Source organism: Mixophyes fleayi, chromosome 10 (assembly GCF_038048845.1).
Source record: "Mixophyes fleayi isolate aMixFle1 chromosome 10, aMixFle1.hap1, whole genome shotgun sequence".
Lineage (NCBI taxonomy): Eukaryota > Metazoa > Chordata > Amphibia > Anura > Limnodynastidae > Mixophyes > Mixophyes fleayi.
The window spans coordinates 35,355,346-35,496,259 of record NC_134411.1 but is presented as its reverse complement, the minus strand read 5'-3'; the positions used below and the strand labels follow the sequence as shown (position 1 = coordinate 35,496,259).

Sequence of the window (140,914 nt, the reverse complement as noted above, 5' to 3'; positions counted from 1 at the left end):
CATGTTCTTTCTTTCCGCCCATTAATACTGTAGCTAACTCACTGTTTAACCCTTTGTCCTCATTGCTGTTTTTTTTGTTCACATTTTAAAGCAAAACATATTTATAGGTTGAGTTTTATTATATTAGAATGTACAGTAAAACATGCTAGCGTAACTTATTATATCCATTGTATTACTGGTCTTTCAAAGAAGCTGTATGACAATAGGCGGTCCTGTAGCTGAGAGAGACAATTTTCATATAGCGCTCAATTCTGTTTTCATCATCGACGATTCTTCGTAAGACGCCACAAAACTCTGCAGTGCCGGACAGTCTGTATAACAAATCATACATAAAGGCCCACATGAAAATAGGACATACGAGGTCGATGGAGACGAGAGGCCGCGGGTAAAGAGGGATCGGCTCGTGAGAGCTTACAATCTAGAGAGAGAGGACAAAGTCGAGACGATGATGGCAATAACAGTGGAACATGGAGTGAAGATTGGCGCAGTAGCTCGTACCATGAAGATGGGGTAGGAAAGGTTACATGCATTGAGCAACAATAGAAAATATTTTACTTCCCTATTAACTTTCTTTTACCCACTGGGAAAGAGTCGTGCTGATTTGGTATCGTGGACCGTCGGGCACTTAACCGACGCCTGTCGGGGGCCATCTTGAGGTCAGTGAACGCACTGGCGCTAAGTAAGAACGGTTACGTTTCCTCAGTCCATAACTGCCATCATAGGCTTTGTTTTGGGTGTCAATGCAGTACAATGGGTACTGGTCCCCAACCCCACAAATCCTATAAATAGGGATGCATATTAAGTCACATTACTAGAAAATATTGAAACCAGTTTTCAATTAAAAACATTGGACTGTCCTGGCAAAAACAGGACACAGTGTAGCAGTAACCACCCTCCACCAGAAGCATCATAGTGGAATCCTGACAATAAACACAACATACTGATGGGAGTGCATTGTATACCAGCGATCAGGTGGTTTGGTTCTGTATAGTGTGTATGTGTGTGTGTATGTATGTATGTATGTATGTATATATATATATATATATATATATATATATATATATATATATATATATATATATAATATATATATATATATATATATATATATATATATAATATATATATATATATATATATATATATATATATATACACACACACACTAGAGATGGTCACTGACCCCCGTGTTTTGGTTTTGGTTTTGGAACTGGATTACCTTCATGTTTTGGTTTTGCAAAACCGCCCTTGCGTGTTTTGGTTTTGGTTTTGGTTTTGTTTTGCTATTTTTTTAAAAAATACTATTTTTTTGGTCTAAAATAACCTAATTTAGTGCTCCACAAGTTTCTTAGATAAGTGAGGTAATTCTAAAGCTAATAAATTATGAAGAAAACAGTTTAATCCCTGGTAGGCCGTCCTTAATTCAAACACTTGTCTGCAAATTATACAGACAAACCTGGTTGTTTACCTCCTCCATCTTTGATTATTGGCAATGTAGCCATCGTCTTTGGGTGTATATTACACCCTCCACTTGTAGTTGAATATAAAAAAAGCAGCCTGCACAGACTGTGGAACTAGAAAGTAAAATTAAATGGTCCACAGTAGTTTGGTGGCTATCTATGTACCTCCCCCACCCCCTCGCCCTCCACTTGTAATTGAATATAAAAAAAGCAGCCTGCACAGACTGTGGAACTAGAAAGTAAAATTAAATGGACCACGGTAGTTTGGTGGCTATCTATGCCCCCCGCCCTCCACTTGTAGTTGAATATAAAAAAAAGCAGCCTGCATAGACTGTAGAACTAGAAATTCCAAAGTACAAAGAAATGGACAAAGACAGTTTGGTATTTGTCTGCATCAGTTCCCCTCTCCACTAGGAGTAAAATAGAAAACTATTCAGCCGTTATATAATCTAGAATATAAATAGAAAATGTATCTGTCTGCATCATAATCATCAACATCCTCATTAGTGCCCTCGTCACCTCCACAAATCTCCCCCTCATCCTCTTCTATTTCCAAAGTGGCATCCTCAATTTGTGTATCACCGGCTACACTCGGGCTGTTCAGGTACACATCAGCAGAACTGCTGAAAGGGCCCTTCTTTATGGGTACACTAACAGAATGCTCACGATTAGACATACCACTGTTGGATGGACTCTCCACAGGGATTGGTGTCATTTGTGAATCAGAGCAAACATTCTCCTCTAATGCCTTACTGTTATCTTGCAGCTCGGCTTTGACGTGTAACAGTAGTTTTTTTTTATCGGCACTTAACTTTTGCTCAGTAAGACTTCTTTTTCACTTCAACACAGTAAAAAATTTTTTGCTTTTTGTTTTTTTGCACTGATTTGGAAACACTCTGTTGTTTGACATCGCCTTGGCCAGATGACGTACTGGGAACACTAACATCAGGACTGGTGACAGAACCTGGTTGCTCATTCTGATCACATGTGGACTGCTTTGAATCCATTCTGAGCGCAAAGCACTTGTAGTGGTAAAAATTATTTGGTAAGATGCTGCTGACAGATATGACTTTTGACAGCCAGAAATATTTATGCACAATTATGGGGGACACCCCAAAAGCACTGAGGAGTGCTAAATATTAAAAATTTTTTATAAACCTCTATCCTCCTCTCTTCTCTAGCGATTTTTGTTAGAGCAATTGCAAGAAGAATATTGTATTCTCTGTCCCTGCTCTAATCAGCCTGTGACTACACCCTGCTCTCTCCCTCTGTCAAATGGTGATGGATTGCTGTGGAGGCGGGTATTTATAATCTTCAAGTATCGCGAGAACTGAGCCCCGAGATCTGACAACGTCACGATGACGTTCGGCCTCGATTTGGATTCGGAGCGGGCGGGAGAGTACCGAGCTACTCAGCTCGGTACTCGGATACCCAAAGTTCGGGTGGGTTCGGTTCTCGGGGAACCGGACCCGCACATCTCTAATATACACACATATATGTAGTATACATAGTATATCAGATGATGGGGCTCTGTAGTGTATACCAGTGATCAGGTGATTTTAAAGCTCTTTGAAATGCCATGTTTAATGGATTGAACTTACTGTAAAATAACAAGCCAGTTGCTGTGGTCAGTAGCACACAGCTCTCTCCCTTACTGGGAACATGTCATAAGATGATGAATAGGGCGCTCTCTCCCTTGCAGGGAATATACCACACTGGGATCATGCTGGAGATACGTTTGCCCTTCTCAAACATGGTGGCTGCGACGCTGGCTCCGGTCTCCATGGCAACATACTCCTGTATCCAGGGAAGTGACGTCAGCGCAAGAAGCGGAAGTTGCAGTGGGGACAGCTGGATTTCCGGTCTGGTTGGGTTTGGTTCTGTGAGTTCGGGCTTCGGGGAGAGTGTTGGGGGATTATCGGTGAGCGGCCGGCGGGACCTCTCCTCACCATGGCGGTGTCAGATGCCCAGCTCAAGAAGATGCTGATCAAGGTGAGACCCCGTGACCCCGGTCACCCGTATGTGGGCAGTCTGGGGGGGGGGGTCACTGTTCTGTCCCGCCCACCAGTGACCCCTCCCCCCTCCCCCCTGTCATTACTGCCCCTTCCCCCGTGTCTGTCATTACTGCCCCCCTCCCCCCCTTTCTGTCATTACTGCCCCCCTCCCCCCCTTTCTGTCATTACTGCCCCTTCCCCCCGTGTCTGTCATTACTGCCCCTTCCCCCCGTGTCTGTCATTACTGCCCCTTCCCCCCGTGTCTGTCATTACTGCCCCTTCCCCCCTGTGTCTGTCATTACTGCCCCTTCCCCCCTGTGTCTGTCATTACTGCCCCTTCCCCCTGTGTCTGTCATTACTGCCCCTTCCCCCTGTGTCTGTCATTACTGCCCCTTCCCCCTGTGTCTGTCATTACTGCCCCTTCCCCCTGTGTCTGTCATTACTGCTCCTTCCCCCTGTGTCTGTCATTACTGCCCCCCTTCCCCCTTTCTGTCATTACTGCCCCCCTCCCCCCCTTTCTGTCATTACTGCCCCCCTCCCCCCCTTTCTGTCATTACTGCCCCTTCCCCCCGTGTCTGTCATTACTGCCCCTTCCCCCCGTGTCTGTCATTACTGCCCCTTCCCCCCTGTGTCTGTCATTACTGCCCCTTCCCCCCTGTGTCTGTCATTACTGCCCCTTCCCCCCTGTGTCTGTCATTACTGCCCCTTCCCCCCTGTGTCTGTCATTACTGCCCCTTCCCCCCTGTGTCTGTCATTACTGCCCCTTCCCCCTGTGTCTGTCATTACTGCCCCTTCCCCCTGTGTCTGTCATTACTGCCCCTTCCCCCTGTGTCTGTCATTACTGCTCCTTCCCCCTGTGTCTGTCATTACTGCCCCCCTTCCCCCTTTCTGTCATTACTGCCCCCCTCCCCCCCTTTCTGTCATTACTGCCCCCCTCCCCCCCTTTCTGTCATTACTGCCCCCTCCCCCCCTTTCTGTCATTACTGCCCCTTCCCCCCGTGTCTGTCATTACTGCCCCTTCCCCCCGTGTCTGTCATTACTGCCCCTTCCCCCCGTGTCTGTCATTACTGCTCCTTCCCCCCGTGTCTGTCATTACTGCCCCCCTCCCCCCCTTTCTGTCATTACTGCCCATTCCCCCCCGTCTGTCAGTACTGCCCCCTTTCTGTCATTACTGCCCATTCCCCCCTATCTGTCATTACTGCCCCCTGTGTCTGTCATTACTGCCTCTTCCCCCCTATCTGTCATTACTGCCCCTTCCCCCCCCCCTATCTGTCATTACTGCCCCCCCCTATCTGTCGTTACTGCCCCCCCCTATCTGTCATTACTGCCCCCCCTATCTGTCATTACTGCCCCCCCCTATCTGTCATTACTGCCCCCCCTATCTGTCATTACTGCCCCCCCCTATCTGTCATTACTGCCCCCCCCTATCTGTCATTACTGCCCCCCCCTATCTGTCATTACTGCCCCTTCCCCCCTCTATCTGTCATTACTGACAACCCTCCCCCCTTTCTTTCATTACTGCCCCCCCTTTCTTTCATTACTGCCCCCTCTTTCTGTCATTACTGCCCCCCCTATCTGTCATTACTGACACCCCCCTCCCCCCCTGTCTGTCATTACTGACAACCCCCTTCCCTCTCCTGTCTGTCATTACTGACAACCCCCTTCCCCCTCCTGTCTGTCATTACTGACAACCCCCTTCCCCCTGTCTGTCACTGCTGACCACCTTCCCCTCCCTGTCACTCTACTTATTTTACTGGAAGCAAGTGGAAAAATGATGTCTTGGACTCTAGCGGTTAATACTCATAAGCAAAAATATGTAGCCAGTTATCCACTAATTGAGGGATATATACTGCACCACTGCTTATTGTTGTCTTCTGGTACATTTGTCTTCATTGTGTGACTGTCGCTGCATCATTCAGTCATATGACTCCCGCCTGGGAATGTCCTGTGGCTGTGAGTCAGTGTCACGTCATTACCTTTTATTACAGTCTACACTCTCACATGTGACTGGCTGATGCTGCTTAAGGAAGTAATACCTGCACCATTCATTGTGGATTATTTAGTAGTACATTTAATGTCACTTGTGACAAACCTGATGCAACCAGAATTTGAGGCATCAGTTAGTAAAGGCCTAAAATTCAAGTTGATCGAATCTGAAAAGCCATCTTGTAGCATTCACAGTATGGGATGTGGGGGAGTAATATGTTTTGTTGTTTTTTTTAATCCAAAAATACCGCAATCCTTGCAGCCTGCCAAGAATAGAGAATACAGTGTTTAGTACTTATGCAGGAGATGGGGTGCTAGCCTTAATATATTACAAGTGAATCGGCCAATGAAGCTATATTGAGTCATAGGCAAACCAAGGGGGGTTTCCTAGTGCCTGGAAAACCCCCACCCAAGCCTGGGAACTGTATAATTGAAGTGGCTGGACCCTGCTTCCGCTTCACACAGCTCTGCTTCAAAAAGTGAGAGCTGCGTGCACCTACCCCTCTCCATAGGCAAACCGAGGGGGGGGGGTTTCCTAGTGCCTGGAAACCCCCCTCCAAGCCTGGTGCACTGTATTATTGAGGTGACTGGACCCTGACCCCACTTCACACGGCTCTGCTTGAAAAGGGAGAGCTGCGTGCACCTAACAGTAGTGCACGCAGCATTGCCCATGTATATCATGGGGATAGGAAGAGTTGGAGAGCAGCCAAGCACTGTCTAATATTATAGCCATGCCCCCATCTGGTCACGCCCACTGGCAGCATGGTGTGGAAACCTCCCCTCTACAAATCCTGCGTTTGCCCCTGTGAGTCTCAACAGATAATATTGCAGTGACCAAAGCAAAATGAATAAGTCTCTTGTAGATTCACAATTGTTAGGAAAACAAGGATCCAGTCTCTGATTAAAAGTGTCACCTTTGCCATGTAGATAAAGGGTGTTTTTCCATTGCTATTATAAACCCTATTGTATTTTTAACTACAATCCAATCATGAGGTGCGGTAAGCATCGCTATTTCACTTCCAACTTTTTCCACTGTTTGAATAACATGAAAAATGAGTTGGGTTGAATTGTTTCTGAGACCAGTTATTGATAACTGGATTGTCCACAGTCTCAAGTGAACTCTAGTTTGTAATACGTCTTCTCATTGCTTCTGAATATCCAACCGATAGGTGGAGATCTTTGGATCATGTCCACTGTATGGATAAAAGAAGAGGATGGAAAAATCTTATGTCATTTACCTGGAGTTGGTCCCTAAAAAGCTTATTTAAATTGTCTTTTGCTTATGTTTTGCATGCAGCATTCGTCAGGCAAGCTCATGCTATGGTTCTCTAGCTCCCTCTACAGACAGCATAGTACGTATGCAGGAGATGGGGTGCTAGCCTTAATATGTCACAAGTGAGATCTAATTTGGACCTGTAATGAATCGTCATCGCTAAATGCACTTGTGGAAATTTTTCCAGCTTTTAATGTATTTTTCAAACCTATCCATTCACTAGTCTGAGTCTCTCTGATGAAATGATGGGAGTAATTCACAAGTATATTTTTATTCTCACAAATATAGGTTACGACTGCCTACTTCGTAAGTACGTGACAGATTACTTTAAAGCAAAATAGTCTTTGCTAGGGCTTGCAGCGTTTTAGGGTTTCACTAGTTGAGACAATTAATTAATTCACTTCTAAAAAGATCACTATGCAAAAAGCTCATGTGCGCCCAGAAAATCTGCCCTGATTGGAGTTGGGTTACACTGTTTTAAAGAGCTTTCCTCTTACGTATTTTTAACCATGTCCAGTGTAATGTGTGTTATTTAGTTAATAAACCACTTTTTAAGTATTAAGCTGGTTTAATTTAATTTCTCTTTGTTTTATAGTACAAATACAGAGACCTGTCCGTACGGGAAATCCTGAATGTCACCAGTCTTTACAGAGACCTGAAACCAATACTGGACTTTTATGGTACGTAGCTGCTGTAAGACGAGTAACTGCTTTGGAATTAAAACGTTTTAAGTAACCCGTGTAAGTTCAAACCTTTAAGTTTCATTTTATATTTGTCCATTACTGGTTTAGTCGTTTGGACAGATGCAGAATCAATTTTGTAGAGGAAAATAACTTTAGATAGACAAATCCCAGTTAGCCAATGTGCCTAATGTATTGTTTCTATAGATGCACATGATCTACCCAGGCTTCCTAACCGTTCCTGCTGGCTTCTAAACTTAAGCATCTTTCTCCTGCATGGGCATTAGTGCAGGCACGGGATCTATTATACTGAAACCCTTTATCTCAATGGTTCTGAACACCGAATATATGTAAATAATTGCTGTTTACGATGATAATGTCATAAACACTCAGATTTATTGTGGGTGGGTGGAAGCCCACACTGACTTCCCCTCATCCCCCAGAGGGATAAGATCTTGTATGGTACAGATGTCGTGAGTACTGGCCCCATACCATAAATTTACAGGGCAGATGTAGTGTTGTAACTACATCCCACAGTAGTTGTATTTGGTGATAATGTGTCTGCAGAGGTGCGTGGGGTTTTCTGTTAGAGCATAGAAAGCTTTAGTGTCCCACTTTGGCCATTTAAACAGTCCAGGGGGTATATTTACTAAACTGCGGGTTTGAAAAAGTGGAGATGTTGCCTATAGCAACCAATCAGATTCTAGCTGTCATTTTGTAGAGTGCACTAAATAAATGACAGCTAGAATCTGATTGGTTGCTATAGGCAACATCTCCACTTTTTCAAACCCGCAGTTTAGTAAATCTAGCCCCAGGAGTATGTAATATTCTAGATAGAAATAGTGTTATTACAGTTATGTTCAATAAATCAGGGCATTCTGGCTATAGAGCATTGTAATTTTACAAATGATAATGAAAATATATTATATTAAAATAAAAGATATATACAATATTTAGTATGAAAAAGTGTACTTTGTGTCAACAAAGAATTAAAGAAATGACATTGTACATGTACAATAGGAATTAAGAGAAGCGAACAGCAAAGGTCATTATTGCATTATTCCAGCCTTATTGTGTTCGGTTGGTACCATTGGTTCCTATATAATCATTGGCTGTGTTCTGCTGTATGTGGTCGTCTTTAGTGATAGAAACGACCTTATATACAGAGGTGCATTTTCAACAATAAAACCATTTTTCTTCCCTGGCGGGAAACATTATCCACATAAAGCTGCTGTCTTCTGTACGTCCGGATGTTGATACAGTTTCGGAGAACAGAGATTTGATCCTATGGAGAGGGTAGTGCATTGTGTGGAAACCTGTTCTGTAGTTTCATGTAGAGAACAAAGTGTTCGCTGTGTTATATTCACTGACAGCAGAGAGGTCGTTACTGCACAGGACGGCTCTAACAGTGACTCAGAACTTCTCTCCAAATATCTATACAGCCATCAAATATCTATACAGCCATGGGCTCAACTAAGTATACACAGTGATCCGATATACAGAGACATCTAGTGATATTCACTAATATCGTCTGTAAGTTGGTGGTCAGATAGATATATATATATATATATATATATATCTATATCTCACACACATGCTATATTTGTTTGTTATGCCTCTGCTTGTTCCTAGTTTGTAAAGCTCTGCAAAGCACACTTATACTTTATGAATGTTACTAAACTAAAATAAACCATTATGGGTTGACCAAACGAGAATGGTGCAGGGTTGGGCCACTTCCCAGCGCTGTCGATCAATGGTTTACTCCGTCTTCTGTCAGGATCAATTAGAATTTTTCTGGCTGTGACTGATGCAGAAACGTTCCTCAATATTCACAGTACTGGTGGTCCATCTGTTCTTCACCGCTAGAAAATAGGACTGAGCGATGGCCGTTTCTATCTGCTAATTCATCTTTGAGTTTAGGGGGAAATTCCTGGGGACCTTTGGGGTATCTTCCAGGCATTTCCACTTGATAGTACATATGAAACAAAGTAATAAATATAATTTGTATTACATCCTTCAATAAATAAAATATATATTTTTAAAAAACATTAGGGGGTACTAAAAGGAAAATATGAGATTATCTAATATGAGAAAATTTATTGTAACATTCCCACCCCCTCATACACGACATGTTTGCCCCCATCCACCCTCCGCAGGTTGGGCAAACACGTCAGTGGCTGCCTAGTAGGATGATTGGTGCTCTGGTTGCCCTGCCTTTAGTTGGGCTCAGGGCAAGCTGTTCTTCTCTCTCATTGGCTGACTGAAGTGTCCGTTATTGGGATTTTTAACAAGAAGTCTGCTCTGTGTAGGAGAAAATCTCTCTCCACGATCACAGTTTTATCTCCCATTTCTTCAGTGCTGATCAGTTTCTGAGACTTTTACGTATATATCTTATATAAACCAACTCCCGTTTTGGTGCCTTTTAGTATTTTATTCATGATTTTTGGCCCCTGCTCTACCCCATATGAAGCTCTGGGTCGGCTTCCTGTGGTGTCATTCATTTAGATTTCAATTGTGCAAGATATTTTGCATCACAGGAAGTCTGGTGCGCTTAGGAAAATCATTCCCCACCCCACTAATGTAATCGCAAAGCATTTGACATTTGTATTTGTAACGTAGGTGAGCTCCTGAGATTTCTAGAGGTATAGGGGGGAGGGGGACATAATAATTGCTGTTATCTTTAAAAAGAATTGTTTATCTGTATGTTTAATGTTACTCAAATTTGTGGATATGATGTTTTTTGAGACTAATTGTCCTTTTTTTTCCTCCTCAGTGTTCAATGATGGAACCTCCCGGGAGCTGCTCAGCCTGACGGGCACCATCCCGGTGCCCTATAAGGGTGAGTCTCTTCTGTGTATTATATCACTGTTCTAGCTCAGACGCTCTTATCCTCTACCCGTCTAAGTGTCGGTGGCTTTCACTATTGACTTAATAATGTATTTATGTTTAACTAATTATCTTATTGCTTATACTTTAGTTTGGTTCGTAGATACAGTATAAAATATCAGTATTGTCCTTTTTGGTTGTATAGTGTCGTTCTGCAGAACAGATTCATGGGTAATCGCCATGGACGGCACAGTGATGCATTGTGGTAGAGTGATCAGGAAGTTAAGAGCGCTTGCTCTGCTCTGGTTTGTCTCTAATGACCGTTGTGGGCAAAGTTATCAGTAGAATAATTTTACCAGTAGTGGGATTGACTGATAAGGGATCCATTCTCTTAATTGTAACTCCTATAATGGGCTGTGTTAATGTAGTAGAATAGAGCCGGCCACTTTATTTCACAGATATCCGGTCAGAAGACAAAATAGCGCCATGTAATTAACGTGAGCTGGAGAAGTGCAGCCTGATTGGCTCACATCCAGTCACGTGACGCCCTCTTTTGCCAGCGCTGCTGGACCTTTAATGAGGCACAGGTTTCTAAATCTTTGTGAAATGTGTAATTGTGTTTTTTTTCCCATGTAGGTAACACATACAACATCCCCATATGTCTGTGGCTGCTGGACACCTACCCGTACAACCCCCCGATCTGCTTCGTTAAACCCACTAGTACAATGACCATTAAAACCGGAAAGCATGTTGACGCAAATGGCAAGATCTACCTTCCGTACCTCCACGAATGGAAACATGTGAGTAGCCTTTAGTCCGCTGTACAGATTCTTATTCCGTATCTTATTTACAAGTTGTAGCGCTGTGTCGCTTATCAGTCTGGCCCCTAAGAGGCGCTCTTCTATTGCATTCTATAGGTATCATTCAGAATCCAGAGAAGTGTGTGCGTGTGCGGGGTGTACGTCCACTTTCCTCCATGCTTTGTGTCGTCTCTTTTTCAAGCTTGCAGAGACGAGGATGAATATGGTGGAATGCTAATATGCTACTTCAAAGCCCTGCCTGCTATCATCTCCTTAAATAACTCCTTATTTATGTCTTAGATAAGCCTGATCCCCCCCTCGTGTATTATAAATATTCGTTAACATTCCACAAAACATTCTCTGATCTGCCCAGCCCCCATTCCATTGGGGAGTAACTCTGACATTACTGCCATTTGGACATGCGAAGCCGCGCTCTGTCCCGTACAATCACCGCTACAAAAGAAAACAAGTTGCGCAGTAAATTTCTGCCTTTTTGTTCTGCTGTAGCGCAGTTTGGGGAGACGCCATTGGAGCTCTGCAGCTGCCTCTCGGGGTGTCTGGGCCTCCTGTGGGGTGTTTGACCTCTCCGGAGGGCTGGGGGACTGCAGAGTGATCCTGTTTTTAATTCCCATTCAGACAGACACAAATGGGCAGAACTATGATCCGGACATCACAGAAGGGGAGGAGACGGCACATACACTGCACATCACCTGCTTTGTCAATGACCCTTATTGTGGCAGAGCAAGCAGACTGTCATAATAATAGAAAAAAATAGATAATTGAGTTTTATTTGCAGTAAACATATGTCAACATGTTTTAGGTCATGTTGTAGGAAAACAAACATAAAAATGTTACAGATGGTGCTCGGAATTTATTTTATTTTAGACCCCATACTCGCTGTGATCTGGATCTGGACAGTTGAGTCTTAAATAGCCTTGAGAATTGCAATCTTAAGTCCATGTGGGATAGACTTTTATAGAAATCTGACACAGTGCAGCACATACTAAAAGCCACTCTCCCTCCCGTAGAACATATTTTTCTATATGGATTAAGTTGCTGTTCAATGGAGTTGTATTGTCCGTAAGTGGGGTTATAATTTAAATTTAAAGGGACTGGAACAAGAAAGGTGTTCTTCTATACTACAGTATACACAATTTGTTGGTATCTATCTGTGCAGACTATGAACAAATTCAGGGGGTTGTGTCTGACACACAGCGATGACCTTTATAATAGCATTGTGCCGTCTCATGAATGCTGGATCAGCCCACAGTACAGCCGCTTAGCTGGTCCTCATGAAATTGCCAACTGAGACGTTTGATGCTTATTGTCCGTATTCCTCGGTGTGACCTGGGCTCCACCACAACAGAGTAATGTGTAGAACGTACCGCGGGATTGTTGGCTGAACTCCAGTGCACGTGTGGATTGTGTGAATGAGAATGTGCTGGATGAGTGGGATAGAGAGATGCAGATTAGTATAGACGGCAGAATAACGGTCACCCGTCATCACTGACTGTCCCCCCTCTCTGCAGCCTCCGTCAGAATTGCTGGGGTTAATCCAGATCCTGGTGGTTGTTTTTGGCGAGGAGCCTCCGGTTTTCTCCAGGTCTTCCGCACCAGCTTCGTACATGTATCCGGCCACAGGACCCCCAAACAGTGAGTCACCGTGTCCTTTCTATTACCTGAAAATAAACATTCTCTGCGTGCATTCATTGCTGTGTGGGACGTTTATATCCTTAAATGCAAATTAATAACTAGCGGGGCCTCTATTGATTGCAACACATGTAACTTGTGAGATGGCGAGACTTACCGTAAGTACAACATATTCTGCAATTTATTACATTTTTTGGTGTGTAGTTGGCTCGGGTCAGAGAAAACATGTTATTTTCATCCGCATTGGCCGGTTGCCCGGTCTTGAAGCATTTGTGAGTAGAACAACGTGTAGCTTATTGAATCATCAAAAGGTTCACAGCAGTACAGAGTATTTAGGACAGATGTGAGCTGATCTTTTGGGATGCACTTTTTCTGTCCACTTGTGAAGGAAGACAGGGACAATGTTATGATGTGAGGAGGGGAATGAAGGCAGCATAGAGTCGCAGACTGAGAGTTATATAGTGGAAGGAGCAGGGTCTCCCCAGCAGCACAGAGTATACCAGGAGATGAGTGATGTGTCAGTGAGGACAGGGCTGCATGTGACAGGGGCAGTGACATCATGTGAGGAGGGGAATGGAGGCAGCAAGATGCCACAGACTGAGAGTTATATAGTGGAAGGAGCAGGGTCTCCCCAGCAGCACAGAGTATATCAGGAGATAGTGATGTGTTAGTGAGTACAGGGCTGCATGTGACAGGGGCAGTGACATGATGTGAGGAGGAGAATGGAGGCAGCAGGAAGCCACAGACTGAGAGTTATATAGTGGAAGGAGCAGGGTCCCCCAGCAGCACAGAGTATATCAGGAGATGAGTGATGTATTAGTGAGGACAGGGCTGCATGTGACAGGGGCAGTGACATGATGTGAGGAGGGGAATGGAGGCAGCAGGAAGCCACAGACTGAGAATAAAGGTGCACATACTGTAATTTAAACTGAAAGAAGTTAATTTTATTGAGTCCCAGTGGTAGAATTTCCTGTGGACCCCCAGCTGTATTTAGCATGGTCCCTGCACAGGACGGGCATCAGGGTTTAGTAAAAAAAAAAAATATATATTTTTTTAAGGTGAAGAACCTCTATAATTATGACCGATCAATCTGCTCTCACAAGAGAATGTTTTTCAAGTATTCAGTGAGTTTCCAAATGTTCCAACCAGTACAATCCTATTTCTGAGCAAATTTTTTTTAAATGAAGATCTTTCAAGTAAGGCCCATTGTATGCTACTCGCATAGCGATAATTGTAAGATCTCGTGTAATAAGAGTAACAATCACTCTTTAAATAGTGAAAGGAGCAGGGTCTCCAACAGCACAGAGTATTATTGTCAGGCTCCATGCACCTCTATATAAAACAAGGTTTATAGCTTGTTTAGAAGTAATGCAGGTTGGGGGACATCTGTAGAGACTATAACGTGACCCTGAGCTCATGTGATCTTTCAGAGCCAATGTGCAGCAAGTTGGCATCTTGATGTCACAGGAAGCTTCTCACGAGCGCACTGAGCATGCTCCTGCCAGTACATGGAATGGTTACAGCCTTAGTACACAGTAAATATGAACATATAATTACATTATTGAAGCATATCACAATTAAAGTATCGTTATAGAGTACATAACAGCAATAGACATTTAATTACCTGTTTCTCATTCCAGATTAACCACAACAGACAAAAGGATGATGTCTATAACACAGATACTTATATAACAGATTTCTTGAATTGCTCAAAAGCCATAGTGGTTAGCAAAACCATTTGTATTTGGTATGTGTTAAATAAACAGACATGAACCATTAACAATCCTGTAGCATTATGAGAACAGGTAACAACCACTAAAGCAAAAAAACTGAGTAACTTTGCACTTTGGCAAAATCATGTTGCATTTAAGGGGGAGGTAAATTTAAAATGTGGGGACAGATTTATAGTTGGGGTAGGGCGTGTCCTAGATCAACTTTAAATTTCAGTGTACAAATAAAGCTATCAAGTATTTGTGCGCTACATGAAGAAACAGCCAGTATTTAACTTATGTGCAAAATAATAAACGAATATGCACCCCTTGCATTGTAACATGGTTTTGTCCAGGAGCAAACGTACTCATTTTTTTGACTTACTTTCCTTAATGAATCGGGTCCTGTATCTTATAGACTCTGAATGGGGGCTGTTTTAGAAACGTGGACATCAGCGGGAATTATCCCCCTTTCATAAAAAAAAAGAAGAAAAAAAGGAAACATTTTAAAGAGTATTTTGCATATAGGTTCGAGTTTCATACCAAATTGTAGAGTTAAAGCATCTTCAGATTTACACTTATTGGGGGACAGGAAGGTGTTTATAACACTCTCCCAGCTTTCAAAAAACTTTTTAGTTTGGCTTTCTTTTTGAAGGAATCGTCTTTGCCAATTCCTACAGGTTATATAAAATAGTTTTGCCCGGAATAGCTCTACAAGATGAAGGTAATTATGGATCCATCTGGAGTACACTCTCTCTTGCTGCCACAGATACAGGCCCTCTGGATAGACTAGTATCTTGTGGTAGAATGCCTATTATTGCCCATTCTGGGGCAGCACGGTGGCTCAGTGGTTAGCACTTTTGCCTCACAGCACTGGGGTCATGAGTTCAATTCCCCACCATGGCCTTATCTGTGTGGAGTTTGTATGTTCTGCACGTGTTTGCGTGGGTTTCCTCCGGGTGCTCCGGTTTCCTCCCACACTCCAAAAACATACTGGTAGGTTAATTGGCTGCTATCAAAATTGACCCTAGTCTGTCTGTCTCTGTCTGTCTGTCTTTGTGTCTGTCTGTGTGTATGTTAGGGAATTTAGACTGTAAGCTGAATGAGTTCTCTGTACAGCGCTGCGGAATCAGTGGCGCTATATAAATAAATGGTGGTGATGATGATTGTGTAAAGGGTAAATAATTAACCAGTTCTTCAATGATGAATCTCTAGAACCAGAAACTCATGATCGTGGGACAAGACCATAGTGAATGCAATGGGTCCGGTGCGGTAATAGATAGGCCCTAGGAAAACTTTTGAGAAAACTTCCTACATATGCGGAGGCAGACAGCAATTTGATTCTGATAGCGCTTTAAGTGGGCTCTCCACATTTAAGGGGGAATTCAAGGCAACGTGAAGTTCTGTCGGAGCCTCGCAGAGATGTTTTAGTGACCTTACATCCCGCAAGGCACAGACTGGACTTTGCTAGTTCTTTAATTGCCACCTTCGAATGGAAATATTTTCATTTAATTGCCCCAGTCTGTTGGTGACGGTGTTTGTGTTACACTGCTGGTATAGTAATGTCCTTGGAGAATACGAGACCACGCGATCCTACCACTTCGTATGTTTCTTGAACTTGCATATATCAAAGCCGCCGTTCAGGTGACCAGTCCAGCATTTGGCTTACTGACTAGTCGCCTCTTTCTCCCAAGTAACGAAGGATTGGGCAGCCTTAACCCTTAGACTGTCTGGATATCCTACAAGGTGCAAGAGTATGGATTGATGTATTTAACATGTTGCATTTTACGGGTAGACATTGAAAAGGGAGATGTCAAGAATGTTCCTTCGTAAGATTTATATAGTAGAAAGATTGGTAACGTTTAGAGGGGATATAACAATTTTGGAAATTATATGATTTTCAAAAGGTTTGTCCTCCCCAGGTAAGACAGCCATATATTATTATTCAGAGGTTTATGATGGTGTTTCTGCAGAGTGCGTGAAATGACCGACAATACAACATTCTCTTTCTGTGTATTCTCATTTTCCTACTGGAGTTAAATCCCCATATTCTATTGTTCTTTTTCTAATATCCAGAAATGCACAATTATTAATCTATGGGAATATCTCTTTCAGCCTCGTACATACCCGGTGCCTTCCCCCCCCAATCCGCTGCAGGACACCCGTCTAACGCCAGGTACAGTAAATGTAACCTAATGGTGGTCACGGTGCCAACAGATCAGCGATTGACATCCCGTAACAAATTGGCCGTCATTTGCCTGTTAGAAAGTAAAGATCAGTAATAATGTTACTCTATATTGTATATGCTGCAGCATTATCCCCGGTTCTGTGGGTAACTCCACACAGAACTGGTGATAAGTGAAATAAAGGTGTGATTATAGGGAGTCTCTACTGTTCTTGTGCGCACCAGACTCCCTGTCTGTAACACTAATGAAGAATGTATACAAGGCAGACGCTGTGATACCTCGTGGACAGCACGGTGGCTCAGTGGTTAGCACTTCTGCCTCACAGCACTGGGGTCATGAGTTCGATTCCCGACCATGGCCTTATCTGTGTGGAGTTTGTATGTTCTCCCCATGTTTGTGTGGGTTTCCTCCGGGTGCTCTGGTTTCCTCCCACATTCCAAAAACATACTGGTAGGTTTATTGGCTGCTATCAAAATTGACCCTAGTCTCTCTCTCTATGTCTGTGTTTCTGTCTGTGTGTGTGTGTGTGTGTGTGTGTGTGTGTGTGTGTTAGGGAATTTAGATTGTAAGCCCCAATGGGGCAGGGACTGATGTGAATGAGTTCTCTGTACAGCGCTGCGGAATTAGTGGTGCTATATAAATAAATAGATGATGATGATCACTGAATGTTCAATTCTGTTCTGTATTAACAGCGGCTATCCTGGCTACTATCCACAAGGGGGACCACCGTACCCACCAACCTCTGGCCCCCAGATGTACCCCCAGCCACCTTTACCTCACCCACAGGTCACCAGCTCCGGTGAGTATTTTAGGGCATGGCGACTGTGATTGACGTGGGTGCACTGTGCAAGTTCTGGGCTCCCAATAATGGAATTAATGTAGCACTGAATTCAGGGCATTTTTTTTCTTATTTTCTTATTGGTACATGACTGCTACCACCATTAGATGGCGCTGCTTGCCACGTCAGTGCCCCATGAGGCGGATGGATGTGTGTAGTGACCCTTACACTGTAATATGGGTCTTGCGTTAGGAATATCGATGGATTATTCTGAGAATCCCATCACATAATGTTTTTTTTTTTTTTTTTAATATTTGTATTTGGGTTGGGACATGGATGCACAATGCTGATCTGTAACGTACCGTGTGTTTGGCCCTCTCCTGAATTTCCTCTTTCCCCTTCATGTTCTTATCATGGAGATATATTCCAACAGACGAGATGAATACATTAAATCACTAGCATGCAGCTAATCGCCAGACATCCTCCCTCCCCAAAAAAATGGGTCCTGTGACATCTTTTGCGCATTTCCCAGATCTTCAGAGCGGTCTAGTGTCTATAAACTACCCTTATATTAATATAACTATGCAATTTATTCCCTATATTCCACCGGTTAACTATGTAAAGTACAGCAGCTTTGTGAAGCTATTTGTACATGAAAGATGATCCATTACACAATATAATGTAGAAGTTCAGTTAGGGGTAGAAGACCGATATATACAAAGGTTACGCCTTTTGTACAGAGTTTTAAACCAGAAATAAACATGTATTTTGCTGATTGGAAGCCGACACAATTGATAACTTTGAAGTTTAGTGATCCGAGTTAGTGATATGAGACAAATAAGGCAACGTGACCTGACAAACCACCAGTGATTTTCTGATTAATCAGCACTGTATAATGAAAGGCTGGATTCATTTTCGTGCAAGTACTTATTTTATTGGGGTCAGATACGAGCATTAGTGTGTTTATACTTCCACTCCCTGCCAATGTGGCCAGTTCGTCCTGCTGGCATTAGTCCCCCACGTGTTGTAGTGGTGATTTGTTGGTGTGAACGTTTATCTACTTGTGTTATGTAACCATCAGCGCTAGTGATCTCAGATTATGGGTTTTATGGCCGGTGTAATGATTGACTTTTATAGTTTGTACAAAAAAACAACAAGCTGTCTATTATCTAAGATTGGATTACATAATCTAATGTCTGGCGAGGGAGAAAAGTGAGAAGATTAGACAAATACAATGGCATTTGTTTCAGGCCAGAACAGGACATTTAGGGCTTGTCCGGAGGAGCGGTTTGTCTAGATGTGTTCTAGGTGGAAGGCAATGCAAGAACGATGTGGGACATAGTGTACGATAGGGATCAGCTGATTCCTATGCTGTGTGCTGTCTACAGCAGTGTATTACACAGTGTACAGTGAACCGGCCCGAAAAGGACATCTGACCACAGTATTTGTCCAAGAATCCTACCCCCATAGGTTTTGCCCATTCCAGCTTAGACTAACAGGGAGGCTATTATAGAAACAGGGAGTAAAATGTGATTACATTTTAAATTGCTGTTAAATTATCCTACTAAAATTGTGTTCAATTATTAAAAGATCATTTTTTTTAAATGAAAAAGTGGTTTTAAAAAAGTCATTTAAAGGTATAAATTACATTCCTGCATTGTTTAAACCTTCATTATTCTTTTGCGTTACACAGATTTCCATTTTGCACTAACAGTTTTTTGTTTTGCTTTTTGTGTGCAAATTTTTAAGACCCCTTTATGAAAATGGAGTTATTTTATTTGAAACCCACTTTTTGAGTATTTACGTACAATGATGTGTTTGTCACAAATTGTAGATGAAAGTTATTGGGGTTTTTTTGTATTTTGTTTGGCTTCTACCTGACACACCTCTACACAGTGGAGGCGGACATGTTTTGATTTGAACCAATTTATAGCATATCCGTTTACTAAGGAATGAGTCAGTGTTCATGATAAAGCAGATTAAATCCCCTCAAAAATTACCTTTTGACAATGTAATTAACAACATTTCCACATTGTTTCAAGCAGCAATCTCAAGTTTATATGTAAAAAAAAATCTGAATCTTAGGTTTAGTGACCCTTTAGCTCATTGACTTTAATTGTATTTCTTAAACTGGGTACACAATACAGGGTTTCACCCTATTATCGGGCCAATCACACAATTAACGACCGTTCAGTCCAATATTGCATTAGTTTGTACTCTTCTACGTTCATGTTTTATCGTTCCAAAGCACATGGTAACGTTTCATTTGATTTTATAACCGGGCTAAAAATCTCTATAACCGATGGAACAATGTTGAGTAAATCCTGCAGTGTGTACTCACTCATGGCCTGACCTCCTTAGAGCCCCGATCTTTTCAGCCCATGGTTATGACAGATGAAGAGCACAGATCTGACGGTGTATAGTGTGTACACATGAATCAGCTGCTGATCCGGACTTGCAGTTGTTGGTAAAATCATTACAGATATCTCATGGGGAGAATCCTCTGTAGTGTGTACCCAGCCTTACATTCAGACAGGGCTCCTTTATATCTATCCTTTATTTGTGGCCACTCTCACGTTGGTCGGTGTTACACAATATCGTGCGATGAATAAATGATTATAATTTAATCTTCCTCGGTGTGACCCTCGCAGGTCCGGCCAGAGACGGCACCATTGGCGAGGACACGATTCGAGCCTCTCTCATTTCGGGTGTGAGCGACAAGCTGAGATGGAGGATGAAGGAAGAGATGGACCGCGCCCAGGCGGAGCTGAACGCACTGAAGCGCACGGAGGAAGATCTGAAGAAAGGTCACCAGAAGCTGGAGGAAATGGTGACTCGGCTGGATCAAGAAGTGGTAATTCATTTTGTTTATCTATCCCCTACACGCACTGGAGGCAGCCATTTTGTGGGTGGAGCCAATGGTTGAGTGAGTCCCAAATGTTGCTCAGCTGGTGGCCCAACATTTCCCTCTATAGTCACTGTGAGGAGCTCTGCTCAACTAGTTAATGAGGTGGGACTACCAGGAGCAGAGGAGGATAAGTGGAAGTGTTGCCCATAGCAACCAATCCGTTTCTATCTATCGTGTTCTAGAATGCACTAGATAAATAGCTGGAATCTGGTTGCTATTGGCAACGCCTCCGCTTTTCCTTTTTTATAAGGTTTAATAAATCCACTCCTAAGTCCCAGTCGTTCCAGATGGTAGATCCCAGATCTGTACTCCCTTCACGACACGTTGTTCTTGTGATTCCCATCAGATGGAAGTGGACAAAAACATTGAAACCCTGAGAAACAAGGACGAAGAATTGGGAGCGGTGGTGGAGAAAATGGAGAGCCAATCAGAATACAGAGACATTGACGAGGTCATCGTGCCGACGGCCCCGCTGTACAAGCAGATCCTGAACCTGTATGCGGAGGAGAATGCCATCGAGGACACCATCTTTTACCTGGGGGAAGCCCTGCGGCGTGGAGTTATAGATCTGGACGTCTTTCTAAAGGTGCGTTGTTTATTAACCGGATCAGGCAGTCAGATCGATATTCACGTATTTTCCTCCAATTGTTGAAAGAGAATCAACTGGTTCATTGATTCTTCCAGTTTCCAATATACTTGTCTCCGTCTCACATTCCCCTTATCTCTATCCTGTGAGACTTGTTCGTATCTGATAATCCGCTTACACTATAATAATTTGGGGCAAGGAGGTAACAGTCACCGCTAGATAAAGGTGACGACACATGAAACATCTTATGAGGCAACATTAGCGCAGACAGACAATGACCATATACACGGTGGGTGGCGGCCATCATCGGCCCGGACTTGCCATCCAGCCAGGTCGACATCTGATTGATACTGATCAACATTCAATTTGTGTCTATTGGAAGCCAATCATCATCAGCTATTTATATAGCACCACTAATTCCGCAGCGCTGTACAGAGAACGCACATCAGTCCCTGCGTCATTGGAGCTTACAGTCTAAATTCCCTAGCATACACACACATATACACACACACACAGACACAGACAGAGAGGGAGTAGGGTCAATTTTGAGTCTGGTTGGACAGTAAATGCCGTTTGAAGGTATTTATTGCTGAAATTATAAGAAGATATTAATTGTATGGAATTCGGAGAAGTAAATAAAAAATACATTTCCTTTAATTCAAATCCCGCGATACATGTAACTGTCCAAACAGAAGATCCCCTCTCCTGCTCGGGCTTTTTTTCTTACTACTTGTAGAGTTGTCCTGACCATTAAAGGAATTGTGTGACTTGTTGGTTTGGAGACAAATGAGATTTTTTTTTTTTTTTTTTTAAATCTTGGGCGGAGTTGATCCTTTATGAAGATGTGATTAAATAGCGTTTGTTTGTCGTTAGGAGTTTACAATTTTGCTTTTCAGTCAATACGGTGTATTTTTGTTGTGTCGCAGTTACTAAACCCGCGTCTTTTTATTCCCCAGCACGTTCGCCTCTTGTCCCGCAAACAGTTCCAGCTCCGAGCCTTGATGCAGAAAGCCCGTAAGACGGCCGGACTGAGCGACCTGTATTAACATCCGACATCAGAATCCACCACCGCCATTTCTTTAGTTGTTTTTGTTTTTTCTACCCATGACACATTTTGTATTATTATTTTCTCTATTTTGCCGATCATTAGAGAGCTGGATTAAGTTATTCTTGTAAAAAAAATATATAAAAATAATCTAAGTTTGTTTTCTGGTGAGAGGCCTTAGCCGGGTGCACTTTGGTCCGGGTTATACTCACTGAGAGGAGTAAATGGAACGTAGGAGACAACGTCGCAGCCTGTGGCTGGAAGACGGGTACGGTCGCTTGTATAAGGGGGAGGGGCTTGCAGTCTCTTGTGTAAGGGGGAGGGGCTTGCAGTCTCTTGTGTAAGGGGGAGGGGCTTGCAGTCTCTTGTGTAAGGGGGAGGGGCTTGCAGTCTCTTGTGTAAGGGGGAGGGGCTTGCACTGTGTGGTGTACAAGTGGGTGCAATAATTCCTTCCACTTCTGTAGAGTTTACTAGATTTTCTGGTAACCCGTTAGATTATGTAGAGAGCAAAAAAATACATTAAGGGCCGCCAATTGTACAAATATTTTCTTTTTTTTTTAAACGCTGGCTTTCAGGGGAGGCTGTCCTTTCATTTACCTGTTATTTGAGCGTTTCTCCCATGTCTATATTTGTATGTGAAACCACCTGTACAGTGTACGTGGGGCTTCTTGCTGTGCCACCACAGCATCTGCTCCGCCTGTATGTGAATAATTTTAATAATGTGTATTATTAAATAAATACTAATTCTCTCGTTCGTTGCTTTGATCATTGAAGACGTTAAACGTGTGCCAGCGATTTCTGGGAGCGTCAATGCAGACCGAGGCGTTCTTTGCACAGATGTAATTCTGCATCATGTTCCCTGGACAATTTTCATTTAATTTTTACTATTGGGGTGGAGGATTCAATTCCCAGCAGAAGGGTTACAAAGGCACCATGCGGCGGCCTGATTTTTCTTCTCATGTCAGAGGTGGGCCAGGTAAATCGGTGATGTTCAGCTACTGGGAATGAGCGCGGCCGGACACCACAAGGAATTGAATTGTTGTATTTTTTCCCTATCACGTACATAGTGTAAGGTGTAGATTCATGTACAGGAACCATGCCCCTTCTATATTTATAGTCCACTCTCAAAAACACAAAGTAGGTTATATGGACCTGAGTGTTTGGGGTACAGAATTTAGATTGTAAGCTTGAATGGTGCAGGGAATAGCTACATATTCTCTCTACAGCATGCAAAAGTATTATTAGATACATTGGTCTATTGAAGGTGTTTTAGCCATGTTTATTGCCCTGGGGTATAACCCACAACAAAAAATAAGTTCTGCCTGTTCTTAAAAATACAATAAAAACATATGGAGGCTACAATAATTGATGTATTTAGTTCAAAGTGCAGAAGGGCGTGTACAAGTTATTTTGGTTTTGTAGAGTTAATTGCAGCATAATAAGTTCTCCCAGCTGGTTAGTTGCAGATATGGGCAACCAGCAGCTTGCCACTTGCTGTAGAATTACAAATCTCAGCATGCTGGGACTTGTAGTTCTTCAGCATCCAGAGAGCAGGAGTTTGCAGTTAGTCTGGGTTATGGACGAGGCCTCCTCACCAGAGCAGACAGCAGCGTTCCCTATATACAGACCTGTAATTGTGTTATGTAAACTGGTCTGTTTCGTGGTCCATCACATTTCTGTGTGACTTTATTTACACATCGGAGGTCCTTACCCCTCTAAAAACGAAAATGTCTGATGAAAACAATGAGACCGTTTTCTTTGTTACCAAAATTTTAAAACCACTGGCAAAAAAAAAATACTGGCATGGAGCATCATGTCTTATGGTGTCAGTAGAGGAATACAATCCCCGTGCTATAAGTTTTGCAACTTGAAACAGATTATAAATCACATAATATTAAATGGATCTTTGTATACAACATAGCAGGAATTGTACTCCTGCCATTTGTCAATATTGAAAACCAGGAACGAATATCTCAAAGCTGGGACTGCCTATGATAAATAGGGACAATTGGCAGGATTATGAGGTGCAGGAAGAGATCTCAGGCCAGCAATGCCACAGAGCCTCATCGCTATAAACTGAATCTCCTCCCCCAGCTTCTACAGGATTTTAAATCTAGTTCTATACAATGCCATTAAATAGATCAGATGTGAAGCCTTGATGAGAATACAGATGCCTTTAATATCATGTTCTATATGAATCATGTGGGCAGAACGTGTTTACCTTGTGATGTTTGTATAATGTATAACTAGAGGAGGGGTCTCTGCCCTTTTACCTGGCACTCTATAATCCTGCCTGCTGTTATCTACAATGATAGGAAAATCATTACGACAGCTGCTGCAGAGCATCATGGGAGTTGTATTATAGCACAAAAGGCTGATTACACCCGAAAGATTTGATTATGTTCCAAAAACTGTCTGGTGTTTATGTACAGTAGGTACAAAGATTAACTGGAGAAATGTCTAAGGGCAGATCTACCAATTAGCTGCAAAGAAGCTTGGAATACAATCCCTTTCCTTAGCAGAGTCCGCAAGTTGTTTTTTTTATCACCCCTGAAAGATAATTTGCCAATTGAGAATCAATATTTCATATTGTAAGAAATCTTATTTTCATGGTGTTCAATACTGTGAGAGTGAAGATAGTTTAAAAGTACATCTGTGATGTCACTGGTACCTAGAGACTAGATGGCAGCCTTTTTGAAAATGGCCACCCAGTGATGTCACTCATCCCAAGAGAACTGAAATACTGGCTCCGCCCACAAGATGATGCCTGATAGGTGTATTTGAAAATGGAGTCAACATTAAAATGCATGTCCCAATGCAAATTGGTTATTGAATAGAGCTCTAACTGATGGATACTAAGTAAAGACGCAACAAACAATAAATATATATTTTATTTTTATTAGTGCCAACATCTCGTTGTCCTTCAGTACTTTACATGATCCTTTTGTTCCATGGAATTAGACAACATCTGTCAAGACACTGAAATATATGTATTTATTCTTTATATAGATTGATACTCTTTGGCTGGGTATTTTTACCAGAAAATCATTTTTTATTTGACCTGTAAACAGCTGTAGGTTAACGCCCTGATTCAAGTTTAAGATGATGAAATTATAGACTGGGGCTTAGAACACCCAGGACTACACTGTTTCAGTCTACCATTGACAGAAGCTTTCCCGATTTATTTTTCGTAGAACAAACTTGGATTTTCCATGTTCCTGCTCAGTCAAGGAACATTAAGGCAGCCATTTTGTCGTAGACCAGCCATCATGAAAACGCATCCATTCAGATTGAACTAGTGACATCTTTGTACCTCAAATGTCACTAGTTCCTCATAAATTGATAAGCTGCATTCTCATGAACGACTAGTCCACGACATGATTGCCGGTTACGGTGTAGATTATTACGATTGAATTGGCATAATTTGTTCAGTCACGCTGTGAAGAGGTGTTTGGTGGATACAAATACCAACGAGTTATTTATCTTCGGCTCCTGGTACAGTTGTAAGGAGCCTTGTTGGCAATTTCACAAATACAGATGACTAACATACAAGGTTTTTGACCTACTTGAAAAGTGCAACGTAAAAACACATTACAAAGACGATGAACATTACAGGACCGCTTAAAACTGCAATTCCTTTTGGATGGCCCAGAGTGTGTCGGCGCTCTTCCTCAAATGCTCCTCTTCATCAGCCTTAAGAGTCATGTTCACCACATCGGTGATACCTTGGTTCCCCATAACAGATGGGATGCTGAGAAAGACTTCATCCTTCACACCGTACATTCCCTGCAAGACATATGTAGGTTTGTGAGTGGATGGAATATGGGTAATGTGTGTGAGCTTCTATTGTTTAAAATAAAAAAGCTGCTAAACATAAACATTGCTCAGACAAATCACTATTTCAGCTCTATTTTGGCAGGTTCTTCATCCAAGTCCTGTCAGAGCAAAGCGGCACCCAACAGGGAGTAAGGCAGGAGGAACGTTTAATCAAAAGCAGAGTTATGCTCTCACGACTTTATTAAGGAAGGGGGCAGTCCATATTAAGGCAGACAGACGATAACTGGTGTCACAAGCGTTTACCTTGACCATCGTGGAGACCGGATGAACGCGTCTGAGGTTCTTCAGGGTCGTCTCAGCGAGATCCGCCACGGATAGTCCGATGGCCCAGGAAGTGTAGCCCTTCAGCTTGATGACTTCATAAGCACTGCAAGTCAACGGCAAATAAATACAGTAAGTAAAATACTACACTATTGATAGATTAATGAGCAATGTTAACCGTTCTAAGCAGCAGAGACTGAAATCTTCCCTGCTTGCAGCCTGGGGAAGTTTGAGTGCAAAATGTGTCAGAGGTTTGAGTTTGAATGGCTCAGTCCAATCAGATCCCGTTTCTCACCCTAAAACTGTGCCGCTTACATTCAAACTTCTCCAGGTTACTAGGACAAAACTGTAGGCAGTTATAGGCCACAGAATGTGGGTATTCCCCAAAGAGGTATGCCAGACATTTGACCCCTGTGGGTTTAATAGCTTGGGGAAACATGACTTAGCAAAGAGGGGGGGGGGGGGGGGGGGGGGGAGGTCTCCATTGCTGCAAACTGTTTTGTTTCTGTTCCCTTTACATTATAAAACCTGTGTGGGATTTATCGATACAAGGACATACCTGTCCACGACCTGCTTGTGGACATCTTTCCACTTCTCCTTATCGGCGTCTGTTCCCATGTCAGGATTCAGGGTCTTCAGAGACACTCCGGCCACATTAACCCCGCTCCACACAGGCACTGCAAGAGGGGGAAGGGTTAGTGACCGGTCTAGGGGGAGACTGATGGGTTCAGAGGTCTCACTGCAGGTTAGGAACACCTGATGTACAGTAACTAAACATTATCACAAAGGCACAATGCATGATCAGGCCTGACCAAGCTGCGACTCCAGGTGTTTGAGAAACTACAAGACCCAGCATGCTTTGCCAGTAGATAGCTGGCAAGGTATGCTGGGACTTGTAGTGTCACAGGTTGGCCAGGCGTACACTATGTCATGTCAGATACCAGAGGATATTTCTATACTGGGAGTAGCAAACTTACTTTCTCTACTTTGCATTTTGGGAATTATTAGGATATGCAGCTACCATGTTAATACGAAATAGGGATATTTATTTAAACACAATGGGGTCTATATTATAAATGAAGACCTTTTGTCTTAATATGTCTTTAGCATTGTCTTTCTACTGCTCTGTTATACAACATCATGTAGCCATAATTTTCACCTCTTGGTCAATGAATAAAAAGGCAGACATGGTTATAACTCATGCATAATTTATGGACTGTTATTTAGTAGTTATTCTTGATTGAATCAGTGGCCAACATCAAGAAAGCAGTGTCTCTCCCCCCCCTCCCCCCTCCTCCCTATCAATCCCATTCCTCCACTTACAAAAATATCCCCAGGTGACAATATACCAAGTTATAAACTTAAAATCCCTGTTGAAAATGAAATCGAACCAATTCATTTACATCTATGGAAGCAGAATTTTACCAGCATAATATTCAGCACAGCAAGTGTTAGTGACCTTTCCTGGCCCTTTGGGTGAAGGCCACAGCGTCTGACCTACTTGTGTTACACCGGTGACCTTTCCAAGCAGATAAATATAGACGACATCTAAGGTTACAAAGGCTCGGCCTTAGGATACGTTCCCTGCTGCAGCTGACGAGTACTAGACTCCAAACTCACCGCTGGAGTCTCCGTGTTCACCGATGACCCACCCGTGACAGCTCAAGGGGTGAATACCCAACTTCTCCCCCATCATTTGGCGGAAGCGGGCAGAGTCCAGGTTGCAGCCGCTGCCAATGACACGGTGTTTGGGGAAGCCACTGATTTTCCAGGCTACATAGGTCAAAATATCAACTGGGGAAAAAAACCACACAATTATTAGTACATAAATGTAAGAAGGAATCCCTGATTTTTCCCCCCAGAATCTCATTTTGCAGTGAAAAGGTGTCAGAATTGGAACTGCAAAACCTACTGTACCAACAAACTTTGAAACACACCTGTAGTGTATGCCAGACACCTGAATCACATTTTTCTTTTTTTTTTTTATTATTGAAACCAGAGGTGCAGTGTTTCCAATTACCCAGAGCTGTGCAAAAAGCCAGTGCTTGGCACCTTTCCCTAAAGGGAAGGGGCCAAATTTCACTGCGTACCAATAAGGACCCTTAGGGGGAATAAAGTTTTTCGGACCACTCTTTCCCTGATGCTACAGGGCCCCTTGACATCCAGCTACCGGAGCCACAAGGCTCCTTTCTCTCCTATGTAGACCAAAGCTTCCCTAGGCACAGGGCTGGATTAACCAGAGGTCTAACTGGGCTACAGCCCAGGGGCCTCGGGCATCCAGGGGGCCCTTGAAAGTGCTCAGCAGCATTATTGATCGGTGCGGGGGCGCCCCTGGCGCGATCAATGCTGCTGTCACTGTAGTCCTCCTTCCGCGGTGCTCAGTAATCTGCTTACTGAGGAGATCTCGTGAGAGTGAGACTATGGGGCATATTCAATTGTTGGCGTTATAGCCAAAATTAACGCGCCGCGCGCACTATTACAGTCATTACGGTAATAGTGCGCGTAAATACCGGTTTCTTTTTTTTTTTTTTAGAAAGTTTAGTAAATATACCCCTAGATGTGTGAATCAGACTGTATAGTGTGGACAAAAATTTTCCCCAGTTGGCAAATTACTACATCTAATGGAGATCAGCCAACCAGATTTCCCATTCAGCCAGAAAACCTTTTTTTACAGGTTACATGAAGCCAATTAACATGAAAACAAAAAGTGACTGAGTCAATCTACCCATACGTGCTGAACAAACAAGCTCTTTATTCTGTGTAACTCTTCTACCCTTCAGTGCCTGGCACTCAGTCAATAGCCATCCTTACAGTATATCCGTGTACTTAGGAGCTGCACTCACCAGGGTTAGAGACTACCAGCAGTATGCAGTTAGGACTGTACTTTACAATATTGGGAATGATAAATTTGAAGATGTTGACGTTGCGTTGCACCAGATTCAGGCGGCTCTCCCCTTCCTGCTGACGGGCACCAGCTGTCACGACCACCAGTTTGGAATTAGCAGTGACACTGTAATCTGTAATAAAGACAGGGATATAGGATTCTCCCCTCCATCACAAATCACACCAGACATATCCCCTCATCATTTACGGTGGCCACAATGATTGAGTCACTGGACTAGACCGAGCGACTCGATAATCAACTTGGCCACATACGGAGGTGACCAAGTCAGACGAGATCCGATCCTTGGCTGGGTCACACACACACACACACACCTTTCCCGGAGACGATCTTTGGGGTACGCAGGAAGAGGCTGCCATGTTGGAGGTCCATCATTTCACCCTTCAGTTTGTCTTCAATCACATCAACCAGAGCAAGCTCATCAGCCAGATCCTGCGGGAAGAAGAGACAATATGATAAGAAGCATCCACCGCTGAAGGACATCAGACGTTACTTCCACCGCCATATACAAGCTACGGAATTCCGAGGAAGGTTCTCTGATCTGTAATAATGACATCAGTTCTCAACAACTATAAACAGTTACATCAGTTACATCGCATGACTAACCAGCCTGCAGTGCAGAAATGTACAGGTCAACCGGCCCAACGTCAATATACAGACGATACAAGTCAACGGAACCAATTTACTAACCACAATAACAGACAGAAACTATCCGACACTGCCTTTCATTGTCTGGTTGCACTAGAGCAGGGGTAGGCAACCTGCGGCTCTCCAGGTGTTGTGAAACTACAAATCCCAGCATGTCTTGCCACTTATCTGCTGGTTATCTACTGGCAAAGCATGCTGGGATTTGTAGTTTCACAACACCTGGAGAGCCGCAGGTTGCCTACCCCTGCACTAGAGCAAAGGTAAAAGATGATTGTTTGCTAATAGTTTTTGGCCGGTTAACAATAACCTCCTGTGTTTGTTTTGTTTCATGCGATCAAACTACTCCGCGAGACGATTTTGGAGAAGTTTATAATTAGTGCAGGGTACAGACGAAGACAAATCAGAATCCAGGGTGCCGATGACATCATGCCTGGATTATATACTAGGCAATCAAAGGGCCCAGCGGGTTCCAGATTTATTTTTCAGCAAGATAAGCGGTAATAGCTCAAGTAGCACGTGCCAGTACAAGTGGCATACTGCTTGCTCACCTTTTGAAGAACGCTGATGGCACAGGCCATGCCAACGGCTCCGACGCCAACGATGGTGACCTTACTTTGAGAGTGGGCCGGCTCGCTCACCACATTTTTGATCAGCTTCTCTTTTGTGCTTGCCATTTTGCTCTGCTTAAAGAGGCACAATGTTATTTTAGGGCTGGGATAAAGGGCACAGAAACGTTGTACATTAACCCACAGCTCTGTATTTACAAACATGGACTGTATAAATTTCTCAACCATGGTGCAATCTAACCGTAGACCTCCTCACGTGACTCTGCAGATAAAGCGGTCTAAACCGTACCATAAATAGTACTACCAGGAATCTTGTTATTAAATAGATTTCCTATTAGAAAAATGTTTTTTAACGTTCCTTCACCGAACGAGCATAACATATTGGTTACACAACACTTCCACGTCAACAGCTTCACAAAACTTGTGCAGGGATAGTCTAAACCAGTGTTGGCTAACCTGTGACACTGCAGGTGTTGTGAAACTATAAGTCCCAGCATGCTTTGCTAATATATAACAGCTTATTGCTGGAAGGGTATGCTGAGACTTGTAGTTTCACAACATCTGGAGTGTCACAAGTTAGTCAACACTGGTCTAAACCAATCTCCATACATCTAGCCATTGACAAGAGGATGATGGCAAAACATCTTCTCTCCATCAGAACAGCATCCAAATCTCAGCTGCAAAATCTTTATCCCCCTATACATCAGGGCAAAGATATGGCAACAGGCGTTTGGATGCAGAGGTTGTCTTCTTATAAGACAATGACCGCAGACAAGTTCTGGATAGTGGACCATATTAATTACTTTTATATAGTAAGTGGCATTCTACTTTGTACAGTGGTTTAAACATTGCATCTTGCCAAAGGAGTGAAAGATTTAACATACATTTTTTTTTTAAATACTAGATGATACAATGATACACTCAAGGTGATTTTCTTTGCCATATACGATTGTTGGATAGGAAAGTGATGGGAGCGCGGCGCCGGGGGACATCACTGTGCGCCACACTCCCAGTGTATCAGTGACCGGGAGCTGCAGCATTGCGGAGGAGAAGGTAAGTTTATTAGGTACTCATTTTATAGGAGAGTGGCAGATAGAAGAGGGGACATTAACTGTGATTGGGGGAGGGAGAGCAGGGGCAAACGCAGGATTTGTAGAGGGGGGTTTCCACACCACGCTGCCAGTGGGCGTGACCAGCATGCATGGGGGCGTGCCTGTAATTTTAGACAGTGCTTGGCTGCTCTCCAACTCTTCCTATCCCTATAATATACATGGGCAATGCTGTGTGCACTACTGCACGCAGCTCTCCCTTTTCAAGCAGAGCTGTGTGAACCGGGAGCAGGGTCCAGCCCCCTCAATTATACAGTGCCCCAGGCTTGGAGGGGGTTTCCAGGCACTAGGAAACCCCCCCCCCCCCCCTCAGTTTGCCAATGGAGAGGGGGACATTTTATTTAGGGGGAGAGGAATCTTTACTGTGATGAGGGAGTGGGGGGAATGTACTGTGATGAGTGATAGGGGCGTATGTATGGCAACTAGGGAGGCCCTGCCAGATTAGTTGGTACTGGGCCCCACAGTTTCTGATGGTAGCTCTGCATGGTGCCCTATAGACGAGCTACTGAGCAGATTAATCCATGTCAAATTCAATCACAGATGTGTGACCAGTTTGTAAAGATCCAGCTGGCCTGCTCACGATGGATTGTAACATGCACAATTAATGCCATAGGAGGATGACAAAAAACAGTAGCTGATCCTAAATATTTTCTGCCCGTTCCCATTTTGGTCTAAAGTTACCCAACAGGCCATCAGGATCACAGGTTGAAATAACTTCCTAAATTTAAAAAAGTATAATTTCTTTCTGGAGTATAGATTTACCTATATACCCTGCCATAAAGCATTGGTGGCTTTGTTGTAGAGCAGAGCAATCTGATCTGCATGGATGTATTTGCACATAACCCGGAGTCAGGCCTCGGGTTTCCTGCAACGACCGGTACAGTTGGGATCCTCCCAGCAAATTCTGGATGTTACCCAAGTGGCAAGAGGAAGTAAAGGTCAGCCAGCAAATGAGACAGCACAGGCCTAGATACGTCTCAGGGCCTAAACGACGAGGCAATGCAAGATAATCTACTCCTTAACTGCACTTAGACCAGTGTTGGCTAACCTGTGACACTCCAGGTGTTGTGAAACTACAAGTCCCAGCATGCTTTGCCAATATATAGCAGTTTATTGCTGGAAGAGTATGCTGGGGCTTGTAGTTTCACAGGTTAGCCAACACTATCTTAGACAATGAAATATCCAATACAAGATAAATATCACATCATTTCAGAACATTGGGCCTCTGGGGGGCGTTAATCATTTAAAATAGGAGTGACCCCAGCATAGAAATTAGGCCTCGATGTTATCAGTATATGGTTTAGGTCAAACCCTGACTGTAGTTGCTATGGTAACCAGGAATAGCGACAAGAAAACATAGAAAGATTCCAAGCAATATAAAAACAAGATTAAGGGACTTTATTAGAGATACTGTCCTTTTCTATACAGATTTCTAGATTATAGCTGTATATATGAATATTGTGCAGTCATTATTCTCCATTGCTGCTATATATGCTTTGCCTTCTATAACCAAGCTTCATATTAATGTTGCATTAAATTCCACAGGAGAGGCAGTTATGACATCCTTATAACTAATCTGAAATCTCAGAAATATTGCATGTCGTGACTCCATCTCGGTCATGTGTACTCTAGCTTTTATAAGCTCTAGGAATTGGAGGATGGTTCTTGTAATCATGACCAACAAAATCTACAATCTATAATGGTCTGAACCACAAACAAATTCTGCTTTTACATATAACAGTTGCAGATGTTCAAATACCAAGAGCAGTGACCCAACGCGTTTTATGTAAATATTGATAACATAATGTAATTTTAATACAACCAAATAAGATGATATCTCCATATTACTGATGAGCTATGACAATCACTGTGCAGGAGAGAAGGGGAGGGTTAGTACTCAAGGACAAAGTGATGCAGGGATGTTTTACATCACTCTCTCCAATCACAGGGGAATGGCACTAGAAATGGATCTTTCCACCTCCCAGATTGTGATGTTTGGTATGACGATGAGCAAGATGGAGCAGGCCATCACCAATAATAAATGCATTTCTGCCATTGAACACAAGTATAAATGAATATATATTTAAGCATGGTTTGGCAATACTGGAGTAATAACCTTTATGTTTGCAAATAGCTTCTGCGGCCACAATGATGTCCTTTAGGGCAAATAATGGTTTGTACCCTTAGAGGTCAAATGGCATGACCTTCACGTATTCTGAAGGCATGATAAGTTATTAAGATAAATATATTTCTGCTGTATTATAACAGTTGCATTTCTAAACATCAGTGTTATTACTTGAAATTGGTCCCTGCAAGGATCTCCGTTCAAACCCCATCAGTCATAGAGAATCCTGTGATGGAGGATAATCAGCTCAGTAGGGCTTTAGGCCTTGGTCTCCCAAATGGTGTTATGTAACCATCCCCCGAGATGCACAGATGCAGGGATTGTGCAGCTATACTGTAGGTTTAGATAACATCTTAAAAATTCATCACCATCACCCTAATACTCAAAGATGGCTTAGGCAACAAGTGACTTCAGCACTACAAGTCCCAGGACATGCTGGCACTTTTAGTTCCACAGGTCACCTAACATTACTCCCTGGTATACGCATTAACATTAAATAGCAGCCCCACCCTGCAAATCTGCCACCCCCCAGAGACGGAGTCATTCTCCACTGCAAGTTATGCTCAGGCTATAGGAGGGTGGGGGCATAATGCCAGGCTGCCAGTGCCAACCATGCAACACTCATGTTACTGTATATCACAGGCACTAAAACGCATTAATCCCTGGCTATGAATAAAATAACCAGTAATAGAATTACAATCTGTCTTGTGTGATATGAAACTATAACGTGTTAGAAGATTTAACCCCTGCATGTAACATGGGAAATAGATGTATGACATTACAGAGAATATATAGATTACATGATCATAGACTATATAGGATAATGGTTTTTGCAATATAATTTACTGTTTAGCTGCAAGATCTTTAAGTGCTACCTCCCAACTAGCACAACTAGAATATGGGAACTTTTGTACAAATGTAGCATAAATTGTAACATTAATAATTACTGACTTCTACATCCAGTAATCTATGTATAATGAGGTACTAATGTATATAGCTGATGAAGATACAAGAGTGAAGTGTGATGCATGCTGCAGGGCTCATCACAGGGTGCCCTCGGTGTCAAGGCACTACTACTGCCGCTCTCACCTGTCAGTCTGGTGCCCGCTGCCTTATTCTCCGATGCTGCAATCCGCAAAGAAACCCCGGAGGAGTGATACTTATATAGCGCTGCTGCCGTGACGTCTCCGGTGATGCAGTTCATTTGCATAGAGTGGCGGACGTGCACGGGAGCAGGTTCTGTGGTCAGCGGATGGATACAGTGGGGGAGATCTGCCGGGGCCCCGGGGTATTACAGGGGGGCCCCTAAATACTGGATGGGGGGGTCCTGTGCCGTTGTATCATGAGCTGCTAATATCAGGGTCTCTGAGATGATGATATGAGGGGGGTCTCTGAGATGATGATATGAGGGGGGTCTCAGATGATATGAGGGGGTCTCTGAGATGATATGGGGGGGGGTCTGAGATGATATGAGGGGGTCTCTGAGATGATGTGAGGGGGGTCTGAGATGATGTGAGGGGGGGGTCTGAGATGATGTGAGGGGGGGTCTCTGAGATATGAGGGGGGTCTATGAGATGATATGAGGGGGCTCTCTGAGATGATGTGAGGGGGGGTCTGAGATGATATGAGGGGGGGTCTCTAAGATGATGTGAGGGGGGGGTCTCAGATGATATGAGGGGGGGTCTCTAAGATGATGTGAGGGAGGTCTCTGAGATGATGATATGTGGGGGGGGGGGGGGTCTCAGAGAATAATATGAGGTGGGGCTAAGAGAAAATAATATGCAGAGGGGTCTGAGAATATTATGCGGGGGGGGGGGGGGGTGGGCTGAGATCATATGAGGGGGTCTGAGATGATATGAGAAGGGGTCTCTAAGATGATGATGTGAGGGGGGTCTCTGAGATAATGATACTATGAGGGGGGTCTGAGATGATATTGGGGTTTTTTGAGATAATGATATGAGGGGGTGTCTGGGAGGATAATATTAGGGAGGATCTGAGATTATGATATGAGGGAGAGTCTCTGCGAGGATAATATGAGGGAGGTCTGAGATGATGATTTGAGGAGGGGGGTCTCATGATATGAGGAGGTTCTGAGATAATATTGGGGGGTCTGAGGGGTAATGATATTATCAGGGGGATGTCTGGGAGGAAAATATGAGGGGGGTCTGAGATGATGATATGAGGAGGGGCGTCTCTGAGATGATAATATGGGGGGGTCTTAGATAATGATATGAGAGATGGTTTGAGAATATGATATGAGGGGGGTCTGAGATGATAATATGAGGGGGTCTCAGAGGATAATAGAGGGGTCTCTGAGAAGATAATATGAGGGGGGTCTCTGAGAAGATAATATGAGGGGGGTCTCAGATGATAATATCAGGGGTCTCTTGGATCATCATAAACTTGTCTGTTGAGCTGTTAATATAAAATGGTTGTAATAAATATAACAAGTTTCTGGGCTGATATAAGACTGATCTGTTAGCTGTATGTATGATGTAGAAGTGATTCTCTGTTCCTAGCATTTGTAAATATTTTTTTACTTAACATTTACTGACATTTATGTAACATGTAAAGGTAGTTAAAAATAAAATGGCAAACACTACGGTTGATATGTGTAGTAGTGCATGTAATCTACTGCCACAAATGTCATTTTTTTATACTGATTTTTATTTTTACTAACTGTCCTCAAATTACTAACAGTGGCATTTGTGGGATCTCTGACCTGATCATTGTAATATGGTAGAGGATGATATAAGTCAATGCTTCTCATCCTTTATCTTAGCTAGGACCCCGATTGTCACTGTGCCATTGTTTGGGGATAGCTAGTGCCTGTGTGCCAATATCTATATATTGGAGAAATAAGCATACATCCATCCCCATGTGGAGCAGATTCTAATTTGAAGTATTAAAGGCAAGATCCACCCAAAACTAAAAATGTACGTTTATATGTGTTTTCTGGGTCCACTGACTGTAAGCTGTGAAACATCTAGAACCCAGTCTATTGAGGACACAGGCACTATGGGTCCTGAGCAGTTGTACAGTGATTTTATTTGTTTTTACTTTTGAGCTCTGTTATTATTATTATTATTATTATTATTATTATTACACATTAATAGTGGACGTCTCAGCTTCCATCGTCCATGTCAGATACTATGTATAAGGTTTTTCAGGGTTTCAATTTTTTTTTGGGTTGGGGGCACCTTCTAAGACATTCTACTATTATTTTCTTAAATCTGAAGAAAGTGAGAACCTGTAATAAAATCTTTATAACAAAACCAGTTTTACCTCTTGCACGAATTGCAATAACCTCTATGAATATTTCATCATGTGGATAACTGGCAGCCTGTTCTCTAGTTCTGAAAGCTTTCATATAATATATTGCAGTAGGAGATAAAGTTGTGTTAGAGACTAGAGTATTAAAGACACATTATATAGAGATAATTTCATGTTCAAATTAATATCCGTATTCTATATATCTTGTAGCTCAATAACGTTAGAGCAAACCTCCTATTCCATCGATCACTTTCCAGTGATTTGTTGTCTGCTCGCTGTAGAAGTGTGTTACTGTGCTGATGGCAACAAGTTCTTCCAGGTTTCCTGCACTGTCTGTAGGACCAGAGATGGAAGTCTCAGATCATCACATAAAACTATTTACGCTGTATCTAACAAACATGGTGACATCAGTAAAGTGACAGAACCAATGTTCAGCAGGCGAAGCGATGATCTGTCTACAGTCTCCGGTTTTCCAGCCAAGAGGACTGTAAAATCTTGGGCACTGGTGTATCTAGGGGTACCTCGCAGAGCTGTAACTTAGAATTCTAGCACCCGAGGCGAGAAACACAAATGCCACCCCCCTAGTCCTCAATTTTAACCAAATTAACCTAAAATATTCCTAAATTGCGCCCCCCTTCAGCGTTGCGCCCTGGGCGGTCGCCCCTGTTGCACAGCCCTAGTCACCACCTAAGGAGGACTTGTTGGTCAAAGTTGGACGCTTTGATTTTACTCAAGCTTATCTTTCCCACATGATGCAAACTATCAGAGTGACTTCATCATTTGTGATTTTTTTTGTTGTTGGAAGTTTTTCATCTGCACCCTGGAGTGCACCCCACTTTAGTACAAAGTAATGCTATAGATTTGAGCAACACCATTTCCAACATAGATATCTTACATGGGGAGGTGTAGTTGACTCCCTTCGGTGATTGCTCTCCGCCCTCCCTTTCTGGTGGCCATGTGGCTTTTAAATGAAATCACTCTTATAGTTTACAGTATCTGGGAAAGGTCCCCATTAAAGGAAGAGAACAGCAGGATGAGGATACCATACAACACAGAATAGGACTAGCCCTACAGAGACTTGCCTGAGAATGGGAGGGTTAGTTCACACATGTTCTGTACCAAAGATGTAAACAAAGGGGCCTAATTATGAACCTCCGATGGAGTGCTGTTTTCGGTGGATTACCATCGAGGGAGATATCTGCTGTGGTTACGGCCTCATCGAACGCTAATCCAGTCCCCATAGGTGTCTATGGTGCTGCGATTGTGCCCTATTTATCTTATCAAGCTCCAAAATCCCAAGCTTGACTCCCACTCTTCTATCCTATGGGGAAAGCATCGACGGAGAGGTCCCTCCCTGGCAGGCTTCAGGCTCCTTCCCTTCGCAAATTGCCATAGGTGATTGCGATTACTTTACTAGTTTAGGGACTTAGAACCTTTAATATCTATTTAGCTCACACTTTCAGGGAGGAGAGCTGGTGCACACCGCTACTATATATCTCTGTAATAGGACTGCACAGAGCAACCAGGAATCTGTAAAACCATGACAGGATTATCCAAACTCACTCGCTGCCTATAAGAATGGAGGTCTGTTTCTTTAAGGATGTCACCCCACCTTTGTTTCATACTAACAAGGCATTGTAAGGTTCAGTCTTTTATTACTGTAAGTGAGGAAGTGACAGTGTAGAAATGTCAAGATTAACCCTGCGCCTTCTCATTTCCTGTCTGCAGTTACTGCCACAGTGACACTTCTTTCATCATCCAGGATTCTGCAATACAGCCCAATTAATAAACCTATGTACCAGATCAGTAACAGTGAGTGGAATAAAGAACGTGTCATCTTTAATGTATATGATTTAGTGGAGACTAATTATAAATAAATTAATTCCAGCATGAACAATGTAAATAATGTTGTTAAGATGTGGTCAGTATATATAAATGTACTCTCAAAATAGAGTAGCGACTAGAGAAATCATGAGACAGGTGCTTAATTAATAATCGATAATCTATTGTGCAAAATAATATTAGATTTCAATTCTCCCCCCCCCCCCCCCTCAAAAATAAACCTTTAAACTATAGATGAATGTTGCAGGGCAGATAATCCCAGTGATATCTGTGAATGTATAAACCTGTTCACTGAATATTCATTGTAAATTGCTCATTAGCTCTTTAAACACCAAACACTGTCTGTCACTCATTTTTTTAATTGAAAGCCTGGGATCTGTGCTTTCGTGCCCCACGTGTAAAAAAAAAAGGTTAAAAAAGTGTGGAAAATTCAGGCTCTACTGTAAAGATGAATTGCCCCTCTATAGTCAGCCCCTGAAACCAAAATGTCCCTTAGGGGACAATGGTCTTCAGACCCCACCTTTTACTGCAAGGTTACGGGGATGCCTTTACCCTGGGCTTCAGCCAGGGTCTGCAAACTTGCCCATACCTAGAAGGAAGGGAGGGCATTGAAGGTTCAAGGGGTTGGGAACCTCAGGCAACACCACCACTCCTAGATCGTCATGGAATTGCAGAAGGCCAGGGCAGAAAAAGAAAAGTGGAATGATCTGCCATAATGCCATGTAAATCACATGACGGTGCTTCATCAGAATGATTCTCAGGCACCCCCAGGTCCTCACTTTGGGGGCACTTTATCCCGAGATTTCTCCGCAGCCTTCTGACCAGAGGACCAAGTACAGAGCCGCCACTACTGCACTTTATCTGTTGACCTCATGCTTCCTATAGGGGGACACAGCAGTTACAAGTCATCAATTAATTAAACACATTAACTGTTTCATACCGCTCTCAAATCCCTGAAGACTTGGAGAGAAATCCCTTCACAGTTTAACTTGCCAAATCATATTCGCAAACATCACTATCTAAACATTCATTATTATACATTATGTTATTGATATTTTTATTTGAAAGGAAATGGATGGTAGATAAGTTCTATCGTCATAAATCTATAAAGTAAATGTGGTTGTAAATTCCATACTGGTGAATAATAACACAAGTGTCCACACCCCCAGGATGACATTAAGAAGTTTCCAATTAGTATATATTACTATTCCACTATTCGTTCTGTATATCAATAACTAACTTGATTAATTGAGAGAGGGGCTTATTCACACTGATCCCTGCCTTTACTGCTGTCATAACAGGACATTCTGTCCTTAATTATTTTATTTTTAGTATCCTACAGTGAGTTAATAGAAAATATTACAGCTGAATACAAAAGCTACATGCACTATATTCAGGTTGTGATCATTGGGAAAAGAAGCAGTGCAATAGGGGGTTATCCTTCCAATAAGCACCACCGCTAAAAGCAGAACAAGAAGACAGCGCTGTATAGTTATTTACATAGCGCCTACATATTCCGCAGCGCTGCACACAGAATTATATATGAGCCTAATTGTATAACTAAATCAATGGCAGAATCTACCGACTCGCGGAATTGGCTTAGTACAAATATGTTTACTACATGTGACAAGTATAAAATACGATATACAGTTACTAAAACACAAGTTTAACAGCAGGAATACCACATAGACAAATCTACTTTAAGAATGTAAACTGCACCAAACGCAGCTGACAACATATATTAGCCAGAAGGATAATAATTAGGAGCTAAAAAGTCCCAAAATAGCGCGCACATCAATCCAATAGTGGTTATAAGGATAGAGAAGTGATCCACTTAGCAGTCACCTGCCGGTATAATGGTACGTGAAAGTCTCTACAATCCAGATTAGAAATCAGCGTTAATTGTCAATGTGTTAATCTTGTAAGTGGTACAATTAGTGATCACCTGCCAGTGTCACATCCTAGTTGTGCAGGTAATAGTATGATTAGCATGTCAGTATAATGACAGATGAAAGGAACTTGTGTAAGTGGCCAGTTTACATAGGTAAAGTACGTCTCAGACAAGTTCAGTTCACAGTATGAATAAAAGTGGACTTCTCCGATCACGCACTTGTCACCTGGACACAGGGAACCCGCTGAGAAAGTCCCAACTTCTGAGATTAGTGTTTTATGGTTCTGCGCTGACGCGTTTTGTCCTCAGCCCAGGACTGTTTCTGGTTCATAGTGATTTTACTATACAGCGCTGTCTTTTTCTTCTGCTTTATGCTTTTTTTCTACACTGAGATGCTGAGACACTTACAGGCCGATGTATCAGAGTGATAAAGAGTCACTTTTGGTGTTTAAGACAATTGCTATTAGATTTTCACGCATCTGTACGGTTTCCAATGTTACATAGCAATATATACATCCAAACCCTAGGACTCCTTAAGGCAGTGGTGACCAACCTGATACACTTACGGGGGCCACACGGCGCAGCCCTCTAGCCTTCAAAAGGGCCACACATTACACTTAAGTTGCTCATCACTGCCTTGTGTACTGAGTTTATCCGTAACTCATAGTAGTCCTTTATTTTAGATCTATGGGCGGCCTGCATTGTACTTGTTACACCAGTCACCATTCAGCGCCACGGCTCTCGAGAGACGGGCACTATCGGACATTGTTTACACACATTCCATTTATTTTGTTTTAATTTTATCAAATAATTGTAGCATCTTTATTTACTCTTTCTGTTGTGAAATAGAACTCGCTTCAGTCAATGAGCCAGGTATGCCTTATAGTCTTTTGTAGGGGAAATATTGGAATAGAAGACAAGTATCACAGCACTTAGCCTCCTCTGGCGAAATGTTTGATGATCACTGAGCTAATTACTTTAATCAGGGGAGAAAAATGTTGTTTTGTTTGTGATAAAGTATAAAGCAGAATAATGGATTAAAAAAGGCAGCCTTGTGGATTCTGTTCTGTAAAACCGAATGCACCTAAATATACATATAAAGATTACACTGAACCGAGGCTGAAGGTGAACGGCTGCCTCTAAAATCAATTCTATGACCTCGCGGTCTGCAGAGTCTATTGTCTGTTTCATTAATTATAGAGGAGTATGCAGTGTAAAGGTGTGTTTCTGTTACCATGGAGAACATTTGCATGTAAAAAATAATTAGCTTAAATAAGTAATGACAGCACAACTATGTTTGTATTACCTGTGCATCTTCATCAGCTATTTATATAGCGCCACTAATTCCGCAGTGCTGTAAACTCACATCAGTCCCTGCCCCATTGGAGCTTACAGTCTAAATCCCCTAACATACACACACAGACAGACAGAGAGAGATTAGGGTCAATTTAATAGCAGCCAATTAAACTACTAGTAGGTTTTTGGAGTGTGGGGGGAAACCGGAGCACCCAGAGGAAACCCATGGAAACACGGGGAGAACATACAAACTCCACACAGATAAGGCCATGATCGGGAATCGAACTCATGACCCCACTGCCGTAAGGCAGAGGTGCTGATCGCATTATGGAGCAAGGTGTGAAGAATTTCCGTAAGTGCTGCAATTGCTCTACTTCCTACTGCTCCAAGTTTCCCTCTAAATACACCGTCCATAAATGTAATGTTTGTATAAATGTCAGATCTGAAAATTCATTTAAGGAGTTAAGATTCTATCTTGTCTTGTCCAGATCGCTTAAATTTTTATTGTAAACTAAAGTTGAAGAATTTATTTAAAAATTGTAAACGATTGGACAAACAGGTTCAAGGATTACTGTGAAACCATCCAACCACCTCTATTCTTCAGACTTCTCATTTGTCTTTTTTTTTACATGTAACATTTCACCTGAGGTACATGTGTGTAATTACAGCAGTTACAGCCCTGGGGACAGATAAGGATCCCAGCTTTGTAGATTTTATTTTAGTAACCATGTTATACTGTGTGGATGTGAATATGGGGTTATTTGGGGCCCCTGTTCCTTGTATCCAGGAGCTGGGATGGGGAGGCCAGCAGTCATAGGTTGAGTCGCTCCTAACATGTCCTCTCTTTCTCCTCTATGACACATAACTCTTCAGTCTTTATAACGAATCAGATTACAGACTTGGGGGAGGGTCTTGGGATGTTTTCAAGCCAGTGAGGTGAGCAGAATGCATTTAATCGTGGTTGAGTGACAGTCATGAATTTCCTGCGCTTTGTTGTCCATGAAGAACATTCTCCTCTATCTTTGGAGCGTAGCTTAATTGTGTTGTTAGACTTGATGCATGTCCACTATTTTTACCTGACAAATGGCTGAACAACCGGACTGTCTGGTCCAAAACTGGTCTGCTGCCTCCATAGGAGTATCAGAGTATTCTATGGGTCCTGGGTTCCAGGCCCTCTCTGCATAGGCCGTCGTGCCTTAAGTTAGAGCCCTGCATTATACTAGCATTATAAACGTATGTAATGTAACACCAGCGGGTGTGATGAACAGTGTATATTGCTTAATCATTGGGTGCCAATATCAGTATAGTCTTCACTTCTGGCTGCAGAATCCACTCTGCATTTAATAGAAAACGAGGGATCTGTGGTCCTCTATATTCATATTATTGGTTGTATTACCCAGATCTACCGACTGCTGGGATCTCTCTCCTGACGTCCATTCCATTGTGGTTAGATGGTGAATATCCTATAACAAAGACACTAAGGGGTATATTTACTAAACTGCGGGTTTCAAACAGTGGAGATGTAGCAACCAATCAAATTCTAGCTTTCATTTATTTAGTACATTCTACAAAATGACAGCTAGAATCTTATTGGTTGCTATAGGCAACATCTCCACTTTTTAAAACCCACAGTTTAGTAAATATACCCCCTAAGTATCTTCCTAGGGCATCAAAGAATCATCCAAAACTTCCTAGCACCTATCCACACTCAGACACAACAACACTAATAAATGGGATAAGTGTACTGACGCTCTAAAAATGTATATTACGTTCTGGCAAATACTTCTTACGGGATTACCTCGGATAATCCTGTTTAATCATTTTCCAGGGTTCCACCTCTAAAGCGAAGGAGTTGAGAAAGAAAAATTCGAACTGTCAGCATCTTAGAAGAAATCAACAACAACACAGTTATATAAGATGACAGTGCATACGTCTATGGACGTACAATATTCATAGTCTTATGAGGACGTTACACTGAAGATACTACCAAGGTTGGATGAACTCTCCCTATGAGAGATTATTTAAGAAAATTAAGGACGGAATATACATCTATAGATTTTATTTATTTTTGTATGAACTTTGAAATCAGAGACCAATTTTCTGCAGGAATTATTTGGAATATTTCATAATGTGTTAGATTCTTCGGGCCTGATTCATCAAGGCGCGCACACTGAGCGCAACGTGCGTTTAGTTGGGGATGGCCCAGTTCTGGGCCTGCGCAGTGATTTTGCGTGTGATACGCACAACGTTGGCAGATACGTGCCTTAATGAATCAGGTCCTTAGAGGTTATCAGTGATAAGGATTGTTCACGGAGATTATATAGATGATTGAGAACGTGTTATACTAAATCACCAGTACATATATTCCATTAATTCATTTTAGTGAAAATTCTGTCCCTGTGAATGCTATTATTTTGATACATATTATTATCTTTTATTTATAAGGCTACAAACGGTCCGCAGTGCTCTACATGATACTTACAGTAGTATACAGTACACAGACAGCAACTTTCCATAATACAGGACCTAGTACGTTATTAAACTAAACATAATTATACAAAGACCAGACATCTACTAATAAACAGATTACACACAGATAACTTGGTGATGCAGATCAAAGTATTTACATGACTGTGAGTAAGAGTGATGGTAATGCACACAATTATACAACATTGTACCATAAAGCCTGGGGTTTCTGCTGCCAAATAGGACCTGTTATATTGTATTATTATCAGACTTGTCATAGTCTCTTTTTTTTCCTTACTTCAAAATCCGGGCTAAAATAATAAGAGGCTGAGGGTGGTGATGGTGCTGTACAACAGGGCTGATCAACTCTGCATTTCGGTAGGTTACAAATTACCGTTTAATTATCTATTAGGTAAGGTAGAGACTATTACACTATATAATGTATCTTTCTTCAGATCATGGTCCTGACAGGTCCTCTTTAGGTCACAATAGGCCCTTCATATTTATATAACAGGCATACTTAACACCACATTTATTTTATATTTGCCCATTTACCTGAAGGAGTTTAAAACAAAGTATAAATACAATAATATTTAAGGCTTGCTGTGACTTGTAACATTGTAGCAGTCCCTCCGCTGTGTGACTTTGTTGTCTGAGATAACGAGCGTCTCTTCCTGCGTCTAATAAAAACTCTCCCACTTAGTTCTTCCTCCTAGCGCATTAGTACAGCTAGAAGATTATTGTATTCCCTTATGAGAGATCTATAAATATACACTAATATCTGCACACGTCATGTCAGAATCTGGGCTGCAGTATCCACATCTCTCATTTTCTACAGGTCACCGAGCCTCCGGGTTCCTGGACATAACATTAAACCAGCATGGTCAGTAGGTCCAGCGGCTATACAGCTGGCGGCAGTAAACGGTGTAAAAAATAAAAAAAAAAGCGTGCACCCCCTCCCCAGTCATATTTACCGTAATGCTGGTTGGAGGAAAATTGGGGGGACAAACAATGGGGGAATTCTTCTTCAACCAGCCGTAGACTTAGCCAGCCGGGGCTGGTGGCACTATAGCAGGGGGTCCCCCTGCCAGTCTTCAAAAAAATGCCTCATCATCATCATAATTTATTTATATAGCGCCACTAATTCCGCAGCGCTGTACAGAGAACTCATTCACATCAGTCCCTGCCCCATTGGAGCTTACAGTCTAAATTCCCTAACATACACACAGACAGAAAGAGACGGGTCAATTTGTTAGCAGCCAATTAACCTACCAGTATGTTTTTGGAGTGTGGGAGGAAACCGGAGCACCCGGAGGAAACCCACGCAAACACAGTGAGAACATACAAACCCCTCACAGATAAGGCCATGGTCGGGAATTGAACTCATGACCCCAGTGCAGTGAGGCAGAAGTGCTAACCACTGAGCCACCGTGCTGCCCTAATAATAAAAGATAATAATAATAATAATTACAAATACATCAAGCTTTGACATATTTGATTATTCTACAGAGAAGAGCAAGTAAATGTGTAGGTTTATGTGGATGTACTAATTGCATTAAAGGAACTACTGTACGTTTGGTAATGGAAAAGAGTTGTCTTTCGTCCTGTGAACGCCAACTACAGTAAAATGACTAACTACGCTCATAAGAGACCCCTGCTTTGGAGGGATTAATAGTATCATTGATTTTGCTATGACTATGAACTATATTCTGCTCACTCCAGTTCATTTATCATTATTATAAGATCTAGCTGCAATGATAGTGCTGTAAAACTGACAGCTGGAGGCTACAGGAAGGTCAGACACATAAGGTTATACTGGAGGCTCCGGTGCCAAATGTCAACACCTTTAAATGTCATCCCACTGGCTGCTGTACCTCCATGCATTTTTAGCTCTGGCTGAAGGACACAGTTTATCCTCTCCTTGACCTGGAATCTAAAATTATTCACCCCATTTTACAAAGACATCTCAATCCTTTTGATATGTTTTCTCTATTCAAAAATTGGTTACTAGTTCCAGCTGGCGGGACAACAGCTGGAGAAGCACAGGTTATTTAATGGCAGTTATTTATACAGCAGCTTCATATTATACAGAGTAATCATTCACATCAGTCCCTTCCCCAGTTACTATCTATACTCCTTAACTCACACACCCACATTGTATCAGAAGCCAATTTTGAGAATATTAAGATTCAGGCAAAATTCAATCTATAGATGCACCCGAGAGAGGAGATGTAACAATCATTATCATCAACTTCACAACATTCTACTACTTTATGTAGGTGCAAAGTCCATGTAACCTAAAATAATACAAATATCAAAGGGGTGTGTGCATGGAGACATCAAGCCCTGCCCACCTCAGTGATGATGAAATTAGCATAATAATATGTCTTGCCCTGCCATCTTGATGATGCAAATGGTGTCATCAACCCACGCCCAACTCTTCTCTCCTTCCCTCTGAGCAGACTTAGGACATGTTCAGAATAGCTGCAAAGACGGTAGGGACATCCCATTCCATTGCTCTAAAACAAGTTTGACCCCTGTAGGTTTTTTAGTGATTTTATTGTCAGTCTCCAAACCCCCCTGGTCGACTAATGGCCAAACTGCTGAAAACCGCTGTTTTTCCAAACGTCACATTAGACGTCGCTGTCCTGATTTTTTTTACATGTAAAAGTCTGAAAAAATTCCAGAAATCTGTCCAGAAAAAAAAGACTGCATGGTGTTTGAGGTATCTTACCTATCACACTGTGGGAAAATACCAGATGAAAGACTGCTCCCGAATGGCTGACCATCTATTAAGTAGGCGGGCTTACTAGAAATTAACTCATTTGATGTTTTTTATGGGTTATGTCCAATCAAGACAAGATAAAGATTGTAGGTAAGTTTTTATTAAGGCCACCACTCTATAGAAAAAATATGGGCACTATAATTTTACAAATAATAATGGGGGGAAGACTATGGAGGCACTAATCTACAGTCATGGCCAAAAGTTTCGAGAATGACACAAGTATTGAGTTTCACACAGTTTGCTGCTTCAGTGTTTTTAGACCTTTTTGTCAGATGTGTCTATGGTATACTGAAGTAAACTTACAAGCATTTCATAAGAGTCAAAGGCTTTTATTGACAATTACATTAAGTTTATGCAAAGAGTCAATATATTAGTTGACCCTTCTTTTTAAAGACCTCTGCAATTCGCCCCGGCATGCTGTCAATCAACTTCTGGGCCACGTACTAACTGATGGCCGCCCATTCTTGCCTAATCAATGCTTGGAGTTGTTTTTTTTTGTCCACCTGCCTCTTGAGGAATGACCACAAGTTCTCAATGGGATTAAGGTCTGGGGAGTTCCCTGGCCATGAACCCAAAATTTTGATGTTTTGATCCCCAATCACTTATACCTTATAACAAGGTGCTCCATCATGCTGTTCGTCACCAAACTATTCTTGGATGGTTGGGAGAAGTTGCTCTTGGATGTTTTGGTGCCATTATTTATTCATGGCTGTGTTCTTAGGCAAAATTGTGAGTGAGCCAACTCCCTTGGCTGAGAAGCAACCCCGCACATGAATGGTCTTAACTGTTGGCATGACACAGGACTGATGGTAGCGCTCACCTTCCTTCTCCGAACAAGCGTTTTTACAGATGCCCCAAACAATCTGAAAGGGAATTCATCAGAGAAATTACTTTACCCCAGTTCTCAGCAGTCCAATCCTTGTACCATTTGCAGAATAACAGTCTGTCCCTGATGTTTTTTTCTGGAGAGAAGTGGCTTCATTGCTGGCCTTCTTGATACCGGGCCATCCTTCAAAAGTCTTCACCTCACTGTGCGTGCAGATGAACTCACACCTGCCTGCTGCCATTCCTGAGCAAACTCTGCACTGGTGGTGCCCCGATCCCGCAGCTGAATCAACTTTAGGAGACGGTCCAGGCGCTTGCTGGACGTTCTTGTGCACCCTGAAGCCTTCTTCACAACTATTGAACCTCTCTCCTTGAAGTTCTTGATGATCCGATAAATGGTTGGATTAGGTGCAATCTTACTAGCAGCAATATCCTTGCCTGTGAAGCCCTTTTTGTGCAAAGCAATGATGACTGCACGTGTTTCCTTGCAGTTAACCATGGTTAACAGACTTAGAACAATGATTTCAAGCACCACCCTCCTTTTAAAGCTTCCAGTCTGTTATTCTAACTCAATCAGCATGTCAGAGTGATCTCCAGCCTTGTCCTCGTCAACACTCTCACCTGTGAGAACCAGAGAATCACTGACCTGATGTCAGCTGGTCCTTTTGTGGCAGGGCTGAAATGCAGTGGAAATGTTGTTTTTGGGATAAAGTTCATTGTCATGGCAAAGAGGGACTTTAAAATGAATTGCAGCTCATCTGATCGCTCTTCATGACACTCTGGAGTATATACAAATTGCCATCATAATAACTGAGGCAGCAGACTTTGTGAAAAATAATATTTGTGTCATTCTCAAAACTTTTGGCCATGACTGTAGCTCTCTGTTCAATGTTCTGTGTAAAGCAGCAGTCGGTCACTCCGGGATCTGGGAACATCTGTGAAAACAGACTATACAGTAGGTCAATGATAAAAATACCACCGACATACCCAGAATTCATTAATGGCCGCACAGAGGAAGGAGACATCCATGCCAAGATAGGTCTTATGTAACCTTTAAAGCGACAGTCCCTTACTCTGGGAGACAGAACCTTTAACACAGACTATTCATCTTGGCTCCTAATTGTTTGTATTACTGCACCTTCATCCAACTCCATACACCAACGTCCATTGTAGTTCTATTAATTACCATTTCTCAGTACTTGGAACCTGGCTGAATTTCAGGTTTGTGCTGTAAACAAGATAATCTTCATACATTATTCACGGAGCTGGGCAGATCTTCAATAACATATTGAGAAAGATGCAGCAAATGTTTGAGATTAATAAAAACAATAGGTTGTACTGAAATAACTGTGTGTGATATGTACACATGCTCATTGGGGGAGATTCAGTACAACGCAACGTGCCTCCAGGAACAGGCGATATCCAGACTGAAATCTCGGCTCACGTTCCCACGCTCCCCATAGAGGTGCGCAGAAAAATGAGCGGAAATTCCTTATGGTAATAGGCAGCAATTTACGCAGCATGACTGCGGTGATATCTAGCGGCACATCTGCACCATTGTGTGTACTGCAATGTAAGTGACTCTTTTTCATCTAATCCCTACTGCATGATTTAGCATTTATAGGGATCAATAACATCCAACCACTGTTTGTTCTTCTTTTGGAACAGGACCAGTCGGGAGCAAGAATGTAAAGATGAACATGTAGAATCAGTAGATTACAATAACATTTCCAAATACAAGTTTGGATGAAAACGTTCCACCTATTCCATTTAAATCACCAATTTATATTACCATCTACATTTGATTGTATTGGATCTATTGTCATCATTGTGGTGGATCCATGGGGAGGAGGGTGATTGGCGCGATTGCCTTTCATAGCGTCGCTTCCTGCACTTAGTAACACCAAATATTGCCTTTAAGTATACAGCTAGTGGCTCTGTTGCTATGGCAGGAGACATCTGTGCACAAAGAAAGCCACTTACTGACTTCTTTGGTTGGAGAGGGGTGTACTGTGTTTTGGGGGTTTGATGATGTGAATGGGAGAGGTATTGGTTTTTTGGGAACTTGAAAAGAAGGGGTCAATATAATTGGTAAACCACCGACCTAATGAAAGGAGGGAATTCAATTGTCCTTGATGTGCCGTGGAGAGTCTCTGGAACGGTGGTGAAGGCACTCCGCGGCGATGCAACACAACAGATTTTTATTTGAACCACATAAAGGTGTACAGGAAACTGTAATGTTAGTGTGCGGCAGCTGAACATCGCAATGATGTCCTGCGGCACTTCTCAGACAATTGTATGCCCCCCCCTAAAAATCTAGATACACCATACTTGCCAACTGTGCCTGGATGTCAGGGAGACTCCCTGAAATAGGGGTGATCTCCCTCACTCCCTGAAGAGTCTGGCATTCTCCCTGATGCTGAGCCAGTACAAGATGTGGTTGGCTTCACCATCTGTGACATGATGACACAGTTCATAGATTGTGTCCTATGTCCATGTATTGATGCCTATGGAGGTGGCCATTTTCATGGAGACCAAGATTTAATCAAAGACTAACAGGTAAGACAACATGACTTCAGTAATGGAGACAGAAATTTAAAAGACACTTCAGTCTCTAGAGATTCAGTAGCTGCCTTTCTTTAACGCATAGTTGCCTACTCTCCCAGACACCCTCGCGTTTCTGGGAGACCTCCTGGGAGTGCAGGGCAACCTCCCGGTTCTCGCCCCCACAATAGATAAATGGTGGTGGTGGGGCTTAATGACCCAAATATTGCATCATTTTAGCCCCACCCCTGCTGTAATTGGCCAAAATTGTGACATTCATTTAAGGGACGGGGCCAAAATTATATGATTCGTCAAACCCAGCCCCCGCGCGCCCACCGTCTTCGGGATCTCCCTGAAGCCAACGAGGAAAAGTTGGCAAGTATGAGATACACCCCTGTAACATCCACAATAAATAAAATATGATCGGCTTGATTGATCGGATTGTAATGTCCGCCGCCAGTTTAAACTTGACATAACCTGGGGAGGATGAGATAATCTCCAGGTGTAAGTGGGCACCTTTCCTCGTTATAAATCCCGGTGTGAAGTCAACTTCAAGTCCCTTCAAGTTTCAGGTCGCAGTCAGTAAAATGTTTACTTTGTATTTACACTGTCGGAGCTGGAATTCTCTGGCTGCTATTCAAGATTTCTGCTTGAACTTCACAATCCCAACTGCAAATCACAACAACAGACTCAAAGGTCGCAGTATTAACAAAACCAAACATAGCCTGCGACAGTCTGGATGTTATGTGTCGATGGCTGTGTCCCAGACTACAATGTAATCATTAATGTCCTTATAAACATGAGGCTATATACAATCCACAACACATACAATACTGTCCTATCAGCCGCATAGTAAATCCTGTCTGGATCTGAACACTCGATGTGTGTCAGTTTGCAAACCACACAATAAACGGCGGCTTAGTAAATGTACCCCCATGGGTCCTTTTTGGAGCAGAGATATTGGTTTGGTTCAGAAGTCCCTCCGCAATGACACTTTTAGTTTAATTCTAATACAGTATCAATAGCACAGTACAATATCACAGAAACATTAACATTTTAGTTGTATACTTTATAAGTTTTCCTCCTATAATGCTCCACAAAAGCTGTGACCTTAACAGCCAAGGTTTCATATTAGTAAATTCACCATGTTACCCAATAAATAGCCGTAGATCACTCGGGCGTGCAGAGCCCTCTGTGTAATCATATAGATAATGAGATTTGTCGCTTGGCTGGAAGTTTTCTTAGCCTCACTTGCAGACTTTCTCTCCCCGTTCTAAGGACTCAGACAGGAATGTTACTTCTGTTTCTTCAGAGAATAATAACAAGTGGAAGTGATTTTAGTGTGCTGGACACTGCTTAGCTTGCAGTCCATCATAGGCTTCTACATATTGTCTAGAGGAGCATCTGAGATCCTTTATCCAGAAACCTGTTATCTAGACAACTGTTGCTATTCAGTGATCATGTCTTACAGTCACTTAGAGGAGCACTGCAAGCAACTTAAAGGGACACTTTCATGTTATTTTTATATTTTTAAAATTAATTACCTCCTGGGAGACTAGGCCAACCTCCCAGATCACACTTCTCTTTCTTTTTAAGTGGGCGGCGCCTCAATGAGGTATTTCGCATCCTCAGACCCCACCTCTGCTGCAAAATTCTGTCGTCTCCTGGAAATTCCAGGAGAGTAGACAAGTATGCATATGGCAGGAGCAGTGTCCTTATGTGAGGAGGGGAATGGAGGCAGCAGCAAGCCACAGACTGAGAGTTATATAGTGGAAGGAGCAGGGTCCCCCAGCAGCACAGAGTATAACAGGAGATGAGTGATGTGTTAGTGAGGACAGGGCTGCATATAAAAGCGGCAGTAACATGATGTGAGGAGGGGAATGGAGGCAGCAGAAAGCCACAGACTGAGAGTTATATAGTGTAAGGAGCAGGGTCCCCCAGGAGCACAGAGTATATCAGGAGATGAGTGATGTGTTTTTGAGGACAGGGCTGCATGTGACAGGGGCAGGGACATGATGTGAGGAGGGGAATGGAGGCAGCAGGAAGCCACAGACTGAGAGTTATATAGTGGAAGGAACAAAGTGCAGGATGATTGCGACAACATTCACACATCCAACTTGTTTTTTCATTCAACAGAGAAAAGATAAATGCCATGTAACGTGTCAGACATGTGCCATCTAGTGGTCACTGCAAGAGGTGAACCTGTAATAGCAATAATAGCATATACATCACTGATCACTACAGCTTTAACAATTAACTACAGGGCAAGTGGTCTTATAAATTAATAAAGAGGAACAGCCAATAGAATATTGAAATAAATACAAAGAAAACATAACTCTGATTGTTAAAATGTGATATGCAATCATGCATAAGAAATTGGGGCTGATTCAATTCCCTGTGTTATTCTTTATAACAATGTGGGGTGCTCATCATTACTGTACTATGGTAAATGATCATCACCATTTATTTATATAGTGCCACTGATTCTGCAGTGCTGTACAGAGAACTCATTCACATCAGTCCCTGCCCCATTGGAGCTTACAGTCTAAATTCCCTAACATACACAGAGAGAGAGAGAGACAGACTAGGGTCAATTTTTTTTTATAGCAGCCAATTAACCTACTAGTATGTTTTTGGAGTGTGGGAGGAAACTGGAGCACCTGGAGGAAACTCATGCAAACACAGGAGAGCATACAAACTCCACACAGATAAGGCCATGGTTGGGAATTGAACTCATGACCCCAGTGCTGTGAGGCAGAAGTGCTAACCACTGAGCCACCGTGCTGCCCACATAATAGATGTGCATTATTACCATTAGTTCGGTAATTTCAATCTGCGTTCAAATTACCAAACTAACGGTACTGATGGTAATCTAAAGAACAAGGCGGGGAATTGAATCTGCCTGATTGAATGTAATGGTAGGGGACAATAAAATAAGGTGTCGTTCAAGAGGTGTGGCCAACTGTCAGAGGGGGTGTAGCCAACTGTCAGAGAGGGTGTGGTCAGCCCGCAGCGCACATCGCTTGCACCACAGTGTAGTATATAAATAAAGAAAAGTATACCTGGGAAATAAGGCAATCCTATAATATTATAATTATAAAAATGCCATCCTACCTCGTTCTCCAGTAATAATAGGGTTTTTCTCTTTGATTACACTCTAAGTGCATGCAACATAAAGAATACCTGACCTGCAGTATCTCATAAGTGTATCTGCTAATGGGACTTTGAGCCTGATTAACAGGATCAATAATGTATGAAAAGTTTACTAGTTCGTTGCTTCAGTTGTTCAACAACAACGATTGAAATCTATTGAAAGAAGATTGTACTTACCTGACATCCTCAGGCAGGGCCGTAACTAGGGCTGTGTGAGAGGGGCGACTGCCCAGGGCGCAGTGCTGAAAGGGGGGCGCAGTTTATGAATATTTTAGGTTCATTTGGTTAAAATTGAGGGCTAGGGGGAGGCATTTTTCTTTTGCATCCCAGGTGCTAAAATTTTAAGTTATGGCTCTGTCCTCAGGTTCAGTTCTGTGACGTTGGACACGTTTGTTCTTCTGTTTATCCACGTCGCTTCTGATCGGCAGCCACCAGGAAAAAGAGACAGAAGAAGTAAAGGGGTAAAGAGGGCAGAAGTGGAAGAAGGGGGAGGGAGGCAAAAGTGGAAGAAGGGGGAGGGGGGCAGAAGTGGAAGAGGGGGGAGGTGGGCAGAAGTGGAAGAGGGGGGAAGGGGCAGAAGTGAAAGAAGGGGGAGGGGGGGCAAAAGTGGAAGAAGGGGGAGGGGGGCAGAAGTGGAAGAAGGGGGGGGGGCAGAAGTGGAAGAAGGGGGAGGGAGGCAAAAGTGGAAGAGGGGGGAAGGGGCAGAAGTGAAAGAAGGGGAGGGGGCAAAAATGGAAAAGGGGGAGGGGGCAGAAGTGGAACAAGGGGGAGGGGGGCAGAAGTGGAACAAGGGGGAGGGGGGCAGAAGTGGAACAAGGGGGAGGGGGGCAGAAGTGGAACAAGGGAGAGGGGGCAGAAGTGGAACAAGGGAGATGGGGGCAGAAGTGGAACAAGGGGGAGGGGGGCAGAAGTGGAACAAGGGAGAGGGGGGCAGAAGTGGAACAAGGGGGAGAGGGGCAGAAGTGGAACAAGGGGGAGGGGGGCAGAAGTGGAACAAGGGAGAGGGGGCAGAAGTGGAACATGGGAGAGGGGGGCAGAAGTGGAACAAGGGGGAGGGGGGCAGAAGTGGAACAAGGGGGAGGGGGGCAGAAGTGGAACAAGGGGGAGGGGGGGCAGAAGTGGAACAAGGGGGAGGGGGGCAGAAGTGGAACAAGGGAGAGGGGGGCAGAAGTGTAACAAGGGGGAGGGGGGCAGAAGTGGAACAAGGGGGAGAGGGGCAGAAGTGGAACAAGGGGGAGGGGGGCAGAAGTGGAACAAGGGGAAGGGGGGCAGAAGTGGAACAAGGGGGAGGGGGGCAGAAGTGGAACAAGGGGGAGGGGGGCAGAAGTGGAACAAGGGGGAGGGGGGCAGAAGTGGAACAAGGGAGAGGGGGGCAGAAGTGGAACAAGGGGGAGAGGGGCAGAAGTGGAACAAGGGGGAGGGGGGCAGAAGTGGAAGGCGAGCAGAAGGTGCAGGAAAAGTGGGTCGTGAGGAGCACAGAGGAAATGCAGACAGTGGGGGCAAATGGAGGAGTCAGAGTGACACACACAAAAAATGGGAGAAGGGGGAAAGATGATGGCACAGACAGAGAAAGGGTAGAGACACTGACATAAACAGGGAAAGGACAGAGATGATGGCACAGTCAAATGAAGGGCAAAGAGGCTGGCATACTATGGAAGGAGAGAGACTGATACAGAAAGGGAGAGGGCAGAGAAGCTGGCAGACAGGGGAAGAGTGAGACTGGCACAGACAGTAAAAAGGTCATAGAGCCTGGCAGCACTTGGAAAGGGGTGCCCCCCTTCTGCTTCTTACCTTAGCAAAAGGAAAATTGAGGGGACAACATCTCCTACTCCCGTCAGTCTGGGAGAGCGGTTCTGGGCTGTGACATCAATATCCAGCGCCACTCTGCCAGCCTATCAGACATTGAGGTGCAGCATCCAACAGCTGCACAGGTAATAAGCTGCTGGTTGTTTCTATGTGAGGGTCTGGTGCTCTGTGTGGGGAGCCGCAGGGACATTGAAAACACTGGGTGAGTGATTATGTAATTCATTCACCTAACCATTGGTGCCCTAGGCAACTGCCTAACTGTCATGACACTTTAATTTGGTGGGGAGCTGCCTCCTGCAGTGCCGGTATTATTGCGGCAGGTGGAACACATGAGTTATGCCTCCCGTGTACCTCAACAGCAATACATTTAGTGTTGGTATGTTAGTTCCCCAGTAGTGGGGATAAAGAAGTAGATACTGGTAAGATGCAGCTCTTATAGTGTCTCCATGCGTGTATGTTGGGGGGGGGGGGGGTAAACATTCCTCCCATGTTGTATGTGACATGGTACAGTGAGCACGCAAAGTGGAGTAAGGGTCCTCACATAGCAAGGTGTGGGGGGGTCACTTCTCTATACCCCACGATCCTGTGTTTGCTATGTGTATGAAGCTTTTAGTTGTCCAGCTGAGCTATACCCATGCTTCATGTAAAGGCTATTTAAAAATCACTTTTTATTAATATGTTCGTGTCTATGCTGCGTTAAATCAGATTGCGAGACACATAGGAAACTTCTATGGTTTGTTCCAAGGGTGGGACAATAATGTTTTTGCTTAAAGCCCTCAAAATCCTAGCGTCGCCTTTGAATGTAATTATCTATTTTTCATTCGTTCATCATCATCATCATTTATTTATATAGCGCCAACATATTCCGTAGCGCTTTACAATTGGGAACATTTAACATTTATGCAAAAAAAGTGCACTATTGTCATATTTAGTAATCATAACATGATGGGATTGTAGTGTGTAAACATCCAATGAGACAACATCACACACATGTGACAGCGCCACCTTATATATCCTAATACTATACATATACTGTGACAGCACCATGTCCTAACACAATATAGTCTATTCACACTGCCTCCTACCTTATATATCCTAATACTATACATACACAGTGACAGCAATGTGTCCACACACAATAGAGTCTATTCATAGTTCATGTGTAAAAGTCACTCAGGTAGACTAAGTAATAAATAATTTGTACAGTGTACAAAACATGTTATGAGTGTGAAAATATTCCTGAAACCTCTCTAAATCTAAAAAAATGGTTACTTAGAAATGAGAGACTGAATGGCCATTTTCTTGGTGGTTGATACATCTTACTTATAAGCGACATAGTTATTAGTTTATTGCCTCGCCCACATATTATCATGTGATCTAAACCAGCCAGTGGACTGGTAATCTGGAAAGCTGCCATGTGATTAGAACCAGCCAATGACTATCGCCATAATGTAATCGTTAGCTCTTTACTATCAGCTGACCACTGCCAGCCAATGACCCTCTAGTTACAGCAGCTGGCTGTCAGCGGGATCATGTGATCAGTATGAGCCAATGTCCAGCAGTGTAAGATCTGTCGTGAGGCAGAGGTGGTTTGTGCTGTGCGGGGACCCGTAGCTAGGACAGGAGGAAAGAAAGAGGAAGCGGCGAGCGGGGCCGCCTGGGAGCATGGAGCCGCTGTCCGTGTGCGCCTGACCGGAGCGGTATGTGTCTCCGCACCCCTGACACCCACCCCGTGTAACTTCCTGCCTTATATATCCTAATACTGTGCTATACACAGTGACAGCACCATGTCCTAGCTGTACAGTCTACTCACAGTGCCTACTACCGTATATATCCTAATACTGTACCATACACAGTGACAGCACCATGTCCTAGGTGTACAGTCTATTCACAGTGCTTCTTACCATATATATCCTAATACTGTACCATACATAGTGACAGCACCATGTCCTAGCTGTACAGTCTATTCACAGTGCCTCCTGCCTTATATATCCTAATACTGTACCATACACAGTGACAGCACCATGTCCTAGCTGTACAGTATATTCACAGTGCCTCCTGCCTTATATATCCTAATACTGTACCATACACAGTGACAGCACCATGTCCTAGGTGTACAATCTATTCACAGTGCCTCTTACTGTATATATCCTAATACTGTACCATACACAGTGACAGCACCATGTCCTAGCTGTACAGTCTACTCACAGTGCCTACTACCGTATATATCCTAATACTGTACCATACACAGTGACAGCACCATGTCCTAGCTGTACAGTATATTCACAGTGCCTCCTGCCTTATATATCCTAATACTGTACCATACACAGTGACAGCACCATGTCCTAGCTGTACAGTCTATTCACAGTGCCTCCTGCCTTATATATCCTAATACTGTACCATACACAGTGACAGCACCATCTCCTAGGTATACAGTCTATTCACAGTGCCTACTACCGTATATATCCTAATACTGTACCATACACAGTGACAGCACCATGTCCTAGCTGTACAGTCTATTCACAGTGCCTCCTGCCTTATATATCCTAATACTGTACCATACACAGTGACAGCACCATGTCCTAGCTGTACAGTATATTCACAGTGCCTCCTGCCTTATATATCCTAATACTGTACCATACACAGTGACAGCACCATGTCCTAGGTGTACAATCTATTCACAGTGCCTCTTACTGTATATATCCTAATACTGTACCATACACACTGACAGCACCATGTCCTAGCTGTACAGTCTACTCACAGTGCCTACTACCGTATATATCCTAATACTGTACCATACACAGTGACAGCACCATGTCCTAGCTGTACAGTATATTCACAGTGCTTCTTACCATATATATCCTAATACTGTACCATACACAGTGACAGCACCATGTCCTAGCTGTACAGTATATTCACAGTGCCTCCTGCCTTATATATCCTAATACTGTACCATACACAGTGACAGCACCATGTCCTAGCTGTACAGTATATTCACAGTGCCTCCTGCCTTATATATCCTAATACTGTACCATACACAGTGACAGCACCATGTCCTAGGTGTACAATCTATTCACAGTGCCTCTTACTGTATATATCCTAATACTGTACCATACACACTGACAGCACCATGTCCTAGCTGTACAGTCTACTCACAGTGCCTACTACCGTATATATCCTAATACTGTACCATACACAGTGACAGCACCATGTCCTAGCTGTACAGTATATTCACAGTGCTTCTTACCATATATATCCTAATACTGTACCATACACAGTGACAGCACCATGTCCTAGCTGTACAGTATATTCACAGTGCCTCCTGCCTTATATATCCTAATACTGTACCATACACAGTGACAGCACCATGTCCTAGCTGTACAGTATATTCACAGTGCCTCCTGCCTTATATATCCTAATACTGTACCATACACAGTGACAGCACCATGTCCTAGCTGTACAGTCTATTCACAGTGCCTCCTGCCTTATATATCCTAATACTGTACCATACACAGTGACAGCACCATGTCCTAGGTATACAGTCTATTCACAGTGCCTACTACCGTATATATCCTAATACTGTACCATACACAGTGACAGCACCATGTCTTAGCTGTACAGTCTATTCACAGTGCCTCCTGCCTTATATATCCTAGTACTGTACCATACACAGTGACAGCACCATGTCCTAGCTGTACAGTCTATTCACAGTGCCTCCTGCCTTATATATCCTAATACTGTACCATACACAGTGACAGCACCATGTCCTAGCTGTACAGTCTATTCACAGTGCCTCCTGCCTTATATATCCTAATACTGTACCATACACAGTGACAGCACCATGTCCTAGGTATACAGTCTATTCACAGTGCCTCTTACCGTATATATCCTAATACTGTGCTATACACAGTGACAGCACCACGTCCTAGGTGTACAGTCTATTCACAGTGCTTCTTACCATATATATCCTAATACTGTACCATACACAGTGACAGCACCATGTCCTAGGTGTACAATCTATTCACAGTGCCTCTTACCGTATATATCCTAATACTGTACCATACACAGTGACAGCACCATGTCCTAGCTGTACAGTCTACTCACAGTGCCTACTACCGTATATATCCTAATACTGTACCATACACAGTGACAGCACCATGTCCTAGCTGTACAGTATATTCACAGTGCTTCTTACCATATATATCCTAATACTGTACCATACACAGTGACAGCACCATGTCCTAGCTGTACAGTCTACTCACAGTGCCTACTACCGTATATATCCTAATACTGTACCATACACAGTGACAGCACCATGTCCTAGCTGTACAGTATATTCACAGTGCTTCTTACCATATATATCCTAATACTGTACCATACACAGTGACAGCACCATGTCCTAGCTGTACAGTCTATTCACAGTGCCTCCTGCCTTATATATCCTAATACTGTACCATACACAGTGACAGCACCATGTCCTAGGTGTACAGTCTATTCACAGTGCCTCCTGCCTTATATATCCTAATACTGTACCATACACAGTGACAGCACCATGTCCTAGCTGTACAGTCTATTCACAGTGCCTCCTGCCTTATATATCCTAATACTGTACCATACACAGTGACAGCACCATGTCCTAGGTATACAGTCTATTCACAGTGCCTCTTACCGTATATATCCTAATACTGTGCTATACACAGTGACAGCACCACGTCCTAGGTGTACAGTCTATTCACAGTGCTTCTTACCATATATATCCTAATACTGTACCATACACAGTGACAACACCATGTCCTAGGTGTACAGTCTACTCACAGTGCCTACTACCGTATATATCCTAATACTGTACCATACACAGTGACAGCACCATGTCCTAGGTGTACAGTCTATTCACAGTGCTTCTTACCATATATATCCTAATACTGTGCCATACACAGTGACAGCACCACGTCCTAGGTGTACAGTCTATTCACAGTGCTTCTTACCATATATATCCTAATACTGTACCATACACAGTGACAACACCATGTCCTAGGTGTACAGTCTACTCACAGTGCCTACTACCGTATATATCCTAATACTGTACCATACACAGTGACAGCACCATGTCCTAGGTGTACAGTCTATTCACAGTGCTTCTTACCATATATATCCTAATACTGTACCATACACAGTGACAGCACCATGTCCTAGGTGTACAGTCTATTCACAGTGCCTCTTACCGTATATATTCTAATACTGTACCATACACAGTGACAGCACCATGTCCTAGGTGTACAGTCTATTCACAGTGCCTCTTACCATATATATCCTAATACTGTACCATACACAGTGACAGCACCATGTCCTAGCTGTACAGTCTATTCACAGTGCCTCCTACCATATATATCCTAATACTGTGTCATACACAGTGACAGCACCATGCCCTAGCAAAGCGCTTCATAGTGCTTCCTACCTTACCCTAATACAATACTTTAGACTCTGTCTAAATTACTGTGAACTATTCAGACTGGTATTGTGACTCATATATGTGAGGAAGGGTGGACCCGAATATAATTTACTTATAATGTGTGATGTATTAATTCAGAAAGCTATTTGTAAAGAAAAACAAAAAGAAAAAAATTCTGGTTTTCAGATGCATTTATTTCTATACATTGGAAAGGTTCCTTTAAAATCTAGAATCATTCCACAACCAAGACCAGCACAGCGTGTTATCATTACAGATAATAATTCATCACACCGCACCGCTCTGCATTAATCCAGCCGTGCATTTCAGCTGACACCGCTCTGATCCTTACTTCTTACTGAGCTGTGACTCATCAGATTATCTGCTACGTTATCCCAACCAATAGACACTGTGCTGCCCTCCTCACTCTCTCGCTAACTATATGTCACATTATGTCCCACAGCACCCGTCCACCTCCCCACCATGGCCACATCGTCCGAAGAAGTGTTACTGATCGTGAAGAAGGTTCGTCAGAAGAAACAAGATGGGGCCCTCTACCTGATGGCTGAACGGGTGGCCTGGGCCCCTGAGGGCAAGGACCGATTCACAGTGAGCCACATGTATGGAGACATCAAGTGTAAGTACCTGTCGTCAGCGAGACATCTTTCCTTATTTCGGTGGAGTTGATGGGAGTTAACGTTGAACAGACTCGTTATCGGTGCAGGATAAAGTGTGTAGTTCTTATTAATGTTTCTAACAGTTCTTCATCTGTTCTCTTGATTCTGGTGCCCTGTACTCCTTCTATTTACACGTATTGTCCCCTTAACCTGTGACAAGACGGCTGTCTCGCTAGACTGAGCGCATTTTGGTTTTTTATTTTATATTTTTTAAGCTTACCAATATGAATTTCATACTGCTTGTATTGAGAAAGAGATACGTTTCTTCTGGTGTCCTATTGGAATAAATATATTGCCTGTTATTTAGGGAAATAGATCTAGTTATGGTAAACACCCTCTATTTTTGCAACGTCTATAAATACCCGTTACCTTCATCATCATCATTTATTTATATAGCGCCACTAATGCACATCAGTCCCTGCCCCACTGGAGCTTACAGTCTAAATTTCCTAACACAGACAGAGAGAGAGAGAGAGAGAGAGAGAGAGACTAGGGTTAATTTGATAGCAGCCAATTAACCTACCAGTATGTTTTTGGAGTGTGGGAGGAAACCCCCACAAATGGGGAGAACATACAAACTCCTCACAGATAAGGCGATGGTCAGGAATTGAACTCATGACCTCAGTGCAGTGAGGCAGAAGTGCTAACCACTGAGCCACCGTGCTAAGTACCTAAAAATGTAGTCAACTGGCTTTCCTGAGAATAACTGCACAAATTGTCTTTTTATTTTCGATTTACAGAAAGGAGGCAGTTACCTATGTGGGATTAATAATCTCTTAACGCCCCAGAGGACTTTTATGACCTCAACATCTGCCCCTTTATTTTGCATATAATCTCTAATATTAGAAATGAATCTAGGTTTCCATTGTTGGCGTTAGGCAGGGTCACAGTTATATCCCTGTATATACTGCAGCAGTTCCCATCGACCTATCTAACATGGGCCGATGACTTGGTCTCAGTGTGATATGCTGTGTTTTATGTCTGTTACAAATCTGGATTTGTATCTTTCTCATGTTAGAAAACTTGTTAACACGTAAAACTTGACATTTACAGCTGACGCGTTTTAATAGTTTCTTTTACATCTTTAATTTGTTTTATTTTTCAATAAAACAATTTAAAAATTAAAATAAAAATAGATTGTTATTAGTTTGCAACTTTATTTTTTATTTTTGTAACGAGTTTGAAATGATTTAGCCCGTGCGGTTATACTTAACCCCGTGTCTGATCTGTCACCCCCCTCTCTCCAGGTCAGAAAATCAGCCCAGATGGTAAAGCTAAGGTCCAGCTTCAGCTTGTGCTCCACGCGGGGGACAGCACCAACTTCCACTTCTCCAATGAGAGCACAGCCATTAAGGAGAGGGACGCGGTGAAAGAGTTGCTGCAGCAGCTGCTCCCGAAATTCAAGAGGAAGGCTAACAAGGAGCTGGAGGAGAAGAACAGGTAACGGGGGGCAGTCTTTCTGCATATCAAGTTATCTTCGGCCTAATAACTAGTCACGGAGCCGTTTTCTCCAATGACCTTTGCTTGGCTGTGTGCCTGTAAAATAAATAAGTTAGAACAAGACTGGCCCTGGTAGTGGTGGAAATGATGGAGAAACGGGGGTGACATGCACTGTCAAAATCAGTGAGGTCTCTAAACAAGTCCCCTTCAAGTCCTCTTTTAGTTGCGCAACTTCATAAAGTAAACTGTTATATCCTAGATATACATAGCACACACTCTCACACCTCTGCAGCATCCATGTAATGAGGGAGGAGCATCTCTTACTGAGCAGACAGGGTTAGAGTGACAGTTTTGCAGACTTGGGTACACATCCGTTTGTCTTAGACTTGCGGCCACTAATGTGTTATTAGTATGTTGAGCCTCATGGGTGCATCTACCTGTTGGCTATGCGCACAGCTCAGTGCTTCTAAGCAGCTGGTAGAAGATAATGTATTATGTATTATGCAATATGCTATGAACAGGGAACCATCTGCAGGGTGTGTGTGGTTGTACATTGCCTGATGCCATATAGTGTACTGTACCCTATGGCAAGTAATACTGTCCTGTGATAGCATATGTCTTACCCAGTTACTATGTTCTGCTTCATCCTATGCAGCCTGTGAGGGTGTGTTGTATAGGTAGAGAATATGTGGTGTTTGTGCTGTTGAATATGTTGTGTATGTTTTTTATTTGCATACATTGACGCTTTGTATATGTGATGGGTTTTACGCAGATATTTTCAGCCGCCCAGCCTGTGGATTCCTACATAACTGAGGAAGTGTCTGGTAAATATGCTGTACATAATGTAATAATGTGCTGTGTTTTCTTAGGATGCTGAAGGAGGACCCTATCTTGTTCCAGCTCTACAAGGACCTCGTCGTCAGTCAGGTGATCGGCGCGGAGGAGTTCTGGGCCAATCGTCTGAGTCTAAACTCCCTGGAGAGCACGGTGTCCAACAACAAGCAGGACGTGGGGATATCTGCTGCGTTCTTGGTGCGTTCCAGCGGGTCGTCTGCAGAGGGGCAAATAGAGAGTGATACAATATAGAGTCACTGGCTTCCTATGGAGGCAGCAATCAACAAGGGGGGGGTCTGACAGCAGCATACTTTACAGATTTGATTAAGTATACATTCTTTTTTAATGGATACATTACATAGCTTGGTAATATACAGACTTTGGTATGAACTCATGTTTGTTAACAGGGTTACCAAATCCGAAGGCTCTGCTTCTGGCGCTGTGTCCTTCACATGCGCCCTGAGATTCTTTGACCCAGGAATCGGGTATTTTTTCATTTCCTGTCTATAAAGTGAATATTTTTCTTCTCATTAGGCGGATGTTCGTCCCCAAACTGATGGCTGCAACGGGCTGAGATACAATCTGACCCCAGATATCATAGAGTCCATATTCCGCACATATCCCGCAGGTAGGATGTCAGCTTGTGGTTGTACGTAGAGTGTAAGCTCTTTGGGGCAGGAGTTTCTATCCTGCACTTCTGCCATCTGCTATTTTTATTTTTCAATAAAAAATTAAAAAGTGAAGTTTTCTCGAACAATCAGCAAAAATGATTGGCAGTTTTTATGTTATTTCACGGGGGAGGGGAACTTGACATAAATTGACTGTAGGAGTTATACGGAAGGAAAACCACCCTCTGTGTTTTGGTTCTTTACAGTAAAGCTGAAATACGATGAGAACGTTCCCCACAACATGACCGAGAAAGAGTTTTGGACTCGCTTTTTCCAGTCTCATTATTTCCACAGAGACCGACTCAACACTGGATCAAAAGACTTGTTTGCGGAGTGCGCCAAGCTGGACGAGAAAGGTAGTTGCTGTTTGGATGTACCGTATGTGCAGCTAGGAATCACAGATATAATGTGCACATGTCGTGAGCAAGGGATTCTGGGTAGAAGTGTTCTCTTTAGTTTCTGAAACGTGTCCATGGAATTGTCTTGTGGTGAGCAAACATTTCAGCAGTAATTATTCATGGGCAAAGCACTGATTATGCGTATGGTGAATGTGGATATGCAAAACAGTGGGCGGCTCTTTATTCTTGGGGTACCTGTATATTCTTTCCCTTCGGATCCTTGTGCATGGGACCTGAAACGGTTCTGTGTAATCACCGCTGAGTGTTTTTCTGTGTGCTGCCTTAATGCAGATTGCAGATTAGCAGAGAGTCGGTGCTAACGGCCTCAGGCGTGCGCCGCCTGCCAACGGCCAGTTAGTGACTGGTTACACATCAGTCCGCCCCGCTTCCTCCTCTTATAACCCTGCGCAGTGTCGCTAGTTCCTGGAACTCTGTGTACATCTTTCTGAATCATACGTCGTCTTTGCAACATAAAGCAGTAAGTTTGCTGGAGAATGAGAGCTGATTAGAAGACTCTCTCTGACTCTTATATTAGAACCCAGATGTCCATTCTGGCTGTTGATGGCTGCAGAAAAAAACACATTTTAGTTCAGCAAAGGACATTGATAATTGTTCCCCATTTCTACGTCCAGTTAATGATTCTATCTATTGAATTCTAGGTCTGAAATCCTTGGTGTCTCAAGGGGTGAGAAATCCAATGTTAGATTTGTTGTCCCTGGAAGACAAGTGTCTGGATGAGGTAAGACTCATTGTATTTACAACGAAATTCCTTCCTCTAGGGCACAGAGCACAAAGACCTCAGTCTAAATATAATCTAGCAGTGGCTGTCTATGGCTAAGTGAACTAGAAAACAAATGGTAAATAAGTTTAAGACATAAGTTGATAAATGAGTGAGGCAAAGTTTCTACAGGTGGAGCAGAGTTTGTTGCAATGTCTTAAGATCAAGGAGACGGTGTAATAGAAAAAGGATAAGGAAGAAGTTTATATAGTCAATGTGCAGTATCTAGTAAGTAAATCACTGCGTACCAGTCCCTATTTTTATTAGGGATGTGCACCGGCCACTTTTGGTGTCTCGTGTTTTGTATTCGGATTTGCTTGAGGTTTTGGGTTCGGATTTGTTTCGCAAAACACCTGACGAAAGGTTTTGGTTCGGATTTAAGGTTTTGGATTCGGATTTATTTTGAAAAAAACATAAAAAGTGCTAAAAACCAGTTTTGTGTTTTGTTTTTTCACTCCTACGCTATTATTAACCTCAATAACATTCAATAACAATCATTTCCACTAATTTCCAGTCTATTCTGAACACCTCACAATATTGTTTTTAGGCCAAAAGGTTGCACCGAGGTAGCTTGAGCACATAATGCCAAAAAAAAGAGGTACAAGATGGAATTGTTCTGGGCCCTCCCTCCCACCCCTCGCGAGATTCGACGCGAGACTTGGACGACAGAGCCTCGTTTTCAATTTTTTGCCCGCCGGAAATATCCGAACAGTGCTCTGATCCCGTTCGGATCCGCACTGCTCGGGTGGGCTCGGATTAGCGGAATCCGAGCCCGCTCATCTCTAATTTTTATACATCAGAGGAAATATTTCACTTTTACTAGTTTATGATTCAAATGTATAAAACAACACAACTTGATCTCTTTTAAAAGTGTGTGCGGATTATTCGGCTCTTTAAAATATTTAATTGCTGGTAAATACAGATTCACCAAATGGTCAGTGTTTGATTATGAGATTTATGCCGGCGCAGTTCTATATTAGAATGTAACATCGACAGGTCGGGAGCAGAGCTGAACTCTCGCTATACCCAGAAAGTCCGGGATACGATGGACTTGGTTAAAATAAGCAAAGAGAAGAAAAAAATAACATTTCACTGTAACAAAATACTGTCCATATCTGTGCTGCTATTTGCTTTATATACTATATAAAATCAAATAAATGGGCGCTAGGTAATCTATGTAAATACGTATTCGTTACAGTTGATCGCTGCTGTCTCTAGTTAGATATCTGATACTAACTGAATATAAATCATATAAAAAAAAGTAGAGGCTAGCGCTGACTCAACTGTAAAATTAGTTTAATACAAATTAAAGCCAAAAGGCCTGATTGTGATAATACCACACCTGACTAGCATACATACAATTCTTATTCCTACAATAGAATAGATGTCACTAACATATTATACAATTTGCTTATTAATTAAATAGACTGGTGCACCAGTACATGTAAAATTGGCCAATGTTTAGCGATATCAATCTAGAAATAGAGAATATAAACCAAGCTGTGGTCCGGACCAATCAAATTACAGTAATCAAACCGGTTAGTGAGCAATTCAAAACTGTTGTGCGGAGTATAGTCCCATAGGGCCGTATAGCATTAGTGACCATAGCATGTAAAAAATTGTATAAATATAATCCAGCACAAGCGAGAAATGTTAGTCCAGCTCAAAAAATGAGCATGTCAAAAAGTAAACCGAACTATTCAGGAGCACCTCTTGCTTAAATACTAACATGTGAGATAGAAAATGGCAGTTCAAAGTGTATGGATACACGAAGATAGGTCAATTGGTAGTACAATTTTAGGCATATAGCCATACACCAATAAGCCTTCGAATCCCTGATTAAGCGTCTGTATGAAATTGAACTTGTTTATCCAATGCTGAAATGCAGTTGTTAGGTTTCATGTATTTTGTTAAGTGTATCGGTGACGGGTTCAGATTAAAACTATGGTGAATCAGACGCCACACTCCATTAACACTACAAAAAGACAGTGAATTATACTGTTTCGCGTATTGATCCATCACGTTGACCGCGTGCCGTGTGTTCTTGTTTCAGGGCTATGGGATTTCGTCTGCGCCATCAACCTCCAATGCAAAATCTGTGAAGGAGAACAGCAACGCCGCCATCATCAAACGGTTCAATCATCACAGCGCCATGGTGCTGGCGGCAGGACTCCGGAAAGAGTGCGTTTCACCTTCTACCCTGGCGTAGCGATGGGTCGTTGTTGTACCCCGGCATAAAGCTGGGGGCGGGCTCTCATGCGGGCATCTTAGCTGCAACGTCTGGAGATATAGGGGTAAATGTATCAAGCTGAGAGTTTTCCGGTGGGTTTGAAAAGTGGAGATGTTGCCTATAGCAACCAATCAGATTCTAGTTATCATTTTGCAGAATGTACTAAATAAATGATAGCTACAATCTGATTGGTTTTTCAAACCTGCCGTAAAACTCTCAGCTTGTTACATTTACCCCATAGTCCGTGTGTAGTGACTGTAGAGTGGTGGAAACATTCAAACTGAAAGTTCCTTTGACAATGGAATGTTTTTTGTCCCCACATTATAGACAAATTTCTGTGCAACTGCAATTCCTCTAATTTAGGGAAAATGTAAAGATTAAGTGCTTTTTGTTCAACATTTTCCTTAAAGAGATGAGTACCTTTCAGCTATAGTAGAGGTCAGATAGAGGAAACGTGTCTATTACTGACTCAGAGATCCTCAGCCGTCTCTAAGAGCAGGATTAGCAGTTATATGACGTGTATAAGGTGTCTCTGCGTCAGGTCAAACTCCCTGTTGACGTCTAACATCCTGATCAATTTACTGAGAGCTGCACCTCACACACTATAATATCACAGACAAACATGAGAAGAAAGATTTATATTAATGTAGATATATACTGGGATTGCACCTTTCCTTTAATTTTCCCATAATGACCATAAATTTATATACACACATAGCAAATTACTGATCCATAGCGTTGTGATTACATTGTAACAGTGACTTTGGTTAATGTAAACGGACAGGTTTTGCTTTCAGGGAGATTCAAATGATATATTTTTTCTTAATTATTTTTACTTTTGCGCCCGATCTTACAGCTCTATTAGAGCTCTGTTACTGCCACGGAACATTTTATTCTTAAGTTTTATTGCAGCAGCATCGCCACCCAGTGGTAGGGCCAGTTACTGCAGGCTTATTAAACAGAATGAGACAGTTAACACAAATGTAGATTAAAAAAAACAAAAAAACATTTAATTTTTTATTATTATTATCTTTGACTTATAAGGCGCCACAAAGGGTCCGCAGCGCCGTACATTACATATACAGAAAACAGAACCAAGACGCAACATGGTACAAAAATGTATACAAACACAGGTGACAGGGTAAAGCAAATCAGATTATATCTGGGACAGATAGTGAAGGTGATGGTAGAAATCAGCGAGAAGAAGGCCAAAGCTTAAGAAAACAGGGAAAACAGGGCTAGGGAAGCAGGCCAAGAGGTACAGAGGGTGAAGGAACAGTAGAAGGAGCACACAAGGAAAGAGGGCCCTACTCATGAGAGCTTACATCATAAAGGGAAGGGGGAGACACAAATAGGGTGGTACTAACTGGGGGAGAGAGCCAGGACAAGCAAGTTAGGAGGAGGACTGATGGACTTGAATAAAGAAATGAGTCTTAAGGGCACGCTTGAAGCCTTTGAGAGTAGATGCTAACCTGATGGAACGTGGAAGATCGTTCCACAGCTGGGGAGCAGCCCGGGCAAAGTGCTGAAGACGAGAGTGAGAGGAGGTGATCAGTGAAGTAGTGAGGCGGTGGTCACAGGCAGAGCGGAGGGGGCAGCTAGGAGTGTAGGAAGAGATGAGACTGGAGATGTTTAGAAGAATTTTTTTGTGCACTTACGACTTCTACATATTCCTTATGACGTTGACGTAGTTTGTGGGTGCGGCATATTTAACAGCACTAACCAATAATTTCTGAATAAACAGAACTTTTCTATAATTTTAGAAAGTAATACAAATTATCCGATCGGGCTGAGTAATGGGCACATGGATGTAATACTGCGCAACGTGAATTATCCTTGTTCAAAACGTTGCTAATTTTCCAGAATTATTTAGTTTGTTTTGTGAAATACGCCATTTCCATTGTTTAGGACAAATAAAGGGGTGGGGGTGACATCTGGGAATATTTAGTCATGCGTTACCACAGATTTGTAAAGAATAATAAGAATAGAGAGCCCAGACATCATTGTCCCACAATGTTCCTGTATAGCGGCTGAATGGTTTTTCTGTCTCTAGAGAAGCACAAAACGACCAATACAGCGAGACGAGCAGCACAGACGGGAATTCCCGGGACTCCGATTTCTTCCAGCCCCCTATAAAGAAGGTAACCTCCTGCCTGCGCCGGTTTATACCAGCGGCGTAATGTCTGCGTTGTGGGCGTGGCCTCCGTTACATCGGATGGTTTCTGCTTGTTTCCTTGTAGGTGAAGTTACAGGAAGCCATAGATTATGAAGACTTGGGGGAAAGTAACGGTATAAAGCCGATAGCACTGAACCTCAAGAAATCCGATAGGTAAGTTATAAATTCACTGTCTTGTGTTTATATTGTGCCCTGGTCCCTCTATATAGCCCTCCACTTGTACCCTGGTCCCTCTATATTACCCTCTACTTGTACCCTGGTCCCTCTATATTACCCTCTACTTGTACCCTGGTCCCTCTATATTGCATCCCACTTGTACCCTGGTCCCTCTATATTGCCCCCCACTTGTACCCTGGTCCCTCTATATTGCCCCCCACTTGTACCCTGGTCCCTCTATATTGCCCCCCACTTGTACCCTGGTCCCTCTATATTGCCCCCCACTTGTACCCTGGTCCCTCTATATTGCCCTCCACTTGTACCCTGGTCCCTCTATATTTCCCTCCACTTGTACCCTGGTCCCTCTATATTGCATCCCACTTGTACCCTGGTCCCTCTATATTACCCTCCACTTGTACCCTGGTCCCTCTATATTGCCCCCCACTTGTACCCTGGTCCCTCTATATTGCCCTCCACTTGTACCCTGGTCCCTCTATATTACCCTCCACTTGTACCCTGGTCCCTCTATATTGCATCCCACTTGTACCCTGGTCCCTCTATATTACCCTCCACTTGTACCCTGGTCCCTCTATATTACCCCCCACTTGTATCCTGGTCCCTCTATATTGCCCTCCACTTGTACCCTGGTCCCTCTATATTGCACCTCCACTTGTACCCTGGTCCCTCTATATTGCACCTCCACTTGTACCCTGGTCCCTCTATATTGCCCTCCACTTGTACCCTGGTCCCTCTATATTGCCCTCCACTTGTACCCTGGTCCCTCTATATTGCCCTCCACTTGTACCCTGGTCCCTCTATATTACCATCCACTTGTACCCTGGTCCCTCTATATTACCCCCCACTTGTACCCTGGTCCCTCTATATTACCCTCCACTTGTACCCTGGTCCCTCTATATTGCCCTCCACTTGTACCCTGGTCCCTCTATATTGCCCTCCACTTGTACCCTGGTCCCTCTATATTGCCCTCCACTTGTACCCTGGTCCCTTTATATTGCCCTCCACTTGTACCCTGGTCCCTTTATATTGCCCTCCACTTGTACCCTGGTCCCTCTATATTGCCCTCCACTTGTACCCTGGTCCCTCTATATTGCATCCCACTTGTACCCTGGTCCCTCTATATTGCATCCCACTTGTACCCTGGTCCCTCTATATTACCCTCCACTTGTACCCTGGTCCCTCTATATTGCCCCCCACTTGTACCCTGGTCCCTCTATATTGCCCTCCACTTGTACCCTGGTCCCTCTATATTGCCCTCCACTTGTACCCTGGTCCCTCTATATTGCCCTCCACTTGTACCCTGGTCCCTCTATATTGCCCTCCACTTGTACCCTGGTCCCTCTATATTACCCTCCACTTGTACCCTGGTCCCTCTATATTGCCCTCCACTTGTACCCTGGTCCCTCTATATTGCCCTCCACTTGTACCCTGGTCCCTCTATATTGCATCCCACTTGTACCCGGATACCTTGCGAACATATTTTGTATAATGGAACTTTTTTTTTGCTTTGTATTAAAGTAGATTTAAGCTTATAAAACTCTGTAAGGAGGAAGAAGCCACGTCCGTATCTTGAGAGGAGATAGCACAGATCACATGTTAGCCGACATATTCTTATTATTATGTATCTTTTTTCTTTTTTTTTTTTTTTTTTTTAAATTATAAGTGATAATTGTTTATCCATCTGTAAATGTGAAACGACTGATGTAACGTACTAGTTGTGATACATGTGATGGTGGCAGCATTGTTGCAGAGTAAATAATATATTGGATCTCTGGACAGTTTGTAGCTGTTACTGCTGTTAAGTCTATTTTTTATTTTTTTTCCCCCCCAGGTATTTTCATGGTCCAACCCCGGTCCAGTCCCAGCAATATGCAACAAGTCAGGATATTATTAACTCTCTGAATAGTATTAAACATCAAATGGAAAACTATGTACCAAGACTAACTCAGGTAGGTGGAGGGGGGCGTACAGGAGTGGATTCTGGATAACATTTAATAATTGCTGCCCACGGCAACCGGGTCAGAGTTATTCATTTTCTCCTTCCCTGATCGATGTAAAATATCTATATATTCTTCTGCAGGTTCTTTCCAGTGGTGCTGCTAGTATTACGATCTCTGCGTTGTCCCCTGGCGGCGCGTTGATGCTGGGCGGAGGTCAGCAGTCCATAAACCGTGAGTGAGGCTTCCTGTGTTACGGTATGATGCTGTGGTCATAGCGTGGTCCTGGGCGAGATATTAAATTATTATTGTTGTTATTCCTTTATAATACACAAGATTTCCTAATGGACACTGATGACATCACGACTCAATGTTTATACAGTTACAGGAGTTTATACATATATTGGTATCACTTGTGTGTTATAATAAAGAAATTGGCCTCTTTGTAAACTATACTAGCCTACTCTCCCGCATTGTCTGTGAGCTTAAAATAACGTTATTATTTATATTATGCTGAATGTTGCTATCTATTGGCACCTGAATAATACTGCGGTGCTTGTACATGACATTTCAGCATCAATTGTAGTCTTATTTCACAATTTCACCAAAATGCATAAGATTATGCATTTCACCTTGTCACATTATATCTGTGCCCGTTTTGGCTCACTCCCACAGTACTTTTGGTTGACGTATAACAAAAAGCCTGCCTTCATCTGTGCATATCTAATTGTTAAAATGGATAGATTATCCCATTGGATACTTATGTAAATAGTGTAAAATGTCGGTAAGTGATGTTTCAGCGAGAGATTTTGGGAATAGAATAGGCGCAGTCAGGTGACCATGCTGCCATCTGAAGAATTAATGATGAAAGGGTTTGTGGTGTCTCCTGCAAAAGATTTGCGCAGTACAGACTAATGATCAAGTTGTGTCATTATTTTGTTACTCTGTATTCAGTGCACAGGAAAATATATCTCGGTCTGTCCGTTCCTTTCAGAGATGGTGCCAAACGACATCCAGTCTGAGCTGAAACACTTGTACGTGGCAGTGGGCGAGTTGCTGCGTCACTTCTGGTCCTGCTTCCCCGTCAATACCCCCTTCTTGGAGGAGAAGGTAAGATGTCCAGAGGGCCGCACCAGATTGGTTCTTATGTTTCTGCATTTTCACTCCTTTCCCCAGACTGGGTCCGTTCTGGGTATTGGACCCTCTGTTTCGCCAGGTTACAGCTGCTGACCTGCTCTGGGTATATTAAGAGGGCAGGAAGGCAGGCAGTATGCTTAAACACTAGTGGCCGTCGAATAAACACAGAGAAAGGGAGACGGGGTGATACACCCAGGAAAATGTCTGCCAGCAGTTGTAATGGGGTCTAGCTCAGTAAAATCAATATAAGGGCATCTCTGGATTGTATGGGAGAGCAGGGGCAAACGCAGGATTTGTAGAGGGGGTTTCCACACCACGCCACCAGTGGGCGTGACCAGCATGCATGGGGGCGTGGCTATAACTTTAGACAGTGCTTGGCTGCTCTCCAACTCTTCCTATCCCCATAATATACATGGGCAATGCTGCGTGCACTACTGTTAGGTGCACGCAGCTCTCCCTTTTCAAGCAGAGCCGTGTGAAGCGGGGGCAGGGTCCAGCCACCTCAATTATACAGTGCCCCAGGCTTGGAGGAGGGATTCTAGGCACTAGGAAACCCCCCCCTCGGTTTGCTATGGAGAGTACCATTTCATTTTGGGTAGTGAGCTCCAGCCATGTACTATTGGTGTAACAATGGTTATTATGTTCTCTCTTTCAGGTTATTAAAATGAGGAATAACTTAGAAAGGTTCCAGATTACTAAACTGTGTCCATTCCAGGAGAAGGTGAAGAAGCAATACCTGAGCACAAACGTAAGGCCGTCCGTAGTCCTCATCCCGGGATTCTTAGCTTAGGTTTATATCAATATAGGTTGGGGGCCACCGTTGTTTTTGCTGTTTAATGACGGGGAACCTTGTTACATCGATCTTCTGTTTTGTCCCGCAGCTCACAAGTCACTTAGAAGAGATGCTGCAGACGGCCTACAACAAGTTTCAAATGTGGCAGTCTCGCCGTATGCTGAAAAAAACGTGAGGTCTCCCCTCCAGCGCTACAGACACGTAACTTGCAATCCGCAAAGGGGCAAAACCAACATTAAACCCTGGCAGACGTGCGCAAAGCGTGGAGCGAGTGCTTTGGCGAGAAGCATCACTCGGTCTTTGGCGTTGATCTCGAGCAGCGGGCACATCTCTACAACCAAGAAGAATCGCACAGGAACCAATATACGTCTCCAAACGAGGGCGAGAATTGCATGAGATACCGTTTTCTGTGGTCACTCAGGAACTGCTTAAATTCTTCCCTAAGGAACAAATACACTATTTTGGCTTCTTTGTGTTATTTTTTTTTTTTCAGTTTAAAAATGTGGCACAGGGTGTAGAATGTTTTTCGGTCTTACCAAAATTTTAGTTTTGGAGTTTCTACCAGTTAAAGCTTTTAATAAAAGTAGTTTTCTTTTGTTTTTTTTGTAGGAATTAACTTGACTCATTTCAAAGATTTAAGGAAACGCCCCCTCCCCTCCCCTCCTCTTCCTTTGATCCGCAACTCCCAGAGAGACGTGGATTTCTTTGGGCTGCTGACTTTCACTAACCCAGGCTTCAAACTGCTCATACCACATAATTCCGGGCGTCCGTTTGCAGAAACATTTGTGCAGTGTCTTTCATTGGCCAGACTGTCCGGGGAGAGAGACGAGGTTAAAACTTTGTTTTCTCGCCGTTCAAAAAGGTTCTCCACTCTCCTGTTTACTGTTACGGTATAGTCAGCGACTTGATAATCATTGACGAATAGTGAACTTGGCCGCGAAAAGACAGCAACCTAACGTTTAGTGCCGAACCTGTGCCATAACGCGTTTCGCTTTTGGATCGGCTCCTACACAACAACTACGTCTGGAATTCCAGAAGAAGAGATAAGATGTTTTTATAAATACAAAACGGTTTCTATATTGTGTTCTCCTCTCTGGCAAACGTTATTATCTATGCAGATATAAATACGGACTGAGGGTTGGGAGCGTTTCATTTTTTTTGTTCTGTTCTTGCTTAAAGCAAGATGTTTTCAGACTTTTTGTTTTGTTTATTTTTTGGCATGTGAATCCTGCCCCTCACCTTTCCCCCAGGCTGTTGTTGTACCTCTTTTCACAGTTGTACAATGACCTTTTTTTTAATGTTGTGGGTGTGTATGAAAACTGCAAACGAGCATTGTGGTGTAATGTCACTGGACGATTTCTATCCAGGATCTGTCACTTGAAGACTTGTGATTGGTTCATTATTATGCAGCCGACTTTAAGCAGATCTGACTTTTTTTTTGTTATTTTTTTTCTTTTTTTTTACATATGAAATAAAAATTTAATTCATAATATCAGGTTGTGTTTTGCTTTCTTTAAGATCGATTAAAACCAAACTGTGAACTTTTCATATATGAAGCCTAAAACTTCATAGTTCATATGATTTTTCCCTCCTTTGTAACGAGTAATGTGAGGGGATTTCCTCTCCCCTTCATCACAAACGGTTGTAGAGCTCTTCATGTCTGGTCTGAGAATACGGCCAATTACACAGGCAGTTCCCAATTCTCTAGGAATAAATTACATGGGCACCATTATTCTTTGACACGATCAATATTCATAAGGTGTAGGTTTCTTATAAATGAATGGCCAGCCTTCTCATGAACACTGGGCCAGCTTACCAACAAGTCTGCTTCTGATTTATATGATGCGGGTGTCCGTTAAACCATACTTGCCAACTCTCCCGGAAAGTCCGGGAGACTCCCGAAATTTGGGTCAGTCTCCCAGGCGAGCTGGCATTTCTCCCGGATCCTGGATATCACCGAGAATCGCGTCAAATGACGTGATTCTCTGTGAATCACGCCATTTTGGAGGGCAGGAGGGGGCGGGGCGAGGCCAATCGCGTCATTTTGGCCCCGTCCCCCGCGATGTACAGTACATTTTTCGCTGGGAGCGGGGACAAAATGACACGATTGGCCTTGCCCCGCCCCTTCCCACCCTCCAGTCACGCCCCCTCTCCCGGAAACTTGTTTCCGGGAGTTGGCAAGTATGCATTAAACCCTGCCAGAAAGATGGCTGACCTAGGACAAAAAGCTGAAATGATAAAGCCCAGCCTATAGAATATGTTTTGCAGTGATCCCTGGGAGTGAATCCACCACTTTATATGTTTTAGGAGATGGAATTGTTTCTGGCCTGTCCCAGTGCTGTAACATAGAAAATCTCTTAAATATTTAGGCAATGTATAAATTATGGGGTAGTGTACATTCTAGTGTAATTTAAATTAATATTATAAGTCTTCAATAGAGGTACAAAATCACACTTCTCTGGGTCTCTGCCACTCTCAAACTGCAAAAAATAATTATTTGTTAATAAAGAAACAGAAGACAACTTATTCAATACTGGAACAAGTACATACAGATACAATTTAACAGAACCAAGAAGTGTTCACAAGCGATGTAAGCACCAGTAACACAAAACCTGGAATAGCCTTTTATACAATGTGATTTACTTCTAACAAACATTTGTACAAAACATCCAAAGCATATTATTCATAGCTGTACACATAGTATCGAGTACGCAATCATATTACATGGAAGCAACACACGCAACCTCTACAGAGAAAACTACTCTTCCTGATGATATGAAGATGTGGCTGAAATGCACAGACTAAGCTAGAAGGTTAAACTAGAATCTAGTACAAGTTGTATGGGGTATGCACAATCCAAAAAGTCAAAGCAATCTGATGGTGGAAACTTACAAAGACTTTAGAGTAATGTCATTGGGTGGGACGTGTGTTTAGCAGACGGTTGCTCAGGTCCTTCTTGTAAAATAAAAGTGAAACTAGCTGAGGCCAAGATAAAACCACACAGTGACGTTAGTAATTATCTGAGGAAGGAGAATGACCTGGAATTCCCCATCAGCCATTATACACTGGGACATTCAGAAACTACATGTACGTTATATAGGAGAACATTCCCACCCGAATGATTGATCCATTTATCCAGGTAAATGTTTGATATTCGCAATTATTTCCTTTTATGCTGAGGAATCGCAGAAGGGAATGTTAGATGCTTTCTCTCCACATATTAATCTGTTCCCAGAACACCATAGTCTCATTCAGATGAGTAAAGAATCGCTGGTCTGAACAGCAGAGATTCGCAGTCACTGGGATACATGACCGCAGTGTCTGCCCAGACCAATTCCCTAATGTTGGGGTTCTCTTAGAGCTATGAGTAAGTCTGGGGTACATTTGTTTAGACTACGTTTGCTCTGCCGGGGGGGATATTTAAAATGTGTGGACAGATGTAGAACAGGGAGGGTATATGTCAGTGTTGGCTAACTTGTGACACTCCAGGTGTTGTGAAACTACAAGTCCCAGCATACCCTTTCAGCAATAAGCTGCTATATATTGGCAAAGCATGCTTGGACTTGTAGTTTCACAACACCTGGAGAGCCGGAGGTTGCCTACCCCTGACCTAGGACATATACCAGTGTTGGCTAACCTGTGACACTCCAGGTGTTGTGAAACTACAAGTCCCAGCATGCTTTGCCAGTAGATAACCAGCAGATAGGTGGCAAGGTATGCTGGGATTTGTAGTTTCACAACACCTGGAGAGCTGGAGGTTTCCTACCCCTGTCCTAGGTCGTCTCTCAATTTTACTGTAAAAATAAAGCTGCCCAGCATTTGTGCAACAGTAGACTGTATTTCATTGTGGGCAGCACGGTGGCTAAGTGGTTAACACTTCTGCCTCACAGCGCTCGGGCCATGAGTTCAATTCCCGACCATGGCCTTATCTGTGTGGTGTTTGTATGTTCTCCCTGTGTTTGAGTGGGTTTCCTCCCACACTCCAAAAACATACTGGTAGGTTAATTGGCTGCTATCAAAATTGACCCCAGTCAGTCTGTCTGTCTCTGTGTATGTTGGGAAATTTAGAGTGTAAGCTCCAATGGGGCAGGGACTGATGTGAATGAGTTCTCTGTACAGCGCTGCGGAATCAGTGGCGCTATATAAATAAATGGTGATGATGATGACGATGGTGCAAAATAAAAAAACAATTGCTTCCCCCTCTGTATGGTAATATGATTTGCCAAGGTGCAAATTTGATCCCTTTAGCTGGATTTGCTCATAACTCTAAATGAGAACCAATGCGTTTTGTGTGGATCACCAAAAGAGCAATTTCTTACCAAACCCTCATTATACAATCTGTTTAATGAGACTAAAGAGTAGGAGGACTAGTGGAATCCTTTTCTGAGTTCATTTTTCTTTTGTTAATTAACTTTTCCTGGTAGACAAGGAGATAAAGTTCCATTTAGTGCAGTGGTTATGAGGTACATTGTATGCGATCACATTATCCCAAACCCTATAGTCCGTTACTGACACGTTATACAGCTGTGTGTCGCTGCTTCGTCAGAGCATCAGCTGTACCGATTATTATATATAAGAATACGGACAAAAGTTTAGGGAACACGGAAAGATCTTATTATGCCAATAACACCCATATGTGTGACATCAAGATTTTTTTTGTTAAATCTTAATTATCTCCAAATGAATCAATTTCATCAGCTGGGGCAGTAATTACCTCATATTTTCCCACACAGGGAAATCTTGAAAAAATGGCCTGTTTGGGAGACTTAGGGGTATATTTACTTAACTGCGGGTTTGGAAAAGTGGAGATGTTGCCTAAAGAAACCAATCAGATTCTAGCTGTCATTTTGTAGAAAGTACTAAATAAATGAAAGCTAGAATCTGATTGGTTGCTATAGGCAACATATTCACTTTTTCAAACCCCCAGTTTAGTAAATCTAGCCCTTAATGATGGGCAGGTATTAAATAAGGCTTTGGTGCATTGCAGGCTGGTACTGAAAACATTGGAAAGTAAAAGCGTTGGTCCAGGCAGATTCTTCATGATAGATAAGGAAATCTGCCTTGGATGGGTAAAGGGACGGGGATATATATAGAGGTAAAAAGCCCCATGGAAAGGCTATAATGTCTGACCTACCTTTAGGGTTGCTGTGTATAACAGCTCTGAGTAAATAAACATAATTACTACTATACATCCTGCTCTGTTCCTGAGACCCCGTTATCTGCCGTATTACTGTGACCTACACTCTCATCCATCCCCCGGATGTCTGGTGTTGGACCCAGCGTCCTCACTCAACTCTCTGCCTGCGATCCTGCATTCCTGATCCGGTAAGTGAGCAGTAAGGAGGAACCAGCTTCAGTCACCAGCAAAGAGGTGCTGCAGCAGCTACACTCACCACCCAGAAGCAAATGTCCAAGTGCCAATGAAAGACCTTTGTGGTGGCTGCAAGTTTCCCCTACAGCTGGCAACATCCCCCCCCCCCCCCCCACATGTCATGTCTCACAGGTCATGTGATGGATGTAGAAGCTGTCTGCTCTTATTCAGTCCTATGGGAGCAGCGCACAGAGCTGGGGCCACAGGTGAAGGCTCGTTGGACTGACTGTTGCCCAACCCTGGTATAAGGTGCTATAGAAACATATTATGATCATGTCCAGTGGTCAGGTCATGTTAGGGGTGTAGTGTCCTATGTCTGTATACAGTGTAATAGAATTGTATTATGATCATGTCCAGTGGTCAGGTCATGTTGGGGGTGTAGTGTCCTATATCTGTATACAGTGTAAAAGAATTGTATTATGATCATGTCCAGTGGTCAGGTCATGTAGGGGGTGTAGTGTCCTATGTCTGTATACAGTGTAATAGAATTGTATTATGATCATGTCCAGTGGTCAGGTCATGTTGGAGGTGTAGTGTCCTATGTCTGTATAGAGTGTAATAGAATTGTATTATGATCATGTCCAGTGGTCAGGTCATGTTGGAGGTGTAGTGTCCTATGTCTGTATAGAGTGTAATAGAATTGTATTATGATCATGTCCAGTGGTCAGGTCATGTTGGAGGTGTAGTGTCCTATGTCTGTATAGAGTGTAATAGAATTGTATTATGATCATGTCCAGTGGTCAGGTCATGTTGGGGGTGTAGTGTCCTATGTCTGTATAGAGTGTAATAGAATTGTATTATGATCAGGACCAGTGGTCAGGTCACGTTGGGGGTGTAGTGTCCTATGTCTGTATAGAGTGTAATAGAATTGTATTATGATCAGGACCAGTGGTCAGGTCATGTTGGAGGTGTAGTGTCCTATGTCTGTATACAGTGTAATAGAATTGTATTATGATCATGTCCAGGGGTCAGGTCATGTTGGAGGTGTAGTGTCCTATGTCTGTATAGAGTGTAATAGAATTGTATTATGATCATGTCCAGTGGTCAGGTCATGTTGGGGGTGTAGTGTCCTATGTCTGTATACAGTGTAATAGAATTGTATTATGATCATGTCCAGTGGTCAGGTCATGTTGGAGGTGTAGTGTCCTATGTCTGTATAGAGTGTAATAGAATTGTATTATGATCATGTCCAGTGGTCAGGTCATGTTGGGGGTGTAGTGTCCTTTGTCTGTATACAGTGTAATAGAATTGTATTATGATCAGGACCAGTGGTCAGGTCATGTTGGGGGTGTAGTGTCCTATGTCTGTATAGAGTGTAATAGAATTGTATTATGATCAGGACCAGTGGTCAGGTCATGTTGGGGGTGTAGTGTCCTATGTCTGTATACAGTGTAATAGAATTGTATTATGATCAGGACCAGTGGTCAGGTCACGTTGGGGGTGTAGTGTCCTATGTCTGTATAGAGTGTAATAGAATTGTATTATGATCATGTCCAGTGGTCAGGTCATGTTGGGGGTGTAGTGTCCTATGTCTGTATACAGTGTAATAGAATTGTATTATGATCAGGACCAGTGGTCAGGTCACGTTGGAGGTGTAGTGTCCTATGTCTGTATACAGTGTAATAGAATTGTATTATGATCAGGACCAGTGGTCAGGTCATGTTTGGGGTGTAGTGTCCTATGTCTGTATAGAGTGTAATAGAATTGTATTATGATCATGTCCAGTGGTCAGGTCATGTTGGGGGTGTAGTGTCCTATGTCTGTATACAGTGTAATAGAATTGTATTATGATCATGTCCAGTGGTCAGGTCATGTTGGGGGTGTAGTATCCTATGTCTGTATATAGTGTATTAGAGATGTAAATAAGTGATTGTCCAATTCGATCACTGTAGTTCCAAATCACAAAAATGATTAAGTTGCAAGGGGATCAAATATTTAAAACAAACATATTTTACAATAATAATCAGATGCAGGAAATAGGGAAGAGTTAACAGAACGATAATATATCCACCAAGATTAGTAGGCACAGCAGCCAGCACAAGAGTTTCTCTGGGGACCTCTGTCTTACTATAGTCAGTATAGTACATTTTATTCAATTGAGATAGGGTCATAAATTATGCTAAGGAATTTGCTGGCGATATATAAATAAATGTTGATGATGATTACTGATTAAATCAGTTCCAGGTATACAGATTATACAAGGACAATGTTCATTGTTACAATGCTAATTTAATGATAAGAGCCAGTGAATTTAGCACAGACAATGAGTATTGTGTACTAACAAATCCAATGTTGAATATAGAATAATGATGCAAATAGAGTGTTTAACATCCTAAGGTAATGCTGAATCTCTGCCAATGCACAGTAAATGAATATTGGTACAATGTCAGTTTCTCTAATGTCTTAGTATAGGAGATGTTATTCAATGGGAGTGCAATTATCATTGTCATAAGATCTCTTCGATGAATTTGAAGCCTTGTCATGAGCAATTGCTATTGCAAAAATAAGTACCTATGGGAATACAGTGATATTAAAACAAGTTTATTGCTAGTAATCTGAAAAACAGTTCTCATTTAATTCCTCTCTTCCACTTCATGGCCTGTCTCTCCCATAAGTAGAGTTCTGCTGCAGAACAGTCTCACAGAGACAGCAGATGAGACATCTATAATGGGAGGCATGTGATACACTAGTGAGACCCAACACTGTGACTCTTCCCCCCTTCAAATCCACACAGCCAATCACACAGCTGCTTACAACAGTAGCTTTCATGTCAACCAATGAGAAAGTCTCTTTCATCTCCGCCCTTTTAACTAACTGCTGTTACATGTGATGTGATTGTAACACTGACAACATTTTACCAGGAAGAGGACTGAGAGTGAGTATTGTGCTCTGAGATCACAAGTTATTTCTCTGGTGAGGTCTGTGCTTGTGTTAGTGATCCTCAGGGCTCTCACATAGCTGTGCAGGAATAAATCAGATACATTGCACAAATATTGAGAAAGTTTACTAAATGTTTATTAAACACTGAGGATACATAGTAGCTAATTGTGTTTTAGGTAGAACTCATCATAACGATTTGTTTATGCAAACTCCTGCCTGCTAAGGATACAGCTGTATTTACTGATTATTGTTTTGTTAGTAATCTAAATTTGCTGGGTTATTTGTTTTTTTTTATGGTTCAGAACAAAATATGCAGGTGATTACATTTCATGTAAATCACATTTAGAGGATTCTTGTTTTCTGAGATCAGAGCTAGACTTCAGCTTTGATTGCAAGCTCTATGTGACAGGTCTCCACTGCAAAATCTTTACAGCAATCTTGGTTGAAACTGATTGCAAGCTTGACTTTAAAAATCCAGTCTTCTACTATAATTAACCCATTCTGTTAATCTTTTTCCTTTTTTTTTTTCTTTTTTTTTTTTTAATAACTGCACATTCTAGCAATGTGTATATTTGTTATTAATGAATTGCTACGCAGGATTGCTATGATGACAGACACTGCTGCAGAACCTCTTACACCGCACTCCCTCATCTGCCAGTCATTGTAATGATTGAAAGCTGAACTTTCTTTTGCTGCTGCCCCTTTAGGTCAGCCAATTAGACATCTGGGTCTATTAACCTGTTCTGTACCAGTGGACAAATTTTAACCAGAATTCAGTGATAGAAACTGCCTGTTAACTTTTGTTCAATTTAGTTGTAAATGTTTAAACTGAGCCTCACTTGGCTGATTCTTGGCGTTGTGTAACACGTGAAGAGTTTAGTGCTGGGAATTGACAGAAGACCCGGTCACTTCTGCTTTTTCTGTGTGTGTGCCGATAGGGGCTGCACAAAATAAATCACATGACAAAATCTCATCCCCGAATAATGCTGCCTGCGGTAGGAATTTCAGTAGGAGTTCTAACCCAGAAATGTTTGGGCTTTGTGCTATGCCAATACATCTGTTACACAGTCATAGAAGAAACTTTTTAAGTTTTTAATTTTTTTTTTTTTTTTTAATCCTAAGTGAATCCTTAATTAATTTAATTGAGAATATCCATCTGAGAAACAGAGTAAAATATTTATATTAATGTAGATGTGATGTGTAAAGTTCTTGGTAGTTTCTGTCCCCCAAGGGCTGTGATTGTAAACTTCTTTTCAAGTTATAAGAATGAAAATTAATTTATCTAATTTTTTTGTTATCTCACTAGTGAGATATATGTATAATAGACCTTTCATAGTGTATGTATTCACCCAGCAGAGGTGGAATGTAATATAAGTACAAGGCAGATAGAGAGAGCAGCTGAGACATCTTCTGATCTCACATCACTGGGACTAATGACCTTCATAGGACGAGCCTGGGTTATGTGATCGATAATGGGCAGAGAGGACAGGAAGAGGCGAGACGCTGGTAACATAAGTCTGGGAGATGCTGGTACTGTAAACGCTGTCCTGATGTTATGTGCTCTGTAGAGATCTCTAGAGACCACTGAAGTGGAGATATGGAGACAGGGCAGAGTTCTGAGCCTGGGAGGGTCTGGAGTGAGCTGTAGATAGCACTCAGAAGAGCTGACAATCTGTGCACACAAAGGCTGGTGCGTTGGGATGGGAGGCAGGACATTTATCAGAAGAGCAGACTTGTAGTAATCTACAATTATGCTGGGACATCCGGCTATGTGTCCTGTGACTGCCAATATGTGCAGATCAACAAAAGAACTTCTGTAGTTTAAAGCGGATATCAGGCACAAGGTAATTTTAAAGCCACACCCCATCTAAATAATAGAGCAGTCCAGGGCCATAGTTCTGTCAATCCATCCTCTTTCAGACCATCATGTCTTTGGGACCATTCATTCACCCCAGTAGGGGGGAAAAATGACCACGGTTCTAAGATTTGTTCTGCTACTCAGTCTTTACAAACATACATCCCCCCCCATAAAAATAACGTCGCAATGTGTGGGACAGAGTCATCCCAAATGAAATATGTATAATTTTACAGCATACATGTCAAAGGCAAATGGACAATATACACTATATGGACAAAAGTATTCGGACGTTTGACCATTACACCAACAGGGACTGTAATGACATTGTAGTCAAATACATATACTTTAATATGGAGTTGGTCCCCCTTTTGCAGTGATAACAGCTTCCACTCTTCTTGGAAGGCTTTCTACGAGATGTTGGAGTGTTTCTGTGGGAATTTGTGCCCATTCATTGTATAGAGCATTTATGAGGTCAGGCACTGATGTTGGACTAGAAGACCTGGCTCACAATCTCCGTTCCAGTTCATCCTAAATGCACTCGATGTGGTTGAGGTCAGAGCTCTGTGCCGGCCAGTCAAGTTCTTCCACACCGAACTCACCAAACCATATCTTTGTAGTCCTTGCATTGTGCACTGGGGCACAGTCATGTTGGAATAGAAAAGGACCCTCCCCAAACTGTTGCCACAGAGTTGGAAGCATAACATTGTCCAAAATTACTTGGTATGCAAAAGCATTAAGATTGCCCTTCACTGGATATAAGGGACCTAGCCCAAACCCTGAAAAACAGCCCCATACCATTATCCCTCCACCAATCTTCACAGTTGGCATAATGCAGTCAGACAGGTAACGTTCTCCCAGGATTCGCCAAACCCAGACTCGCCCATCTGACTACCAAACAGAGAAGCACGATTCATCACTTCACAGAACACGTTTCCACTGCTCCACAGTCCAGTGTTGGTGTGTTTTACACCACTCCATCCGATGCTTGGCATTGGTCTTGGTGATGTGAGGCTGCATGCAGCTGCTGGACCATGGAACCCCATTCCATTACGTTCCCGCTGCATAGTTTTTGTGCTTACGTTAATGCCAGTGGAATTTCGGATCTCTTCAGCTATGGAAGCAGCAGAGCGTTGACGACTTTTAAACACCATGCGCCTTATCAGTCGTTGACCCCGCTCTGTGAATTTACGTGGTCTTCCATTTTGTGGCTGAGTTGCTGTTGTTCCTAAACGCTTAATCTTTCTAATAATATCACTTACAGTTGACCCTGGAATATCCATCAGGGATGAAATTTCACGAACCATCTTATTGCAAAGGTGGCATCTATCACAGAACCACGCTGGAAGTCACTGAGCTCTTCAGAATGACCCATTTTGTATCACAAATGTTTGCAAATGGAGACTGCATGACTAGATGCTTTATTATATACATTTCTGGCAAAGGGTCTGATTGAAACACCTCAATTCAATAATTAACAGGTGTGGCCAAATCCTTTTGTCCATATAGTGTGTATGAATCCTGCACTGTATAATCTACAAACTATAGATTTGAGTGTAAGTGTTGTCACCCAATGATGAAAGTCGGTGCTGAAATTATTTGCTTGTTTCACTTTAAGTGTCTTTAGAAGAATTTGGGGTATTTCAAGCACCTACCCTTACACCCTCACCTCACCTCCATTTATGGATCTAACATAATGAATTTCATTAAGAAAAGAAAATGTTTTTTGGTTTCTCACTTTCATATGGAGGATTAGTTCATGGATTATATTTGGAGGATAAATATGTATAGAATAATGTACAGTAATATATATCCTCTCTCTGTATAGGGGACGTAATGTGCAGTAAACGATAGCGACCTCTGCTCAGTGCCTCCATGGCTGCCGCGGTGCCGGAATCCTGCAGCCATGTTCTGGCAGAATTTGACTCTCTTGACCCTCTATTGTCATTGCTGCGCTTGGATTCCAGCAGACTGAAGGTTAGCTCAATGATATAAGTATATATATATATATATATATACTTTTTTTGGAGGGGTCACGCACACAGTTGTTATTTCGTGCATCTAAGCTTTGTTACGTTTATCCTGCAGGTCACGGAAAAAATTGGGACCATTAATCCCTGCACTAAAAAATTGGTCTCCCGGATGCTTTTAATAGAGAACATCCCGATTTTCTTGTTTTATTCACGTCCCTCAAATGACCTGCTTTATTAATAATTGCTATTCTTTATTTTTTTGTTTGCATCTTATGGGTGAAATACAGCAACTCTGAATGCCGTTTTCAACACATCTGGGTCACGGTAAACCCTTTTTGTTCTTGAAAGCAGCGGTGTTAAACGGTATTTCTAAGTGCTGTACTCCAGCCATAAGGAAGAATCAATCATCGTTTTCAAATCGTCAACTGTGGGATATGAATTACACAACAAAAGCGTTGTTTACAATAGTAACATTGTCTGTGGTTGTAGTGTACGTGTCTGGGGGTCTCCCGAAGATGGTTGGCGCTGGGGAGTTCGGGAGGTGGCCTGAACCTTATACAAAGAGATTGCTGGAAACAAAGGCTCTTCCTCACACACAAGGTAATCAGATGAATTTATTTTGGGCCTGTGACTACCGGCCAGAGACTGCTGGGAACTCTGTATTGAGTGACTATCTCTATATTTTTTTTGTTATTTTAATCTATTTTCATCCTGAAATAAAGTTTCTCCTGAGATTATTGGTAAAACCCCCTCCCTGTAACTGTATACGTGTTTCGCTCTCAGGAAGGTGCAATCGCCAGGGTGTCCTGCTGTCCTCACGATGACGATTTTGTGGCCGTAGCAACAAGGTAATAACTCTGCAACAACTATCCATTGGCAGGGGATGGATATATATATATATATATATATATATATATATATATATATATATATATATATATATATATATATATATATATATATATATATATATAGATAGATAGATAGATATTTAAAGTATTAAATATGTTTAGATATGGAAATACTTTCTACATTTTCTTGTGAGATATAATTAGGATTCCCTGTAAACTGTCCCAGAAATTTTACTTTAGGGAGATTACAGCTCATTACTGAGGTTCTGTTTCATCATGATCGATCGAAACCCTGTAACCGCGGAACATATTGGTATAAGATGTAGGCGAAAAACTGTGACAATAAACACTGCAAATAAGTAAATGTATTTCAAATAAATCTCGTCTATCGAGACAATGCAGAAGGTGGCATCATCATCATTTATTTATATAGCTCCAACATATTCCGTAGCGCTTTACAATTGGGGACAAACATAGTAAACTAATAAACAAACTGGGTAAAACAGACAAAGAGGGGAGAAGGTCCTGCTCGCAAGCTTACAATCTATGGGACAATGGGAGTTTGACACATGAGGTTAAGTCTACATTTGTAGTTGGCCCAGCCAGACTGCAAAGGTAAAAGTGACTCATAAGCTAAATGATCCTGTCATACAACTACCCCCTGACCAGCATTGTTGTGCAACGGGTGGTAATAGGGTAATGTAGTGAGGTTAAGAGGGTGGTTGAGGAATATTATAAGCTTGCTTGAAGAGGTGGGTTTTCAGAGAACGCTTGAAAGCTTGTAGACCAGAAGAGAGTCTTATTGTGTGAGGGAGAGAATTCCATAGAGTGGGTTCAGCCCGAAAAAAGTCCTGTAACCGGGAATGGGAGGATGTAATGAGGGTGGATGAGAGACGCAGATCTTGTGCAGAACGGAGTTGCCGAGTTGGGAGATATTTTGAGACGAGACGAGACGAGATGTATGTTGGTGCAGCTTTGCTGATGGCCTTGTAGGTTAGTAAAAGTATTTTATATTGGATTCGGTAGATGTCATAATCTTCTTTAAAATACTGGTTACCCAGAAGGTTTGCAGACCAATAACATACAGTACATGGTGATGTTTTTCCAGCGCATATAACATGTATTTATTTACATCATCATCATCCTCCTCATTTATTTATATAGCGCCAACATATTCCGTAGCTCTTTACATTTACAAAGTCTGTTCGGTCTCCATCTGTTCATCTGAAAATCTTTTATCTTTGTCAAAGTTGGCGACGTGCACAGTCCCATAGGACACTGACAATGTGATGTTTTTGCAGCCATGGGATGGTGGTCGTCTGGGAATTAAACCAGGAACGTCGTGGGAAACCAGAACGAATCTACGTGTCTTCGGAGCACAAGGGACGGAAGGTGACGTGTCTCTGTTGGGACACTGCCGCGCTCCGCGTCTTCGTGGGCGACCACATGGGCAAAGTGTCTGCTATCAAACTAAACTCCTCTAAGCAAGGCAAGGTAATGGCGGGGCCTGAACGGGACATGTTACTTGTACACTGTGTTTGGAAGTTCCTATGCAAAAATGGTTATTTAAATTATGAATAATATATATGTTGCCTATTTGTTGTGATTTTCTAATTTTACGGAGGTAACATTCTAAAGAATGGTCTATATATCCCTCTATTCACAAATGTTGGAGTTAAACTGGGATTAAGTCAAGTTACCAACAGATTTAAGATCCCTTTTCTCATTTTAAATGTAGAGGTCTTAAAAATTACTTGTAAATAAATAAAAAGTGACTTTGTTAACGCCGCTGTCGATGAAATTCCACTTTTGTGAGCTTGGACCTCTTCTTGTATTATACGGACCACTCAGGATTTGACGCGTTTCCTTATTTTCCTGCTCACCAGTCCGCGGCTTCCTTTGTGATGTTCCCGGTTCAGATTATCACGAGCGTTGACTCCCGTGTTGTGCAGCTGGATTACGTAGACGGCCGACTGCTGATTTCCTCCCTGACACGCTCCTACGTGTGCGATACTGAGAGGTAAGTGCGGCATATCTCAGATACAGCGTTTTTTACGCGTTTTTGCATCCTTAGATGTAGCATACAGTAATAAGGAACTGGTGGCCTTTCTTGAAAGAAATCATCATCATCACCATTTATTTATATAGCGCCACTAATAACGCAGTGCTGTACAGAGAACTCCCTCACATCAGTCCCTGCCCCATTGGGTGGGGCTTACAGTCTAAATTCCCCAACATACACACACAGACAGACATAGAGAGAGACTAGGGTCAATTTGATAGCAGCCAATTAACCTGCTAGTATGTTTTTTTTGTTTTTGGAATGTGGGAGGAAACCGGAGCAAACTCACGCAAACACGGGGAGAACATACAAACTCCTCACAGATAAGGCCATGGGTCGGCAATTGAACTCATGACCCCAGTGCTGTGAGGCAGAAGTGCTAACCACTGAGCTACCGTGCTGCCAGTTCTTTTCTACGTTATATAAACACCTGTTATTAAAGTTGCATCTTTACCAATCAACAGAGTACTGTAATAAAATGATATATAATAATCTCGCACTATGATAACTTATTGTATGAGACAATACACAGACGCTATACAAGGTGGAAATCTTACATGGACTGGGAAATTGTAATTTGTACACTGCCACGGAGTATGTCTGGTCCTTTATAAATAAATGATAATGGAGGATGATACTGACCAGAAGAATCTTAATTTGTCTCCATCAAGGGAGAAGTTCTGGAAAATCGGCAACAAGGAGAGAGATGGGGAATATGGGGCTTGCTTTGTCCCTGGAGGACAGAGCTCGGGTGGACAGCAGCCGTTGATCTACTGCGCTCGGCCGGGATCCCGGATGTGGGAAGTGAGCTTCGAAGGAGAGGTGCAGAGTACTCATCAGTTCAAGCGTCTATTGTCCTCCCCACCTCTGCCGATTATTAACACACGGTAATTTAATGGTTGTATAGTGGTTTGTGTGGGTCGTGACGCCTTTACTTGTCTGCATGAAGCTATCTGGTCCAGTTTTAATTTGGACTTAAGGGTTATGGAAGTTAAGTTTTACCTAATCCTCTCACTATCCTTGTTCTTACTTTGTAACTCCTAATCTTGTTTTGCATAATAACCCACTCACCTGTGGCACATTGGCTGCCTCGGTGTCCAACGGGAGGTGAACGCAGCTGAATAAATTTGCCCAAGTAGTGATCAATAGATCACTAGACAAAAGACTATTACAATACTCAGGGCAGTTTAAACCCTGAAAGTGGTTCATTGACATTTTTTTATTTTGTTTGTTAGAACTACAATGTGATAAAGTTTGTCAATGTGATTTATAGTTCACCATTTGGAAACGCACTCAAACTATGTTCATCTTCAAGTAAACACAGTGCAAGGCAGCCAGCCATGGCTGGATTTTAAGCCCCTAAGTACCTTTAAAACCGAGCAGTATTCAATTCAACTACATTGTTCTACTGATTGACTGAACTTCCTCCCTTTGTGAAAAATTAAATCTTGCTTTTAACAAAGGAATTCAGTTTAGATAAAGGGGGTGAGGCTGAAATATGGGAGGTGCTACACAGACTGAAGTCACAGTATGACGCAGCAGATACAATGGGGTATAGATTATCCCCATCCTTTGTGTTTTTGTTTTTTTTTAGTTTATTTTTTATAACATTAAATCACTCTGGCAGGTCATAAGAGTAATGTTGGTATTTATTTACCATCTTTCTTCTGTTTTTGTTATTCAAGCTGCCATTAATGATTGTGGACTACCATGGCAACCACAGTTACGTGACACATGATGTAGTGAGCAGAGAGCCTTTGGAACACCCTTCTGAGCTCTGTCTGTACTGTGACGATCTCCTCCTCCCCCTCTGCCATCACATGAGCTGCAGATAGCTAAGAGACTGTGACTGTGTAGCAGACTGACTGTGTCTGGCAGCCATGTTTGTTTGCCAACCAGAGAGCTTTTGAAAATAGAAATAATGATTTCTAGAAGGATAGCTGAGAAAGAATTAAGCATTCTTAAAACTTACTTAACTTGCTATTTAAAGAAAAATAAATCTTCTATGTGGGATTGGTACACATAAATTTTGCTTTCACGACAAAACAGAATAGAATATTTTATGTTTCTGCAGACAGTCAAAATACTATTATACTGTTAAATAAAACGCAAATAATGTTCTGCTGTTCACTGAATGACGTTACCCAGATAGAGTCCAGCCCAGCAATAACTCTGATTCTCTCCATCTACAGGTCCGACCCCCAGTACGATTCTAGCCCTGGTCCTCCACAGTCTTTAGCTTTTGCCAAACTTCTGTTTGTCGGGTAAGAAAAGAGAACTTTCTTCCAGCTGAGCTGATTGGTGTAGAGCTGAGTCTCTGAGTAACGTCCTTTTGTGTCTTCTCCCCGATAGCGAGCATAGCCTGGTGACTTGGACAGACCGAGGAATTTACGTGTTCATCCCTCAGAATGCCCAGGTTCTCCTCTGGAGCAACGTTAAAGGTCGGTTCTATTGACCTGTAGCCGCTGCTATGATGTTTCTTGGTGATTTTAAACAAATCCGGTCTGCTATAGGCATCCAGGACATATCCGTGTACAAGAACGAACTGTTCTGCCTGCACGTCGACGGGAAGATCTCGCACTTCTCCCTCCTGCCTGTGGACCGATGTGTGGAACGATTGATCAAGAGGAGCTTGTGGGGTCTTGCGGGCAAAGTCTGCTCTCTGTTCCAAAGCACAATCGTCTCCAGCAAAGTGAGTCACGCCAAAATCCCATAAAAAACAGAATATATATCTACATATATTTATATCCTCATCGTGGTGCCCTATATCTATATATAATGTATTTCCTGATTAATCTTCAAACACAGTGTGGACGCAACTTGCAATTAAAAAACACAGATGTAACTTGCACGTCCGCCAGTATTCAAATACAAACAACTCTCAAATGTTTCCATTTGAATCTGGGTGTAAGTATGCTCTGGCTGTACGGTACTTGCCGTATACAGACAGTACAGACTGCAGGATACTCACAATGCATATGTGCAATACCGAAGTCCCATCAGATCGAATGCAAATTAATTTTATAAAAGTTTTCGTGCAACTATACTATACTATAATCCTTAATAGAAATATATTTCCAGAATTATTATTTTTTTAATTTGATTTTTTTTTACATGAAATACACATTAGGATTTTCTTAATATATTCTGTACATAAACTGCATTTTTATAGTTTTTAATACTTCAATATTTCTAAAGGTATAAGGACGGGGAAAATGGGGGCCTAAGAAAGTCGCACTAATGATAGAGCATATCCCGTGTTACAATACACATTATTCTATTATAAAATGTACAGGGTGCTACCATTACCTTAGAGAAGCAGATGAAAAGTTTAATAAAAGAAGGGTTTGATAGGTGCACAAATGCTCTTAATCTTAGAAGGAGTATGAATCACTTAAAACGTAACTTTTATTACTGACATATCAGCGAAATATAGAATGAAATAAAAGTGTTAAAACGTGATGTGTACTTAAAAGTTCGCTGGATGCTCTACTAGATCCTATTGATCAATAATAACATCCTAATGCTGGATCCTATTAATATATCATACAATATGAATTAGCCCAATAGATCAATTATCTCTCCACGTCTGGTTTTGATAATATAAGGTGAATCATCATAGGGTATAATCAAGAATCTCTATAATATAGCCATTAGAACGTACATATCCCTCCTGGCTGACTAGATAATACCCTTAGCTGTCTAGCTATCAAGGGATCTATGAGGCACGGTAATCTAGCAAGAAATCTTCGTAGGTCTATATATGGTGTATTGCTAGCTACCTAACTTAAACTCCATCTAACTTTGGATCTAATAGGAGCAATGAAAAGGATCTGAGAATTTTAGAATAGGTAAGTAGAAGCACCCAGCGAAACGCCGACGCGCGTTTCGCTATGTGTGCTTAGTCGTGGCTTGCAAACACATATTGAGGCATCCGTACATGTACCTAAGGCATGCCCTGAACTTGAATCGGATAAATGTACGTACGCTAGACCTTGGCACACTCTTACCGTACCTGGGCTATGTGCGTTCGCCCCTTCTCTGTCCCGTTCTGCCCTTCAAGCCGTCGGCAGTAGGAAGTGTCATTTGTGTTTGACCATGTATTGCACGCAATTGCGTTCACTGCTGTAGTCTGTGTCTGAGCCTGCGCAGAGCAATTTCATGCAAGATACAGCACGATTACGGCCGTAGATGAATCGGTCGGGCCCCTGATATATAGGAACTCTTTTATTTTAACCTGTCTTTTGTATTTGTTTACCCGTAAGGCTAGGAAAGTATTGCCGATGGATAAGCTGGAGCACTTAAAGGCTCAACTGGACCTTGTGATCCAACAAGACCTCATCGCTCAGCTGGAAGAGATTCTATCCAAGCTGGAGCCCATGGATTCCGCCTGCAGCAGCAGACGGAGCAGCATCTCGTCTCACGTGAGTGTTTCGGTAACGTACCACAGAAGAGGAGAAACTCATACTGCAGTTATTGTGTATCCTTGTAGTCACGTTGCACACATCAGTTACTGTGACACCTGCGTTATTCAATGTCCGATATCTGTCTCCATATATTTCTGAACGTTATATTGGGCAGCTTGTAGTGTAAGTTTAGCGATTAGCCGGATGCTGAACGTCACTCTCGTTACAGGAGAGCTTCAACGTATTAGACTGTGGCATCTACCGGGTGATCAGTCGTAGAAACAGCCAGTCTGACGAGGACTCCGGGTCCCTGCACAGTCAGACGCTGTCCGAGGACGAGAGGCTGCGCGAGCTCTCGGCGCAGCCGGACGAGGAGCAGACAGAACTGGGTAAGAGCTGGTTATGTAATGAGTTATATTCAGGGGATGGAGCAGATACAAGTATGGGATCTTTCATCCAAAATCCGGTTATCCAGACGTCTCAGAATGCACACAAGAAAGTGAAATGAGTGATTGTACAGGAAGGGGAGAGGGTAGAGTGAGAGGAAGGTGATGATAAGTGGGGAGAGCAGCAGTGACTCATGTTTGTTGATGTGAAATGGTAAATAATGGACACTGAGAATTCTGGAGGAGACAGTAACTCTGTGCATAGACCTGCTATACCCCATAACGGAAGCATTAGTGCTAAGTACTCGTACGTTAATGATAAGGGTTAATCTGCGTAACTATAAATGAACGTGGATCCAGCACACTATGTGTTAAAGTCAAACAACTTGTGAATTTGCATTTTACCTTTACACTTTGCTGACATAGGGTTTGTGTCTAGAAGACTGTGATAAATAAATATTATCATTGTTGAAAGAACTGTTGCATGTTCCTAGTATTGAACACACACAACCTGATCACTGAGAGCTTCCTCCCACAGACACACAGAGGAGCACTGCTACACAGGGTAATGAGGAGGGGAATGTGATGCGCACACACACACAAGCTGATCACTGAGAGCTTTCTCCTACAGACACACAGAGGAGCACTGCTACACGGTAATGAGGAGGGGAATGTGATGCACACACACACAACCTGATCACTGAGAGCATTCTCCTACAGACACACAGAGGAGCACTGCTACACAGGGTAGTGAGGAGGTGAATGTAATACACACAGACCTGATCACTGAAGTCCTCTTAAAGACACTGTGAGGATCACTGCTACATAGGTTAATGAGGAGGGGAGTGTTATACGCACTGCATGATCCCTCGCCTCCTCCATTGAGTGTTCCTGTACAGAGCTCTGCTACACAAGGTATTGAAGAAGGAATACTATACACCCAGATATAATCACTGTGAGGAGCTCTGCTACACAATTTATGGCAGGGCATCATGTGAAAAGACCAAATGTAATTTTGGGATGTGTTTTTAGAATATTTTGGGCATGGTGCTCCACATTACAGAGGAAAACCCTTGTTGGTAAAATTCTGCATAAAAGATCCCATACCTGCATCCGGGGACACTCCACCGTGGTGCAATGGTGCTGTCAGCTCGTACATAGTTATTGTTTTGTGTTGCTCATTTCATTCTTTATTTTATCATGCATGTGCTGCTCGTCAGACACCGTTTCTCATGCATCTGTGAATATGGAGGGTAATCGGACAGAGCCCATCCTCCCGTTTGCGCTCTCATTGCCATTCCGCTCCACCTCCCCCCGCATGTCTCTTCAGGCTGTCAAAGAAAGGTAAAGACTGAAACAATTAGCGATAAAGATGATAGGAAGCCAAGGCAACTGCTTTAGTGTAATGGAGCAAGACCATGCGGAAATCCATGGTCAGTCGTCAAGTGACGACTGGATCTGTGGCCGTATTGGCTGTATGTTTGCATTGGCTAAATGACCAGAACTTAAGGGGCTCTCATGTAAATTGGTCAGAAGAAGACCTCATCGTCCTATTTGTGGTCAACCAGATGTTCTTATGAATAACAAAAGAAAGTGTTGGAACGATGGTTGGGGGTTAGGCTGATCTGGTTTGGGGTCGCTCTAACCTATTTACAGCGTTTCTTCACCTTCCTCTTAAAAGCCCCAAATCTTTCACCCCGATTTTGACTTCAATTCTTATAAACCCTGAAATCAATAAGATCTATATAAAATAATCTGATTGGTATTAGCAGGTCTATTATGAAAGGACATTTGTACGTTCGGTTCATTGGTCGCTTTTAAAGTGTTTTGAATGAGTTTTGGGTAAACGCCCCTTTCCTCTGCTCTGGTTCCAGTGTTTCTAGCTTTGTCCGGAAAACTTCAGAGAAAATTGGAACCCTCCACATGAGTCCTGAGATTAGAAGAAAGCAGGAGGAGGCCAAAGAAGACGAGCGGATCCCCGACCTGTCTATGACTGAGGTGTTCCAGCCAAAGGATGAGAAGATGGGGTGAGTCCATTCTGGGGGTATTGTAGTGGAAGAAATGTATTTGTTCTTATAACTGAGTGATGGGCTCTAATGTCTGCTGCTTGTTGGTAAAAGTCATTCTGAGATCAGTGGTCTGCTCCGATGCGTTACTGTCCAAATTCTGCCGCTAGGGAGGATCCTCCCCCTCCGATGCAGTACTGCCCAGACTCTGCCGCTAGGGAGAATTCTCCTCCTCCTCCGATGCGTTACTGTCCAAATTCTGGTGCTAGGGAGGATCCTCCCCCTCCGATGCAGTACTGCCCAGACTCTGCCGCTAGGGAGAATTCTCCTCCTCCTCCGATGCGTTACTGTCCAAATTCTGGTGCTAGGGAGGATCCTCCCCCTCCGATGCAGTACTGCCCAGACTCTGCCGCTAGGGAGGATCCTCCACCTCCGATGCGGTACTGTCCAGACTCTGCCGCTAGGGAGGATCCTCCACCTCCGATGCAGTAGTGTCCAGACTCTGCCGCTAGGGAGGTTACTCCTGCTCCTACATACTATTCACCATCTGCCCTTGGAGGCCGTACAGGATTAATACTTCTTTCAAACCTTCTACCATTTAATTTGCAGGGTGGACCCTCCGCAGCCCCCGCAGCCCTCTGTAGAAGAAGTCCTCTTAGGAGAGCTGAAATCTGCAACGTTGGAGACCATGTAAGTGATAATACATTACAGACAAACATTTTATTTATCCATTGAATATCTTGGTAAAATCATTTATAATTTTATTTATTTTTAATTTCCAGTTTACTTTCCATGAATATTTCTAACAACAAACATTGGCATTTAGAACACTGTTGTGCTCATCTGCATTTAATGTGCACCACTCCCCTGCATACAGGGGAGGCAGCCGATCTCAGATTTAATGCACCATATTCCTATGAAACCAATTTGTGCCTCATGAATATTCGGCTTCATGTGCCGCAGCGATGTCCCCAGTCCCATGAAGCAACAGACTGACCCCAATGTCTTTAGGTGATGGATGCACTTTAGCACTCTATGGGGGTGGGGGATTCAATTAACCACAAAGTGCCACCGTAGCCTCGTGCCATGTGCTCTTGATGGTTATTATGATGCTGGAATCTCCGCTCAATTGTGCTCGCACCTCTGTGAGACTGAACCCACCGATCAGCTGACACTGACAGGTGAGGACTGGAAATGAGCGCTATCCTGCAAACCGGTACAAGACGGTGCATGAGTTAGTACTGTAAAAACGCTACTCTACCTACCAAACCGCTACAGTTAGAGGGATGACTTAGTATGATGAGATTAGGTTAAACCAGGTGCGGTTTACTAGGGTCAGAGCGCCATGGGTGGGGTTAGAACAACCAGTAGCCAATCAGAGCATTGTAAACCGCACCAGAGTATTTCCAGTCGGTCAACTCCTGCGTTCCCATGTGTGGGCAGGTTTTTTCATGTGTGCGGCTAAGCCAACATAATATATATATATATATATATATATATATATATATATATATATATATATATATATATATATATATATATATATATATATATATATATATATATATATATATATATTTGCTTTTACTTTTACACTCATGTCAATTTGTTGGTAGCAAAATGATTTTATTTTCTAGGCACAAAATCCAAGATCCTCAGGTTTTATTTGATTCAAAAGCAATGGAGGAGATCTTGCAAAACTGGCTGGCGGTCCTTGAAAAAACCCTAAATCCCCAAGACGGTCGCAGTCCGTGCCCACCTCCAGCGCCGCAGGAATCATCGCAGTTGTCTGAGGATGAGGACGGGGTTCACCTGGAACCGCTGAACACAGAGGAGAGTGTAGAGGAAAAGACAATCGTCCTTTCTGAGACTGAGGAAGATCTCCGCTTCCGAGTCAAAGCTCCGTGTCTTATAGAGGAACGTTTACACAGAGATGTGTCTCATTTAACAATGATGTGCCTGGAATTCAAAGTATTTCCTAACCAGTCTCATTTGGATTCAGAGACGTGTGCCTGCCGCCTCCTACGGAAGTACTTCTTTCTTCTTGACTTTAAGAGATTAAAACGCTGCATTTTACTGAATTACAGAGACTCTCCCAGTGTCTGGAATGTCTACATTGAAGGTTTAAAAGGTGATATAAATACATAGATTTTTTTTATTATTATTATTATTATTATTATTATTACTACGTTTTATTTGTGTGTAGTTTAATTTCATTTAGTAATTTTGATTTTGATGGCATTCTATTCTTAGTGCCAATTGGTTACTCTATACATGGATGGAAGGAGGCAAACTCAGCATGACATCTAGTAGTGTAAAAAAAAATTTGGGCTGCTGCCAATGTTGGGAAGAATAAAGGGATATTGGCAACATTTATTTTAAAATGTTAACACCCAACAAGATCTATTTTTAATATCTTCATTTACATTTCTCCTTTTATCTCCTCTTTTGCCCTGAAAATGATGCACAAACATACGCTAAGATTCAAGGGCCCAAGGGTGAGAGTCTGTACCGAGTATGCACCAGAACCTTACCTGCTCACCTGACACCATAGTAGCTAGAGGACCCCCTACCCATTTGTTATGTCACAACCCAGATGTCATACATTTTTTGCCCACTAGGTTGCGCTCCCAATCTATTCTATTATTAGAGGATTATCGGTTCTCAGTAAGATTGACAGGAAGAGCTCTGGGATAAAATAAAGGGAGGGTGGATAAGAGAAGACAAATAATAGCTACTGTACTGAATTGTCAGCTTTGCAAGCAGACATACTAGCTCCATCATAGAAATTAAGTCCTATAAGAAAAAAAATTATTCACCCATCTCTTAATATTTTATGTTGTACATATGTAAAGGAAGAATAATATTGTGTTAGGTTATTTTTAGTTCAGCATGGGACTGTTTGCTGCATAGTTAGGTGAAACTTTTATAAGTTGTATTAATCTAGCAGGTACATGTTTTATATGATTTTTAATCCATGGAGTTTATCATCCAATATAAGAATTGGTTTTCATAATTTCCCCAAAGGATGTTATCAAAATTGTCCTCCATACAATCCGGTTTCTTCTTCCCCTGCAGAGGTCAGTTTGGGTCCTGTCGCCTTGGAAATCGAGAAAGGCGACTTGGTGAGCGCGATACAGACGTTGAACAGCCTGGAGCCTTGGGACAGCCCTCTGCTTCTTGCTCATGTCTCCAGGTAATTCCTAAAATCGTTCCATCCAATCATTGCGTGAGTAATACAGGAGAGCGCTTCATACTGGATATAAGAATAGTGTATTAGGTGTGAGGCTAAAGATTCTGACCTCTGTCTGTCCTGCCCTATTTTATGTTTTGTATTTCTGAAATAAGAGATTAAGGTATAATAATCATGTTCCTGGACTTTACCTACCTGCTGAGCAGCTGTTACTGAGTCCCCTTGCTTAGCGTATATGCACTAGAGAGTCATCGTTTTTTTCTCTCTATCCCTTTAATTTCCTTTTCCTTACCAGCCTTATTAATGATTGATAATCATAACCCCATATAACTGGATGGACAAGAAATGACAGAGCTTGTAAATAAGACAGACCCAGCCCCCAATGTTTAACCTGTCTAGTATATGCTTGATGTAATTAAGCAAATACATTTTTTGCAGCTGCAATTAATTATGCAGCGGGTCCTCTGTAGATTTCCGAGGACTCGTGAAATAAGCGCGGCTTAGTAAATGTATTGTAAAGTGTATTCTATATTATTTTTATTTTTTTTGCTTTGACACGAAATCTTTCACTTTACGTTCTGCTCACTGTGCCTCTGTTTCACTTAGAGTTTATGAAAAGTTTGGTGAAGCAGCGGCGAGGTCTCTCATTAAGTTCTACCCTTCCATCCTTCCTGCGGACGTCGTACAGCTTTGCAGGGGAAACCCAGGACACTTCTTGGCCTATTTGGACAATCTTATCAAATCAAAGCCTGAAGAACAGAGGTTGGAAGATGTTTTTTTTTATTTGCTTTTCCTAAACCGTTTTATTAGTCATAAGTTGTGTGGAAAATGATTGTAGCGATGCATTCAGGCAGATTACCGAAACCCACAATTACATTTTGTTTTTAATGATCTTTTCTGAGAGATGCAGTATCCAGTGGTCTGCAGATAGGATGGGGCCATTTATTAAACATGGAGTAAAGGGGCACTAAACTATGGCAACCAATCGGATCTTTTCTTTCCTTAGCGTAACTTATACTAGAATGTTTAAAGGTAACATCTGATTGTCTGTAACGGTGCGAATCATATAACACAACAACCAGGAAACGATGTGATGTAAACATTCTAAGAGATTATATATAAGCAACATTTGTCAGATGATCAGTAATTATTTATATGCTGCTATGTTCATTCTAGATCACCTTTACTGCAGACCCTTGTTCAACCCGAATCCTTAAAGCTGGATTGGCTTCTGCTTGCGGTTTCCCATGATGCACCTCATTCCACAAACACCGTAGATGCTGATGGAACTCCAAGGTTAGAATTATGGTTGGTCTGTGTGTTGTATCTCCCCCGCCCCCGAGGGCCTGTGTGTTACACACCCCTCTCTCCTCTCCCCCCAGGTGTGCACTTGTTCCATTTTTATTTATCTTTGATACCCAGTATCAGCATTTTCTTATTGTAATACTTATTATATTGTTATAGAGGTAATATGCGTATTTCTGCCATTTTATGTCATTCATAATCCTTATTTTGACATTTTATACATGTGACCCCCTGTAACTAAGTATATATAATCCTTTATTTTCAGGCCTCGTTCCCACCTGTTCACCTGGGGCTACGGACAGCTCATATTGCTTCTAATAAAGCTGCCGTCTGACTTTCCAACCAAAGAAAAAATGTTGACTATTTGCAAAACATCTGGGTAAGGATCTTACTGCAGTTCATACCGTGTGTGTGTATGTACATATATATAATATATATATATTAGTGTATGAGAGTATAAGTTACTCCGTCTAACAGGGCTGTGTAGATTGGACACGTGGAATACAGTCCAACAAGAGGGGGTAGAGAGGCGTTGGGTATTTAAAGATGGACATGAAATAATGACACTAAGAAATTGGTCAATCTATTACTATTGTATCATGTAATATTAAATGCAGGATGACGTTATCATTTATTTATATAGTGCCACTAATTCCGCAGCGCTGTACAGGGAACTCACTCACATCAGTCCCATTGGAGCTTACAGTTTAAACACACATGTCGGGTAATTTATACGGCAACACAGTGAATTATTCCGGTATTCCATGTGTGTGTGGATCCATTTTGTTCTCTTGAATCAGTCTGCCCCTTTATGTAACTACAATGATTAACTTGGTTATTCTGTGATTTATATATAAAAGATGATTAATTAAGCTCCTTTCTTAGATATTGGCCGGGATATATTGCGCTTTGCTTGGAGCTGGACAGACGGCTGGAAGCGCTGACCTACATAGTGTATCTTGACGACATGAACCTAGTTGATGAAAAAAATGGTGAGTAAATGCCTATAGTCTCATCACTACTTAATACTAACGTACAGGGCAGTGTGCTATACTGTGGTTTTCATATAGTGGGTCTTATTTAGTGGTGAGACGCTTATATGAAACTTGGTGCATATTAATGGCCTGAAATACACTCCTGTCAAACAGCCTCATGTGGAACAATTTGCCTAATTTTGTTTTTGCATACAAACAGCCAAGTTATGTGTAGAAGCAGTAATTATTTTATCATGTTTGGTGCAGGAAAAATAGGCCGCCTCTTCTTTAAATAACATCATTTCTTGGGATGCTGCATTTTTTAAATTAATTTTTTATTTGTGTAATAATGGTGCAAATTTCACAACTTTTGAAACCTAGGAGTATAGATTAGGAAGGCAGCCATAAATCAAAACACAAGCCATAGCTTCAGAGGATAAATAACAAGATGACGTATAAGAACAGCTGCTGTTTCAAGAGCGGATTTCTGTCACAAAATCAGTGGTGTGGGATCGGGGGATGATAGTTACACCAATAACGCTGTGATTTCTCATGTAATTGTGACACTAGTGATGGGATCTCTGCTTCGCTGTGTTTTCTTCTAGTTAATAGCTGGAAAATATCTCTGTGTAGGTGACAACTTCTAAAGCAAAAAAAACAACTGAGGGAAAATTGCTCAAACATTATCTAGAGCTTTTCGTGTGGTGTTTTACAGGCCAGAGTGACAATGCTGTGCAATGATAGATCCTTCCTTGACTGTTGACATTCAGCTTGTGTGATACCAGCTGAAGACTTTAAATGTTGATATAAATCTAACAATACTGTTTTTTTTCCAAAAAAACCTAAATGCCTTGGCTATATCCCCACAAGATTTGTATAATTACCGAACTTATTTGGCCAGACACAGGGTAGCATAGGGCATCCTACTTGTCATCACCAAACATCGTGTCAATATATCTGTTTCCCGTTAGGTTTATTACCGGAGACAATGGATGAATGGAAGTATATTGTGCATTTGGCACAAAGCCGCGTGACCGATCACCACCACAACACCTCAAACGGAGATTCCCTCAGCAACGGACATTCCAATTGGACGAACTGCATCACCGTGGAAAACGTGGCACTTCTGTTGGCAAAAGTGATTGGTCCAGACCGTGCCCTGCCTTATTTACAAGACTGGGGTGTGGCTGAGAGGTTCTCGGAGAGGTTTTCCAAGATCTGTGAGGTGATGAAGGTGGCTGAGAAAAGACAGAGGTATGTTTTATGTAAGATAATATAAATGTGGTACTTTAAATCTGTAAAAATTTAGTGTCAATGAGACGATCCCAACTTGGCCTGTTTTTAGTGAGTAGGTTGAAATCTGTGTGTTTTTTTGTTTTCAGACCTCAACAGTTTCTGACTGAATATCTAATGTGGTCAGTGTTGATGAATGTAGGGAAAAAAAGTGTACTGTAGCGTGTTGTGGGTGTAGATTGTAGTCAAACGCACGCAATATCAATTAGATGGGTTTGTCCCAAAGTAGACACCTCGTTTACATAATTGCTTAAATTACAGATTGTATGAAGTAAAAAAAACAACTGGCTACGTTTACTAATTAATTACAGAATAAATTACGAAATGTACAGCGTAAAGGCACACGAAGCCAATTTTTTTTAAAAAGCTTTACCCTATAATTTATATAGTGGAGTTATTTTTGCCTTTTTAGGTAAAACTTTTCTGAGCCACAAAGGGCACCCAAAGTTTGTGTCTAAACTGTGGCTCCCACTGGTGGAAATATATTGCACATTTGTATAAACAATAGTATTAAATTTAGTTAATACTTTGGTATGCGTTCAACAGCTTGACATTCCGAAGGTCAACAGTATTGGGCCGACATTTGAAAGGTAGACAGACTTGTATGGTTAGGGATATTATTGTTGACCTAATAATACGGTCTATATATTTGAATTGTCGACTTTCCTACCCTGCCTATATTATAAGGTCGAACATATGTATCACATCCAATAATTGTGTTTCATGGATTTATCTGACTGTTGTCTCTCGTTGCAGAGCATTGATTCAGTCTATGTTGGAGAGATGTGAAGGATTTCTGTGGTCCCAGCAAGTCTGACCACTTCCGCTGTGATAACCATCCTGGTAAAAGTTCTGGTTGCTGACAGTTCCTGGATATTTTTTTTTTAGTCATTATTTTGGTATTGAAAGAGCAACAATAAATGGTGCCTTCAGCTGATCTAGATGACTAATTTAAGTCTGGAATTTGCAACATTTGGGGACAAAAATGTTCACGTGATCTCCTCTCTCCATATCCGTGGGTTCCATATTATTTATATAATGTATAAAGTCATAAACCATGGCACCAACAGTTTCTAAGGTATGAAACCTTAGTACCCACCAAAAGAACACAACAAGAACTCATTCATTTTGGAAGAACACAAGACTCCAATAAGCTGAATATCCTGTTTTGCAAAGAGGTTTCCTTCAGACCGATCTGAATGTCCAATGCAAATGGTGATTTGATATCTCAAGACTTCAACGTGTCCAACATTGTCGTAGACAATCTGAATCGATCACTGTTTAAATATATCATTCTGCTAAGCACTCTAATACATCAATAACTAGATTTTTTGGGGGGGTTAAATATAATTTTTGTTTTGCACAAAGGTTAATGTTGAAAGAAGGAATGCAGATTTGGGTAGATTTCGTAGAGTATATTCTGTGCTACATACACAAATTAACTGAATGCTTGTGCTACGACTGCGTGCAATAGACTTTGCACACAGAGCAGGCAGCCATCTTGGGCCAATAATATACATGAGAATGCAAACTAAGCATTCACTTTGTGCCTCAGTGATGTCACTGGTTTCTAGCCAATGGATAGGCTGCTTTCTCATTAATATGGCTGCTTTCTCAGTGACTATATAACCTATGCAGTAATGATTGTGCAACCTTTTCTGTATCCGACAGTGACCAATCGGAGCTTGGCTTAGATCGGTCTAATACTATTTAGACGAATGAAAGCGAATACCTGATTGGTTGTTTTGTGGCCTCACTCATTTTTGCACCTTGTGTTAGTTATCTACTTTTGCGTATTTAACAGCTGTATTTAATAAGCTACGGTTAAACAGTTCATAATGAAAATCAGCAGTAAAGTAAAAAAAATTATAATATTGCCTCTGTCAGTTACCATAGACCGGATTTTGTAAAACATTTTATACTTCTTTTCTCATTTACTTTATTTACCGAAGCACTTAACTCCTAGTCACATTTGGAGGATCTTAAATGATACAAACTAAGGTATTTTGGGAAATTGTTACAAGAGATGGTATTGAATTAAAATCAGTGTTATTGAAATGCCCATTTGTACCTGGGGTGGGATCACAGGACAGAGTTATTAGATTATTCAATTTACTGCACAAAATCTTATGTCTGCCCGTCATGAATAAAGGTCAATGACTTACGTGGATAATGGTTTTAAGACGTTTTGAAGGTCTTGTGTTCTCGGTGTGTCAGACCAGCAATACTCTTGAAAGGTCTGACATTAAATCACCTGGAATTCCTTTGTCAATGTAAATAATTAAAATATTTCCTGATTTAAGCTTTGTATTCATCTTTTAAAACCAGACCTGCAAAGTGGAGGCAGCCATTGTTTTTTTTATCTTAAATCTAAACCCCAAAATGAAATGAAGTTGTACCCTTAAATCACACTGTCACTCTGTAAGTGAAATGTTACCTCCCTGCCCCCTTTTACGGACAACTGTAGCTCCTCCCACAGATTTTGGACAGTGTCCTGATGGAATCTGGTACAGGACAAAAAGGTCGTTTTGCAGACATTTCAGTTGCTACAGCAATACCCCCCTCCTCCGACCTGTATATAACTCGCACATATAATACACACAATAAATAACGCAATTAATAAGTGATTGTACAAAGTAGATTCTTTTTTCTTTCTTAATCAATGAGTCTAATTTATGGAGAAGCTCATTATGACGTTTATGTTCTGAGTCTAAGGAGGGAGCTGGTGTTACCTAAGGTTACCAGCCAAACACCGCAGGAGATATTCCTGTGTAATGGAGGACCATTGTGTAAACTCATCTCAGTGCTCCACCATATCCACATATAGCAGTTATTGGATAGACAAACCATTAATAAAACCCTTCCCTTTCCATGTCCTCTTGTCTCTTTTGTGTTTGGAGCTAAACCATGATACTTATTGTATACGATAACACTCTAATCCAGAGGTGCTCAAACTCCATCCTCAAGGGCAACAGGTCATGTTTTCAGGACTTCTTTCATCATGCACAGGTAAGTTCATCTGTTTTTCTGGGTCTGTAATTAACAAACCCGTTTCTATAGATAGAAATCTTGAAAACATGACCTGTTGGTAGCTCTTCAGGAGAGGGATGGAGGACACCTGGAGGTATATTTACTAAATTACAGGTTTGAAAAAGTGGAGATGTTGCTTATAGCAACCAATCAGATTCTAGCAGTCATTTTGTAGAGTACACTAAATAAATGACAGCTAGAACCTGATTGGTTGCTATAGGCAACATCTCCACTTTTTCAAACCCGCAGTTTAGTAAATCTAGCCCCTGGTCTAATCCATTGCCGGATTGTCCTCTGTTGAGCAGAACATCCGGTCTCAGCACCAGGCCCATTGATGACCCAGCAGACCTCATCCAAAGTGAGCGATCCGTTGGAAGCCAGCAAAGAAGGGATGCAGCAGCTGCACAAACCACCCAGAAGCAGCGGCTCCAGGTGATGGTAGCGATACCCCTCCACATAACTGGCAGCAGTACAATGGAGCGTAGTGGACCCCAGAGGCAGCGGCTGGTGGCCAAATGGCACCCGTGGAAGTTACCAGTGTCAACAAGTCATTGACAGGCAGCAAAACCCAATACATACTGGTAAAGTACTGGGTGACAAACATTTTCCCTCTGATGGAAGTGCCATTAGAAGAAAGAGAAACGCGTAAAAGGTTATTACAAACTAAGTGAAGGATCTTATTATGCTATCCTAGGACTGTTTGTTGGTAATAATGCTTTATAGCCATTCATGAGTATTCGGAACTTACTTTTCGATAAGGATCAAGCCCATAACAATGCTGTAATAACGCTGTACTTTTATGAACCGAACACCAGTGTGTCTACAGCTCTGATTGGATCCGCTACAGGTGGAAAACACACTGTTTGGGAATGTAAATCACAGTATGTCCATAGCCCTGTTCGGTTCCAATGCAGAGATGGAGAAAATCAACTGGGAAACATCAGAAGTTCCCTACCGTCTTTCGAATATTTACAAGTGCTTCTTTTTCTTGAAGGGAGCTTATTCGGTGTGTTCCGATTATATATTGAAACTAAGTAGCTATGGGAGCGTGTTCCCTGACCGTTCCCGTTTGAGGGAGATCACTAGACCGCAATATAATCTACGGTTTGCTGGCTATATCTCCATGCTAAAGACAGAGAATTAGCTGTTCGGAGGCCTGGTAAGATCAAACAATTTTCTCCGGATTCTATTTGTTGCCTAAATCAGATTGTGTTCATTTTATGAATGTATGAAGGCAATTGATTTAATATGTTTTGGATCTTAACAGACTGTACACAGAACATATCCGGCCCTGGCTCTAGCTCTCAAACTGATTATTGATGTAGATACATAATATACACTGACCAGTGTTGGCTAACCTGTGACACTCCAGGTGTTGTGAAACTACAAGTCCCAGCATGCTTTGCCAATATATATAACAGCTTATTGCTGGAAAGGAATGCTGGGACTTGTAGTTTCACAACACCTGGAGTGTCACAGGTTAGCCAACACTAAGTATATATGTATATATATATATATATATATATATATATATATGTACATATATATATGTACATATGTACATGTACATATATGTACAGCCCGACTATATGAGAGGCGCGGCTCCATCTCCTCACAGCGCACTCTATACACTGACACTGACACGTGTCTCCCTCACAAGCTTCCGTAGCGGCGGCTTCTCATAGGGCGTGGCTAACTGACGTCACATGACGGGTCCTTCCTCAAGCTGCCGCCGCTGGGTCACGTGGGAGGGAGGAGCCTGGCGTGACGTCAGAGGTGGAGAGTAATGGGTGAGTAGTGTCTGAGTACCCGGATCACAGTGACCCCGGGGGGAGGGAAATTCAAACCGTCCGCAGTCTGTGCCTGTTACCCCGGAGGGACGGTGTCCGTGTGCTGGTGACATCCATCTATGGACGTACGGGCCACACTCCTGTCACCTATAGATATGGCGTTGAATTATATATCCCATGTGTTTCCATACAGTTGTGTCGTGGGGGGGGGGTCTATTCTCTTCACAGTTAGTGTAATCCCATATATACAGGTGATCTCCTTCACCTATAGGATGATTCCTCATAATACTCTATTTCATGGTGATTATTATTATTGTGATTATACTCCTCTAATCTCCCTATAGATGTGGGGTGCACTGATTGTGTACTTAATATTAACCTGTAGATGTGGGGCTGTTATTCTCCAATACATCCATAGATGTGGATTATAGTCTTCCCACTGATATATAGATAACGATCTTTGTGGCTCTAGCTCTCAAACTGATTATTGATGTAGATACATAATATACACTGATCAGCCACAAACTTAAAACCAGTGAAGTGAATAACACTGATTATCTGGTTACAATGGCACCTGACACGGGGTGGGATATATTAGGCAGTAAGTGAACAGTCAGTTCTTGAAGTTGATGTTTTGGAAAAATGGTCAAGGCGTAAGGATCTGAGCGACTTTTGATAAGGGCCAAATTGTGATGGTTATATGACTGGGTCGGAGCAGCTCCAAAACGGCAGGTTGTGTGGGGTGTTCCCGGTATGCAGTGGTTTGTACCTACCAAATGTGGTCTAAGGAAGGACAACCGGCGACAGGGTCATGGACGCTCAATGCTCTTTAATGCGAGTGGGAAGTGAAGCTCGTCTGGTCCAATCCCACAGAAGAGCTACTGTAGCACCAATTGCTGAAAAAGTTAATGCTGTATATGATAGAAAGGTGTCAGAACACAGAGAGCATCACAGCTTGCTGCGTATGGGGCTGTGTAGCTGCAGACCGGTCAGAGTGCCCATGCTGACCTCTGTCCACCTACAAAAGCACCTACAATGGGCACATGAGCGCCAAAACTGCACCATGGAGCAATGGAAGAAGGTGGTCTGGTCTGATGAATCACATATTCTTTTACATCATGCAGACAGCTGGGTGCATGTGCGTCATTGATCTGGGGAAGAGATGGCACCAGGATGCACTGTGGGAAGACAAGCCGACGGAGGTAGTGTCATCCTTTGGACAATGTTCTGCTGGGATATTTTGGGCCCTGACATTCATGTGGATGTTACTTTGACACGTACCACCTACCTAAACATTATTGTACACCCCTTCATGGCAGCGGTATTCCCTGATGGCAGTGGCCTCTTTCAGCAGGATAATGCTCCCTGCCACACTGCAAATATTATTCAGGAATGGTTTGAGGAACATGACAGAGAGTTCAAGGTGTTGACTTGGCCTCCAAATTCCCCAGATCTCAATCTGATCGAGCATCTGTAGGATGTGCTGGAAAAAACAAGTCTGAGCCCTGGATCCATCTGCTGGTATCATCTTGGTGCCAGATACCACAGGACACCTTCAGAGCTGGTTTGGCTACACAATATTAGGCAGGTTTTTTTTAATGTTGTGGCTGATCAGTGTTTGTGTCACAGGTGTGGTAAATGGTGAGTAGTCTGTGACATTGCCAAAGAGGCTGCTTATAGAAGTCGTTGTACGTGCTTTACTAAACAGCTCTTTTCTTGATCCATATATCTTTAAATTGGGTTTTAAATATGATTCTTGCATTGGGGATATAAATGGCGTGTTCCAAGTTGCTGGTGAGTAATGTTTGAAAACAGTAGATATGTGGCAGTCCTCACATTTGGATAAAACACTATAGAAATGTCCTGAAAACAGAGCTGTGATGAGCTAACTGGGGCAGCTAGTTGAACGTTATCTGCGATTACCATTCTGCATATTTTCTCATAAGTGAAAAAAATCATATAATTTTGGTATTTGTCTTGTTTTTTTTTCCAACAAGCTAGAGGAGAAATAAAGGTGCCTGAAATGAGGGTCCCTGGGGACATGATCCCAGGGGAGAGGGTGCCAAGGAGTAAAATAAATACAGTACCAATGAATCTCTACCATTGTAATTGAATACAAGTTCCGTTTAAAATAATACAAACATATGCAACTATTTTGTATATCCGCTGGTATTCAGAGCAGAACGTATCTTATTCTGCTCTCTCCTCTGCATACAGGTGTAAATACTCCGTAGTTACGATCAGAGATGCACATACAGGTGGAAGTCTGAATTGAGAGCAATGCACCACTTTTATGTACTCGCTTAATGCACACAATCAAAATAAAACTGCTTACTATGGGACATTCCTCCATGCCTTTTGTAATTGTCCCGAACAAATGACCAGTTTTCTTATCGGTGAAAATGTTTGTTTTTTTAAAAAGGTGTGCAGAGTGTTAAAAAGAAAAAAAATATATAAAAGTCCCTGGCTACAGTGCAAGGGTGCAGACTGTGCTAAGTCTAGCTCTACATCGTTTCATTGTAATTGGCAAATAATAAACCATTGCGGACATTCACTTTGCTAGCGACCTACACGCACTGCGTACACAACATAAACCTTGCTGGGGTACTGCTGGCTTGGGACACCTTCTATAGTTACCCCCATAATTACATCCTTCAGTAGTCCTTCATATATCCTAGTTTCAGGGAAGAGGTGCCTTTTATTTGCACGGATGGGCTGTATGCTGCAATTACATACTGGGAGCTTGTTTATATACTGCTATCTATTGTACAGTAGTATGTGTAATATATATATTGTGTGTGACACTGCAGCTTGGACAGTGCGGCGTCACCAAATCTGGTGCTACTTATAGTTATCACATTCACCTATAGACGTGGAGCCTAGAGAGTCTAGTGGTTATTCACCTATAGATATAACACTGTGATCTGTATTCGTCACATTCACATGCTCTGGGTAATTTAGAGTTGAACATACAATGTGTTTGTCTGTGCACATCTTCTGATTTCTGCAATCTTATATATAACATGTAGATGTTTCCTGCACAAATATATAACAGTTACAATCCTCAGCCTGGAAACTGCACCTGTCTTGTGTAGGTGTGGAATTGACACTTGGTAAAGAAATTATTTAAAAAATATGTGAACCCCCAAATAAACTGAAAGGAGCGTGCTTAACTTGTGTCAGCCCTCTCTGTACGTCACTTATACGTGACTGCTTCTGATCCGCCTTTCTAAGGGGCCGCAAGGATCAGATACACGCAGATATGCGTTATATTTTTTTTAATTTTATTAAATTGTTATAATGTAATATACAGCTTTTCACACTATTTATTTTCTGTAGATAATTATAGAAGTGTCTCTGGTGTAAGAGTGCTGGAAATTAAATTTGCTATCTGGGCATTCTCAGCTGGTGGATGGAAAGCTCAGCTTTAATGCTAGAAAATATCAGTTTGTTTTTTGTTTATAGGTATATTTGTCTGAATGTTGTGCAGGAACTAGCATGTTATTGCGCTATTGATCACTTCTATATGATCTATAACTGCTGAGAGGCTTGGTTGGTAAGTGTTGACTTATTATTCTAACAAATGTAGTAAGCTTCCGTTAACTGTGTGCACTGGAGGACCATTCTCTGTGTTTAGATGTTATTTATAACAGTCTGTGCCACATTGTTATAATGATCAATTATTAACTTTATTTGTACATTGATGAGAGCATTTCATGTACGTTCAGTGATTGCTTTACTGTATGAGTAGGACTGCTCCTGTGCTGTGATTGGAGGATGCCGGGACTAGTATTTACTAGGCAAGCCGTTAGGTCTGAAGTGATTGGGGTCGTTTCCGCTTCGCCCCCACTCATTGGCTCTCTGATCGGCCAGACTGTCTTCTCTTCCTCTCCCGCTGCTTCCAGCCATCTGGCCAAATTCTCTTGTGTCACTGGGAAAGGATGAAAAAGCCAACACTGAGTACATGACAAGTGTGGGGCATTGTATGACCCAATCCTGGGTATATATTGTAGATATTAGCATGCAGACATATACTCTGTAAAGACGTGGTTTGTGTGGGAGTTACAAACTTATACTCTGAAAGGGTACCTCATCCCAGGGACGGGGGGCATGTACCCCCATCCCCGGTCGGGTCCCACAGAACTCTCCTTCTGCATCTTCTGGCATTCTCTCTGTGGCACCAATAGCAGTTTGAAGCCCGCTTTGGTACAACTGACTTTGAGATTTGGAAGGCGAATATGCAAATATTTTTGCATAGTAATAATGGCGCCTGTAAGCCAGACTCATCGCAGCGAAGAGGAGATGGGACGCACCAAGCTGAAATTTCACTCCGTTAAGCTGCTCTAACATAAAGGTCCCTGTGTATGAATCCATACAATGCATTTCTGCAGAGCAAGTCTGCAAGCCTGTCACTCATACTCTGCTCAGAGAAGTACCTTTCTCTTAACAGGTGAAAGAGAACATACTGGACATATTTAGTTAAGTATAGACCATTCAGTTATTTCATGTACATCATTCTGCTCAGTAATATGCCTTTGCTATACAATACGTTGGCAGATAATTAAGGTCAATGCCAGGTTTCAGACTTGTTTAATGTTAAAGAAAATGGTTTTTATTAAGAACAAAATGTAAATACTGTTACTTGCACAACACACATCACTGTTGAGTGATTTTCTAGTTTATCAGAGGCCTTATATACGTGGTATACACTGCCTCCTGGGATATTTCCATGGCGGGTCTACATACCTTATAACCTTGGCTGCCCACTCGCCACCTCTTCCTCTCTGGGCGGCATCATAGTTCCCGCGGGCGTGAAAATACTTGTCGGCTCCTATGTAGTTTGCATCTTTCATGTCGTTATATGCCCTGGCCATGTCCCACGATCCTGAAATACACCAGGAGATAAATTATGAGATGATGCCCACCCTGTACCCCTTTAAGTCCCTGTAATAGTACACATCGAGTTTAACCAAATCCCACAACTAAGGGCACATTACCAGGTGGGGAGACTTCTGAACAGGTGGTGTTGTCCATAGCAGCCAATCAGATGTTTGCTTTCATTTTGTAAACACTAGACAAATGACAGAATCTAATTGGCTGATATGGGCAGGGATTTCCCTATTGTACCAGTTTTCATAAGTGTGTCTAAAAATGTATATAGGGAACCTATGAAGAGACAGATTTGGGGCATACTGGGAAAATATATGTAATTTATTGACAGGATTATTTGTTGAAGTATTAAAAATAATGCAGAATGTTTTGCTGAATTTGAATGGGTTGTACTATCCTATGTATTTGGTCAAGGTTTGATCCGAGCATCGGCCATTGAATCCAGCGTAACAGTGCCCCTAGTGGCCATGTTATTATATAACATTGTACATTAGTTACTTGGCTTGACTTTATTACCCTTTGTTATGGACAAAGGGTAATCATGCACCGTTAAAAAAAAAAAAAAAAAAAAAAAAAAAAGTTGATAGTCTCATCAATAACTACAAACCTTGAGCGGCTTCTTTAACAAATCTGCCACTCTCTGCTATCCATTGCAACTGTGCTGCAGCCGCAGCCAGAGATATCAACAACAGGAGGACGGGACCCTTCATTGGGAATCAGCTGAGTTCCTCTGCTCTGTGGAGATAGAAACAGATCTTTGTCTTTCAGTTGAAGAAATTATTACATTTCAAAACCTGTTTTTTTGTTTTGCACTGACTAGTGCACAATCTCTACCAGATCTGCCGTAGTTGCATCACATATTACCATATGTAATGTAAATATAGCAGACCATGTCATGGAACATAGCAGTTGCATAGTTTTGCTATATACTAACCTATATTGTATGTGTGTGAGCGGTAATGACTTATATACAATTTTGTCCCTCTTTGTTATCCTGCACTGTATTCATCATCATCATCATCACCAGTTATTTATATAGCGCTACTAATTCCGCAGCGCTGTACAGAGAACTAGCTCATATCAGTCCCTGCCCCATAGGAGCTTACAGTCTAAATTCCCTAACATACATACACACACACAGACCGAGAGAGACTAAGGTCAATTTGATAGCAGCCAATTAACCTACCAGTATGTTTTTGGAGTGTGGGAGGAAACCAGAGCACCCGGAGGAAACCCACGCAAACACAGGGAGAACATACAAACTCCTCACAGATAAGGCCATGGTCGGTAATCAAACTCATGACCCCAGTGCTGTGAGGCAGAAGTGCTAATCACTGAGCCACCGTGCTGCCCCTATTCAATGCACCACAACAGCCCTGAACAATTCTCTGGTTAGTTATGTGATTGCATTAAAGCTAATCTGATCCCTATCTACGGTAAGGATGAATATTACCTTCTCGTAAATGGTGAAAACACATTTTGGTGTCGGTCATTCTTTAGCTTTCCTGATAATCCCTATTCCCTGTCTATAATTGCGATCCCTACTTTTGTAAGTAGTATGCCATTTACAGAGAGAGAGGGGTGTAGATTTATCACATGTTCTAACAAGGAAATGTTCTGGAAATGACAGGTAGAATCTGATTGGTTGCCGTGAGCAACACACTTTTCCTTTTTAGAAGGTTAGATAAATGTACCCCAGAGTGTACAAGCCCTTTACTGTCAGTGGGAACTGGCCAGGTGACTGCTTTTGTTGAGGTAACAAGAAAACTTACTAAGATAGTTGGAATTTTAGCTTTCAGTACCAAGGAGTATAGGCTATTTTCTAATATAGCATCATGTAATAAAAACAAAAAGTAATAATCAATATTCGTAATCTGAAAACATACTGGTAGGTTAATTGCCTGGTATCAAATTGACCCTAGTGTGTGTGTGTGTTAGGGAATTTAGACTGTAAGCTCCTATGGGGCAGGGACTGATGTGAGTTCTCTGTACAGCGCTGCGGAATTAGTGGCGCTATATAAATAGATGATGATTATTTAGTTTGTTTATTTGTTTTGTTTTCTCTCCTTAACCTGTTTATATATTCTGCATTTTATACAGCACATTAAAATTCCATGTTCCAAAAATTATGCCCCCCCCTCAGACACAAAGCAGAATGTTCATATTTATACATCTGTAACTCTTACATGGAATTTGAAGGTCTTTATAGTTGTAATTTGCAGTTGACCAAAGGTGATGGTTTTTTTTTGTTTTTTTTTTGCAAGACTCTTTAAATAGTTCAAATTGACTATGAATAAACTGCAATACAATAATAATACATGTAACTCACTGAATAAACTGCAATACAATAATAATAATAATACTACATGTAACTCACAGAGTTTCTGGGCACTGTCGTCAGGTCTGCACCCTGTCCTTGTTCTGTGATTAATCCCTGTGCGCCCCGCTATCTATTTCTGGTGCAAGTTAATTATGCTGCCACCAGATACTCTGCAAAAAATATTTTGTTTTACCTCTGCTGGCTGATGTTTTATATCTTCCTGAAATGTCAATCTGCATTTACCAGTCACTTCTGGGAAGAACGGTCTTGGTAAAGACCAATTCCTGGAAATGCTTCTTTTAGGAATGTGACAAAGAAACATTTCTCAATAGAGAAAATTCCCCGTGGTTTGAGAAAGTAGTCAGATGAAACGGCATTGAAGTGCCGAGAAACGCTTCAGGCTGAGTGAGCTTGTTTCTACATTTTTTGAGAATCCAGTGACTACTTCCTCAAACCCCCGGGGTTGGATGGTTTGAACACTCGACACATTTTATTTATTATTTATTTATTAAATCACACTCTGCCGATTTTTAAGTTTTGCGCTATTTCTGATTTTTCTGTTTTTTATATACTCTTGTGTACAGCAGGTCCAGATCCTGCTCAGAGAGCTGCAACTTCATCGAGTGATTTAGGTTCACTAGCGCCCCAGTGCATTGTTTGTTTGTTTTTGTGTTCTTTCTATGGTGGCTAGTGTACAATGCAGAACCAGTTCTATGGTGTCTAGTGTTCAACCAAGTTCTCCTGAGCCTATGGTATCTAGTGTACAATACAGAGACCATTGTCTGGTGTCTTATACTATATCTAGTCCACAGGCTGGTAACTAGTATACAACATAGAAGTTATTGCCTTGTGGCTAGTTAACAATACTTAATACAGTTACCTGGTGACTGGAGTAGAATACAGAACCCATTCTCTGGGTCATTGATCTACCCTCAAAACTCAGTCATTGTTTTTTCTGTTTGCTGCGTGTGTGTGTGTGTGTAGATACGATCAGCCGCAACATTAAAACCACCTACTTAATATTGCGTCAATGAGCCTTGGACGCCCATGACTCTGTCACCATTTATCCTTCCATGGACCACTTTTGGTAGGTACTAAACATTGCATACCGGGAACACCCAACAAGACCTGTCGGTTTGGAGATGCTTTGACCCGGCCGTCTAGACATTACAATTTGACCTTCTACCAAAGGCTCTCAGATCCTTACACTGCCCATTTTTTTCTGCTTCCAACAGATCACCTTCAAGAACTGACTGTTCACTTGCTGCCTAATATATCCCACCCCTTGACATTGTAACCAGATAATCAATGTTGTTCACTTTACTTGTCAGTGATTTTAATGATGTGGCTGATTGTTGTATATCTGTCATGGATCACCTCACAGCACTGGGGTCATGGGTTCGATTCCGACCAGGGCCGTATCTGTGTGAAGTTTGTATGTTCTCCCCATGTTTGCGTGAGTTTCCTCCTATACTCCGAAGACCTACTGGTAGCTTAATTGGCTTCTGGCAAAATTAACCCTAGTGCGTCTGTGTGATGAGGAATATAGATTGTAAGCTCCACTGGAACAGGGTCTGGTGTGAATGATTATTCTCTGTACTGTGCTGCAGAATATGTAGGTGCCTTTATAAATAACTGATGATAAAATAACTATTGTGGCTAGTGATAATGATTATTGCAGAATTAATCCAAAAACGAAGTCTCTTCAGAATGCTCTTTTATTTATGTATGTGCAATACAGACCATTCAATTCAAATAGAATAATGGCGAATTCATAATAATGCAGTCTGTCACTTTGTGCTGTCATTAGGAAATAATGGTTTTTATCTACCCGTTTTATAACTATATATTCCATGTAATAATGTACGTGAATCAGTGTACGCTGGTCTGTGTTCCTGGTAGCTCAACAGCTTGTACCAAGACAGAAAGTCACTGAATACATGGACAGTATATAATACAGACTGCTGTGGTGTTAGTGTAGCTCTGCAGACAGTAGGAAGCTGTACTGAAATCACACTGGGGTGACCTATACATTCCAGATATGGTACCATTCACGCTGTGCTCCCATCCTATAGATCTCACAGATCAGACCTGCTGTTCAGTCCAGTAACACGTTGCATCATTACCAGAATTACTGCTGAATTTACTGTAATCTTGTAAAATAAATAAAAAGTTCATACACTGACTCTTTGCCCATGTTGATAAAGGTGCAGCTGTTTAGGGAAAGTGGTGTACAACACCCCTGCATGTATAAATAAAGGTGAACTTTTGTCTAGTTACTGATGACACAAGACCAGGCTACAGGAACTCAGGGAACACCCATAAGAGTTGGAGACCCTCTGATGTCATAGATTGTGTCTCGGGAGCACACTGAGCATGCTCTTTGCCAGTACATGGGCTGGTCACTCTCATTAATATTAATGAATATGTATATCTGCCCAGAAGATGACCAATGTCATGCAGACATGTAAATGTGAAACAATTTTTATAACGGAGTTTACAATTGGCTTTTTGTGTACTTTAGACTGGTGTCCTCAAACTGGTTGCTATGGGTATGGAGTAATGCATTTAATTAGCAATTTTTGGAAGTTCTTGAGACTTAGATGTTGAGCAAAACTACAGTTGGTAACGAAAATGTGAAAACATAGTCTTCTTGAAAATAAAATTTTACCATCCTAACCAAATGAGTGATCTTCAACATAAACTCCAGTATTAATCTTGTGAACGGCTGTTTCTGAATGTGCATTAAGCTTTTTAAATGGGCCGAACATCTCCATTTATAACTGCAAGACCCATCTTCAGGGTACGGATGGGCGTTCCCTTTTTTCACTTGAATGGAATTCTAAAAAAATCCCTAAAAACCCCCATATGGATTGTTCTATATGGGGCTTATTACAGTTTGTCTAGTGGAGGCAGCCATTTTGTGAGCTGAACCAGTATTCATGAGAGCACAACCTGTTAGTTTATTCAAAACTAGTGACATCACTGAGGCGTGAGACAAAATGTGTCCGTCATCAGGGATATTGTTGGGGTTCTTTACCTATGTTGACAGAATAACCACCTGTAATTGAATAAGTCAGTTAGAAGTTTGTCAAATATCTATAGTAACGATCGATCGGAGCACAGAATAAGAGCCCACACAAGTGTCTGGTTTCCAAACTGAGACTGCTTTATCCAGAATTAAATCATATAATTATACATAACAGTTTTTAGGGGTATAGAAGGGTAACAACCAATTAGAAAACAGTAAATTATGAATACAATAAGCTAATGATACATTATGCGTATTCTGCAATATGTAAGTTTTAAACAAATCTTTCTTATGTTTTTATCTTCTCAGGCATTTTCCCACCAGTCTTAATGTTACTTTTCATAAAACATTCGGCTGTGTGTCCTTGGCTTGTCCATATTCACTGAGAACATCTTTTGCAACATTTTTCAAAACTTCAATCTTTGTCTTTTCTCATTCTAAGTACAATATCTACTAATTTCTTTTAAAGCTATAACATAATGATTACTTATATGGATATATCATTTTTATTTTGCAAACTCTCACAAATTCATTGGTTCCCAGTGAATTAAATGGCTGCATTCCTTGAATATTGGTTTCGGGTCGCAAAATGGCTGCCTCCAAATTTCGTCATACCCAAGTCAGTCACTGAGCAGCACTGTGTCACAGATTAGAGCTCATCAGAGCAAACATTTTACCTCAGATTTTTCCAGTTGGAATAACTTTATTGAATCACTGTAAAGTTTTATCCGATCTGTATGTGTAAGAGTTATAGGTTTCATTGGTCTTGAAGTGATGTTTAGGTGTGTTTTGTAACAAATTGTTTAGTGATTTATTTATATTATCCACACATTTGAAGGGGATCCTTTTTGATTGGTTCCACTACTTCTCTTCGAGCAATGGCTTACTGGATGCTGACTCTAGCGTCTGTATGAATCGTCCTCATCATCTCGGCCTTGACTGGGATGATAAAAATACACATTTCTATGTTATTTTACTTGACCGGCAATTTTAATATTTAAAACTTCTTTTAAATTTTACAGATAGAAAATATTATTGTGCACCAGCCGCAAACATACAGTAGAGGCAGCTCAGTAGCACATCAGACGCTCTTAATTGAATCTACCCCTAAAGTCATTGTGTGTGGTAAGCATATTCAATAATTAATAATATCTCTCGCCTGCTCTTTGTGCAATAAAGACCTTTGATTGTACTTGGACATGACTGAATTTTTTGGGTTGAGAAAATTTCACTGGTTCCTCGTTTTTTCATCGTCCATGTATTAGATGTGTTTACATATTAATTTGGATATAATAAGGGATTGAAGAACTTTGACATTGTTGTTGACCTCCTTCGTCATGTACTTATTTAAGCGAAATATGTAATTTTAACTTTTTAACCACAAAACCTTCTTTTTCTTTCCATCTAAAAAAAATTATATTATTCCTGCATCTTCAGAGGGAAAATTCTGCATGGGAACGTAAATTGCAGTATTTTCCTCCTGTGGGCAAGTCTCATATATGAGAATGTGTATATCAGAAAACATTGATTATTGCTAAGCTGTTTTGCAGTCTTTTACAACAGTTTTTACCTCATAAATCCAGGGTTTCTGCTTTCCATGCCACCTTGAGAAGAGCCATATCTTCCAGTTCTGGCTGATCCTCCAGTCCTTAATCCTTGACCAAGAAAGCCAGAATTGCTGCCCGGTATAGGCTTCTTTTGTGGTCCTCCCGGCGATGAGCCAAACTTCTGGGCTCCTCCGGAGAACTTATCTTGCAGTCCTTGTAATAAAAGTTTCTTATTATTCTTAGACCCTAGTATGTTCAATTTCATGGGTTGTCCGGAGATCTGATCTTGTAGTCCTTCTTGTGAAAAGCCTTTCTTGCCATCCTTGGATCCTGATAGGCCAAACTTCTGTGTTATACCGGAGATCAGATCTTGTAGTCCTCCTTGTGAAAAGCCTTTCTTGCCATCCTTGGATCCTGATAGGCCAAACTTCTGTGTTATACCGGAGATCAGATCTTGTAGTCCTCCTTGTGAAAAGCCTTTCTTGCCATCCTTGGATCCTGATAAGCCAAACTTCCCTCCTAGTCCAGAGAGCAGATCTTGTAGCCCTCCTTGTGAAAAGCCTTTCTTACCATCCTCAGACCCTGATAAGCCAAACTTCTGTGCTAGCCCAGAGATCATATCTTGTAGCCCTTCTTGAGAAAAGCCTTTCTTACCATCCTCAGACCCTGATAAGCCAAACTTCTGTGCTAGTCCAGAGAGACAGTTGTGTTGTCCTCCCAACGATGAGCCAAGCGTCTGTGCTAGTCCGGAGATCTGATCTTGTAGTCTTCCTTGTGCAAAGCCTTTCTTGCCATTCCTAGATTCTGATGGTCTAAATTTCTGGGGTAGGTCAGACAGCTCATCTTGCTCTTCTCCTGATGATCCAGAGTTCTTGGTTAGGCCAGTTTGCTGATCAAATATTCCATATTTTCCATATTGCGAAGATCTCTGTCTTCCAAGGCCGTACCTTTGATCGGGCATCACACCACCGGAGTCCATCATTTGTCCTTTTTGAAAACCACATAAGTTGTAATGTGTTAGGAACCTTCAATCGACTATTCAGGGCTATCTATTGCCTGCTTACACATACATAATATTTATAATATTAAAACTCCTGGTGTGCTCCCATAATCAACAGCAAGGGACTATTAGTTGGTGAAATACCAGGAAAAAAAAAAGACATCACCTTTTTAGTGTGTTTATAGAAGAACTCCACTCTGCACTAAAATGATACTTTAACACCCCCTTCCTCAACTAGCAGAACCCTTGGGGTTCAGCGGGCATCCCCTCCACAATATTTGAGCCTTTCATCCAATGGTGATTCATCAACAGTCAGTTTTTCTGCCAGAAGAGGCAGGGGAATTTTAATGCTCTGACACCTCTTATGTAGAGCGCCCTGATTGGACAGCTCCTCATCCAATACGTGACACAAGAAAGCTATGAGGTGTCAGCAGGTCTTGAAATTCTGAATTCTCCCTCCCCTGGCACTATAAATGTCAGTTTGATGAGACACTGGTGGGGGTGAAATCACATCAGTGGCTGGGGTGCCGGATACCAGATTTCTGCAAATTGACGAGTGATAGGTGTTACACTATACATTTTGTCATTGGTGACCTTTTTAAGGTGGTCTAGTAGCATATGTAGGCTCATTCTACTACTCTTAGTCTACTCTGACTAAAGGTTTAAACTTTAAAAGAGCGTCCAATCTTACTGGTATGTGACCCTTTAACAAGATTACAAGTATTTCTGAATGCTAGAATGAAAATATCCTTTATTGCTGAAAGGTCTCCCTTGAGGATGCTATTTCTGAGCACTAGCGACCAATGACGACCTAATCCGAAACAAGTAGTTCTGAAAAATATATTATCATTTTATAATGATTTTGCTAAACAAATACTCTTTAATCTTATCTGAAGATGGTCCATCACCATCCTACTGGTATCCTTATACCGATAAACGTTTGCAGTTGTTGGGTTAGTTGGACAATAGATTAAACCCATGACCAAAGGAAGGATGAGTTTCTGTATTTTGGTCTGAAGATTTCACAAGTATATATATATAAACTGCATAAGCATGTAAAAGTGTACACGTTATCCATGGTAAGTATAAAGGGTGTACGGAAGTTGTGATGCCCGGTAACACAGCTTTTCAACTTGTACTATACATTGACATGGATGACGGTTAAGACTAGCATGCTCCATAATCTATTTGTATTTACCTACTAATTTAAATTCCCTATTTTCTTGTATTTCACTGTCTTTGGCTTACCTTCATCTCTTTGCTGCATACTGTCTTGGCCAAAATACCTATTTTCGGCAGGATATAGAACCATGGAGAGCAGCACTGTGTAGAATACAGTCTTCATCCTAAACCGGCCTTGGGAGCTGTCTGAAAGGACACAAGGGTTTGCTTCTCACATATTAATGGTTATCAGTAAGTTGCTATAAATCATCCCTACAGGAAATGATTGCAGCACCGAGCCCAATGGGATGAGTATGGGATACCCATCTGACCTATAAGTATATATAGTAGAAGTACCTGTCATATCAGTATATACATTAGGGGAAATTCTATAAAAGTAGGAATCTAAAAAGTTCTTAAAATATCTATGAAACTATATTTTTATACCATACCCTGATTAACAGTTGTTAGGATGTTAATATGTCCATCTTCTGATCTCTGCCTTACAGTAGTTTTTTTTTTTTTTGGGTGATTTCTATACAAAATACAATTTTTATGATCTGTTCACTTCAGTGTGTGTATACATTGATTCCTGTCTTGTGCTTGATGATGATCCCAAAATTTGCATTTTTTTATTTTTTTGCCGACCTTATCCCTCTCATCTGCTTGAGTCCCCCCACTTCCCTTCTGCGTAAGTGTCATTAATATATAACGAGAAATCAGGAGGAGAGAGATTGAAAAGCGTTCTAGTAGTTTGAAAATAATATTGGTCCCTGGATCTATTGTCTTTGGTAAAGGATAGAGCACTATATTAGAAAAGTGTGTTGCTTTCCTTTTTAATTTTTAAATTACTCTTTATTTTAACATCTGTTATAATATTTAAACAGTTTCAATTATTGTACATTACTGCAGAATGTACCAGTATTGTGTATATAAAAATAGTTTTGTGCATTAAATAACTTACCAGGTTGTAAGGTTGGTGGTCAGACTACAGCAGTTGTTGATCAGCTTTTTTCCAATGCATTTATGACACTTCTGTCCAACGCAAATCCCCTTTTATATATCGCAGCAGGGTAGGTCTAGTGGACACTGGATTTTCTTGTAATTATCTTTTTAAAAAACCCATATTTCTCAGCCAAATTGAAATGTCAGGCGATTAGCACAAGGTATTGGGTTTCATTTTAGCTGATGCAGTAATTATTATATTAAGTGTTTGACAGTTGAATGACTACTTCTCAGTGTATCGGTTGTTCTGTTTGCCTCTCTCAATTGTAGCAACAATCTTAAATAACATACATTCGTTATAAGAAAGACCTTATAAATGTCCTTGCAAGGAATTATTTACAGGAGCAGAGTTCTCTTAAGATCTTTACGAAATAAAGTGTTTCGAAGAATATTGGGAATGTCTGCCAAATATTACATTTTTATTTATTTTACCAAGTAATAGTATTTATAATGTTTAAAACCATTGTTTAAAGTGTAATCAGCAAATCATTAGAGCCAAAGAAAAATTGAAGAATGATGTAAGAACTTTTGTAATATGGAGGTGTTTGCCCCACCTCGGTATGGCAGGGATGCCGTATTTTAGAGACCTTGGGCTAGATTTGCTAAGCTGCGGGTTTGAAAAAGTGGGTATGTTGCCTATAGCAACCAATCAGATTCTAGCTATCATTTTGTAGAAGGTAATAAATGAAAGCTAGAATCTGATTGGTTGCTATAGGCAACATCCCCACTTTTTCAAACCCGCAGCTTAGTAAATCTAGCCCCTTATCTTGGTAACGTTTTATGGATACTAATTATCGTCTCGAGGCATTTGTCATGTGTCGGAGAGAGGAGATGATTGGCCGAGCGCAGGGAATGGGCAGGAGTGCGACTGCAGAGGAGGTTAGAGATGGGTGGGTCAGGGCCTTGTAGGCGAGAGCGAGGACTTTGAAAAGGATTCTGTAGGCAATGGGGAGCCAGTGTAAAACAGGGCAGAGAGGGGAGGAAGAGCGGTGTGAAAGGAAGATAAGTTTTGCAGCTACCTTAAGTATAGAACGAAAGGGGGCGAGGTGGAGGCAGGTGAGGAGAAGGTTACAGTAATCCAGATGGGCAATAAGTATATGGGTAATGGTTTTAGTAGCATCCTGGGATAGGAAGGGCCAGATGCCGGCGATGTTGGATACATCCTATCCCAAACTCAACTGCTGAGAGGATTGTATTCTTGGATGGCCAGATGTTCAAGCCAATCATAAACTAAATTGTGAGAAGTTGGTGACCAAAGTTCACATCTGAAATCACAAACCCAGTTTTCTGAGCTGGGGGGCAGATTTGTATTTCTGGAAGTGGAATGGATGGAAACCGCTATTGACAATCTACAAAGGGAATATGTCCCTACAGTATATTAAAACGAGTTACTAAACCACCTTTGATAGAGAGAACTTGGAGATTGTAACACTTCACATAATAATAATTTGTTGGAGACCTTTTGATCCGTAACCCTCCCCATGACCGAGATGGGGGAAGGATCGGTGTACAGTTTATTGAGATTCGGGTGAATTAGAGGCTCAACATTTTCAATGATCTATTCCTTAGGGTTACACATAATATTAGTGCTGAGGTAAATGTATACACCTGCGTTACCCTTTCCTGTAAACTAGGTCCACCCGTTATAAAGATAAATGAGAAGTGGTACTGGACGGATGCCCACATCAACAAGGAGTACTGTACTAACTTATCCATAAGCCGGACCAGTGGCCTGTCTCATACTACTGTAAGCGCCATCTTCAGGGTCTTCCAGGATCATATTGTCCGCGTATAAGTCTCCTCCTTCATAGTGTCCATATCTCTGGGTCTGATGTGTACCCCTAGCCAGAGGTATCTGAGTCAGCCTCAGCCATTTGTGCAGTCTAGAGTTTTTAGGGTGTGTATTTATATAATTAACCTTAGTAAGCAAGTTTCAGGACATTGACGGGCAGGAAAGGTGTCCATGGTGGCTTACGGGATTATTTAGAATACTGTCTGACATTTTCACAGCAATTTGAGTCCTTCAGTAAGTATTTCTCAGTCCCGTTCCAAAGTCAATAATGGCGGGAGTGCCTAATAATGTGGATTACTACATACTGGAAACAAACGGTTTCTCTATCCCTCCTGGAAAATCAGTGTCACAAAGTTCTAGCACCATTTTATTGATGCAGTGTGTATAACGTAATAACACTAATAACACGAGGCTGTTTATGAAATGCTGATTATTCTTCAAAGTACTAATGTGAAATGTGTCTTTTTTTTTTTTTTTTTTTGTTAGAGAAGGACGACATAGACTCGAGTCCGAAACACCCGGACATGGACCGAAATCCATCTCCTCCCTCCAGTGATGATGAAGAGGAGCCATCGGTAGATTCTATCCAAAATACTGTGTATAGCAAACACTGGTTTTTCAGCACCCTTACAAAGCTGATTGAGGTACAGAAATAACGATATTCCAGCGGCCTATTTCGTGCATTGATATTGTTATTAGTAATTTAATGTTTAAGGTTTGAGAGAATTAAAGTATAGTAGTATTTTGACACAGGTTGGTCCTTTTTGAGTAAAGCAGCAATCCACAGAAGATTTTCTTTTCTTAAATAGCAAGTTAAATACATTTTATGCTCACATTGGATACAGACACAGTCAGTCTGCTACAGGCTGACACAGGCTCTCAGCATGTCATGTGATGGCAGAGGGGGGGGGGGATATCACAGTGCAGACAGAGCTCAGAGAGTGGTTTCGAAGTCTCTCTGCACACGACTTCATGTGCTATGTTACTGTAGTCCAGAATCATAAATCATTAATAGCAGCATGAAGATAAATTCAAAGGAAAATGGCACCGGATTTTGGAATTGCAGCTTTAAGTTGTACCATAGGTATTTTTTTTTTTTTATAGATTAATGTCCTACAGGAGGATTCATTTCCATGCCTGTCTTACAAAATCATGCTCCATTTATTAAGTAAGTTGTGTTCCCACTTCTGTGTTGACAATACCTCCTCCACTATCCATTGTCGGGCTACTGTGAGTGGACAGGTGCCATAATTTGGGTGATGAACTCCTGAGTTTAGTAGCTTAAAAAAATGAAACATTTAAGTTAAGCGATTTATTATCTTTCCGTTTTATCTTTCCCGTAATTTGAACGTAGATGATCACAGAGAATGACAAGTCTGAGGCGGGAGATGACTCCTCTGTTGAACTGGATGAAGACATGGAAAATAATATTTGTAAAGTTTGGGACATGTCTATGAATGAGGTAATGTGGAACAGGTCAATTTACAAATGTGGCTAAAACCGTTAGACTAGGATTAAATAAGATTTACATGTAATATTAGTATAGTCTTTAAGTGACGTGAACACCAGTGCACTATGTATTCTATACACGGAGTAATGGGCTTAGATAAAATGTATTTACAAGTACAAATTTCCTTTTACAGTTAGGAGCAATCCATGTAACGGGTGCAAATATTACAGCGTATTACGTTTGCCCCCTCTGAAGTCCAATGTGGATTTGCCCTGGTGAAGAATTACACGTTTTCCCTGGATTTCCTCCTAACTGTAAATGAGGCTCAGTATGAAGTATAAGTTGTTGGGTGAATGCTTCCTTGTATATGTGTTCTTGCTACCATATATGTTGACATTGTGGACCCTCCTCCTCTGTGAGTTCACTGAGGGTTCAAGTGGTAACGCGATTCACAGCCAATTGTCTCTTCAGGGTTGTCTTCCACTGCACTAGGGAAGTGGGTGGAATGCAGATGGGAGCTTATAATTCCGGGAGGGCTCCCCGAAATTCGGGAGTCTCCCAGACATTACAGGAGAGTGGGCATCTTCTTGTCCTATAAAATGACATTTTTATGGTTCATTATGCCTGTTTTGCAGCAGTTGTGGAACACCCCTCCACGCAACATCGCTCTGCTCCTAAATGATCCCTATTGTCTTTTATGTTCTGTTACAAGTATCAGAATGGATGAAGCTATTATAAGCTTAGACTTCACCTAACATAACTCTACACAGTATAACGGACGCGCTGGTTCTAAAAATATTAATGTACATTATTGTCATTAATTTCATCTGGCCCCTCCCATAATGAGGAGCTACGGGGCGCCACCTAATTTTATGACTGGTTAGCAGAGGTTGGTTGTGAGAGTTCTGTCATTATGAAACATGCAATGTTTCCGTGTGTTTGACTAGGATGTAACCATCTTATTGGATTCATTATTTTTATTCTGCTTGTCTGGAATGTCTTTTGGTTTTGAAGTGGGAATACAGCAACCTGTACCCAATCAGATGTCTGTCCACAGCAGCACTGATTATTTAATGAGATACTGCATGTGACATGATGTGAGGAGGGGAATGGAGGCAGCAGGAAGCCACAGACTGAGAGTTATATAGCGGAAGGAGCAGGGTCCCCCAGCAGCACAGAGTATATCAGGGGATGAGTGATGTGTTAGTGAGGACAGGGCTGCATGTGACAGGGACAGTGATATGATGTTAGGAGGGGAATGGGGGCAGCAGGAAGCCACAGACTGAGAGTTATATAGTGGAAGGAGCAGGGTCCCCCAGCAGCACAGACTTTTCTTAATAAACAGTGTCTTCTAAAAAAAACAAACATTGTTTATCCATCAAACTTATTTTGCAGACAAAATGTTGACTTTTCATTTGAGAACATGCAGAAAATGTGCAAGTACTCCCATCATATTTGTTTCATAAACGTCATCTTGTTTTGTTTTTTTAAGTTTTCATTGGCTGATAAATAGTACACCGAGATTATAGTCACGTGTGAGATAATTTATTGTATAATTTACTTTAGTTCGTCAATTTTTTTTTTCCATTGCATTATAAAGGTCATTTAATGTTCTGCTGTGTTTGTTGGGAGGGACACAGTGGGGCACGCTGATAAATATATATTCACAAATGTCAGATTGGGATTAACCTTTCAGAGAAGGTGTTTGGTTATGTTGTCTTTGTGATAAGAGGAATTGCATACAAATGTATTTAGGTTTCTTATAAGCGTGTCAAACGTCTGCCTCCAAGTCCAGTATTGCACAAGAGTTGTAATGTTATCTGTTTGTATATATCTATGTCTATGGGGGGGATATTATATAACCGAGGAGGGTGGGACTGTTGCCTTTACTTATAGGATTCTCATATGAAAGTGCTAATATTGTATAATCCTTTGTCCGAAAATCCTCTAGTCCCTGACTGTGACAGACTGTGGGGTCTTTGCTGACTTGGGAATGTTAGTAATGATTCTACAATATTAGCACTTTAATTTGAGTCTGAGTTGATCAGGAATTGACATATATTACTGTGTACAGCTAGTTTAGGCTTTTACCCAGTGGATGCAGTCTACAAGCAATCCCAATACTTTCCATCGTTGTATAGGAAGCATTACGGTGGCTTAATGGCTGGCACATTTGCCTCACAGCACTGGGGTTATGAGTTCGATTCCCGACCTGTCTGTCTGTCTGTCTGTGTTAGGGAATTTAGACTGTAAGCTCCAATGGGGCAGGGACTGATTTGAGTTCTCTGTACAATGCTGCGGAATTGGTGGCGCTATATAAATGGTGGTAATAATAATAATTAATATTACCATTTTATGTTGTTTGCTTATACTCCTTGTGACTATAAAGCAACTGTATTGTCCTAACAATTTACGTTTACACTAAATAGTTTATTAAAAGGTATATTTCTTTTATATTGCTTCAATAAAGAATTACTGAATTACAAAAATGTGACACTCTTCTTGCTGATACTTGGCAGCCATAATGGATTTTACAACATTGGCTGGAACGGGGAAAACACCAGATTTCTCTTCCAATTTTTATTACCATTATGTGACTCTACAGTTTTTTAGCACTTTAATTTACAGTGCTCCCTGAGATTTATTCCTTTATTTTGACTATTAGATGATCCCCCTTATGTATTATCCCCCACTGATAATACATAAATAGTAATACAGTGCTGCCATCTAGTGTCCATATGATCAATTACAGCGGTAGAATAATAGACATTACCAACCAAATAGTTTATCAATGCAATATCGACAAACAATTGGGATATATTGTTTTGCTAGTTGTTCCAATATTTGTTTTGATATATTGGATCATGCACAGATCTTAAGTTACCATTATCCATATATATTGTGTCCAATCGCACATGATCGCGGAGCACTACTTCCTATAGTTACTGTGAGGAGCTCAGCTAGACAATTTAAGGAGGTGGAGAATGTCCGGATCAATGTGGGGAAAGACTGTGGAGTAAATGTGTTTTTAGTAAATTTTAGGCATGACCGGATAATGCCAAATATTCAGGATAATAGATCCCATTCCATAAAGTTACCATTCATTTAATCTCTTTGTAATTCCTCGATTAGACATGAGAACTATTTTCCTGTCGGACCAATGTTTTCTGTTGTTCCAGGAGGTGACGCTCTTCCTGAAGGAGTTTAATGCTCCTGATATTTTATTTGGAGCCATCACAAAATCCAAATGCAATCGTCTGACGGTAAGTAACGATCTGAAGTACGTCCTTATATTCTCTGCAGTTTCTGTTTAATGTAAATGATCTATTCATTACTGTCCCTGTTGAGTGCACGAAGTGGGGCAGTTGTGTGGGCTGAACGAACCTTCATGAGAGTGCAGCCTGCTGATTCGCTAGTAACTAGTGACATCAGCGAAGTGTAAGACACGAGGGATGTTATTGGTTCCTAGTGAGTAATAGTTCAAATTTCAGAATGGCTGCCTCCACTGTGTGCTGGTGGTTTCATTCTCCCTCTTCCTTGTCCTTCGTTATTAATGGTTGTTGGGTCTGAGGTGCTCGTATGGTAGAAACTGGACCCCGTTAATACTTCATGTCAGTGACTAGGATTGTTCCAGGGACCCCTGTATTCCGCTGAAGATCCTGCAGATCATTCCCTATAACACTTCTCTTCTCCTCAGGAAATCTGCGTGGGAATTCTGGGGAACATGGCCTGTTTCCAGGAGACCTGTCTGGTCATCAGTAACAATGAGAACTTGGGGTACGTTCTGTGTTCTACCGTACAATGTTCTCCATCAGTATTATGACACTTCTTTTCTTTCTATTTGTTAAAGCCAATAATGTGTGTGTGTATGTGTATATATATATATATATATATATATATATATATATATATATATATATATATATATATATATATATATTTATTATCATTTATTTTATTTAAATAGTTGTATGTTTATCATTGAATTATATAAAACTGGAGAAATCGGGACGGGGTTGTAAACTGCCTATAATAGAGGTAAATCAACTCCACGTTCTAATAAAAATAAATCTCAACCTTTTTGGTTAAAAAATTGGAGGTAGAGGTGATGGTATTTTATAGAATAGTTCATTTACCCCCATTCAAGGACTGTTGTACCTCCACTTCTTGCCTCCTGTACCTTTTTATAGAGCTTCTCTTTCTATAAAATATTATAGGGGGTGCGCAGGCTTTATACCCCAGTCGTCCGATGCTGGGACATCTGGATTTGGTATGTTGTTCTGCACCTATGTGAATAAGCCAAAACAAGAGACGGACTGTAAAATGAGACGAAAAACATCCATATATTGTGCAAAAATGTCCATTTATTTATTTTAAACTTTCCCAGTCTGTACACTTCAGGCATGAGACTGACTAACCTGTTTATACTGCAGGGAAGTCCTACTCTTACTGCTGTGCAGCACAGACCCTCCGACACTGCTGGAGACCACCAGGTAGGTGGTTATGAAAGAATATTAATGCATCAAAAAGCCATTTATAATGGGGTGGATTGGGGGTGGGGTGCATCTCTAACCACTTCTTGGTGAATTATGAATATTACAAGGTCTCCCAGATCTGCTGGACCCAGAGAGTTCATTGCTGCTGCCATCTCTGATCCTTTTTTGGTGATCTCCGCGGCCTCCTGGATGGTAACAGCTGCCGCCACAGCTTCTGTGGACTCGGGGAATGTGTCCTGGCTCTGAGTCCAGCAGGGAGCACAAAGCGAAATCCTTTTATAGAACCAAAAGAGGACAGTGGTTCAGTGATGGACAGTCTTGGTTGCCAGCATCTGGCTGTCTTCAGATTTCTGCAATGACCAGTTTATCATCATTTTTGCTGCCTTGAACTTTTAGGAGCAGATTACCTAAAACTTCAAAAAAGGTAAAGTGGAGGTGTTGCCAATAGCAACCAATCACTTTGTCGCTATCCTTTATCTAGTACTGCATAGAAAATGAGCTTGGTTCGGATTGGTTGCTATGGGCAACACCTCCGCTTTTCCATTGCAGAAGTTTTGTTTTTTTTGTTTTTATTTGTTTTTTTTTTAGTTCATAAAAGTCTGGACGTGGATCCCAAGAGCATGGACTGACTTATCAGACTGTTCAGAAAAGGTGCTGCCTCTGGTGTTTTGTACAGAGAACTAGACCTGTTTACATTAGTCCCCAAATATTCTACAGTCAAAATTAATATTTGTAACAATACTTACGACAACTTTGAAACCTGGTTTTGGTTTCCCTTTAAGTTTTGCGGATGATGACCATGGAACGTACCATTCTCTCTTCCAGGTTGCTGTTGACGTGTGTGTCCCAGGTTGATGTGGTGAGCACGTGGCTGGAAAGGATCAGGAAACGGCCGACCGTCCGAGACAACCTCTGTTTCATCATGAGTAGCTCCACCAATGGTAACTAGTCCTTTCTGTCACATGATCCATTTATAGGTTATTATGTAACGGCAGTCCTCTTGGCTTGTATAAGTGACCTTTTATATATATCAAAGCTTTATTGGGGTTGAAGGTTTGGAAACTTTGTTTGGGTTTTGTCAGACAAAAGTAATTGTATTCCCTTTGGGCGATATGCCAAGAGGCCAGATCACGGTCCATAGGATCAGCCACATAATCCCGCTCAGCTCTAGGTAGGATTAGTGGAAGCATAACCGCCATTGTCTCTAGTCTGACTGTTCATAAAGGAGGAAGATTTACACTTTGAAAGCAGGGCGAGCCCAGAGTTTGTATCAGTCTAACTGGTCCCCTCTGTGCTGAGGACACCTGGAGGAGTCATGTCTAACCTGTATGACTTGGAGATGTTCAGAGATATGGAGTTGCCACCTGTATAACTGGATTTGATATTAAGCAGAAGCGTCCCACAAGGTTGTTAGTAAAGGGTCCTCTGCAGTGTAGCAGGAGCCCCTTGCCTGTGGATGGTGAAACGCGTAAACTAATCCAGACTTGTTCCTCTTCCAAACCAATCGCTTCATCATAACAGGGGAGTATAAATGATATGTGAATATAGCAGCTCCTGAATGGAATAACCTATAAACAGATGAAACCATTCCCAATGTCAGTGCGACATGTAACGCTTAGCGGATTCGAGTAGTAGCAATCACCGAGTGATCGATGTTCACCAGGCAAAATGAAGAACACTCGGCCCCCTTCCTCCTCCATGAGTCGAGCTGTGTAGGACGTAGATTAACGCAAGCTGCTTTCTTTCAAGCACTGTTTGACCTCTGTGAAGGCAGCTCTTTGCTTTGTTTTTTTGTTTTCTTTTTCTTTTTTATAAGTTGTAAGTAAAAGTCTGGATAGAGGAAGACTTTAATCATGTCACGGAATTTGCTGGCGCTATATAAATAAATGATGATGATCATGTCCTTCAAACAAGCCAAACACAAGAGGTTTTGTTTTCACAGCTGAACGACAGGTCGGGGCCCCGGCAGGTAGGTGCAGTCATGAGGGGACATAATGAGCTGATAACACCAGTTTGGTGTCTGATCGGCTGAGATATTACACAGGTCTGTGCAGTGTTTCTGAGCCGTCAGCAGTAGACTAGGGGCTTACAGATAACACTGAACACCCTCTGAGCAGGATAATCACCTCGGATTAGTATGGCGCTACTTCAGCCTCTATCCGCTCCTCTTTATCTTATTTTCACTATATAGAGAAAAATATTGTTTATTACAAGTGCAGTAATTTAAGTTTACATGTCAGCGACTTAGAAACAAATGCTGGAAGTTTATATGTCCTCTACTGTAACACTAGAGGGCGCTGTGCCAGAGCTTATAAGACAATATCGGTCTAGTGATGAAGTCACAGGTCTATCACCTGGAAGCTGCTGCAGCATTGCATACACAGATCTCTCCCCTGTTTCTGACCCCAATATTGTGTCCGAGTAATACACAGCTATTTGGTGTCCCCATATTCGGGAAAATAAGTGAATTAAACATGACAATATTTTGTCCCTTGATAAGATCAATTTTCTCAATGTAGTTATTGTTCTGACCTGGAATAACTTTTATTATTATTTCATTGCTAATTTTATGTTTTCCAAAACAAGACTTTCTTTTGTCAGTAAATTGGTATTATGTTTTTTTTGTTTTCTTTTTCTGGACAATCTATAGGAATAAATAGGCCAAAATAAATAAAAATGAAGTTAATAGGGCTCAGATCTCTGCAGTTACCTGACAATTTGTGGGGTAATACCTGCGCAAACAACCAGTATAGATAGGAGATGGCTGCCAAAAACGGGGACACTGTAAAAGGGGGGACCCCTCCCCCTGGTTGTATTATAGAGAACCACAAGAAAAGACTTGGGGTTATCCCCAGGCGCCTGTAGTGATGGGACAATCAAGGAATATGTAATAGATGTTTATTAAATCGCAGAGATGAAATAAAGATGTGTATTGCATCTCACAATGTTTAAATCACACTGATAATAAAACAACAAGCACATATCAATCATGCTGACATATGTAATGCTGAATGGACACCCATTCTGCTCAGTAGGTTTGTTGGCAGCAATGGTAGCAAAGTCCAATGTACTGGTGCAGTCACCATAAAAACAAGGCCCCAAACAATAGCGGGTGATGAGTCACATGTGCTGCATAGAGTATCCGTGCTGATTGCACAATAAACAGTCAAATAGTAAAATGGATATAAAAGTCAGTGTACAATGATATTGTGATAGCAGCTCCGGTACATCACAGGAGGGGAAAAGAGATGGTAGACTCACCCCGCTCCTAGAAGATCCACTTCTCAGATGTCCGTTCGGGGAAGCCGCTGTAGAAGCCTTGTTCCACGCTGCTTAGCATCCAGCTGCCAAAGTGAAAGTCCGTAGTTCGCGCATGCGGTGATGTATGTCCGGTCCGTGCAGCCGGCTTGAAAGTGTAAAGTTGGAGATGCTGGTGAATGTTGGTTAATCCGTTTGGGATCGATACCCTACGCGTTTCACCCAATGATGGGCTTCCTCAGGGATGTGTCACACATCACCGCATCTTTATTTCATCTCTGCGATTTAATAAACATCTATTACATATTCCTTGATTGTCCCATCACTACAGGCGCCTGGGGATAACCCCAAGTCTTTTCTTGTGGTACTCTGCAGTTACCTGACTGTGGAAGCTTCACGTCTGCATTAAGAAGCAATATTCACATTGACAGAACTGTATCAATCCCAAAAACAAGGAGGGACACATACATCTGTCATCTTGGGGGACCACCTATCTTACGTTCTGCCAGACCATACGGTGGTCTAACAGGACGTAAGGTGCTTGGCCAGGAGCCAGTAAATATTTCACCAGCTGTTTAAGATAAGTGTTTGATCATGGGGGTGACATTGGTCCTATTCACATCAGACTTCCTGCCAGTAAGCAGCAAATAACATTGGTGATGCCAGAGAACAATAGCTTGCGCTATTTACTGTACTCGGCTATGGTAATAATTATATCTACTACAGATTATGGGAGGAGTTTTACATTTGATTGCGTTTATCACTAGAGGGGTTTGTGTACTGGGACAAACCTGTAGTTTATCTGTAGTTACGTGTTATAAAGTCACCTGTTTCATGTATGAAATCCTCCCCCGCAGGAGACCTGTTGGTTAAAGTGGGGGAACTGGTGGACAAGCTGTTTGATGTGGACGAGGATTTAATGATTGATTGGATAAAGGCTGGCTGCCAGGAGCCAGGAACGCCGGGAAATGATATTGAAGAGGAAAAACCAGCCATCCTGGGACTTGTACCCTCGTTGCTGGAGGCTGCAAAGCAGCTCAGGTGAGTCCTGCGGATAGAGGGAAGTACCTGGTCTCTCCGAGGGGTCACTGGTACCATACCAGTAATGTCCACCTCCACTGTGAGTAGGTAACAGGCACAGATCATGTCTCCAAAATCACATTAGTAACGCTGACCTACTTATGGTCAATATTTTACATGACAAGTCGCCCATAGTATAGACCACAACCTCTTCATGACCTTATATTGTAATGCTGCCCACAATCGTTGTAACATGACCTGAAATCTCCACATATGTAACACCTAAAGGACTGCGATATCTGATAATGATTCCGTGTAATGCAGCCACTATTTGACCCCAGTAATATGTCTAGGACCAATCCCAGTAACAGATTTATTGTGTTGCATCTCTTATAATATCACACTAGTGGGGGATGGGCAGACGTCGGTGATATCACAGGGCCGTGTGCAATAATCATGCCAATAATCTGGAACTGTCATTACATGAATACATACAGTAGCATAACTATATACCATCTACTAATCGCCAAGCTGAGTGTGGGCTGCTTTCAGTCTTTCACAGAGCAAACATCTGCAGAGAGGGTTACACAAAATGGAGATGAAAGTGGGAAAGGTCAGAGAGTCATCAGGATGCAATAAGTGTGTTCCCTACAGTAACCAAACTGCACAATATTACTCCATGGGAGACCCGACATTATTGTATCTTCTAAACTAAGTTTCTTAGGTGTCTCATTGTTTGGACCTAATATATTTAAGGGGGACAGGGACTCCCCAACTAGTTATAAGGGGGTAACAATCTGGGTTATTACCAGGTCTTCTGCAGTTGGTGCTCCTATGTTATCTTGGATTTTTGTGCTACTGTTGTCAACAAAATAATATAATACATGGTAACTAGGTCCACGTATGTCTAACATACTACTTCTGTTCTAGGTATGACAGCCCAGAAGGTCTGGATGTCTACATGCACATATTACAGCTGGTGACCACGGTGGATGAAGGCATTCAGTCACTAGGTAAGTAGTTATATTATACTAGGCTTATACCTCCCAACAGTGAATTGAACTGTAGAATGGAGACAAAATAAGCCTCAGACCCCCGCCCAGACCCTTCCCAAAACACCCACTTTGGGGTGAAACTCCACCTCTTTTAGTAGTCCGCAATTCAGGACTGTCGCACCAAAATCGGGACATTTGGTCTATGAGGGGAATTCAATTGGCCGCTTTACTGTAAAAAGTAATGTGGCCTGCGCATTATTACCGTTATTATGGTAATAGTGCAGTTAAAATACCGCTATTATGGTAGTTTCAACGCCGTCTTTTTGTTCACAGCTCCCTGAGCGAGCAGAAAACGGGTTGAATTTACAGTAATAGCGGTAACAGGTTTAGCGTGGCGATACTCTGGGGGAATTGGAAAAAATATATATATATTTTTTTTTATAGTGTGTGTGGCAAATACGTCTATTTTATGTGTTTTCAACTAATTAGGTGCTTGTTACTTTCACGGCGGATATTTAGCCTATAAGGAACCAATATGTCAGTCTGTCCATCCAATTCTATATAAATGTTTTTCTTCTGATTGAACAGTCCTGTAGTTCCTATATCTACAGCAGGGATTCCCGTTTCTCTACAGAAAGAGGTTTCCCTCACTTACTAGAACAACGTCCTCTCTATTACTGGGGAACGTCTCAACAAACCACTTTCCCAAAGTGTCACAACGTTAGGAATTCAGAGTTTTTCAGGGTAATCATTTTATTTTGTGAACTGACTTTGTGTCTTCCGTGTTTGAAAGACCCAATAAAACTTACTGGGATTGTAAGGATTTGTTCCCATAAAGCTCCATTGAGACATTTTTAGTCTTTTTTCTGGATCAACATTAAACTAAGTTTGTCTTGGAAGGAGGGAGTGAGAAGCTGAACTTGATGGAGTCACTGTAGTGTTGGTTTTATGAATATACAAGATTACATGCCATCTGTTGTAAAATATGAAATGAAAAACCTTCTGATCTTTCTTTCTCAAGTGCAGTCTCCAGAAGATGGAGAACGGACGTGGGAGTTTTTGCATGACCTGACGTGTCGGGACTTGTGCCAGCCAGATGACCCCCCTCCGATTGTCCACGAGCAGAAGCTCATCTTATCCTCTGTCCTGGCTGTCATGTCCGTCATATTCACATCCCAGACTGAACAGGAGTATACGGAGATCCAGAACAGTAATTATCCGTTATATGCCGGTCGTCTACTTCTCTACAAAATTAAGATTTGCCTGGGCTCTGCCACAACATTGGATACAATATGTGTAATCAATTCTGTTCTAAACGGGACGGGCTGAAAGTTTAGGGGAAAAAAAATAGTTGATTACATGATTCCACTACTGACCACTAGATGGTGCTCAATGACTGCAGATGAATATACTGCAGTTATACAAATGGCCACTAGAGTGCACAGAGGGTATTTTGAGGTTTATAATACTGAGTTGCATCATTATAATTGGCACACTAAGAGACATATGCAATTACGAATCGCGGCCGTGATTACGCAAGGGTCCCGATACCGCAACATCATGTATTTCTGTGCGCATCCCGACATCTGCGATATTTCGTTACTGTAATAACGCTTTATATGCGCAGCCATGAATTGTAACTGAATACACCCCTAAGCCTTTTAACATCAACTAAAATAGGAAATGCACTTTGCTGTATGTGGGCGGTGTTGAGAATTGCAGCCACTGGTTATAGATATCTCAAGAGCTTGCATAAGGGTCATCACTCCTATAACCCGTAAACTAACATTTATTTTAATATAGCATACCTTATGACACACACATATTGTTGCTATTATCCAGCATCAAGATGAACAGCACAAATTTCTTCAGTATGAAAATTAGCATATTTAAAAATTGCAACATTTCACTCTCCGCATTCCTGTTGCCTGAGCTCCGTATTATAGGAAGAGTTCTGGCTGGCTCGCCACAAGTTACCAAAAATCATTGTCCACGCACAAGACAGTGCTGATTTCATAGCACAATATAGAAGCCGCACAGCTATAAGATATCCGGCTTGATTGATCTTATGTGTGTTTCTTTCTCCAGATCTGTCCTTGATCGGCAGCTTGACCCGGATCCTGGATAAGTTGGAGACCTGTCAGAGGCGGAGCAGCAACAAACTTCCTGATCAGGGCGAGGCGGAGGACAACGTGACCCAGGAAGACTTCCACTTAAAGATCCTAAAGGACGTCTGCTGCGAATTTCTCTCTAACATTCTGCCACAGTTAACAAAGGTGACCATAGCAACTTCCTGTCACCGCCATAAGTGTCCCTGTCGCCTAGACGCAACGGAGACAGCCGGTTCTTGGGCTGCACCGATACTCGGCGTATCTGTGCAGCCAATCCGTTTGTGCCCTGCTGGTTTCTGGGATGTGTTGTTGTGACTGTTGGTTCAGCCTATACCGTGGCTGCTTCAATGGTGCATAAGCCACAAGTACACTTTAATTGCTTAATAATACATGTTCAACATGCAATTTTTAATACTTAAAGACTAAATTTAAGTAAAATACTGCAATTTGTTTGCTCACACAGAGACGCACGTGGTAGCATTATTCATAATCGTCCATACCTCTTGTCCCACAACTGTCTTGAAAATGAACCCATAAAAGTCACGAGCTATATTTGTTCCTCTCCCTCTACTTTTGTGAATGTGGTCGCAGTAGGAGCATTTGTAAATCTGATGCGTTGTCGTTATGTTCCCCAAGAAAACGTACCTCCCAAGACAACTGCCTCATTCTAGGTCAACACGTTCATGGTTTCTCTTCTCCTGAGTTCTCCACCACCGGGGTCTGAGTTTGATTGTGTTGGTTATTTTTGCTATAAATTTTATATATATTTTTTTGAAGCTAATACAGATAGTGACATGAACATAAACCAACTTACACGTGAGGCTTTATGGTAACTAAGGTAACATCAGGGGTCCCGTAGAGATGATGACAGATAAGAGTCTGATGGGGTGAGGTAGGGAGCTCCATAATCAGGGTGCAGCATTGGAGAAGTTTTGGAGGTGAGCGAGGAAAGAAGTCGGGTGTCCTTGTTGGAATACAGAGGTCAATCAGCTTTGTAGGAAAGAGACATTTTACATTTTATTCTAGAGGTAAGGGATGTTTAATTGTATTATTTATTGATTTTTAATGTATTTGTATATAATGACCTTACTGTACTCAGCCCTAAACTCCTGCTTTACCAGGATGCTCACCGTTTTTAGCCTGTCGGATCATTTAAATGTTCATAGCAGCACAGAGTATATCAGGAGATGAGTGATGTGTTAGTGAGGACAGGGCTGCATGTGACAGGGGCAGTGACATGATGTGAGGAGGGTAATGGAGGCAGCAGGAAGCCACAGACAGTTATATAGTGGAAGGAGCAGGGTCCCCAGCAGCACAGAGTATATCAGGAGATGAGTGATGTGTTAGTGAGGACAGGGCTGCATGTGACCGGGGCAGTGATATGATGTGAGTGGGGAATGGAGGCAGCAGGAAGCCACATACTGAGAGTTATATAGTGGAAGGAGCAGGGTCCCCCAGCAGCACAGAGTATATCAGGAGATGAGTGATGTGTTAGTGAGGACAGGGCTGCATGTGACAGGGGCAGTGACATGATGTGAGGAGGGGAATGGAGGCAGCAGGAAGCCACATACTGAGAGTTATATAGTGGAAGGAGCAGGGTCCTCCAGCAGCACAGAGTAGGGATGTGAAGCTCCTGTCACAATAATACAGGAAGATAAAACTCTCCTATATAAAACGACAATCATACATCTATCTTGTTGCTTTGTTTCCTTCTTGCAGGAGAATATATTAGAGGGAATTAAACAAGAACATATAACAGAAGAGAAGTGTCTCTCTGCGCTCCGGAACCTGCTCCCTCTCTATGCCGTGTCTGTGAGTATTTATTATGACGCTGGTTTAATGGGATTGTGTTTTGTTTTTCTCTAGTGGTTTATGTGTCTAATATTCTTGGCTGTCAGGTCTCTAGTTGCAGCCGGAGTGACTGTAGTTCTGCAAAGAGCAGGAGATTAATCCCTTCCTGGTACCCATCATTCATCCATCTCAGCCAGAGCATCCCAGGACTACGGCTGTCAGACACTCAGAGAGCTGTGTAGTGATGACTTTATATCTGGGAACTGACAGACCTGTAACATAGCAGAGGGTACCTGCAGCTTTGTGTCTCTGGACTGTATTTCATCCCATCCAGGCAGTTAACATTAAGGCTGCCCCGAGAAGTAAAGTTCTGTGGAAAATCATTTCTGCCTCTAATTTTTACTCCCCATTTGGTAGATGATTAAAGTGATAGTAACTCCGGGTAACACCGGTGTTTTCCCTTTAACACAGTAAGTGATCATTCTGATCTTCACGACCGATTTTCTATTTTCCGCTTAAACTCGTCATGGGGCAGATTCAGTTCGGCGCGAGGTGCCGCTGAACATGGCCTCGATGTTCGATGCCTCTATTAGCGTTTATTACGGTAAGGAATCTTGGCTCATTTTTCTGCGCTGAGATTTCAGTCAGAACATCGCGGCGTTCCGTCTCCGCAGACTGTTCCAGAGACACGTTGCAGCAACTCGCGTCGAAGTTAATCTCCGTTCATGTGTCCATTAGAATATTCACGCAGTGTTTGAAAACCTCAGACTGTGGGAACCTGTGGCTCGTTGGCATGAAAATAAATAAATATATATATATATATATATATATATATAATGTCTAACAATTAAATCTATATCTGTGCTTGTAGGTTAATAGCTTTATTGTAGTTCTGGGTGAGGCCGACCAGACTTTGTCAGAAACTCTGCAGAAAGAGATCACGCTAAGAGAAGAGTCGTGAGAGGCGGATTACACCTTACAGTATGAACGCGGATCACCTGTCTGGGAACGCAACCGGAAGTACAGAGATTCAGAGTAACTCTGAGCGTAATTATCGGCATCGGTCTCCTGTCACAGTAGAGCTTGAAGTTCGATTTGATAAAGTTGAAGTATCCAGCGTTTGGCTGCAGTTTCATTGGGTGCAGTTCCCTCTAACAGCCTGTAGGTGGAGCTATGTGTTTCAGCTTTTTGGGAAGCCATCTGCTGGAAAAACAATTAAAGATCTATAAACCCTTTATATCCTGTGCCACTCATTCACTTTTCTTTTTTACATAAATGTTAAACAATACTCTTCTATTGTCTATGTTATAGTTTTCTTTGACTGTGTTTTATATAGAACTTAAAAAAAACTTTATATAAAAAATATCTATCAGCAGTTAATACAGACAGATTGTGCACATACATGTACTTTTGTGGGTTTTTTCTAATATCCATGACAGTGTAGCCTATGGGCACGCTAGGAACCAGTAACTTCACTCAGGCACAAATGTTTGTCACTAGTTATTAGTAAATTGATTTTCATAAATAAATACAAAATTAAAGACTGTCAGACTGGAATCTGTGTTCTTTTGGGGACCATAATTTAAATATTGTTTTTGTCGTTTTGTTCCTGAACTATTAAGCTTAATAATGTCGGTCTGATTGATTAGACGACTAAAAAATGATTAGTGAACTCACTGATAAGTTACTACGTTGTTTACAATGCTGATGTATAGATTCATTCTAACTGTACACACGTTTATAATAACTCTAGTTTTTCCGTTACTCTGGTAAT

The 140,914-nt window shown here is 41.9% G+C and overlaps 7 protein-coding genes across 12 annotated transcripts; 4 read left to right on the top strand and 3 right to left on the bottom strand.

Annotated features, from left to right (window-relative positions):
* Positions 1 to 3,326: 3,326 nt before the first annotated feature.
* On the top strand, positions 3,327 to 22,214 carry TSG101 (tumor susceptibility 101). Its single transcript, XM_075188418.1, has 10 exons — positions 3,327 to 3,452; positions 7,309 to 7,393; positions 10,167 to 10,232; positions 10,856 to 11,019; positions 12,549 to 12,672; positions 16,494 to 16,554; positions 17,257 to 17,363; positions 19,994 to 20,196; positions 20,597 to 20,836; positions 21,793 to 22,214. The coding sequence occupies exons 1-10, from the start codon at positions 3,411 to 3,413 to the stop codon at positions 21,880 to 21,882; spliced, it is 1,182 nt and encodes a 393-aa protein (XP_075044519.1). The 5' UTR covers positions 3,327 to 3,410; the 3' UTR covers positions 21,883 to 22,214.
* Positions 22,215 to 24,759: 2,545 nt separating this feature from the next.
* On the bottom strand, positions 24,760 to 34,524 carry LOC142103992 (L-lactate dehydrogenase A chain). Of its 2 annotated transcripts, none has more exons than XM_075188419.1 (8): positions 34,419 to 34,524; positions 30,078 to 30,209; positions 29,196 to 29,313; positions 28,823 to 28,996; positions 27,600 to 27,773; positions 26,539 to 26,656; positions 25,962 to 26,085; positions 24,760 to 25,667 (listed from the first exon to the last, which is right to left on the bottom strand). In XM_075188419.1, the coding sequence occupies exons 2-8, from the start codon at positions 30,201 to 30,203 to the stop codon at positions 25,503 to 25,505; spliced, it is 999 nt and encodes a 332-aa protein (XP_075044520.1). In that variant the 5' UTR covers positions 30,204 to 30,209; positions 34,419 to 34,524; the 3' UTR covers positions 24,760 to 25,502. The 2 variants fall into 2 exon arrangements, with proteins under 2 accessions (XP_075044520.1, XP_075044521.1); XM_075188420.1 differs by having other exon boundaries at positions 30,078 to 30,212; positions 34,419 to 34,516.
* Positions 34,525 to 38,306: 3,782 nt separating this feature from the next.
* Positions 38,307 to 74,510, top strand: GTF2H1 (general transcription factor IIH subunit 1). Of its 2 annotated transcripts, none has more exons than XM_075188400.1 (15): positions 38,307 to 38,414; positions 61,120 to 61,293; positions 62,581 to 62,773; positions 63,643 to 63,805; positions 64,142 to 64,235; positions 64,482 to 64,631; positions 65,333 to 65,412; positions 67,505 to 67,632; positions 69,735 to 69,822; positions 69,922 to 70,010; positions 71,863 to 71,980; positions 72,112 to 72,202; positions 72,963 to 73,078; positions 73,761 to 73,853; positions 73,987 to 74,510. In XM_075188400.1, the coding sequence occupies exons 1-15, from the start codon at positions 38,396 to 38,398 to the stop codon at positions 74,071 to 74,073; spliced, it is 1,683 nt and encodes a 560-aa protein (XP_075044501.1). In that variant the 5' UTR covers positions 38,307 to 38,395; the 3' UTR covers positions 74,074 to 74,510. The 2 variants fall into 2 exon arrangements, with proteins under 2 accessions (XP_075044501.1, XP_075044502.1); XM_075188401.1 differs by lacking the exon at positions 38,307 to 38,414 and adding an exon at positions 56,765 to 56,910.
* Positions 74,511 to 76,971: 2,461 nt separating this feature from the next.
* Positions 76,972 to 104,755, top strand: HPS5 (HPS5 biogenesis of lysosomal organelles complex 2 subunit 2). Of its 2 annotated transcripts, none has more exons than XM_075188398.1 (23): positions 76,972 to 77,037; positions 85,833 to 85,981; positions 86,467 to 86,577; positions 86,761 to 86,825; positions 88,130 to 88,322; positions 88,715 to 88,848; positions 89,562 to 89,777; positions 91,083 to 91,154; positions 91,243 to 91,331; positions 91,404 to 91,582; positions 93,156 to 93,314; positions 93,526 to 93,685; positions 94,903 to 95,026; positions 95,557 to 95,709; positions 96,298 to 96,378; positions 97,326 to 97,819; positions 98,767 to 98,884; positions 99,488 to 99,643; positions 100,058 to 100,177; positions 100,452 to 100,565; positions 101,072 to 101,178; positions 102,132 to 102,414; positions 103,210 to 104,755. In XM_075188398.1, the coding sequence occupies exons 2-23, from the start codon at positions 85,880 to 85,882 to the stop codon at positions 103,268 to 103,270; spliced, it is 3,291 nt and encodes a 1,096-aa protein (XP_075044499.1). In that variant the 5' UTR covers positions 76,972 to 77,037; positions 85,833 to 85,879; the 3' UTR covers positions 103,271 to 104,755. The 2 variants fall into 2 exon arrangements, with proteins under 2 accessions (XP_075044499.1, XP_075044498.1); XM_075188397.1 differs by lacking the exon at positions 76,972 to 77,037 and adding an exon at positions 82,074 to 82,144.
* A 2,435-nt stretch (positions 104,756 to 107,190) lies between these two features.
* Positions 107,191 to 140,350, top strand: SAAL1 (serum amyloid A like 1). 3 transcript variants are annotated; one of them, XM_075188393.1, is made up of 13 exons: positions 107,191 to 107,273; positions 124,506 to 124,663; positions 125,374 to 125,481; positions 128,649 to 128,732; positions 129,167 to 129,246; positions 129,903 to 129,962; positions 130,791 to 130,906; positions 134,081 to 134,264; positions 135,174 to 135,256; positions 136,260 to 136,448; positions 137,327 to 137,514; positions 139,069 to 139,161; positions 140,012 to 140,350. In XM_075188393.1, the coding sequence occupies exons 1-13, from the start codon at positions 107,270 to 107,272 to the stop codon at positions 140,099 to 140,101; spliced, it is 1,437 nt and encodes a 478-aa protein (XP_075044494.1). In that variant the 5' UTR covers positions 107,191 to 107,269; the 3' UTR covers positions 140,102 to 140,350. The 3 variants fall into 3 exon arrangements, with proteins under 3 accessions (XP_075044494.1, XP_075044496.1, XP_075044495.1); XM_075188395.1 differs by lacking the exon at positions 107,191 to 107,273 and adding an exon at positions 107,289 to 107,398; XM_075188394.1 differs by lacking the exon at positions 107,191 to 107,273 and adding an exon at positions 113,897 to 113,918.
* Positions 110,938 to 114,725, bottom strand: LOC142103978 (serum amyloid A protein-like). Its single transcript, XM_075188396.1, has 4 exons — positions 114,543 to 114,725; positions 112,771 to 112,900; positions 112,020 to 112,158; positions 110,938 to 111,204 (listed from the first exon to the last, which is right to left on the bottom strand). The coding sequence occupies exons 2-4, from the start codon at positions 112,871 to 112,873 to the stop codon at positions 111,060 to 111,062; spliced, it is 387 nt and encodes a 128-aa protein (XP_075044497.1). The 5' UTR covers positions 112,874 to 112,900; positions 114,543 to 114,725; the 3' UTR covers positions 110,938 to 111,059.
* LOC142103445 (uncharacterized) lies at positions 117,632 to 122,463 on the bottom strand. The gene is made up of 4 exons (XM_075187498.1): positions 122,187 to 122,463; positions 121,310 to 121,429; positions 119,085 to 120,048; positions 117,632 to 118,453 (listed from the first exon to the last, which is right to left on the bottom strand). Exons 2-4 carry the CDS (start codon positions 121,404 to 121,406, stop codon positions 118,414 to 118,416), a joined length of 1,101 nt encoding a protein of 366 aa, XP_075043599.1. The 5' UTR covers positions 121,407 to 121,429; positions 122,187 to 122,463; the 3' UTR covers positions 117,632 to 118,413.
* Positions 140,351 to 140,914: the final 564 nt, after the last annotated feature.

Coding starts and splice junctions, on each gene's coding strand:
- TSG101 (XM_075188418.1), top strand. CDS start 3,411: ATGGCGGTGTCAGATGCCCAGCTCAAGAAGATGCTGATCAAG. Junction 11,020..12,548: donor ACCTCCACGAATGGAAACAT/GTGAGTAGCCTT, acceptor CCCTCTCTGCAG/CCTCCGTCAGAATTGCTGGG. Junction 17,364..19,993: donor CCCACAGGTCACCAGCTCCG/GTGAGTATTTTA, acceptor TGACCCTCGCAG/GTCCGGCCAGAGACGGCACC.
- LOC142103992 (XM_075188419.1), bottom strand. CDS start 30,203: ATGGCAAGCACAAAAGAGAAGCTGATCAAAAATGTGGTGAGCGAGCCG. Junction 28,997..29,195: donor AAAGATCGTCTCCGGGAAAG/GTGTGTGTGTGT, acceptor TCTTTATTACAG/ATTACAGTGTCACTGCTAAT. Junction 25,668..25,961: donor CGGTCTCCACGATGGTCAAG/GTAAACGCTTGT, acceptor TATGTCTTGCAG/GGAATGTACGGTGTGAAGGA.
- GTF2H1 (XM_075188400.1), top strand. Junction 61,294..62,580: donor CATGTATGGAGACATCAAGT/GTAAGTACCTGT, acceptor CCCTCTCTCCAG/GTCAGAAAATCAGCCCAGAT. Junction 67,633..69,734: donor GCGGCAGGACTCCGGAAAGA/GTGCGTTTCACC, acceptor TTCTGTCTCTAG/AGAAGCACAAAACGACCAAT.
- HPS5 (XM_075188398.1), top strand. CDS start 85,880: ATGGCTGCCGCGGTGCCGGAATCCTGCAGCCATGTTCTGGCAGAATTT. Junction 95,710..96,297: donor CCAAAGGATGAGAAGATGGG/GTGAGTCCATTC, acceptor TTTAATTTGCAG/GGTGGACCCTCCGCAGCCCC. Junction 99,644..100,057: donor TCAAAGCCTGAAGAACAGAG/GTTGGAAGATGT, acceptor TGTTCATTCTAG/ATCACCTTTACTGCAGACCC.
- SAAL1 (XM_075188393.1), top strand. Junction 136,449..137,326: donor GTATACGGAGATCCAGAACA/GTAATTATCCGT, acceptor TTCTTTCTCCAG/ATCTGTCCTTGATCGGCAGC. Junction 139,162..140,011: donor TCCCTCTCTATGCCGTGTCT/GTGAGTATTTAT, acceptor CTGTGCTTGTAG/GTTAATAGCTTTATTGTAGT.
- LOC142103978 (XM_075188396.1), bottom strand. CDS start 112,873: ATGAAGGGTCCCGTCCTCCTGTTGTTGATATCTCTGGCTGCGGCTGCA. Junction 112,159..112,770: donor TGTTAAAGAAGCCGCTCAAG/GTTTGTAGTTAT, acceptor GGTGTATTTCAG/GATCGTGGGACATGGCCAGG. Junction 111,205..112,019: donor TGGGCAGCCAAGGTTATAAG/GTATGTAGACCC, acceptor ATCCTTTCCCAG/TGACACAAGAGAATTTGGCC.
- LOC142103445 (XM_075187498.1), bottom strand. CDS start 121,406: ATGAAGACTGTATTCTACACAGTGCTGCTCTCCATGGTTCTATATCCT. Junction 120,049..121,309: donor TATGCAGCAAAGAGATGAAG/GTAAGCCAAAGA, acceptor GTTTTCAAAAAG/GACAAATGATGGACTCCGGT. Junction 118,454..119,084: donor AGAAACCCTGGATTTATGAG/GTAAAAACTGTT, acceptor TTATCATCCCAG/TCAAGGCCGAGATGATGAGG.